Source organism: Urocitellus parryii, chromosome 6 (assembly GCF_045843805.1).
Source record: "Urocitellus parryii isolate mUroPar1 chromosome 6, mUroPar1.hap1, whole genome shotgun sequence".
In the NCBI taxonomy this organism is placed as follows: Eukaryota; Metazoa; Chordata; class Mammalia; order Rodentia; family Sciuridae; genus Urocitellus; species Urocitellus parryii.
In genome coordinates, this window is record NC_135536.1 from 50,653,781 (window position 1) to 50,774,937 (window position 121,157).

General features: G+C 34.9%; 1 protein-coding gene and 1 pseudogene across 10 annotated transcripts; both read left to right on the plus strand.

The window, feature by feature from the left end:
• Positions 1-13,969: 13,969 nt before the first annotated feature.
• On the plus strand, positions 13,970-116,470 carry Mia2 (MIA SH3 domain ER export factor 2). 10 transcript variants are annotated; one of them, XM_026411312.2, is made up of 30 exons: positions 13,970-14,185; positions 16,934-17,067; positions 18,255-18,341; positions 23,581-24,472; positions 32,560-32,775; positions 32,876-32,976; positions 48,040-48,168; positions 52,391-52,412; positions 52,529-52,617; positions 59,970-60,041; positions 62,147-62,257; positions 62,894-62,965; positions 63,661-63,765; positions 66,255-66,377; positions 68,326-68,446; positions 71,264-71,310; positions 72,086-72,176; positions 77,463-77,601; positions 79,572-79,673; positions 80,759-80,819; positions 81,848-81,883; positions 84,898-84,965; positions 86,211-86,293; positions 88,050-88,178; positions 92,129-92,287; positions 107,747-107,869; positions 111,180-111,238; positions 112,353-112,581; positions 113,864-114,055; positions 114,972-116,470. In XM_026411312.2, the coding sequence occupies exons 1-29, from the start codon at positions 14,071-14,073 to the stop codon at positions 114,028-114,030; spliced, it is 3,882 nt and encodes a 1,293-aa protein (XP_026267097.2). In that variant the 5' UTR covers positions 13,970-14,070; the 3' UTR covers positions 114,031-114,055; positions 114,972-116,470. The 10 variants fall into 10 exon arrangements, with proteins under 10 accessions (XP_026267097.2, XP_026267103.2, XP_026267108.2 ...); XM_026411318.2 differs by lacking the exons at positions 13,970-14,185; positions 16,934-17,067; positions 18,255-18,341; ... (1 more) ...; positions 32,560-32,775; positions 32,876-32,976 and adding an exon at positions 41,867-42,001; XM_026411317.2 differs by lacking the exons at positions 13,970-14,185; positions 16,934-17,067; positions 18,255-18,341; ... (1 more) ...; positions 32,560-32,775; positions 32,876-32,976 and adding an exon at positions 43,039-43,256.
• On the plus strand, positions 102,059-102,536 carry LOC113198555 (large ribosomal subunit protein eL21 pseudogene; annotated as a pseudogene).
• Positions 116,471-121,157: the final 4,687 nt, after the last annotated feature.

The window sequence follows — 121,157 nt, forward strand, 5'->3', positions numbered from 1 at the left end:
TCAACATCTTGGCAAGACCTGGTCTCAAAATAAAAAATAAAAAGGACTGGGGATATAGCTCAGTGGTAAAGAACCCCTGAGTTCAATCTCCAATAACTCTACCCCAGATGTAAAGAAACCTTGCTTCATAAGGTAACAAATTCTCTTTTCAGAAGAAAAACTGTAATAGTCCAACTCACCTACTGCAACAATATAACATTAGTATAATCACCCTCCATTGCATTGCACTGTCCTCATTTTTATGTGAATGGGGCACCACTGGAGGCCCTAATACCATAAAAGGATCAACAATTTTTCTGCTCTTTGATATTTTAAGATTTTACAGATGTAGATTTTTTTTTTTTTTTTTTTTTTTTTTTTTTTGGTACAAGGAGTTGAACCCAGAAGCTCTCAACCACTGAGCCCCAGGGTCACTTTACCACTGAGCTACATCCCCAGCCCTTTTTTACTGTTTTATTTTGAGACAAATTCTCCTTAAATTGCCCAGGCTGGCCTCAAGCTTGTGATCCTCATCTCCACATAATATATGTGAAAAATATGCACTAGGTGAAAAAAAGAATATGCACAGTATGAAAAAAGAAAATATGTAACATATCTTATTATAAGTACTGCGCGCTGACCGATTGCGCCACTGTGTAAGGGACCGGCAAAACGTCGGAGGAAGAGACCACAAGAGACTGGCTTCATGCAATAAGCATAAGGGGATTTTTATTGAGGATCCTGATTCAGCGCGCTGAGGCTCCAGGCTCACTCAGGAAGGGAAAGCAGCCCAGAGCCCAGAGCAGGGGTTGAACAATGCTTAAGTACACATTTTGGGGAGGGCGGGGGCTTTGCATACATAATAGTCTCCTTTAACAAATCACCATACACCGCAGGAAAATCAAACAACAATTCTTAGACTTGATTAGTACATTCATTGGCGGGAACAGGGCTGGCTGGAGTGATAGGTCATTCCTATGGAGGGGTTACATTTAAACTGATTGGTTTGGGTCTTGAATGCCTACGTGACAAGCAGCACAGGGTCTCGAATGCTTACATGAGGAGTTACACAGGATCCCAGGCCTTAAATCAACTAAATGGCCAGTAGGGCCTTGTCTTAACTGCCTCAGGAATTTAACCCATGCTTTGCAGTTTAGAAACAGGTTTACAATGCCTGGTCCTTTACATTTTAACTCAGGCTTTGCAGCTTAGAAACTTTACCCTTTCAACTGGAGCTCCAGCATATCTTATTAATAAATGTTTAATTGAACATTGTAGTAGGCAAAATAATAGTTTAAAAGGCATTGTGTGCATGCCTGTAATCCCATAATGACTTATGGAATTTATTTTTGTAAAAAAGAACATTTTTAGGGGTTGGGGTTATGACTCAGTGGTAGCATGCTTGCCTAGCATGTGTGAGGCACTGGGTTCGATTCTCAGCATCACATACAAATAAATAAAATAAAGATCCATCAACAACTATAAAATATTAAAAACAACACTTTTAAAAGCATGTGTGGAGGGCTGGGGATGTGGCTCAAGTGATAGCTCGATCACCTGGCATGCGTGCGGCCCGGGTTCGATCCTCGGCACCACATACAAACAAAGATGTTGTGTCTGCCGAAAACTGAAAAATAAATAAATAAATATTTAAAAAAAAAAAAAAAAAAAGCATGTGTGGAATGGGGATGTGGCTCAAGCGGTAGCAGGCTCGCCTGGCGTGCATGTGGCCCGGGTTCAATCCTCAGCACCACATACAAACAAAGATGTTGTGTCCGCCAAAAACTAAAAAAGAATAAATATTAAAAAAAAGCATATAGTGTTTTTAAATGTATTTTAATTAAATATGTTAAGTCTAATAAGTGATTTTATTTTGCATTTCTTTTTGTATGCTTAGTGTCAGACAAATATGATTGACTTGATTCCTGACTAATGTCAAAAGCCTCAAAAGATGTCAACTTTGAACATCTGAACTTTGAACTAGCAGAAAGGCTCAAAGGTAACCTTTATTGGAGTTTAATCTTGCAAAGATTAAAAGAACAAAGATATGTTTGTTTTGCTTTCAATTTTCTTATACTTTCATTATCTTTCTATTCTGCTGAAGAATTAATAAGCCTCATGAAGAGAATCAGCAAAGTTAAGAATTCTCCACATAATTCAGATAAAATAAATTTTGAGCTTAAAAGTTAACTTTAGAGGGCTGGAGTTATGGCTCAGTGATAGAGCACTTGTCTGACATGTGTAGGCCCTGGTTTCAATCCTCATCACTGCATAAAAATAAAAGATCCATTTATAACTAAAAAATATTTTTAAAATAGTTAACTTTAGAAAGACTTGGAACTGTTCTGTATGGCACAGTGGTAGTGGATACATGACTATAAATTTGTCAAAACTCATAGAATGCATACCTATACCACAAAGTGTTAATTGTACTGTATGCAAATTAAAAAAAAGTCAACTAGGACTTAGCAGGGGACCTCATGATGGAATGTAGGTGATGACAAGGAAATCCAAATGTATTACAGAATGTATGACATAACCTTACTGAAGGGGATCGGGAAGAAAGGAGCTGACCTAAATAGCTGTAAAAATAATTTGATTAGATAATATAAAGCTAAAGACAAAAAGAATTGCATACAAATGTCTGACTGTGGTAAATTAGTTAAGTACAGGGTGTGGGTTATCAATTTCAAAACTAGGTGTACATTAGGATAGAACAAATGAGGAAATATGTTGTAGCCAATGAACTAGGAGTCTTACTGTTGGAGAACCTACTGTTAAGTTCTTTGATACTCCTCCTCCTCGAGATAGAGCTGAATTCCGCTCTTGAAAGTGTACTAAACACTTTAACTCTATTCAAACAAACAGAATATGAGAGGGAAAAATAGTTACTTTACTTTGAGAATACCTGGTAGATATTTTCTTAGCCAGGTGACAATCAAGGTTAACAATACCAGTAATCTGATATATTTGTATCATGGATAGTCATTTAAAGGGTGATATGAGGAAGTCAGACCACTTTGTGGCATTCTCACCCCCAAATCCACAACTTTAATCATGAGAGAACATCAAACAAATCCAAGTGAGGGACATTCAAAAGTGTCAAAGGAGGGCATGGTGATACAAGCCTGTAATCTCAGTGACTTGGAGGCTGAGGCAGGAAGATCTCAAGTTCAAGTCCAACCTCAGCAATTTAGTAATGTAAGGGGGCGTCCGGCGGAGCGTCGGAGGGAGAGACCACACAAGAGACTGGCTCCATGCAATTGGCAAAAGGGGATTTATTGGGGATCCATTCCAGGGCGCTGGGGCTCTGTGCTTACTCAAGAAGGGAGAGCAGCCCAGAGCCCAGAGCAAAGGTCAAGCAGAGCTTAAGTACACTTTTTGGAGAGGGCGGTGGGCTTTGCATACATCAGAACAAATCATCATGAGGCACGGGGAAATTGAACAACAACTCTGAGACGTGATTGGCACATTCATTGGCGGGAACAGGTCGGGCGGGGGTGATTGGTCATTCATAAGCGGGTTACACATTCAAACTGATTGGTCCGGGCCTTGTGACGAACTGCACAGGGCCCTAAGCTAAATGGCCAGTAGGGCGTTGTTTTAACTATCTCAGGAATCTGGGTGTAACAGAGGAACTTAATAATACCTAATCTTTTACATTCAAGCTTTCCATCTTAGAAACTTTACCCTTTCAGTAAGACTGTCTCAAAATAAAAAATAAAAAGGGCTGAGGATATAACTCAGTGGTAAAATACTCCTATGTTAAATTTCCAGTGCAAGAAAAAAAAAAAAAGAAGGAAGGAAGGAAGGAAGGGAGGGAGGGAGGGAGGGAAGTCAAGCATGGTGGCAAGCGTCTATAATCCCTGTGACTCATGAGGCTTAAGCAAGAGGATTACAAGTTTGAATACAGCCTCAGCAATTTAGCAATGCTTTAAGCAATTTAGCAAGACCCTGTAAAAAATAAAAAGGGGGACTGCTAGGGACATGGTTAAGCACCCCTGGGTTCAATCCTTGGTACAAAAAAAAAAAAAAAAAATTGGGCTGGGGATGTGGCTCAAGCGGTAGCGCGCTCGCCTGGCATGCGTGCGGCCCGGGTTCGATCCTCAGCACCACATACCAACAAAGATGTTGTGTCCGCCGAGAAATAAAAAATAAAAAAAAAAATTAAAGAATCAAGGAAAGACTATCTCAGATTAAGGAAAATGAGGAAACATAGAAACTAATACAATGTTGTATCCTGAATTAGATTCTTGAACAGAAAAAAGGCATTATTTGTAAAACTAAGGAAATTATACAGCCTGTAGGTTAGTTGATAAATTATAATGTAAAATCTTGCCCACGTCCTGCGCAGGTGATGGAATTTGGGATTCCTCTGCCTGAAGCGGGCTGGCTGTGAAATAAAGCTAAGAAAAGAAGGTGGCAAAAAAACAAAACAAAACAAAAAATGACACAGAAAATAATTTTAGAAAGGGAGAGCAGGACAGCTCTTTGACCTTAGGGGTCAACTTCCACACTGGAAAGAGTGAGAGCCCACGTTTGCTTTATTTATACAGGGGAACTTCAAAGGCTTTCTACAGAATGTTGTTCGACAAATAAGGTAGGAAGTGGGTTGTCCGGTTCCCAATGGGTCATGCCCAATTCTGGAGATCAATCTTCCTAGCCCAGCAAAGACAGAGGTCACGTGCATTGCACAATCCATTAAGTGGGAGGAGCCACAAAATAGCTTGCAATGCCAAACCAAAATCTCCTTGGCTAAGGCCTAGTGAAGACTTTTTAAATAGCTCAGAGTGGCTCCCCACAGTAATATTAAGTTCTTATCTTTGATAATTATACAAATGGTTATAGAAGATGTTACCATTGGAGGAAGTTATGTGAAGGTTAAACAGGAACTCTATATTTACAAATTTCCCTCCCTACAATTTGTTGTTTTTTTTTTTTTTTTACTTACGACTTACAGAGTTCTCACATTAGTACTTGCCTTAGTTCATTTTCAGTTGCTAATCATACAATACAAATGTTGATTAGTTACAAAAAAAAGAGGCATATTTTGACTTGCAGTTCTGTCCAAGGTCAAGAAGCACCATCTGGTGAAGGCTTTCTTGCTGGCAGAATCCTGAGGCAACTCACAGTATCACATGGTGAGGCAGGGAGAGCAAGTGTGTGTCTCTATTTGCAATTTTTTTGAAGATGAGACACATCCCACTGAGATACATCCCCAGTCCTTTTCTTTATTTCAAAATAGTCTTTTTTTCTACTTTTGATATATTATAGTTGTGGATAATGGTGGGATTTGTCATTGAATATTTACAAATGCACATGATACAACAATATAATTTCACCAATATCATTCTCCAGTATTTCCTCTTTCCTTCCTCTCCTCTCTTCCCCTTTTCCCTTTCCTCTACTCTACTGATGTCCCATTGATTTTATGAGATTCCCTGCCCCCCTTTCTTTTCCTTTTTTCTTTTCTAGCTTCCACATATGAGAGAAAACATATGACCTTTAACTTTGAGTTTGGCTTATTTAGCTTAACATGTTTTTTTTTTTCTTTCTTTTTTTTTTTTAATTTATTTTTTTATTGGTATTGGGGATTGAAACCAGGGGCACTCAACCACTGAGACACAACCCCAGTCCTTTTCTTTTTACTCTCTTTAGAGACAGGGTTTAGCTGAGTTGCTTAGGGACTTGCTAAATTGCTGAGGCTGGCTTTGAACTTGCAATCCTCCTGTCTCAACCTCCTAACTGCTGGGATTACAGTCATGTGCTACTGCATCTGGCAAAATAATGATTTTGATTCAATTTTGGCAGGTCATGTGTATCTAGAAAAGTATCCATTTCCTATAGTTTTTCCAGTTTATTAGAGCATAAGTTTTCAAAATAGTCTCTAATGATTGTCTGGATTTCTGTAACATGATGATTACTCCTTTTTTATCTCTAATTTTACTAATTTGGATCTTCTTCTCATTTAGTTAGTTTGTCTAGTGCTTATTAATTTTTTTTATCTTTTCAGAGAACTAACTCTTCCTTTCATTGATCCTTTCTATTTTTGTTTTGTTCTCAATTTCATTGATTTTGGTTTTAATTTTAATTATTTCCTTCCTTCTACTGGTTTTGGAATTTGTTTTTCTTCAAAATAAAGATTTTAAATGCCTTCTTAAAAAAGATTTACAAGTAATTTTCCAAAATATTTAAATTTTGATTTTTTTCTACAATAATTTGTTTTACTCTCAATTAGCATGTCCTAAATTCACAATCTCCCACTGCCTCTCTTTCAAAACCTGCCCCTTTTCTGTGTTCCTGTCTCAGTAAATGACACCACCTCACTCTCAAAAATTTAAATGAGAAACAGAGAGCCATCCTTGACTTTCCTTCTCTCTTGCTTCACAACTAAAACTAATTAATCACCAATCCTAGCACCCTGAATATCTCCTTCATATTCTTAAATTTTGTTGCCTTATTTGTCTTGCTTTTTGGATTACAAATTCCAAGGAGAGAATAGCATTGTCTTCTTTTCCCCTGAATGTTCCATAAATGAGTGAAATGCTTGGTGCATGGTAGACAATTAAATTTGTTCAATAAGAGTATGAATGCATATTTTATTGTATGTTGCTGTTTGGTGGCATTTGATATCTGGATCTTCTTTTTTCTTTTTTTTTTTAAGTTGTAGATGACACAATCTTTATTTCTTTTTATGTGGAGCTGAGGATCAAACCCAGTGCCTCGCGTGTATGAGGCAGGCATTCTACCACTGAGCTACAACCCCAGCCCCTGGATCTTCTTGAATCTAATACATTATGATGCATCTGTATGCCTCCTTTATTTGTTTTTTTAATCTGTGGTAATCAAGTTTCTCTTTTGAACAGAAGGTCCACTGAGTCCAATAAGGTATTCTCACTGTAAAATTAATGAAATTTTAGAGAAACATGGAATATATGACCTCAAAGGACTTGGAGAGGTCATTAGACCAAATTTCTTGTTCTATGGTTAGACCTGATCTTATTCTATGGATGAGAACTTCAAAACTCCAGGAGATTAAAATAGTTTGTCAAGTGTTATCATTCATTCATTGACTGAGGGGGTATTTATTTAATTGTTCCAGGAAAATATAAAGGGGAGAGAAAAAATTAAAGAAAATAATATCAGATCAAGTATTATTTCTTTATTTCAACTTTGAAAGAAATTAATAAAATAAGAAATAATTATTATGAAGTACTTATCTTAATTTCCATGTAGAAATTTTATATGATAAACTCTTAAATGTAATTATTTGGGAGAGACAAACATTAAGTTACTGAGCTTTTTGTAAGTTATTTTATTCTTTTCTTAAAGAAGCTTGGGGGCATGATGTATCTAGGGACATGGACACCAAAAAGGAGTATGGGAAAAAAATGGGTAACATAAATGGAAAAGGGATGGCAGCAGAGAATAAAGGAGGATAATTTTGGAGAAGATAGTACAAAAACATTAAAATGGCCCATACGTATTCTTTATACACATCTAAACTATTAATTATTGGAAGTTAGTTGGAATATGAAATACATCCAGACTGTCTGTTGCTAATGAACCTACTCATATATACCAACTTGTCAAGCATCTCCTGCAGTTTTTGGGAATCCAAAAGCTTTTCATGGGTTTACTTTCTGGATATTTAGACATTTTCTGTTGCTGCTAATGTCAATCCAGTAATGAAGATAGATATGAAAAAGTTGGATCTGATTCCTTTTGGCCATTTTTACAAAAGAGAAAAACTTAATCAAAAAGATTACTTGCATTTCTTTTTGAAATGGCAGAGTTTGGATCACATAGCTGATGGATTTTAATTTAGTCATGAGGAATAACTTACTCTTAAAAAGAAGTCAGTTCATGCTTGCATTCTACATTCATTCAATAAAAAGTTATTGAGTGATAAATTTATTGAGTTAGCCTGAGTCCTGAAGAATAAGTATGAATTAGCAAAGCAAAACAGTAAAGTTATATGATAAAACAAATCACATCATTACATTTTTAAAAAATTCCTACAGCTTATATTTTAAAAAATTTTACAGTTTTTCACTGTGCTTAGAATAAAATACTCTACACTTTCACAGCCAAAAGTCCCTTCATGATTGGATTCTTGTCTGTGTCTTCTATTTTCTTTCCTATTGCTTTCCACCTGCCTTTATGTTTTTGAACATGTAGTCTTCACTCATTATCTCTAGGGATTTTTTCCAGCACTCTCTGCAGGTGTATTTTATAAGTAAGTTTCTTATAAAATGACACAATATTTGCATATAACGTATGCACATCCTCCCATATACTTTATTTACTACTACTACTACTACTACTTCTTATTATTATTAGTAGTAGTAGTAATAGTATTTTGGTTTTAGAGATTGAACCCAAGAGTGCTTAACCACTGAGACACATCCCCAACCCTTTTTATTTTTTTTATTTTGAGACGAGTCTCACTAGGTTGCTTACATCCTTGCTGAGTTGCTGAGGCTGGCTTCAAACTTGTGGTCCTCCTGCCTCAGCCTCCAGAGCTGCTGGGATTACAGGAATGTGCCACAGTGCTTGGCCGCCCATATACTTTAAAGCATATAAAATCACTTATAATACATAATAAAATGTAAGTGCTATGTAGAGTTGTTATACTGTATTTTTTAAGGAATAAAGACAACAACAAAAAAAAAAAATGGGCTGTATGTGTTCGGTACAAATGCAATTTATTCCCATGTATTTTTGATCCATGTTAGGTTGAATACACAGATGCAGAACCTACAGGTAGGGAGGGCTGACTGTATATATCAAGTTATTTTCCATCTTCCTGAAGGCCTTGTTTTCTGACATATTGGAGTACATCTGAATGCTTCCTTTGTTTGTTTGTTTGTTTGTTTGTTTTTTTAATTTGTGGTAATGAAGTTTCAGACAATGAAGTATGGTTTCCTCGTTAATTCTGCTCTGTACACAGAATGTTCTGCTCTCCACCCTCCTTTACTCTCCAGAGATGCCTTCCTTAATACCTTATCTAAGCAGACATTTTTATCTGTAGGAACTTAACACTACCAGAAGTTATCTTGTTTATTTGTTTGCCTGTTCTTGTATCCTTCATTAAGCATGCAAGGTCCGTGAGAGCAAGAACTTTGTCCTGTTCATTCCTGTATCTCCAGTCCCTCAGAGAGTGACTGACACACTATGGGCATTCAACCTGGTCTTCCTGGAGTGTGGGGTTTCTTTGAGAAAAAGTAAGCTCGCCAGTTCAAAGTTGATTCTCAAAAAACATTTTCTTTCCTACCTACTGATAAACTGATCAATTCAGTTCCCTGATTGGCACACACATATCGTTTTGATTGTAAAGGATGTTACATTCTATTATTTTAAAACACATAGTAGGGCTGGGGGTATATTTCAGTGGTAGACCACTTGTTTAGTGTATATGAAACCATCCCCTACACTAAAAAAAATAAAATAAAATAAAATATAACCTAGAGTAAGGAAAAATGACAATATGTTAAGTATTCTCTTTTTGTTCCTCATAATCTACTGTTCAGTCTTTGCCCTCTACTGTGTCCTGGAACACAGGCCTTAAGAACTACTTCACTGATATCTGGCTAGGCTTGGTCACTGGGAGGCACCATCAGGAGATCAGAAGTCAGAGCAGAGTGAGGTTCTCCTGAGTTCCTTTACTAAAGGTTTAAAGTTCCTGATGGGCAACCCTCTCCTGTATTCCTCAGGCAGGGGTCACCATTCTTTCATGCCTAGGGATGTTACATCCCTGTCAATTTCTCTTAACCCTATCCATACCTTTATAATCAGTTCCTTCATTAAATTCTTCTCCACATCACTGACATGTGCCATCTCTCAAAATTGAACTTTCATTTGTTTCCTAGAGGAACTCTGATTGATACAGACTGAATGAAGAAAGTGTGTGGAATTGCAACATGGGCTTCAGCAACACAAAACAACAAACACAAGGAGAGTCATGGAATGACTAGGATAAATGATAAGACAAACTGCACATTCTGTTTGCTTCTCTTTTTGTGCCTGTGGATCACAGCTTCTGAGGTTAGGCACTCTAGAAGCAGATGCTGAGAGGGAGTTTGGGTTCAAGGGATCAATGAAAGGAAAGGGGAGAAAAGGGTAAAGGGGAAAGTCGAATTGTAACATAGGACCTGCAAAATCTCAGTCAACCTAACAGGAAGCTCTGGATGAAAAGTATCTGGAAGGTTCTCCCACATTAGGCTGAAATGAACATGCCTTTCACTCCCTCCTTTACTCAATAGATTTATTAGACCACCCAAGACGGAGCAATTTGGGGTAAGGGAAGTCACTGCACTGAGGCCAACCTTGACATACCTACCAGTTGGAAACAGTCTGCTAACTGTACTCCCCTTATCAGGGAAGAAGTCCCACCTTGAAGAGGGGTTTGGGGGGCAGTTTTCATGTCTTCCACATCAGTTTGAATCTCAGTCCCTCCAGGGCCTTATCTCTCAGTGCACACCTATTTGCCATAGGGATTGTTTCCAAAGGAATGTTCTCATGCCCCATTCCTACCATCCCAGTAATGCCCCCCAGCTTAATCAGTTCAGCTTATCCCAAGTACTTTCTAATTAAATCTGTTTTATAAATTGCCCAAATGGTGGGCAGATGGAACTATCTTCCCATTTTAGGAAATTTGAGATAGTAAGAAGAAGGTACTAAATAACATCAGAAATAACATCTCTACCCCATTTGTGTACATGTGTCAAAATGCATTCTAGTGTCATCTATAATAATTTTTTTAAAAAATAGGAGACCAATAGAATAGAAGAAGGGGATTGGGGCAAGGAAGGAGGGAAAGGGGAGGTACTAGGGAATGAAATTGATCAAATTATGCTGTTTTATTGTGTGCACATATGATTATATTACAACAAATCCAACTTTTATGCATAATTATAATGCACCAATAAAAAGGAAAAAAATCTATACCATAAAATTAGCCAACTTAAAAAAAAATAACATCACCTGAAAAACCAGCCTCTATCTCAGAGCAAAGCCTGTCCACGGAAGGGACATGACCTTTGTCCTTGGAAAGACCCACAGAGCACTCCTAGGCACATTCCCACCCTGCTAAGTTGGGAATAACAGGAGAGATCTGCTGCGCCAGGTGTCAGTCAGGCTAGGTGAGGATCCATAGCAACCCCCTAGTAGCCACCAATCAGCATGAGACATGGAAATACCTGGGATGCCAGATGACCCTCCCAGTAGTTTATGGTGTTGAGAAACCCTGTAGTTCAGCACGAACACCCCTCTTGGCTTAAGCCAATAAGTTCAAATGAATACCCCTTTTGTACCGACCAATCACCCTTACCCAACTTGTTCCCGCCAGTGAATATACTAATCATGTTTTAGAGTTGTTATTTGATTTTCCCGCGGTGTGTGATGATTTGCTAAGAGATGCTATGATGTATGTGGGGGTCCCTGCCTTCTCCAAAGAATGTAGAAAACTGCTGCAAACCCTGGGCCTCTCAGCATCACCAGTTGCTGTGTGTGCACGCGGAGGACCGAGGTAGCTCGCAATAAACACCTCTTTGCTGTTTACATCGATCTTGGTCTCTGGTGGTCTTTTGGGGGTCTCGAATTCGAGCATAACACACCAAGCATAGGAGTGAAGCACTCATGATCATTTTTATGTTCCCACAGGAAGACTTGTTCTGGGATTTTATCGCTAAGATACTATGAGTAGCTCTGATGATTCATTCTTTTGCTTTATGAGGTAGGTGTTCTTACCTCCTGTTCCATTTGTGTAGAAAGATATTCTTTCAGTGTTCTTAGCTGAGTTATTACCAAGACACCTTCCTCAGGGTTAGCTTTATATATTTGAATATTGTTACATTTAATCTATCAAATACATCAGCAATTAGGTAATATATGTCTAAGTTCCATGACTTATTTATAGTGAAATAGCCTTCTTTGTTTTTCAACTAAATGTGCTTGTCCTCTTTATGTATCCTTTACCTGGTTCTGTGAGAGACTGTTAATCAACATTGTTCTATCATACTTTTAAATATCTTGTTAAATGATATTTAAATGATGATCTGAACACAAAATGAGATCATGTGCATTAAATAGAAGAGTGTGAGAGCATTTCTAGTAGGAGCGAATCTCTCTGGGCTGGTATTCTAAGCAAGAATTTTTCTCTACTCAAATCTCCTTTAGGCCAATCAACCCATGAATTTAAATTTTACCGGGTTCATATTGTTCTTAATTTAGAACATGATTAATTAGTCCTAAATTTAGTCTTAATGTTTTTAATATTGAATATATAACAAGAATAATTAGGCTATATGAATTACTAGGTATTCTTGATTTATTATTGGACTTGGTAATATAAATTATGCTAATAAACTTGTGCCAAATTTTGAAGCTGAAAAACTTGATTCTTTTTTAGATGTCTTTGGCATCATTGCTTATAGATTTTCAAAGGTATTACCCGCTGGGTACATGGCACATGCCTGTAATCCCAGAGGCTGGGGAGGCTGAGGTAGGAAGATCGAAGCCAGCCTCAGCAGTGGCGAGACGCTAAGTGACTTAGAGAGACCTGTCTCTAAATAAAATATAAAATAGGGCTCAGGATGTGACTCAGTGTTTGAGTGCCCCTGAGATTTAATTCCCCTGTACAAAAAAAAAAAAAAAGAACCCACTTCTTTTTGTTTGTGAATGTGTGCAAATGATCTGTGTTCTGTTGCCAGCGAAATAACCCACAGGCATCTTCTTTTTAGATTCTTTCAGAGGATGTAAAAATCTTAGCTCTGAGAGATCAGGCTTTGTACCTATCATTGGTTTTGAAAAACAAATACTTCCTTTTTTAGAACTTTGAAAGCAAAAGTCCTTCACGTTAGATTTCTCAGGTGCTGGGCATTTGTCTTAGTTCTGTCAAGCACTAGAGGGGAGTGTGGTGTCATACAAGTGCTGTCCTGAGCACCTAGAGATCTAGGCAGTTTATTACACAAAAATTCTCATTATAGCATTTTGATTCTTTTTAAACCACAACAATATTCAAATGATTTGATTTTCACAGATTTATTATTTTTAAATGATATATACTCACTGATTTTAGAAAAAGAAAGCCACACAATATAGAAAATTAGAGAGAATGCCACGAGATCGCACTCCCCTATTTTTCAACCATTTTATCTTAGTCTCGCTCGTACATGCTAGACAAATGCTCTATCACTGAGCTACATCCCAGCCCTGCATATGATTTTAAATACATAGAATAGTACTTTTCTTGCTATTTCTGCAGTAGTATTGTTATAAACTAAGTAGACATCTTTCCACAGCTTGATTCTTGGTGGTAAATCACCATGGTTACCAGTGTGAAGTATCACAATGCCTAGGTTTAAATTTCTTCTCCATGCACTATATGACATTGGGACTTAGACTGTCTCTATGTGCCTAAATTCCCTCATATGCAAATATGGAGATGATAATATTGCCTACCCAATAGAGTTGGTATAGGTTAAATCAGATCATATATCTACATACTTAAGATGGTACATGAAACATTTACTACATTTTAAATATTACTCTTAGCTAAACACAGTTATAGTTTCATAGTAACACTGAAGAGCTTTTTAAAATATTAAAATAGAAATTTTTTTCAGATACTTTTCATTATATTGCTGTTTCTACTTAAAACTATATACTTTGTCTGTTGAGGCTGGGATTTTCATGTAGCAAATACTTGGTTTGTACTTGTTGACTAATCTACCCAAAGACTGTAACTGTTTTTGTGAAGGTCCACTTGAGAACTGTCCTGTCAAATGTAAGGTACCTTTAAATGAGACTGTTGTACATGGGCTGCCTTTATGAGACATTAGTCCAACTACAATCCTCTGTTAATTATTAAGCCTTTCGTATTATCTGGATACCACAGATTGAGAACACAGTGTTTGCTCAAGTTAAACTTACACACAGATAGAAAAATGTAGCTATCAGGGGACTAAAAACCAAAAGATATTTGCTGTTTAATGAAGACAGTAGAATATCTCCTGTTTTGGCTGGCTTGTCTACAACCTAAATAACTGGTTTAGATCTCATTTGGAATTCCTGGTTTCTTGTTTTAGCATGGCGGAACTTGCTGTTCACAGAATCCTTCTTTTGGTTATTTCACTGACAAAGTGCCTGGAGGGTACAAAACTGCTGGCAGAACTTAAAAAATGTGGTGACCTGGAATGTGAAAGTAAGTTCATTTTTCTTTTCATTCTACTCTTAAATCGAGGCTCTGAAATCACATAAATGTTTTTTGTGGGCATTTGTGATAAAAAATGAACCTTAATATAATTGTGAAATATTTGAATTATAAGTATAGCCCAGTATAAAAGAAAAATTCTGGAAGAAAAGCATTTTTTAATAATGTTTAATATAAGCATACAAAGGACAAATATCAGATTGATACAGAAGTATATCAGAGTTAAATAATATAAATCCATACCTCAAACACAAATTAATCAGTTCTTTTAAAAAGATAAATATAATTGATTTGAATAAAAAAGATATCAGGCCATTGGATAGTTCTTTATTTATAAAATTTCTACTATTTAGTTTCTATTTCATATGATTCTCATAAATTTTCTAAAAAACTTTTTATTTCAAAAAATCTGTCTAAACTTTATCAAATATTAATCATTTCTGTATTTATTATATAAAAGTATTGAAGTAAATCTTACAATATAAATATAATTTTATACTATTAAATACCATTAAACTTTTTTGATTTACTGTGAGGAAAAATTAATTTCCATTTTATTGTTTGAGAACTTATTTTTTGTGTTATTAGCATTATGTTTAAAGTAAATGAATCCTCATATAGTATAGTTGCTGAAAGTTCTTTCTTTCCAATATGTGATTTATGTCCAATTTGCAACATACATATTTTTAGCAGTGCAAAATATTATTAATGTAAACATGAATAATTTATAAGTAACATTTTTATGAGTAAACATTTTTCTCAAGCTTTGGGTAAATAATTTAATATGCAAAGAAGTATATTAAATAGCATATTATAATAATAAACCCTCTTCCCCTATTTATGCTGTAATATAACCCATTTTAGTATCCTTGGGGCCTGACAGAACATGAAAAAAGTACACTCCAACATTTAGTAAGTTATAAGGTTATTTTAACTTTAATTGTATGGCTTTAAAATATTTAAAAATTTTACATGTTAGTATCATTATGATAGTTAATGCATGCACATTGCCTTGTATGATTCTAGCATATGTAGTTATGGTTCATAGTTACTGAGGGTCTATACTATGTGCTGGGCCTGGGGGGTAGGTGGTTGCCTACCCATATTCATTCTACTTAATGATAACAAGACATATCAATATAAAATAGCAAATAGTGATATAACACATAAAGGGTAATAGCCCTAAGTTTGTGTTTTTTTCTTTTTGTTTTTTCAAAGAGACAAAGAATTTTAATATTTATTTTTTAGTTATCAGCGGACACAACATCTTTGTTTGTATGTGGTGCTGAGGATTGAACCAGGGCCCCATGCATGCCAGGGGAGTGCGCTACCGCTTGGGCCACATCCCCAGCCCCTTAAGTCTGTGTTTTAAAGTAATAGGAAGGAGATCTTTTTAAGTAGGGAAGGGGGACTAGAACATGGATGTCTTTGAATACCAAGCCAAAACACCTGGGCTTGAGGGTGTGTGCTGTGGGAAGTGTATATAGGTTTTTGTGACCATAAATGACATAAAAGAATTAGCATTTGTAAATACATAGAATGATGAAGATCAGAGAAAGGGAAATCAGAATAGGCTAAATGATTAGGACTGCCTTGGAAAGGAATTAGGATATGAGTGAAGCATGTAGAGATAGAGAAGAATTTCTTTTCTTTCTTTCTTCTTTTTTTAAAATATTTTTTAGTTGTCGATAGACTTTTATTTTATTTACTTATTTATACGTGGTACTGAGATTGAACCCAATGCTGCACACATGCTAGGCAAGCACTCTACCACTGAGCCCCATTCCAGCCCCCTCTTTTTTTGTTTTTTGATTCAAGGATTAAACTCAGGTGCTTTGACACTGAGCCACATTCCCAGCCCTTTCAATTTTTTAAAAAATAATTCCTAGTAGTTGATGGACCTTTGTTTATTTGTATGTGGTGCTGAGAATCGAACCCAGTGCATCACACATCCTAGGCAAGGGCGCTACCACTGAGCCACAACCCTAGCCCAATTTTTTATTTTGAGACAAGGTCTAGTTAAGTTGCTGAGGGTCTCCCTTAGCTGCTGAGGCTGGCATCAAACTTGTGATCCTTCTGCTTCAACCTCTGAGTTGCTGGGATTACAGGTGTATGTCACTATGGCCAGTTTGGGAGGGCTTCTAGGCTGATCCAAGAGCAGAAATAGAAGCTCAGAATAAGAAAGGTGGTGCTGCAGTGAAAGAAAGGGAAGGAGGGAGGGAATGTCGATGCACATCTGGCTCCACCAGAGTTGTATGACCAATTCTCTAAGCCTTAACTAAAGGCTCACTTGTTAGACCAAGATTTCTTTACAGACCTGTTTTGAGGATTTAATAAATAAAATGAAAGTGGTTATCATAATGTTTGGAAATATAGTAGGTACAAGAAAGAAAACTAACTTTCCTTTTCAGCAGATTGGATAATGGTAATGAAATATTCCAGGGACAACAGTTTTATAACCTTGATTGTAGCCCTAAGTCTGTGTTTTAAAGTAATAGGAAGGAGATCTTTTTAAATAGGGAAGGGGAACTAGATCATGGATGTCCTTGAATACCAAGCCAAAACACCTGGGTTTGAGGCTGTGTGTTGTGAGAGATGTATATAGGTTTTTGTGACCATAAATGACATAAAATAATTTAGCATTTGTAAATATATAGAATGGATTAGAGGAGAGCAAAATGGAAGAAGGAAAAATAACATTTTAATTTAAAGTATGTTTTTCTTTTTATGTTTACATAGCTTTAATAAGCAGAGTTGTAGCCATGAGAGATTACACAGGACCTGATTGCCTATTCCTGAACTTCACTAAGGGAGAAGAAATATCTGTTTATGTTAAACTTGCAGGACAAAGAGAAGATTTGTGGGCAGGAAGTGTAAGTAACCAGACTTATGAACTGAATACAGAATAAATAACCAACTTAGACAAGGATGCTTATTTTTTTACCTTTAAAGGAACTCTGGGATTTCAAAGTATTGTAAAAATATTAAAAGCCCTTAACATTTAAACAAACAAAAGTGGTTATGTTCATTGGTGGTTCTAATATTTCCATAAAAGAGGCTTTTGGAAAGATAGTCTGATTGAGATGGAAGACAAAGAGAATGTCTTGAAATTATTTTTTGTATAACATGCATATATTTTAAACTTAGCTTTTATTTTTATTTGGGGAGTCTTTAGGGGTGCTGTTGTAGATTATGGGGTGGGTAGGCAATTCCAGCTATCTGTTAGTGTTGCCATGTCAGGTTGGGGAGAGACTGGGAAGTTTTAGTTAATGGGATTATCTTGTTTTTCTAAACAAAGGGTTGAGTTGTTTTTGAAAAGATCATGAGAAAGGTTGGTAGCCTAGGGAAGCAAGGTTCATTCGTTTTTATGAAAAATAAAATAATAACTGGGAGACACTTTTATTGTAACAGTGCTGGATTAGAGGACCAAAGCAAGTAAGTTTTTTTTTATTTGGCGCAAACTCTTAGTACACTGACATTTCTAGAAGGGCAACATCTTGCATGTGCTTGAACCAGGTTAAGAGAATCTCTGTTACCAAGTCAATCCCAGGGAAGTTGAATTGGACTAAATCTTATCTTGATGACTCCTGGGCCTTTACTATTTTCATGAATCTATCTGTGGCTCTTCCCTGAGCATTACATCTTGAAAATGCTATGTCACAGCTCTGTCTACCATGGCTATTGCCACCACTGCCTTGCCTTTTTATATTCCAGATCTACTAGTGTAAATCTATGGTTGATCTGTTCAACAAGATCATTAAAGAACAGAGGGAGAGAATGAAAGAGAGAGAGAGGAGGAGAGTATGATTATATGGTGTAGTTTTTGTTTGAAACAGTAGAATTTTAGAGTTTGGCTCAGTATGTTCTTAAATTAATGTTATTCTTTTGAATAATAAAAGAATATGGTTTTACTCATTTTTTTTAGATGGTATTTGATAGCCAATTAATGTTTTGTGATTTGACTTAGATAAAAGCCAAGGACATGGTATAAAATCAGACTCAATAATAACTATTGCTTTGATCACTCCTCCTTGGTAATTTTTGTTCTTCATTTTGATAGAAAGGAAAGAACTTTGGGTTTTTTCCCAGAGATGCAGTCCAGATTGAAGAGGTATTCATTTCTGAAGAGGTTGAAATATCAACTAAAGTGAGTAAATTCATTCTCAGCTATGAATTGAATTTAAAATTTCTTGGCCAAAACAGTTTTTCTTGTACAAGTGTCCATTGATTGTGTTTCTCATATAGTAAATAGACACTCAGTAAGTACTGTGTAGGTGTTAGAGACAATTACTTAATACTCCTGTGCTACTAGGACCAGAGTTTATTTCCCACCATATTCCCTAGGTCTCAAATTTGTACCTCTTTTGCTGTTGGAGTTTTTAATGAATTAGTAATGTTGATCTTAATAATAATAAAGGGACTCAGAAAGTAACTTTAAAAAAAATTTTTTTAGTTGTAGATGGGACACTATATCTTTATTTTTATTTATTTATTTTTATGTGGTGCTGGGGATTGAACCCAGTGCCTTACATGGGCCAGGCAAGTGCTTTACCAGTGGGCTACAACCTCAGCCCAGAAAGTAACTTTTCAATATATGAACATGATTAGCCCATTTAATTCAGATTTCAGGTTTGGCCAATTTATTGCAAATAAGGTCAGTGTGATGTGAGACTATCTAGTTAAACCAATTATCTATTGTCTGGCTTTTTCCCAACACAAACTCAGGGATTAACTGTCCATTTATTGTATAATAATTGGTCCTGTCAGTTCTATTACTATAATGTATCTGCAGCACACTGTCTTCTGCTAATTTCTGCTCTCCCTATAGCACTAATCCAAGGCATCATCCTCACTTGATTGGAATGCTACCATACCATTCTAACTTTTCTTGCCTCTTCTTTTGCCTTCTTCTAATCCATTCTCTAATGATCATATAAAAACAAACACACACACACACACACACACAAAATGAGATGTTTACATGTTCTGTCATTGCCCCCTGCCCTCCTCTCTCTTGCAGATTCCTGCTTCCTGCCATTCCTCTCATTCACCATTCTCCTGATCTAACAGGCCTTTGGATCATTCTTAGAGCATGAAAAGCTCAGGGACCCAATGCCGCAGTCTTGGCTGGGCACAAGATCACGAGCCACTCACAGCTTTGTAGATTCAAACAGCAATTCTTTATTCCCGAACTCACACCGGCCTCCACACACGTTCAGGGGAAATCTAAAATCTGCCCGCACAATTCACGTCCCAAATACTTTCTCAATTCCATGAGAATTCAGCGGGAACTCAGGCAGCAGGAACGCCCTATTCCCAGCAGCCATAATCTTCAACCTCGAACTTCCCTAAAACCCATATTGTCTTAAACCCAGAACACCTTAAACTTGTCTTAAACCGGGAATGCCTTAAACCCAAGGAGCGGGATACTTCCTCAAACCTGATCAGCTCTAAACCCGGATCCGCCCTGTAAGGTCACCTTACTAAAGCATACATGCAATGTCCCAGCGAATGTCCTCTAAGCAACATGGGGTACGCTGGCAAGGAAATTTCGATGCTTCATTCCTACTTGGCAATGGCCCTCAGCAACCCAAATAGGTTTTTTCTTTTTTGTTTGAATGCTTTCTCAAAATTCTTCACCTTGCTAGTTCCTTTATATCCTTTAGGTCACAGTTTAAATATCATTAAAGTTTTCTGCCTTCCAATGTGGGGGAAAAGGCACACTATACATTGCTGGTGGGACTGCAAACTGGTGCAGCCAATATGGAAAGCAGTATGGAGATTCCTTGGAAAACTGGGAATGGAACTACCATTTGACCCAGCTATTCCTCTCCTTGGTCTATACCCAAAGGACTTAAAAACAGCATACTACAGGGACACAACCACATCAATATTTATAGCAGCACAATTCACAATAGCTAAACTGTGGAACCAACCTAGATGCCCCTCAGTGGATGAATGGATAAAAAAAAATGTGGTGTATATACACAATGGAATGTTACTCAGCAATAAAAGAGAATAAAATCATGGCACTTGCAGGTAAATGGATGGCACTGGGGAAAATAGTGCTAAGTGAAGTTAGCCAATCCCCCAAAAAACAAATGCTGGATGTTTTCTCTGATATAAGGTGACTGATCCATAATGGGGTAAGGAGAGAGGGAGCATGGGAGGAATAGACAAACTCTAAATAGGGCAGAGGAGTGGGAGGAAAAGGGAGGGGAGTAGGGGGTTAGCAATGATGGTGGAATGTGATAGACATCATTATCCAAAGTGCATGTATGAAGACATGAATTGGTGTGAACATACTTTATATACAACCAGAGATATGAAAAATTGTGCTCTATATGTGTAATAAGAATTATAATGCATTCCACTGTCATGTATTTTAAAAATAAAATCAATTAAATATATTTTTTTAAAAAGTTTTCTGCCTCCCAGAAAACTTTTAGGATAATAGGCACATACCTGGATTGTGATGGTAACAACAGTATATTCATTTGTTCCAACCCAGAAAAATACATAAGGTAATTCTGTGCAACTTTTTGATAGTCTTCCATACAGCTGGGGGGAAAAAGTATGCTGAGTTTACAAAGAAAAACAAACAACAACAAAATCTTCAGAGAGGCTTTCCATGATGATTCTAAAGGAATTATTCCTTAAGTGCTTTTTTTTTTTTTTTTTTTTTTTTTAATACTGAGGATCAAACCTGCTTAACCATCCCTGGATCTTTTTATATTTTATTTAGAGACAAGGTCTTGCTAAATTGCTGAGACAGGCTTTGAACTCCTGATCCTCCTGCCTCCGCCTCCCGATCCACTGGGATTACAGGAATTTTTGCTTCTTAATGATACCACCGGTTATCATTATCGTGACAAGTTCTGTTCCCTCACATGTTGAAGTGTAACATTAAGAAGCATGCCGAGGCAAGCACATGAAACAGGGTTTATTTAAAAAGGGGTTAACATAGACTTCTCCCAGGAAGGAGAAGGGGGCCATAGCTGGTATCCTGGTATCCCAAGAAGTGAAAAGTGTTCTGCCTTTTTTATAGGTTTTAGGCTGTTGTTCTCCTGCTCTCTTCCCCTTATCTCTCTCCTTCTTGACTAGGCCCAGGAGATGATCAGTGGGATGGCCAAAAGGTGGAAAGCAGATGGGTTGGAGTGATCTGGGCAGGAAGGGGGCATAATTAACAACTCCCTGTAGGGAGGGACAGGTTACCTTAGCAACAGGTTGGAGCGAGGGCAGGTTATCCTGATAATAAAGGTGGAGAAAGTACTCTGAAGGAATTAACATCTCAATTCTTCATTCTCTGGATCCAACCCTTGCCTTTCTGCCTATCTAATTTTGGCTTTTTGGCTTCATTAATGTGATTTTCTTTCATGGCACTAATTGCAATTTACAACTACCTTTTTTTTTAATTGCTTACTGTAGAACCCTAACATCTAGCATGGTAGCATAATAAAAGAAAAGGGCCTGGATTCTTTTGTTTTGTTTTGTTTTGTTGAGATTGTGACCTTGCTGTGTTGCCCAGGCTGGTCTTGAACTCCTGATCCCTTTTTCTCAGCCTCCTGAATAGCCAGATTACAGGCACCCACTAACATGCCCACCTCACCCAGATTCTTGTATCAAATTCCCTAGGAAACAGACACTGAGGCATGTTTTCTGAGGAGTACCGTTGTGCACAGTACTTGTAAGGCAACAAAAGGAAAACAGGATTGGGCTGACAGAAGCTGAAAAGTCATGCAGTTAAAATAAAGGTAGCCTTGGGTTCCATAAGGAGCTCTGAGGTTAGAGTTATCCCGAACATAAATAAGAGCGTTGGGCCATCTACCCTTATAATACTGCAGCAGAAGTAACTTTTTCTGGAATAGTTTAACTTTGAGCTGGGTGAGGCTAATATGTACTGGAGACAGTTACTATTCGAAACACTTGACTCATTTAATATTTAAAATACTCTTTTGTAAGGAAGAGGACTATCATTGTTCCCATCTTACAGATCAGGAGAAGGAGGCATAAAAGGTCATATAATTCATCCAAGGTCGAAGAGCTAATAGATGACAAGATCCAATGTCTGTTCTTAGTCACCTACTATTCTGTAGTGTCAAATATATATTATAAAATTGCAATTCTGAAGTTTTTTTCCTCAAAAATCTAAACTTTATCCTCATTTTATAATGGTAATAGCCAAAGAGGAGCCCACACCACTATTTCTAAATTTCAGGTTTTTAAAAAGTGACTTCTTAATTTTTTTCCTTTATGATTTTGTTGCTCTGTGAGATAAGCAAATAAAGTCTCACTGTCATTGGTTATATGTAAAAGCCAAATAAGGACATCTGAATGTTTTAGTACAGCTTTTAACTAGGGCTTCATACTTCAGCATCACAGGTCTATCTAAGCTGTGATAATATGTAGTAAAATTCCCTACTGTTTCGTCTGTTCTTGCTGCTGTACCAGAATACCAGAGATTGGGAAACTTTTTAAAAAAATTTTTTTTAGTTATAGATGAACACAATACCTTTATTTAATATATTTATTTTTATTTGGTGCTGAGGATCGAACCCAGTGCCTCCCACGTGCTAGGCAAGCATTCTACCACTGAGCCACAACCCCAGCCTGAGACTGGGAAACTTTTAAAGGGAAGAAATTTATTTTTCAGAGTTCTAAAAACCAGGAGGAAGTCCAATATCAAGAGACCCGCATCTGGTGAGGGTTTTCTTTCTGCATCATTCCATGGTGGCAGGTGAGAGATGAGAGAGGACATGAGAGAGCAAGAAGGGGTTGAGTTCATACTTCAGAGAAGGAATCACTCCTGGGATACATGGTAGGATGAATACACTCCTACCATAGCAAAATTTATCCATTCTCTCTGCTCTCATGGTCTAATTACTTCTCTTTTGGTCCCATCTCCTAACACTGTTGCATTGAGAATTAAATTTCCACCACAGGCTTTTTGGTGAATACATTTAAACCATAGCAGTCTCTCATATCACCACACAGACACATGTATCCTCTCAGTATAATCTTCAGATGTGCAATATTTTGTGGATCTGCATGCCTTTTCTTCAAGAGCTTATTTATAGAATATACTTGAAGCATTGATTCTCTCTTCTTCTCAACTATTTAATAACTCAGAAACTGTAATGTAAAAGGATTTTCATTATAAAAAGAGAAAAGAAAGAAAAAACTGGATTTTCTTTTAGGTTTATATTATTAACCTTTAGAAGTCAGTTGTGATGTGTTTGAGATTAGAAGATCTGATTTTAGTTTTTGCTCTGAAGTTGAGCTTATTGTTTTGTCTTGGGAAAATCATAGTCATCCTTTTTAAATGGTACAGAGAGAATGAGGAGCTTTAGTACATTTATGTGAAATGCAATTTTTTTTTCTTTTAGGAATCTGACTTTCTTTGTCTCCTTGGAGTAAGTTACATATTTGAAAATAAAGATAGGGAGTTTAACAGTCACAGTGGTGAAAATATGTATCCATATGAAGAAGAGCAAAAATATAGTATATATGGAAGTGATTTCCAGATAGAATCTGAATTTTATGCAATTTCTGAAGGCCAATTTCCCACATCAGAGTCTTCTGAAGATATTAGAAATGACTGGGAAGAAGCCAAAACTGGAAGTGTGAAACAGGATCACGTTCCAGAAGTGGATCATATCTCATCACCCTTAACTGAAGTACAAGGATGGTTTGGACTGAGAAAGGAACATGGTGAAGAAAAGGCTCTTGAATCAGTCATTGAACCTGTGCAAGGAAGCTCATTTCAAAGTAGAAAAATAACAGTGGAAGATGAAAATAACCTAGAGGAATTAAATAATGGTGAGCCCCGAACTGAACATAAGCGAGAACCTGAATCAGAATTTGATTCAGTACCAAAGGAACAGTTGGCACTAGCACTGGAGTCAGAGCATGTACTCAAACCCCAAGCCAATGGTTGGTTTGGTGGTGAATTTACAAGTAAATCTGACCACGATAATGAACAGGAAATAAAAATGATAAAAACTATGGAAACAGAGGATCAAATAGATAAGGAAAAAGTCTTAGAGAAAACAGATGATTCTTACACCATAGCATATTTTACAAAGTTATTCTATAATTTTGATAACCCTTGGAGCTTCCAGAACATTCCAAAGGAAACAGAGTTGCCATTTCCCAAACAGATACTGGATCAAAGTAATATGGTTGAAAATAATGAAAGAGAAGAATTTTCTGGAGAAAATGATCCTATAGATAATATGAAAGATCTCACAATGTTGAAAAACAGATATTATCAATCAGGTTGGTATGAAGATATTTATAATTTATTCATTAACATAATTTTTTTATTTTAATTTTTTTAGTTGTAGATGGGCACAGTACCTTAATTTTATTTATTTTTATATATTGCTGAGGATCCAATCCAGTGACTTACATGTGCTAGGCAAGCACTCTATCACTGAGCCACAATCCCAGCCTGACATAATTTTTTTCAACATTTATTTTTTAGTTGTAGTTGGTCAGAAAACCTTTATTTTATTTATTTACTTTTATGTGGTGCTGAGGATCGAACCCAGGGCCTCACACATGCTAAGCACTCACTCTACCACTGAGCCATAATCCCAGCCCCACAATTTATTTAAGTACAAATTGGATAAAAAACAGTCCAGGAAACCATGTTGTTCAAAATATTCAATAATTAGCATCAACCACTCTTCTATAAATTTCTAGTTTACTGTGGAACTTAGATTATAATCTTATAAGGCAAAATCCCATGGGAAAAAGAATAACTGGAGAAATATTGATGTTCTAAGAAGATCCTAAGGTATTTTATAGAAACTTTATTATCAAATTGATATATGTAAATAGGTTTAAATTTTTAAATAGCGCTAAGCCATTTTTTAAAAGCAATTTATTTCGTATTCTTATTTCCTGAACTCTCCAAGTGCCATGAGGGGGTCTTCAGATCTTTTGAAGAGTTCCAAAAGGAGGCTTTACGTGTGTTCATAAGCCATTCTGTTGTTGTCACAATGGGGCAGTTATATCAGGTTCTCTCTGACTTCAGCTCTCACCAGATGACTCTCCATGACTCTAAACCCCTTGAAGGAATCAAAACTGTTGTGTTTCTGGTCATCCCAGGAAGCTGGGTTTCTGTCTTCGGGGAGATAACCCACAGTACATGGGCCTCCAAAGCGATTTGTGTACTATGGGTTAGCTTCTGACCTTTCCCCTCAGATCTCATAAATTGAGATCAAAAGTCAGAAAGGGAGCATCTACTTGATCAGTCCTCCTCCTCTCTACCAAGATCCTCCTTCTGCCCTTTATCCTTTGCCACCTTAAGGCAACTTTAGATCCTTGGAGCCAGGACAATTGCAAATCTCCATCTCAGAAGGAGCTGTTCCTTCACATTTGCTTGTCTACAAGATCAATTTGAGTGCTTTTTCCTGATACAAGAACTGGGTGTCCTAAAGGCATATAGAAATTTGTATAGGAACGGGATTCCAGTGAAAAGTTTGCTTTGATTGTTCTCTTGGGCTCATTGAAAATCTTAGGACTGAGATTCTGTAGAGCACAATATAACGTAAGGGTCCAAGTAATAAATAAGACAAATTGAGCCTTAAAAGAAGTGAAATTATTTGTAAGATGAAAAAAAAAAAAAGCAATTTCTATTGCTTCTATTCCAATCCCACCTTTGTCCCAGAAAAAATAATTTGTTTTTGTTTTTTTAAACTTTTTTTTGGAAGTGGTTGGAAAGAATACTTTTATTTTATTTATTTATTTTTATGTGGTGCTGAGGATCGAACCCAGGGCCTTGCCTGTGCTAGATGAGCGCTCTACCACTGAGCCACAATACCAGCCCCAATAATTTGTTTTTGATGTTTTAAAAATCAAATCTTTTTAGTATTTTTCTTTAGTTTTCTAAGTATAATCTTTATATTATTCTGTTTTTATTAATCTATTTTATACAAAGTCTTTTGACTTCCTATTCTGATAAATGAAGATTTTTGCTTATTTATACTCATTTTTTATTTATTTATTTTTATTTTTTAAGAGAGAGAGAGAAGGAGAGAGAGAATTTTTTAATATTTATTTTTTAGTACTCAGTGGACACAGCATCTTTTTTTTTTTTTTTGTATGTGGTGCTGAGGATCGAACCCGGGCCGCACACATGCCAGGCGAGCGCGCTACTGCTTGAGCCACATCTCCAGCCCCAATATACTCATTTTTTAGACTTTCTCAGTATAACCATATTTGCATGGTTTTCTTAGAAACCTAAGCTAAGGGAAACTTCAGTAATTCAAAATAGTCTTGATTTTTAAATTTTTAAAAAAAATTTTTGTGGGCTGGGGATGTGGCTCAAGCAGTAGTGCGCTCGCTTGGCATGCGTGCGGCCTGGGTTCGATCCTCAGCACCACATACAAAGATGTTGTGTCCGCTGAAAACTAAAAAAATAAATAAATATTAAAAATTAAAAAAAATTTTTGTATCAGGGATTGAACTTAGGGGTACTCAACTACTGAGCCACATCCCTAGCCCTTTATATTATTTTGAGACAGTGTCTTGCTCATTTGCTTAGGGCCTCACTAATTTGCTGATGCTGACTTTGAACTTGTGATTCTCCTGCCTCAGCCTCCCCAGCTGTTGGGATTATAGCATGCACCACTGTGCTGTGCCTTGATTTTTAAATTATATTTTATTCTAGATCAGTAGTAATGCTTTGTTTTGTTTTACCTAAGAAGCATATTTTAAAAAGGGTTTTCTCTAAGTGTTCAGGTAATAAGGAATTTTTAAGCAAAAATAAGGTAAAATGTTTTCAACTTTCTCATAAGCAAAAATAAGGTAAAATGTTTTCAACTTTCTCCTTCAAATCTCAATTCTGGAAGTTTATCAGAGGGCAATAAGAGAGTGTGAATATCACAGGACACTTCCAGATTTAGATGTCCTGTATCTAGTAACTCTTTTGATTAGAAAGGATTGTGTTATGTGACTTCTCTACATCTCCATTCTGATCTCTCTGTAATGGACAGATTAGAAACTCAGCAAATATTTTACCAGTAATACAGAAATGATAAACCTTTCAGAAGAGGCCAACAGTGTTGCAAATTCAGGAAGAATTTTCCTAAATTTCCAAAATTATATGTCATGTCTTTATATTTTCCCAAATTTTAGCTCTGTGCTTGACCAGCATCCTCAACCAGCATACAGGGAGATTATTAACTTGTTTTCCAAGTTAGAAAGGCACATGACTAAAAACATTAGAGACTTAGATGGTCAAAAGCGATTGAAGGGCTGGGGATGTGGCTCAAGCGGTAGCGCGCTCGCCTGGCATGCGTGCGGCCCAGGTTCGATCCTCAGCACCACACACACAACATCTTCCGCCAATAACTAAAAAACAAATATTAAAAAGTTCTCTCTCTCTCTTTTAAAAAAAACAGTGATTGAAAAGTAAATTCTCTTGTACCAAACTTGACATATTCTAAAGGAATATGTGTGAAAAAGCAGATCAGAGTCATTGGAAAGAAGAGAGAGTACAAGAAAACAAAACAATATCAGGTCCAGAAATATAGAAGATTCAAAACATTAATGTATAAACATATTTTAGACATAATTATATGATTTCAGGGCATCCTCAAAATAATTTTATTTATTTATCATACAGAATGATATTGGGAGAATTTCTAAGCATGAAAAAGCCTGATGAATAGTCAAATGAGAATAGGGTATTCATGCAATTATAACTAGTTTTGAGGGATTTTCATGAAAATATTCAGAAATTCTTTTAAGGTTCAGATAGAAGATATATAATATATAAACAAAGTGGGTTATTCCAAAACATTACATTATTAAGTAAATGAAAAGGAACTTGGGCTTGAATAAAAATTAAAAAAAAAAAAAAAAGAATCCTAAAGGAGGAATTTAGATTAAAACCACAGGCCCTATTTTCTGGATATTGAAAAAAGCTAAAACAGCCAGTCTTTTCAGATCATTTTAACAACTGTTTTAGGGAATAACAGATGAAACTTGCTTTAATTGGAAAAATTGCATAAGAAAATGGAATCAGATCCTAAATCAATATTTTTGAAAGGCAGAGACTTGAGATAATGATATTACAGAAACACCATGCTGGTATAGATATTTATAAGAGAAAGCAGGGAATTTTTTTGTATTACAACATTAATGCCTATTTTACAAAGGGACTCCAACTGAGTTTATTTAAAGGACATTTCAAAGAACTGTTAAATATCAAAAATTATTATTTTGGGGGCTGGGGTTTTGGTTCAGTGGTAGAGTACTTGCCTAGCACACCTGAGGCACTGGGTTCGATTCTCAGCATCTCATAAAAATAAAATAAAGTTATTGTGTCCACCTACAACTAAAATATAAAATATATTTTTAAAAAATCATTTTGTTTGACTTAAAATTGTGTCACGAATTATAAGGAAATTGCATGTCTGTATCTAATGTATATTTTAAAGTCAGTTTAAGTTATGAAAAATTATATCTCAAAATTATAATTAAATATAAAAATGCTATAAGAAGTATCCATTTTTCTTAACATATATTTATTTCAAATGCAGTTTAAAACAGTATTTTGAAAAAATCAATATAGACTCATATAAATTTGAATATAAATAGTCCTTTTTCCCTAATTTTTAAAAATTTTTTTAATTTGGGGCTGGGGATGTGGCTCAAGCGGTAGTGTGCTCACCTGGCATGCGTGCGGCCCGGGTTCGATCCTCAGCACCACATACAAATAAAGATGTTGTGTCCGCCGAAAACTAAAAAAAAAAATTAAAAAAAATATTTTTTTTATTTTACTGGGGATTGAACCCAGGTACATTTAACCACCAAGCCACATCCACAGCCTTTTTAAAAATGTTTTATTTTTTTATGGTTCTGAGGATTGAACCCAGGGCCTTGTACATGCCAGGCAAGCACTCTACCAACTGAATTATATCCCCAGCCTTATTTTGAGACAGGGTCTCACTAAGTCCTTAGGGCCTTGCTAAATTGAAGAGGCTGGGCTTCAATTTGTAATCCTCTGGCCTCAGCCTCCTCAGTCCCTGGGATTATAGGTGAACACCACTGCACCCAGCTTCCTAAGTATTGTTGAAGATCGCTATTTTGATCCCTGTATTTACAACAATTTTAGGATATTCAGACTCCCGATTTTGGTTGCTGCAGTCATAGCATTTTCCAGGCTGAGGTAAGAGGGTGCCTTAAGTCCAGGAGTTTGAGACAGCCTGAACAACAGAGCAAGATGCCCACTCAAACAAAACAAAACAAAATGCCCTGGGTTTGAGCCAGGCATGGTGGCTATTTTAGTCAGCTTTTTGCTGCTATGACTAAAGGACCTGACCAGCACAATTATAGAGGACAAAAGTTTATTTGAGGGCTTGTAGTTTCAGAGGTCTTAGTCCTTGGAAAGACGGCTCCATTCCTGGAGACTGAACATCATGGTGGGAGAGAGTGGCAGAGGGAAGCAGCTTATTTCATCAGGAAGCAGAGAGAGTCTCCACTCTCAAGATACAAAATATATACCCCATAGCCACATGCTATCACCTAGGTTACCATTCAGTTAATTCCTATCAGAGGATTAAATCAGACTCTTATAGCCCAATAATTTCTACTCTGAACCTTCTTGTATTGTCTCACATGTAAACTTTTGGGGGACACCTCACATCCAAACCATAACAGTGGCACATGTCTATCATCCTAGCTACTCCAGAGGCAAAGGCAGGAGGATTGTAAATTCAAGGCCAGCCTCAGCAATTTAACAAGCTTCCATCTCAAAAAAAAAAAAAAAAAAAGAAGAAGAAGAGGAAGAAAAGGGTTGGGGTTGGGGTTCAGTGATACAACTGGGAGCCCTCAGGAGGCCCTAGGTTCAATACCTAGCACCATAAACAACAACAAAGTCAAAACGTAAATCAAACAAATAAAAGTATTGGCTTAATTGTTCTTTACTACTAACTTCCACAAGTGATATTATTAAATGACTGATATGTGTTTCTTCGTTTGGGACTTTCATCTTTTATTAAACAATGCTAAATGAGTGACAGCATCAAAGTGTTGTTAAGAATTATTAAGGGAGGGCTGAGGTTGTGGCTCAGTGGTAGAGTGCTTGCCTAGCACCTAGCATCCTCAGCACTACATAAAAATGAATAAGTAAATAAAGGTATTGTGTCCAACTACTATATATATTTGTTAACTCAAAGACCAGAATTAGACATTGAATATTCATTTACTACTTATTGTTGCTTTCAGGCCTATACTGATACTTTTTTTTTTTTTTTTAATCCTTGTCTTAAAAAGTCAAAGTAACTGAGAAGTAGATTTCACAGATCACTTGAAATCTATACTTCAGATAGGGCTATTAGAACTGAAACCCATACACAACTTGTTTCATTATACTCAATTCAATCAAGTGATCAGATTAAACTACATTTGAAAATTTAATGGATTATCTTTTTTTTCCTTTTTTTTTTCTTTTTTAAATTCAATTTTGCAGCAGTGGGGATTGAACCTGGGAACATTTACCACTGTGTTACCCCTCATCCCTTTTTAGATTTTATTTTGAGACAAGAGCTCACTAAATTGCCCAGGCTCATCTAAAACTTGTGATACGTCTGCCTCACACTTCCAAGTTGCTGGGATTATAGGTGTGTGCCACAAACACAGCATCAGGTCAAATTGAACTTTTTAAAAGTAAATTGATGTCTATTTTGAACTGACATGGACATAATTATATGATACAATATTACAAACATGGCAACTTTTGATCTAGAGATGGGTCAAATTTGAAATTTTAAAAGTAATTTTGGGAAAGGTAATACTTTTTAAATGAAGGTTGAGAGATATGAATAAGTATTCTAAAGTTGAATTCAGGCATATTATAGTTCATTTAAAGATGTAATTTGTAGCATAAAAGCATAAAAGTCAGGATTATTTTATTTAATCCTGTATAAGCATTGTTTAATTGCAATATTTTCCCTTAAGTAATAATTATTTTATCATTTGGATAACATGGATTTTTATCTAATAGTGCAGATTTACCTGCTTTCTGTAAAAACAAAGAAACAAACAAAAAATAGGAGATATATTTGATTGTGGGATTTAAAAAGCTGTTAAAAACCTGGGTATGGTGGCATATGCCTATAATCCCAGCAACTTGGGAAGCTAAGGAAGGATGATCACAAGTTTCAAATTAGCCTCAACAATTTAGCAAGGCCCTAAGCAATTTAGTGAGACCCTGCCTCAAAATAAAAAATAAAAAGGGTTGAATATAGCTCAGTGTTAAAGGGCCTCTGGGTTAAATCTCAAGTACTCCCCACCAGAAAGAAAAAGTTGAGTGTCAACATAAAGTAGCTGTAGATACTATAAATAATTTTAGTCATTTTGATTCTTTAACAGCTAAAATAAGAAAAAATATTTCTCATTGATTTTCTTGAAAGGCAGAAATATGTATTTTTGCAATGGTATCTAGCTATTATACCTTCTTGGATGATAAATGTATCTAACAGGAATGAAATCCTAAAGGGACTATGTATTATCTTATTCTTAACCATAAGCTTATGTTTCCACAGAGTGTTTGTTGACAGTTTTGTTAGTTTTAGGTTTTTTTTTTAACATACTTTTTAGGATTAAAGGCAATGTAGAAGATAGAATTGCATACAGTTTTTGTGATTCTTCCTTGGACAAGGAATAAAGGAAAGGCTGTACGGTAGATTGAATAAAAGTGCCTCAAATGTGTCAAAGTTTTAACCTCCAGGCCCTGTGACTTTGGAGATGTGTGTAAGGATCTGGGGTGGAGAGATTATATTTTATGGGCCCAAAATAATCACAAGAACGAGGCAGGAGGGTCAAAATAAGAGACAGATTAGAGGATGGATTCTGCTGGCTTTGAAAGTGAATGGTGCTGTGAATGAAGGAATGCTGGAGGCTTCTAGAAGACAGAAAAGGCAAGGAAAATGATTCTTTTTTAGAGCTTCTGGAAGAATGCAACCCTTGGGCTGGGGAGTGGCTCAAGTGGTAGCACGCTCGCCTGGCGGCCGGGGTTCGATCCTCAGCACTACATACAAACAAAGATGTTGTGTCCGCTGAAAACTAAAAAATAAATATTAAAAAAAATGCAGCTCTGCCAATACCTTCTGACCTCTTGTACTCTGAGAGAGAAAATTTGTATTACTTAAGCCACCAAGTTTGTGATAGTTTGTTATATCAGCAACAGGCATTAATATACAGACTACAAATTTATGTTTTAATGCATTATTTATCAAAATTGTCACAATGATCACAAAGGTTCAAAGAATGACCTCCTAGAAGATAAAAGGGAAGCCCACAACAATGTAGGTATTTCTAAAAAGACATTTCTTTGTATTTGTTTGCAGATATGATCGCTCAAATAAAGTTACCTATGAAAATTCACGAAGAAGTATTTTTTGAAACCTCATCTTCTAAAAATGATGAAAAATCAAAACCATCAGTGGACTTTGAAGGGTCTGCTCAGGTGGAAATAGACAGATCCATGGAAAATCCCCTGTTAAACAGCCAGATGGTTTTAACTGATTGCTCTTCGTCTTCTCAAAATTACATTCCTCTAAATGGTAAGAAACAGGTTATTGTTTTCTAATTTCTCAGTTAAGGAACAAATTAGGATCAGCAGTTATATGTCAAATATTAATATTTTTATTTATAACTCCACAGAAAATGCTACTGAGTTTCAGATTCTGAAATACATATTTCAAATTAATGATTATGAGTTTGTGAATTCTGCACTTTCACTGGTTATAATTCTTACAGAAAGGGTAAGTTGGCCTTTTAAATCTTTCAAAATAATTTAATCTATTTTGCTAAATATTAGAGCAGCTTCAAAATGTTTTTTCAATCTTTCTTTTTTAAAATTAATTTATTTTAATTAGGTAAAAATGACCTCGGAATGCATTTTGATTTATTATATACAATTGCAGCACAACTCTTCATTTCTCTGGTTGTACACATTGTAGTGTCACAGCATAAGTCCAGTCACACATGTACCTAGGGAAATGATGTCCATCTCATTCCACCATCTTTCCTGCCCCCATGTTCCATCCCTTCCCTCGCTCTCCTTTGCCCAAAGTTCCTCCATTCTTCCCATGTCCTCCTCCCATTCTGTATCAGCATCTACTTATCAGAGAGAACATTTGACCTTTGGTTGTTGGGATTGACTTACTTCATTTAGCATGATATTCTCCAACTCCATCCATTTACCTGCAAATGCCATAATTATTTGATTGTTTTAATGCTGAGTAATATTCCATTGTGTATGTGTGTGTATATACATACATATATAAATGTATATATATATATGTGTGTGTGTGTGTGTGTATACATAGATCGATCTATCTATCTATCTATCTATCTATCTATCTATCTATCTTTCTCACAGTTTCTTTATCCATTCATCTATTGAAGGGCATTTAGGTTGCTTCCACAGTTTAGCTATGGTAAATTGAGTTGTTATGAACATTAATGTGGCTGTGTTACTATAGTATGCTGATTTTAAGTCCTTTGGATATAGACCAAGGAGTGGGATAGCTGGGTCAAATGGTGGTTCCATTCAAAGTTTTCTATGGAATCTCCATACTGCTTTCTAGAGTGGTTGCACCAATTTGCAGTCCAACCAGCAATGTATGAGTATGCCTTTCCCTCACATCCTCAACAACATTTATTGTTGTCTGTATTCTTGATAACTGCCATTCTGATTGGTGTGAGATAAAATCTTAGAGTAGTTTTGATTTGCATTTCTCTAATTACCGTTATGCTCGAATTTGGGGACCCCTCAAAAGACCACCAGAGACCAAGATCGATGTAAATGGCAAAGAGGTGTTTATTGCGAGCTAGCTCGGTCCTCTGCGTGCACACACAGCAACTGGTGACGCTGAGAGGCCCCGAGCCCAGGGTTTGCAGCAGTTTTATACACTCTTTGGGGAAGGCAGGGACTTTTGCTCTGAGGTAGAGGCTGGTTTTTCATTACTAGAAATGTTGAACATTTTTTCATATATTTGTTGATAGAATGCATATCTTCATCTGATAAGTTTCTATTCAGCTCCTTGACCCGTTTATTGATTTGTTGTTTTTTTTTTTGGTGTTAAGTTTTTTGGATTCTTTATATATCATGGAGATTAGTGCTCTATGTGACTTGTGTGTGGCAAAAATTTGCTCCCCAAATGTAGGCTCTCTGTGCATTTTTTTTTTCTGAGAAGAAGCTTTTTAGTTTGAGTACATCCCATTTATCAATTCTTGATTTTTTTTCTTGTGCTTTAGGAGTCTTGTTAAGGGAGTTGGGGCCTAATCTGACGTGATGAAGATTTGGGCCTACTTTTTCCTATATTAGGTGCAGGGTCTCCTAGGTCCTTGATCCACTTTGAGTTGAGTTTTGTGCATGATGATGTTACCACTGTTGACTGTTGTCGAGTCCTTGCTTCCCCAGTGTTGAAGTATAACACCAGAGAAGCACGCTGAGGCAAGTTTAGAGTGGAAATAGAAGTTTATTAAAGGATAGCAGAAAAGACTTCTCCAGGAGGAAGAAGAGGACCCAAGAGGTGGAATCAGTGGAAGTTCGGTTGTTTCCCTTGTTTCCCCTTTTTATAGTTCTTTTTTTTTTTTAATAAAATAATTCTTTTTTTTTAAGAGAGAGTGAGAGAGGAGAGAGAGAGAATTTTTAATATTCATTTTCTAGTTCTCGGCGGACACAACATCTTTGTTGGTATGTGGTGCTGAGGATCGAACCTGGGCCACACGCGTGCCAGATGAGTGCGATACCACTTGAGCCACATCCCCAGCCCTTTTTATAGTTCTTTTAGTGATGGAGTGTAGGTGGGAAGGCCTGAGGGGTGGGACACAGGTGGGCCAAATAAGTAATCTGGGCTGGAAGGACTTCATTAACACTTCTTCGGGATGGGCTATCTTCAAATCTGTTGGGGCTGTTCATTAACATTTTTTGGGGATGGACTTTGGGGCTAGGGCTTTTCTCAGGACTTCGTTAACATTCCATGAGTTGTCCTGCATTTCTCGGAATTCATTCTCAGCATGCCCTCCATTTTAGATTTCACTTGATATTAGACCTGATTTAGCTAACTACACTGACTACCTAATTTTAAATCTGGCTTCATTCCCCCATCTAATTTGGGAACTCCTTACTACTGTAAGGAAAGGGGGTGAAGATCATTCTGGCTTCTTCAAGCTGAAAAGGGGAGGATGTTGGGCAAGCAGTTTGGAGTCCCCCTTTAAAAATCGGGTCTATCGAGTGGTCCATGATAGAAGTCCGATTGAGAAGTAATAGGCTGGAGGGCCATTTGAGTGGATGGGTGCTCTATAAAAGAAACAAGAATTCATTAGTACTGGAACCAGATCGATGCAGCAATAAATGCCACAGTACAGGAATATGCCAATGAGTGTGATGTTAATGACAGGGACTAACAATGTTTTCCACCAGGAAGTACTGAAAAACCAGCCTGTACTTCAGAGCAAAGCCCGTCCAAGGAAGGGACATCACCTTTGTCCTTGGAAAAACCCACAGAGCACTCCTAGGCACATTCCCACCCTGCTAAATTGTTTATCTACAAATAACAGGAGAGATCTGCTGTGCCTGGTGTCCCTGACTCAGTCAGGCTAGGTGGGGATCCATAGCAACCCTCTAGCAGCCACCAATCAGCATACCTGGGATGCCAGATGACCCTCCCAGTAGTTTATGGTGGTTGATAACATGTTGGGAAACCATGTAGTTCCGCACTGTACACCCCTCTAGGCTTAAACCAATCAGTTCAAATGAATACCCCTTTTGTACTGACCAATCACCTCTACCCAACTTGTTCCCGCCAGTGAATGTGCTAATCATGTTTTAGAGTTGTTATTTGATTTTCCCGCGGTGTGTGGGTGTGTGATGATTTGCTAAGAGATGCTATAATGTATGTGAAGTCCCTGCCTTCTCCAAAGAATGTATAAAACTGCTGCAAACCTTGGGCTTGGGGCCTCTCAGCGTCACCAGTTGCTATGTGTGCACGGGGAGGACCCAGCTAGCTCGCAATTGCTGCTTACATCGATCTTGGTCTCTTGTGGTCTTTTGGGGGTCCCGAATTCGAGCATAATAATACCAGAGAACCAGGAGCTAAGATATTGTTCCCATGACAAAGTTGGTGAGGACATGGCTTCTATCTGAGCATGTCAATCTTTAAGGATATTTGTCACATTGCCAGAATTGTCAGGGTTACAGATGTCCTTCCCCTTGAGATACAGTTTAATAATTTAATGTCATCTGATCTTGCAAAATCCTTTTACTAGTATGACCTCTGTGTCTAATAGAGAAATCTTTAATTCTGTTACTTAGGGCTGGATAACCATTCTAGCAAACACTAAGCCTACCTGTGTAGGTTAGGAATAACTCTACTCTGGCAGTTCCTTTTGATAGTTATCAGGCATTCCTGCCTAAGAATCTCTTTTGTAGCCTGCAGTTTACTTATGAATGCCAGGCGAGAGTGCTACTTCAAGAGCCACATCCCCAGCCCCTCATTAACACTTCTTTGGAAAGGGCTGTCTTCAAATCTGCTGTGGCTGTTCATTAACATTTCTTTTGGGATTAACATTTTTTGGTGCCTTTATCTAGTATGAGATATCGAGATATCTGTATTTATGTGGGTATGACTCTGTGTCTTCTATTATGTACCATTGGTCTACATGTCTACTTTGGTGCCAATACCATGCCATTTTTGTTACTATAGCTTTGTAGTATAGTTTAAGGTCTGGTATTATGATGCCTCCTGCTTCACTCTTCTTGGTAAGGATTGCTTTGTCTATTCTGGGTCTCTTATTTTTTCCAAATGAATTTCATTTGCTTTTTCTATTTCTATAAGGAATGACATTGGGATTTTAATTGGAATCGCATTGAATCTGTATAGCACTTTGCATAGTATGGCCATTTTGATAATATTAATTTTGCCTATCCAAGAGTATGGGAGATTTTTCCATTTCTATGGTCTTCTTCAAAATCTTTCTTTAGTGTTCTGCAGTTTTCATTATAGAGGTCTTTCCCCTTTTTTGTTAAGTTGATTCCCCAATTTTTAAAAAAATTTTTAGTGTTGATGGACCTTTATTTTATTCATTTATTTATATGTGGTGCTGAGAATTGAGGCAAGTGCTCTACCACTGAACCATAATCCCAGCTCCCAATTTTTTTTTTTTAGGCTATTGTGAATGGGGTAGTTTTCAGAGGATATCTCTTTCAGAGGATTCATCCACAAATGTATAGAAATGCATTTGATTTATAGGTATTGATTTTATATCCCGCCTACTTTGCTGAATTCATTAATTTTAGAAGTTTTCTGGTGGAGTTTTTTGGATCCTCTAAGTATAGAATCGTGTTGACAGCAAATAATGATAGTTTGATTTCTTCTTTCCCCATTTGTATCCCTTTAATATCCTTCATCTGTCTAATTGCTCTGTCTAGAGTTTCAAGGATTATGTTGAATTGAAGTGGTGAAAAAGGATTTCCTGTATTGTTTTAGTTTTTAGAGGGAATGCTTCCAATTTTTTTTTTTCATTTAGAATGATGTTGGCCTTGGGTTTAGCATAGATAGCTTTTACAATGTTGAGGTATGTTCCTACTATCCCTAGTTTTTCTAGTGTTTTGCACATGAAAGGGTGCTATATTTTGTCAAATGCTTTCTCTGCATCAATTGATATAATCATTTGATTCTTATCTTTAAGTCTACTGATGTGTTGAATTACATCTATTGATTTCCGTATATTGAACCAAACTTGCATCCCTGGAATGAATCCCACTTGATCATGGTGCACTATTTTTTAAAATATGTTTTTGTATGCAATTTGCCAGAATTTTATTGATATTTTTTGTGTCGATGTTCATCAGGGATATTGGTCTGAAATTTTCTTTCCTTGATGTGTCTCTGCCAGGTTTTGGTATCAGGATGATACTGGCTGCATAGAATGAGTTTGGAAGTGTTCCTTCCTTTTCTATTTCATGGAATAATTTGAAGAATATTGGTATTAGTTCTTCCTTGTAGGTCTTGTAGAACTCAGCTATGAATCCTTCTGGTCATGGGCTTTTCTTGGTTGGTAGGCTTTTGATGGCATCTTCTATTTCTTTGCTTGAAATTGATCTGTTTAAATTGCATATATCCTCTTGATTCAGTTTGGGTTGATCATATGCCTTTAGACATTTGTCAGTGTCTTCGAGGTTTTCTATTTTACTGGGTATAAATTTTTAAAATAGTTTCTGTCTTCTGTATTTCAATCATGTCTGTTGTGATATTTCCTTTTTCATCACAAATTTTAATAATTTGAATTTTATACCTCCTTCTTTTCATTAGAGTGGCTAAAGATTTGTCAATTTTATGTATTTTTTCAAAGAACCAGCTTTATATTTTGTTAATATTTTCAACTGTTTCTTTAGTTTTAATTTGAAATATGTTTTAGTGAATCTTTCTTATATAAACTTTATATAATGTCTATTTTTCCATAAAATATTACATGTAAGAGTCCTCTTTATTTAACGGTTTTGTTGCAAAGATGCTGTTAAGGATTTTTAAAAACCATTTCTTAAGCTTTGCTGATCTTGACTTTTTTCCTCCCTTTCTATTTTTCAAATTATGGGAAATTACACTAAATGAGTTAAATCAGAAACAGTACTAACTAAAAATAATGTTAAGCACATTATTATTATCCAAATGATAGTTGTGACCTCCAAATGTTATAAAATGAGAGTATAAAAGCAACTAATATCTTAAAATTTCACCAACCTGTAACTAATATCTCAAATTCTGTTCCTTTTTTTAATTTATTACAAATCTTAGTATTGCATATAATTTAGGAAGCATTTTTATCATCTCATTTATAAGAGGAAATTTAACAGTGGTTGTGTTCAAATAATTCATTCTAGTTAGAGGACACAGATAAGGAAAGCAATAATACAGTGTTGTAATAGTCATAGTGTGCTATCTAATTATCTACCTACCTGCCTACCTACCTAGTAGATTGATAGGGATTAGTAGGTAGAGAAGGTAGGAAGGAGGAGACTAGGAAGGTATCGATCATTTGAGCTGATCTTGAATGAAGAGTAGAGTTAGCCAAATTTGAAAGGATGGGCATTCTAGGTTGAGAAGGAGTATTATTTGGGGAGTGGGGATATCGGGGATTGAACTCAGGGGCACCGGACTATTGAGCCACATCCCATCCCTAGCCTTATTTTAAATTTTATTTAGAGTCTATTCTCAATGAATTGCTTAGTGCCTCATTTTTGTTGGGGCCAGCTTTGAACTCACAATCTTCATGGCTCAGCCTCTGGAGCCGCTGGGGATTACAGGCGTGTGCCACCACACCCAGCTGAGAAGGAGTATTTTTAAAAGTTCAGAAGTGAGAGAGAACATGGCTCCCACTATCCACCAATCCCTCTCCAATACTCTGGGGACTGGACTCAGGAATGCCTTATCACCTAGCTATATCCTCAGCCCTTATTATTTTTTTTATTTTTGAGACAGGGTTTTGCTAAATTGCCAAGGTTGGCTTGAAATTTATGATCCTTCTGCTTCAGCCTCCTGAGTAGCTGGGATTATGGTGTGCACCACAAGCTGAGCATGACAATTTTGAGAACTATAAGCAATGCAGTCTGATTGAGCATAGGGTGAGGCTGAAAATTTATATAGGGATAAAGTCAAGAGTACTGAATTTTTTTTTTTTTTTTTAAACAGTATCCTGGATTAAAGTCAGGGGTTACTGAACTATGTCCCCAGGCTTTTTTATTTTCTGAGACAGGGTCTTGCTAAGTTGCCCAGGCTATCCTTGAACTTTCTATTTTCCTGCCTCACCCTCCTGAATAACTGGGATTACAGGCATGAACTACCACAAAAATAGCTTTCCGGGCTGGGGATGTGGCTTAAGCGGTAGCTCGCTTGCCTGGCATGCGTGTGGCCTGGGTTCGATCCTCAGCACCACATGCAAAACAAAGATGTTGTGTCCGCGGAGAACTAAAAAATAAATATTAAAATTCTCTCTCTCTCTCCTCTCTCTTTAAAAAAATAGCTTTACATGTTATAACAGAAATTCAATTCTATCCCTGTTTTTAAAATATTTTTAATTATTTATTTATTTATTTTAAAATTATTTTTTTAGGTCGTAGATGGACACAACACAATGCCTTTATTTTTATGTGGTGCTTAGGATCAAACCCGGGTCCTGCCCATGCTAGGTGAGCGCTCTTTCGCTGAGCCACAATCCCAGCCCCTGCTTTTTATTTTTTAAATCCCAATTTGTAATGCTGGCAAATATTTGAAGAAAGAAAATAACATACAAGTCAGACTAAATATTCTGTGAATTGTATTTGGCTCACTAGCCACATTTTTATACCGTGGCCTGTTCTTATACAGCAATGAAGCTCAAGCAGTACTGCTTACTTATGTAGATATGTACTCTTCCTACATTTATTTCAATTGTTTGGCTTCCATATGGCTTTATGTTTATAATAGTTTTTTTCCTTTTTTTAAATATTTTTTTTTTTGAGAGAGAGAGAGAGAGAGAGAGAGAGAGAGAGAATTTTTTTTTTTATATCTATTTTTTAGTTCTCAGCGAACACAACATCTTTGACAGTATGTGGTGCTGAGGATCCAACCCAGGCCTCACGCATGCCAGGCGAGCGCGCTAAGGCTTGAGCCACATTCCCAGCCCTAAGTTTATAATCTTTACACTAAATCTACTGAAGAGTTCCTGTCAGATCTAGAAATCTAACAATCTGAATGCATCTATTAAGCAACCATAATATAGATTTGAATAGCTGCAATAAGTGGAAAATTTGAGTTATTTTACAGTTAAATTTAAGTGAAAGGGTTCTTCTTGCCTAAATGTTTACGCAATTGTTTTAATTTGCTGGTAGTTTCAGGTAGATTTTGTATAGAACATACTTTCTTTGTATTGTTCAGGTAATAGCAATAAACACTACTTTTTACCTATATTTTATAAATGAGGAACCTATGAGAGTTCTAACATTTATGTACTCCTAAATAACAATCTTCATTTATAGTTAAAAGAAACAATGGAAATGACCTAGCTCTTGTTCAACAGGTAGCTTCTGATTCACTCTTCTTAGAAAAACTCTTACATCACTAGTACAGAGAATGACAAGGTGGATCAACAATTTTGTTTGATTTTCTTCCAAAGGCCTAGATCTTATGTCCGACACTGCCTGTTTAATTAAGAGGGAGTAACTAGCACTTACAGCATTGTCAGGGCCGCTCATCAGGGGAATGGGTTTCCAAATTTGTGGAGGAAGTTACTGGTAAGTATGTTTCCAGTGGTTTTGGATACTTCCTAGTAGGTGTTACACACATTAAATATTTGTTGCCCATTTCCTTTAATGCAGGTCATATATAAGCCCATAGCTACTTATGGAGAACAATTTTTGAATATCTTGTACATGATAGAAAATATATACCCTTCATAAATAGACTATAGAATTTAGTTCTATGTAAAATTAGAATTTTTCTTTCAAATTGTAGGTTTTAAGATGGTAATAATATATGTGATATTTAAGAAAAAAAAAAGTATATGCTGTGAGGTCCATTAAATTGAATTACAGGTTGGTAGTCACAACTCCACCTATAGCACCCCTTTACCACACAAGTGTCAAAACAGGATCGGTCAGTGTGGAAACAGAAGGGTACAGGATGTATTAGAATCTGAAATCTTTCTCCAGGATATGAGGTGCTTAGAAGAACTTTATTTACATCTAAGGTTATCTTAACATGAGCCATTTAAGGAATGGAATTGAATGATCTTGAGGAAGAGGTAAGTTAAACATACAGAAAAGAAATTGGGTTTGGAATTCTGTATTGAGTTTGCTAAGATTTACGTGTTTTTGCTATGGAAGAAGATTAGATTTTTTTTTCTATTTTTTAGAATTTTACTTACTCTTTTGTCCCTAGTCTGTTTTTACTATTTGGAATGGTTAATTATTGAAAATTGGAAATGGGCACAGACTAATTTAGGGAGCACAAAGGGATTATTATTATTATCTGTAAGTCCTTAAAGTTGGAAATGTTCTGGAGCCTCTGAAAATGTCCAGACTCATTAAAGAATTTTAATGGAGTAATACAATGTTCTAATTGAGAAATACATTGTTCTAAGAGTCTCTGAAATTCTGAAGATAAATTTATATGATGTTTCTGTTCTGACTAGCTACTCACTTAATTTAATTTCAATACACACTACACAACATGTATGGAAGGTTTGTAACACCTTAAGAATAATTATTAAGCAATTTCTGCTACTCTCTGATACTAGAAGTTCTTGAAACTCCCCAAGATGATGTGGGAAAGGAGAGAAAGAGCAATTTGAGTTCTGGAAAACTAGGTCACATTTTAGTTCTTGAAAATCACATTCAGTTAACTTTGACTTTTTTTTTTTTTTTTAATTTCTACAAGAGCTTACACTGGGAAATTTTACTAAGGTTCTAAGATTTTGTTCATCTATTGTGTTTTCTTGGGAGATTTGTTCAGGTAGAAGTATCTGCTCTTTTTTCAGTTGCTTCCCTGCAGACTTGAGTTAGGCAGAATTTGATGAGATTATACTGGTATGGAGACCTATGTATTAGGAATGGTTCATCCTTTACACCTATTAACCTAAATTGCCTACTACAAACAAATCCATCTCTGGGCACTTTATTCAACCTCCCTAAAAATAGGATCCTAAATTTAGAGGGCAAGTTGCTACTTTTAGCTCTTCTACTCAGATGAAAACAGCATGTCTTGGGCCAAAGTCTACACGGGTTGGATTTAGTCAGATCCATCTGCCAGCGCCTAGATCACTGAGAGAAGTGACAAACCCCTGGCACCCTCCATAGGGCAAAGGAGAGCCTATAGATGTTTTCTTGTGTAGGAGAGGTTAAACCCAGATCAGACCACTGCTGACCCGAGATGCTTTCCTGCCCAAAGTCCAAAGTCCAGACACGGTTGGCAATGCACCCTGGCCGAGTACTGCAGGCCATTTTCTGACAGGAATGCAGGAGGCGGCGGGTTTCCTTGGGCCAGCTTGGTCCCCCGGGGTACGACGCCTTAAGGGCTTGTGTGGGGGTGCAGATGGCTCTAGTGGAGGAGAGGGCTGGGGTTGGAGTTGGGGCTGGGGCTGGCCCCGGACCCTGGGTCGAGGGGGCGCGCCGCGCTCACGCCGGGCTGAGCCAAAAGCCTCTGAGAGAAGTTGCCGCCACAGCAACTGAAGCCAGAGCCCTGCCACAGCCCTGGTCTTCAGGCCTGTGCGGCCCGCACCCCAGCGCAGAGCCTGAGATCGAATCCCAGATCCCTTGACTTCCAAGGCCCTTGGCTTCCCCAGGTAGAGCGCCGGTCCCTTTAAGAGCTAACTACCAGGACACGTCTACCAACATCGCGCGAGGAAGGAGGGGAAGTTTACCGCGGTCCTCGCCTCCCCGCCTCTCCGTGGCAGCCTGGCCGAAACCAAACTGAGGGGTGGGTGGCATGTCGAGGAGGCGCCGTGGGCTGGAGTGGGACCGGCTTGAACCTGCTCTGTTTCAGAATGCACGGCTTAGCGAAGGGGTCCAGGCTCCCCCCGCAGGCAGCTTGAGCGCACGAGGCCTGTGGGATCCCGTGCCCGCGGCTCCCCCCGCAGCTGGCTCGCAGTGGTCTGCTCCGTCGCCGGGTGCAGGTTCGGGTTCCGGACCGAACGCTGAGTGTCCGCCGCCTCTTTTGGCGTGGCTGGGCAGGCCGTCGTTGCGGCGGCAACAGCCAAAGCAACGTTGGCGTAATGGAGGGGCCCAGGGCTGCCCCTCAGCGGTACTGGAGGCTGGTCCTAGAAGAAGTACGCAGGGTGAGTCGGCGCGATCGGGGTTACGTGGCCCTGGCGTAGCGGGGCCGCCGGGGAGCGCAGCCCCTGACTTTGGCGTTGGGGTTGGCGCCTCGCTTGTCAGGGGTTCTGAAGCCAGATCTATCCTGCCTCCGGCGGTAGTTAGGTCAGGGTGCTTGGAAGGGTTTTGTGTAGTAGCAGGGGACCTGGAGATCAGGAAGGTGACGAACGCATTCGCCCTGCTGGACTTTGCAAAGGGGTAGTTACCGTTAACCCCTACTCCCCAAATGAATTAGCTGTTCCGTTTTGTTATTTGTTTTGAATAGGGATTATTGACACGTGATTCTTGGGACTGTGAGAACCTTGGGGAACGATCCTCTGAAATGAGTTTTATATTTAGTGATGAAACTTCTCGTTGTCTTGCGCGGGAGTTGGGATTCTAATTCTGCGGTTTTTCAATATAGAATGCCTGTTTGAGATGCTTTGCCATAAAGCGAGATTGTTCTTTGCTTGTCTGTGTCTTAACGTAAAAGATCTAGACATAGTAAATTCTCAGTTAAAATTCACTTTTTTTCAGGTTCACTTTGTAATCAGGTTGCAGAGATTTTTCTCCTTAAGTGTCCGTAAGTGTTTTTGTTGTCATGTTCAGGAGCATTTATGTCGCTCTGTTTCAAAAAAACTGCATTACGTTTTATATATATATATATATATATATATATATATATATATATATATATATATTAGTTGTAGTTGGACACAATACCTTTATTTTTATTTATTTTTATGTGATGCTGAGGATCGAACCTAGGGCCTCACATGTGCTAGGCAAGCGCTCAACCCTGAGCCACAACCCCAGCCCCTTAAAAAAGACAAAAGTCTTTTAAAAAATAAAATCTTGAGGCAATTATGATTGTTTTCTTCCTATGTGAATTAAAAGTATTGTTGCCATGCTTTTCATTCATTTATTCAACCTTAGTGTATCTAGCATACACTCATGAATGACAAGGTCAGCTCTATGGAGGTTCTAAATGGAACATACATCTGGTCCTTAGCAACATACTGTCTGTTAAAGGAGAGAAGACAAAAAAATTAGTCCAAAGTAGAAACTGATGAAGTGCTTACTGAAGCATACATACAAAGTGAGGGGTGGGAAAGATAACATTTTCTTAATTGGTTAGTAAAGTCTTTCCAGGCTGTGCAAATAGTTAAAGTAGAGGAGGCATAAAACAGCCAGGTGTGTGCAGAGGAGTAGGACCTGTATTACTTAGAGTATAAAGTGGACTCAGGGCATGATGTGCAATGATGCTTACTGGAAATAAGTGGGTTCCAAGTGCTACTGTAAGATGCTGGAGAGCTGTTGAGGGCTTTTCAGTGTTTCGACTTTACATAGCTTCCTGATAGTAGCATGTAGGTTAGATGTCAGTGAAACAAAACTCAAAACAGGCTTTAAGGGAGAAGTGACAATGGTAGGGATAAGAGAACAGGGTACTGAATGTGGAGATATTTAGAAGCTAAAAGTTAAAATGGTTATGGATTATATGGTTACTGATTAGATTTGATTAGATGGAAAGAGAGAAGAAACCTAAAATGACTCCTAGGTTTTTGGCTATGGCAGTTTAACTCATTAACTAAGATGGGGTTTATAAGGAAGTTGTGGAGGAGAGATAATTTTCAGATTGTACATATTTCTCTTTCTTCACTAAGAACAACAATAATCAATACTTTTTTTTTTAACAAGACTCCAATGGAGAGAGACATGGAGAGAGGCTGTCAGGTTCTGCAGGATTTTCTTCTCTGATGATCATCTTGCCACCCCCCACCCCCCCCCACCCCGGGATTGAACTCGGTGGTACTTAACCAGTGAGCCACATCCCTTGCCCTTTTTATGTTTTATTTTGAGATAGGGTCTTGCTAAGTTGCTCAGTGCCTCCCTAATTTGCAGAGGCTGGCTTTGAACTCAAAATCCTCCTGCCTCAGTTTCCCAAGTCACTGGGATTACAGGTGTGTGCCACCACACTCGGCCATCCATATGATTTTTTTTTTTTTGCTAAATGACACAACTCTTACCACACTGGCCTGGGTGTTAGGAAGTCACAACATTGCTTTGATTTTAATTTTCTTTCTAGTTTTTTTAAAGCATTATTTTTTGGGAAGTGGGAGGTACTGGGGATTTAACCCAGGGACAATTTACCATTGAGCTACATCCTTTTTATTTTTAATCTTGAGACAGAGTCTCACTAAGTTGCTTAGAGCCTTGCTAAATCACCGAGGCTGGCTTGAACTTGTGATCCTCTTGCCTCAGCTTCCTGATTTGATGGGATTATAGACATGTGCATGGCACATTTGACTTTGAGCAACTGTTAAACTGTATTCCACAGAGGCTACATCTTTTTACATCCCCATGAGCAGTTTGAGTTCCAATTTTCTGTACTCTTAACATTTTTATGTGTGTGTGTTTAAATAGCTACTCTGGGGAGTATACAGTGGTATCTTGTGGCTTTGATTTGCATTCCCTAATAAATAATGACATTGAACATCTTTACATGTGCTTATTGGCTATTTGTATATATTTTCTTTGGAGAAATATCTATCTTTAGTCTATTTAAACAAATGATTTGTGCTTTTATTAAGTCATAAGAGTTCTTTTAAATTTTTTTTTATTTTTAAAATTCTTTTATAGTCATACATGACAGCAGAATGTATTTTGACATATAATACATACATGGAAGAGTTCTTTATTTATTTAGGTACTAGTCCCTTCTCAGATACATGATTTGCAAATATTTTCTCTTATTCTGTGTATTGTCTTTTCTTGATGGTATTCTGTGAAGCACTACAATTTTAAATTTTGATTGTTCAACTTGTTTATTTTTTCTTTGATTGCTTGTGTTTTGGTGTCATATCTAAGAAACCATTGCTTAAAACAAGTCACAAAGATTAACACCTATGCTTCCTTCGAAGAGTTTTAGCTTTCACATTAAGATCTTTGATCCATTTTGAATTAATTTTTTATGTATAAAGTCTGAGTCCAGATTCATTCCTTGGTGTTTGAATATTGATTTATCCTAGTATGATTTGTTGAAAGGACTGTTCTTTCCACATTGATTTGTTTTGATATTGCTATTGAAAATAATTGGCTATGAATTTAAGGGTTTATTTCTGTACTCTAATTTCTGTTCCTTTGGTCTATGTATTACATAGTTATGTTATTATATTGTCTTTTAAAATTTTTCTGACATCATCTTAATTATTATAGTTTTGTAATACATTTTTGGAGTAGGGAAGAATGAGTCTGCCAATATTATTTTTCTTTATCAGTATTATTTTGGATGTTCGGGGTTTCTTGCATTGCTAAATGAATTTTATGATCAGCTGGTCCATTTCTGCAAAAAAAAGGATGTTGGAGTTTTCATAGGGATTGCTTTGAATCTGTAAATCACTTTGGGAAGTATTGCTGTCTTTGATATAAAGTCTTCCAGTCCACAGACAGAGGGTATTTTTCCATTATTTAGATCTCAGTTTCTTTCAACAATGCTTTGTAGTTTTCAATGTGAGCTTCTTTTGTTGAATTTAGTTCTAATATCTTATTATTTTGGATGCTACTGAAAATAAAGTGCTTTTTTAAACTTGCATGTTCAGCTTGTGGAATCCAGCGTATTCACCAGGTAAAACCTAAGCTGGATGAAATGAGGGAAGGAACATCTGAATCTGAGTCATTCAACTTCTTTCTTTGCCTTTCCAGCTGCTATTTCTCATCCTTGAAAGGTCTGAGGCATTTCTGTTGCACTCCAGTTTGAAAATATTTGCATCTCACTATGATGCTTTTCTTCATCATTTGGTGATAATGGTTGAAAGTTGCCAGAAAAATGTTTTTGGATATCTTCCGTTTGGTGTTACTCTGGCAGCCCATTTTGTGAAAAGGATATTAATAGAGTTGAACACATGCATTTGAACCTATATTCGTAATCAATAATTATTGTCAAAAATGCAGATTTATGGACTTAATTTTTTTTTTTTTTTTTGTCTTGAAGGTTGTGGAAGCATTGCCTGAAGATATGAGACCAGGCCCTAATCCTTATGGCCTTCCGTGGGAGTTGGTGATATGTGCAGCTCTTGGATTTTTAGCTATTCTCTTGTTTTTATGGAGAAGTTTTAAATCTGTAAGTAAGCAGTATATACTAAGAGAAAATGTTCATTCTGACTAGAGTCTGAACAAGTAGTATGAGAAACATTTGTTTTTTTAAGGAAACAGGCTGTAGTTTGGTGGTAACACATGTTAATGTGTGGCTAACAGAAACTATGTATTCAGAGGAACTTTTTTTTGTATAAAAATTTTATTTTGTTTATTTAAAAAAAAAAACATTTATTTTTTTAGTTGTAGGTGGACACAATGCCTTTATTTTATTTTTATGTGGTGCTGAGGATCGAACCCAGTGCCTCACACATGCTAGGCAAGTTCTCTACCTCTGAGCCACAGCCCCAGCCTCATGTATAAAAATTTTAAAGAATTTCTTTATAGAAGTATTATACACTAATATTAAACCCCTACCTTTATTTATTTATTTATTCTTTTTCTCTCCCCACCTTCTCCAACATCTGTGAATGTATCACTTAACTTGGAATAAAAAACATTGTCGGGCTGGGGATGTGGCTCAAGTGGTAGCGTGCTTGCTTGGCATGCGTGCGGCCCGGGATTCGATCCTCAACACCACATACAAACAAAGATGTTGTGTCCGCCGCAAACTGAAAAATAAATATTAAAATTTCTCTCTCTCTTTAAAAAACAAAAACAAAACATTGTTATTTACATTTAGGTAATCCTGCCTCATTTCACTCCCTGCCTTTAAAAATTTTGGGGACATCATATTATATCCTTTAAAAGTATAGATTATAATTTTACTTGATATCATGCCATATGTCATCTTTTGAGCTTTGTTTTTGACCTTATGTTGTTAAGATACATCCATATTTTGAATGTTAAGATTCATCATACCATGCTGCATGCAGTGGTGCATGCCTGTATTCCCAGCAACTCCAGAGTCTGAGGCAGGAGGATTGAAGTTCAAGGCCAGCCTCAGCAACTTAGTGAGACCCTGTCTCAAAATTCAAAGGGCTGGGGATGTAGCTCAGTGGTAAGTGCTCCTGGTTTCCATCCCCAGTACCAAAAAAAAAAAAAAAAAAGATTCACTATTATTTACTATTTCTGTAGAATATCACATTATAAAAAATATATTATAGTTTTGGGCTGGGGTTGTGGCTTAACGGTAGAGCGCTTGCCTAGCATGTGTGAGGCCCTGTGTGAGGCCCTGTGTGAGGCCCTGGGTTCGACCCTCAGCACCACATAAAAATAAAAAAAGGTATTGTGTACAACTACAACTAAAAAATAAATTTAAAAAAAAATATATACATACATATATTATAGTTTTATCTGTACTTTTATGGCCCTGGACATTTGGGTTATTTCCCAGGCTTTTTCTATTATAAACAGTACTGCTGTGTTTATTATTAATTCATATCTCTTGTTGTATATTTGTAAGAGTTTTCTTGGGAATATATGTAAGTATGAGATTATTAGATTAAAAAGCATATGGAAGTTTTACTTTTAAAAGGTAATGTCAAATTCTTTTCTTCATTATCTGTATTGCTTTATACTTCTCCCAGCGCTATATAAGAATCCCTACAGATCCATTTGATCCATGTTCTCTCCAACACTTACTGTTGTAGTTCTTGATTTTTATCATTTGAGTGGCTATAAAATGGATCTTATCATGGCCTTGATTTGAATTTCCTCATGATCTCTCCCAGTACATTTATTAGCCGTATATATTTGTTGTTCTTGAAAATCTTTGTCTTTTGCCAAGATTTTTTTGAGTAGTTTGTTTTTTCCTATTTCATTATATAGTCGTCTTCTTTTTTTTTTTTAAGTTTGTTTTTGGTTATTTACTCACATGTGCCTGTAACAAAGCAGGAATAACTGTTGTGTATCTTTATTTACTTATTTGTGGTGCTAGGGATTGAACCTAGGGCTTCTTGAATGTCAGGCAGAGACTCTACTACTGAGCCACGTCCCCAGCCTTCATTATATATTTTTGTTGCTATCTTTATTATGTGTATTGCAAATGTCCCAGTATGAAATATCTTTTCCTTTTAATTTTTTTTATGATATACAGAAATTCTCATTTTTGAATGTGAGAAAATTCTCACATTCTCAGTTTTGCTTTTAATACTGAAATCCTTGATCTATCTTTTTTTTGTTTGTTTGTTTGGGGGGTACCGGGGATTGAACTCAGGGGCATTTGGCCACTGAGCCACATCCCTAGCCCTATTTTGTGATTTTTACTTAGAGACAGGATCTCACTGAGTTGCTTTGCACCTTGCTTTTGCTGAGGCTGAGGCTAGCTTTGAACTTGAAATCCTCTTGCCTCAGCGTTCTGAGCTACTAGGGTTATAGGCATACTCCACTGCGCCTGGCCCTTGATCTGTCTTGAGTTATTTTTTTAGGTTAGGGATTCAGTATGTCTGGTTCCACATATTAAAATTCATGTATATGAGAATCTTTAATGCATTCTATTCCATTGAATATTGTTGAAAGTAGATGCATATACATCATTGTTTCCACATATTAGATTACGAGTGTTAATTGACTGATTGTATTGTTCATGAATTACATTTTTTTGTTTTTCTTTGTTTCCTACATTAATCAAAAATGAAGAAAAGTGTACTGCATTCCATTGTTATGGTGGATTTATCACGTTCTGTTTTTCTGTTCATTCTTGTTTTGCATATTTTGAGGATATTTTGTTAGGTGTATACATGTTTAGAATTACTGTATCTTCTTGGTAAATTGAAACCTGGCAGTATCTAGTGACCTTCTATCACTCTAATGATACTTTTAAGACCTCTTATATCCAATGTTAAGAGAGCCATACTAACTTTGAGTGATAGTTGATATCTTTTCTCATCCTCATATTTTTCAGCCTTTCCATGGTCTCTATTTAATGTGTATTTTGTATATATATATTAATATCTAATCCGGCAATCCTCTTTTTCACTGTTGAGTGTAGTCTATGTACACATATTATGATTATTGATTATGGATGCATTTGGAGTTTCTTCCAGTTTAATTTATTAATGTGTTCTACTTTTTGTATGTTTCTTTTAAATTCTTTTCACTTTGATAAGTAGATCTTTCTGCCTGGAAGACAAGAACCTCAGCACATTCTTATATCCAGGGTGTCCTTTTTTACTTTCCAATCTTTATCATGTTGATATAATCTATGTTTTTATCCTGGATTTATAAGCAGTATCTCTCTCTTTCTCTCTCTCTCTCTCTGTCTCTCTCTCTCTCTCTCCCCCTCCCTCCCCATTTTTTGTTTTCAACTTTTTATTTACCTCTTTTCCATGATCAAGACAATGACAGATATTATAGTATATGATTACTGTTAATTGACATATTTTTTGCTGGGTTTTCTAGAAATAATTTTTGTCATCTTTGAATACTTCTTTCAAGATGTGTTTTAATGTCTTTTTTTTTTTTTCTGGTACTGGGGATTTAACCCAGGGGCAATTTACTACTGAGCTACGTCCCCAGCCCTTTCTATTTATTATTTGGGACAGTATCTCACTAAGTTACTTAGGGCCTCACTAAGTTGCTGAGGCTGGTTTTGAACTCTGAATTCTTCTGCCTCAGCCTCTCAAGCTGCTGGGATTATAGGGCAGGCACCATTGTGCCCGGCCTGACTTCATATTTCTTAACTTCCATTTTTCTATTTTTTTTATGGGATTCTGTTACTTTACTTTTTTTTAAAATTGTAGGTGGACAGAATACCTTTTTATTTATTTATTTATTCTTTATGTGGTACTGAGGATTGAACCCAGTGCTTCACATGTGTTAGGTGAGCACTCCATCACTGAGCTATAACCCCAGTTTTGGGATTCGGTTACCTTTTGAGAAGGTTCTTCAATCTGATGTTTCATTCCCTAATTTCTTCATCTGTATCCATTCTGCCAAACCTTGTCTTTTAAATTGGCTCTTTTCATTTCATGTCTATACATGTTCTGTAGGTGACCTAAGTTCCTTTTTGTCTTTTCTACTTGGTTATGTTACCTCAGCCCTAAGAGTGCTGCTTTCTCATTATTCAAGAGAGAAAAAGCTTTTTCCAAAAAGAAAAAAAAAAATTGGTTTGTGGTTTCTTTAATTAGGGAGACTTTAATATGTAGCATTTTTTTTTTTCCATTGGAAGTAGAACTCTTTTGGCTAACTCATGTTTATAGTAAGGCAAGAAAACTGTTATTTTTAAGTTGGTAGTAGAAAGTAAATAAATTAGATTTACTTGAATGTATGCTTGTTTTAATGTGATTTTTGTTAAAAATTTGTTTCAGGTTAGAAGCCGGCTTTACATAGGTAAGCTAATTTTTCTATTTTAGATCCCATCATTTGTTGAGTATAATTTAAAAACTTATAATAAGTAATTCATTCATAATAATATTGACCTTTATTTTTTTGTTTTTTTTTTAAAGGAAGAGAAAAAAAGCTTGCTCTAAAACTTTCTGGACTAATTAAAGAAAAATGTGAACTACTTGAAAAAGTTAGCCTTGTTCAAAAAGAGGTAAGACATTTTTGGAAAATAACATTTATGTTAGAGTCATAGTACTGACTTTCTTTTTTGATACTGGGGACTGAACTTAGGGGTGCTTTACTATTGAACCACATCCTTAGTCCTTTTTATTTTGAGACAGGTTCTTGATAATTTGCTGGCTTTGAACTTGCAATCCTCCTGCTTCAGCCTACTAAATCACTGGGATTATAGGCATGTGCCACTCATGAAACTTTCTGTTTTTCAATGTATCTACTTCTATGTAAATTTAAGATTAGTAATGCTCTATTTGCAAAGTATGAGAGTTCTGTTGTTCCTCAACTTTAGTGCTTAACCCATCATATTAATTTTGGCCATTATATTAGGTGTGTAGTGTTTTCTTACTGTTGATTGAATTTGTATTTCTCTGCCTAATGAGAGTGAGTGCATTTTTATATATTTTTTTTTGGCCATTTTGATATTCTTTTTGTGAATTTGTCTTTGGGTCTTTTTCATGTTTTAAAAGGAATTGTTGTCTTTATCCTTTTTTTTATGTAGGAGTTTTTCTATATCTCAGATACAAGTTCTTTGTTAGATATATGAACTGCAAATATCTTCTTCCACTCTGGCTTACCTTATTTCAAATGTGCCTTGGAAAGCAGAAATTCTTAATTAGTATAAACTAATTTGTCGGTTATTTATTTGTGATAACTGCATTTTGTTTCCTGATGAAAGAAATTTTTGTCTACCTAAGGGTATAAAGATACTTTTTTGGTGTTATCTTTTAGAAACTTAATGGTTTTTCTTTTTCTTTTTCTTTTTTTTTTTTTTGTCTTTGTATTAGTTTGTTAGGGCTACTGTCATAAAATATCACAGACTTAGGGGCTTAAATAGCAGAAATTTATTTTCTCACAGATCTGGAGACAGGAGTCCAAGTTTAAGATATTGACTCATTTGATGTCTTTTGTGACCTCTCCCTGGCTTGTAAATGACTGCCTTCTTGCTGTATCTTTATGTGGAATGGGCATACACATATTTCTGGCATCTCTGCATCCAATGGTCTTTTCTTATAAGGACACCATTCGTATTGGATGAGGACCCATTCCAACAGCTTCATTTTAACTTAATCACAATTTTAAAGGCTCTGTCTCCAAAAATGAAGTTATATTCAAAGTACTGTGGATTCGAGTTTCAACATAGGAATTTGTGGAGGACACAATGCAGCCCATAACAGTTTTTGTTTTTTGGGGATACTGTGAATTGAACTCAGGGGTACTTGACCACTGAGTTACATCCCCAGCCCCATTTTGTATTTTATTTAGAGACAGGGTCTCACCGAGTTGCTTAGCGCCTTGCTGTTGCTGAGGCTGGCTTTGAACTGGTAATCCTCTTGCCACAGTGCCTGAGCCACTGGGATTATAGGTGTGCATCACCACAGCCAGCCTATAACAGTTTTTTTTTTTTTTTTTTTTTAAAGAGAGAGTGAGAGAGGGGAGAGAGAGAGAGAGAGAGAGAGAGAGAGAGAGAGAGAGAGAGAGAATTTTTAATATTTATTTTTTAGTTCTCGGCGGACACAACATCTTTGTTGGTATGTGGTGCTGAGGATCGAACCCGGCCCTCACGCATGCCAGGCGAGCGCGCTACCACTTGAGCCACATCCCCAGCCCCCTATAACAGTTTTTAATCCATCTGGAATTGAATCCATGATGATGTAATTGGAAGAATATGTCAATAGTAAATTTTTATATGGATATCACACTAATTATTGACATTTATTTATTTATTGATTTTTAAAATATTTTTTAGTTGTAAATAGATCTTTTATTTATTTATTTATTTATGTATTTATTTATTTATATGTGGTACTGAGGATTGAACCCAGGGCCTCACACATGCAAGACAAGTGCTCTACCACTGAGCCACAACTCCAGCCATAATTATTATTATTATTATTTTTTTTTAGAGAAAGTGAGAGAGGAGAGAGAGAGATAGAGAGAATTTTTTTAATATTTATTTTTTAGTTCTTGGCAGACACAACATCTTTTGTTGTTGGTATGTGGTGCTGAGGATCGAACCTGGGCCGCATGCATGCCAGGTGAGCGCGCTACCGCTTGAGCCACATCCCCAGCCCCAGCCATAATTATTGACATTTATTGAAAAGACTTTTTTCTATTGTTTTATAATGTCATCTTAAATCAAGTGACTGAATATTTGTGAGATTTCTATAATATCTTATGTTCTGTTGGTCTTTTTAAAAACTTTTATACCAATACTATACTTTTTTGATTACTATAATTTTATAACCAGCCTTGTTATCAGACAAGGTAAACCTACAAGTTTGTTGTTCTTCAGAATTGTCTTGGCTCTCATGACAGTCTTTCTATATACATTTAAAATCGTTCATGTGTGCGTACACACAAACACACACACACACACACACACACACACACACACATACATGCATGCACTCAACCTGCTAAGAGTTTGGATTCTGTTGGATGTATAGATTAATTTTTAGAAAGAATTGACATTTTTATAATGTTGAGTTCTTATCCCTGGTGGTACATTCTTCTATTTATTATGTCTTTTAAAATTCTCTCAGCTGGGTGTGGTGGCACATGCCCAATTCCAACAGCTTGAGAGGATGAGGCAGGAGGATTGCAAGTTTGAGGTTAGCCTTAGTAATAGGAATTAGGAAGGCCCTAAGCAATTTAGCAAGACCCTGTCACAAAATACAAGATAAAAAGGTCTGGGGATATAGCTCAGTGATTAAACACCCCTGGGTTCAATTCCCAGTACCCCCACCCCCCAAAAAATTGTTTTACAAATTTTTGATTTATGGTCTTGAACGTCTTTTCTTATATTTATTCCCAGGTATTATTTTTTTTAAACAGCTTTATTGGGATACAATTACATAACATAAAATTCACCCATTTAAAGAATATAAATGAATGGCTTTTAGTATATTCACAGAGTTGTGCATTCATCATAGCAATCAACTTTCAAACATTTTTATTATCCCAAAAAGAAACTATGAGCCCTTTAGTTATCACTCTTCACCCAGTCTGTCCCATGCCAAAGTCATGGATAATTTCTATTTCTATAGATTGGCCTATTCTGGACATTTAAGTGGAATTATATAACATATGGTTCTTTGTGATTTTCTCTTAGAATGGTGTTAAATACAGATGCAACAATTCAACTCCTAAGTGTATACCCAAAGGAAATGTTTCATTCATATTATAGCATGTATCAGAATTAATTTATTTTTTGTCAGATAATCATACCATAATTTATATATCCATTTGTCAATTGATGAACATTTAGGGTTATTTCCACTTTTGGTGTTATAAATAGTAATGCTTACTATATTCATGTACAAGTTTTTGTGTGAACGTACAAAAGAATTACCAGTTTTTCACAGTGGCTGTACCACTTTACATTCCCATCAGTAGTTTGTGAGTTTTTTGACTTTTGTATACCTTTCCCAATACTTGTTGTTGTATTTTTTTTATTATAGTTCTACTGGGTATTAATTGATATCTCACTGTGGTTTCGATTTGCATTTCCCTGATGGTTAATGATGCTCCCTGATGGCTAATAATCATCTTACTATAGCTTACTGGCCATTTGTGTATCTTTTCTAGAGAAAATTTTGTTTACTTCTTTGCCTGGTTTTTAATTGGGTTGTCTATTAAAGTTCCATCTTTATGTATTCTGGATATAAAGCTTATCAGATACATGATTAACAAATATTTTCTCTCTTGTGAGTTGTTTCCTCACTTTCTTAATGTTGGTATACTATGAAGCATAAAAGTTAAAATTTGATGATGCTCAGTTGATCTTTTTTTTTTTCCTTTTCTGTGCTTTTGGTATCAGGTATATGTAATGACTGCTTAATACAGGATCACAAGACTTACACTTGTTTCCTTCTAGAAGTTTTATAGACATCTTATGTTTTAAGTCTGATCCATTTTGAATTGATGTTTATATATAGTGTGAGGTTTTATATGTTGATTTTATATTCTACCACTTCATTGAATTCATTTATTAGAAACTATAGTTTTTTGGTGGAGTCTTTGGAATTTTTGTACAGGTATGATCATGTCATCTGCAAATAGAGATAATTCTATGTCTTCTCATCTAATTTAGGTAACTTTTATATCTTTTTTGTTGTTGTTGTTCAAGTGTGTTTGGTAGAACTCTTCTAGGTCTGTTGACTGAAAGTGGTGAGAGTGGATATCCTTGCCTTGTACCCAGGATCTTAGAGGAAAAGTTTTCAGTTTTTCCTGATTATGTTAGCTGTGAGTTTTTCATAAATGGCCTTTATTATGTTAAGGAACTTTCCTTCTATAATTAACTGTTAAAGAGTTTTTTCAAGAAAGAATTTTGTATGGGCTGGGGCTGTAGCTCAGTGGCAGAGCACTTGCCTAGCATTTGTGAGGTACTGGGTTCGACCCTTAACACCACATAAGAATAAAAACAAATAAAATAAAGGCATTCTGTCCATCAACAACTACAATTTTTTTTTTTTATAAAGACAAAATATTGGGGCTGGGGATGTGGCTCAAGCGGTAGCGCGCTTGCCTGGCATGTGTGCGGCCCGGGTTCGATCCTCAGCACCACATACCAACAAAGATGTTGTGTCCGCCGAGAACTAAAAAATAAATATTAAAAAATTCTCTCTCTCTCTCTCTCTCTCTCTGTCTCTCCTCTCTCACTCTCTCTTAAAAAAAAAAAAGACAAGATATTGTGCTATGTCAAATGCTTTTCTCTGTCAGTTGTTATCATCATGTAATTGTCCTTCAGTATGTTAAGGTGATGTATCACATTGATTGATTTACATATGTTAAACTAGCCTTGCATGCTGGGGATAAATCCTACAAGATCATGATATATAGTCTTTTTTTTTTTTTTTTTTAAGTACTGGGAATTGAACCCAGCAGTGCTTTACACTGAGCTATATCCCAGCCCTTTTTTAAAATTTTGAGATAGGGTCTCCTAAGTTGCCAGGCTGTTCTTGAACTTGGAATCCTTCTATCTTAGCTTCCCAAACGAATAATGTATAAGTTTTTTGATGAGTTGTATTTTATTGAGGATTTTTGCTTTAAAGCTTATTTATTTTTTGTAATTTTTTTTCACATTAATGTTTAACAGAAATATTGATCTGCAGTTTTCTTTTTCTTTTGGTGTCTTTATCTTGCTTAGGTATCACGGTGATGCTGGCTTCTTAAAATGTGTTAGAAAGTATTCCCTCTAACTCTATGTTTGAGAAGAGTTGAAGTATTGGTCTTAATTCTTTGTTTGAAAATTTGTTTGAATTCTGCCACAAAGCAGCCTGGTCCTGGACTTCTCTTAGATGGGAGATCAGATTACTTTAATAACAGATTGAGATATGTAGGAGCTATATCTCAGTTCAAAAGATTAGTCTGTTTCTGGTTTAAGCTTTAATAAGACAGTCAGTTTTAGCTGGGTAAAGGTGGTATATGCCTGTAATCCTAGTGACTTGGGAGCCAAGACAGGAGGATCACGAGTTCAAAACCAGCTTTAGCAACTTAGCGAGGCACTAAACAACTCAGGGAGACTATCTCTAAATAAAATATAAGAAATGGCTGGGGATGTGGTTTAGGAGTTAAGTGCCTCTGGGTTAAATCTCTGGTACCCAAACCAACCAACCAACCAAACAAACAAACAAAAAAACCCAGTATTGATTAGTATCAGTTTCCTAATAAATACCACTCTAACAAATTACTACAAACTTAGTGATGTAAAGCAACAAAATTTTTTTCTAATTCTGGAGGTCAGAACTATAAAACCCTTGTTGTGGGCTAAAATAAAGATTTAGCAAGTCTGTTTTCTTATGCAGGCTCCCAGAGAGAATTTATTCCTTACTTCTTCCAGATTCTAGAGGCTGCAGTGATTTCTTGGGCTCATAGCTGCATCACCCTGATCTCTGCTTCTATCTTTACATACTTCTAAAGATACTTGTTAGAGGGAATAATAGACATCTTATATAAAAATATACTTTTAAAATAAATCTTTGGATAATCTTCAGTCCAACCTTGCCATTCGACTTTTCACCTCCTTTTTAGTTGCCTGCCCTCTTTGTTTTTGGTGCTAGGGATTGAAGCCAGGGCCCTCTGCACGTTAATAAGCACATGATCTACCAGTGAGCTACATATACCCTCAACCCCCTTGCTTCTTGTCTTGGATATATTGGGCTTATCAGAATATTACTGGTTACTCTCCTATCTCAAGATCCTTAACTTAATTGTACCTGGAAATACTGAGGATTAGTACTTAAACATCTTAGGAGAGGTTATTATTCAGTGAAGGACAGGGTCCTATCCTGACACCTGAGTTCCATGGCTTATCCTACTCAGCAGGTCCTGAATTCTGCATTTTATCTTCTCAGCTTCTGCTTTTCATGATCTCTTTGCTCAGTTTCCCACCTGTCAGCCTTTACTTTTTTGGGAAAAATAATTGTCAAATGCTGAATTTGTCTTTCTGGGAATTCCCTCTTCTCTCATATTATTTTCACAGTTTTAAGTAGTCTTTGAAGCCATCAGACAGATCCTGTTTCTTTTTTTTCCAGTTCTTAGCAGAAAGACTGATTTAAAATAGCCTAGTTTTCAATTTAATCTCTTTTTAAAAAACAGTGAATAAGTGCACTTTGTTAGATTTTATAATATTGTATATTTTATTGTCCTTATTTTTCATTTATTCATGACAATCCTCTTATGTTCTAAAGATTTTGCATTCCCTACTTGCTTTATTTGTCTTATGCTATGAATTAAAAGTGAACATTTCTGATGGCCAGCTACTATAAATTTCTCTTTATTGAAAAGACCTAAAAAAGAAGTATACTTGTTAGAGGGAATAATAAACATCTTATATAAAAATATACTTTTTGAATAAATCCTTGGATCATCTTCAGTATAACCTTGTCATTATACTTTTCACCTCTTTTTAAATAAAGAATGATCATATGAGTTACAGCCTTATGTTCTTTGAGAAGCAGACTTTGGACAGTTTTCCTAGTCTTTAAAATTTTTTTTTGCAGTATAGGGGATTGAACCCAGGACCTCTTGCATGCTAGGCAAGTGCTCTACCACTAAACTTCATCCTGAGCCTTTCTTTCCTAGTCTTAAGGGCGAAGTTCTGCCATATATTGCCCAAGTGAATGATTTGTGATAACGTTAGCTGCCCTGGCTTTGTTTGTTATGTTTGTTACAGTGGTCAGATTTGAAGAACTTAAAAGCTGAGTAAATCCAAGTGAATTTAACATACGTGAGGAAATAGATGCTGTCTGCTTCTTAGACATCTGTCTAGATAAAATCTGGTATAATATTTGTAGTTTTTACTTATGTGTTGCCTTGTTTCAGTATGAAGGCTTAGAGTCATCTTTAAAGGATGCCAGTTTTGAGAAGGAGTCAACAGAAGCACAAAGTTTGGAGGTAAAAAAGAAAAAGAAAAAGAAAATTTAAAACATTGGGGTAAAGGGTTCTTACTAAATAACTTGAACTTTAAAAATAATAGAGCTTCTCAAAACTTAAGTATTTCAAAGAAATGTGAATGAACATCTCTGAATGCCAAAGCTTAAAGAATTAAAAAAATTAGAGGTAGGTAGCATAAAATACTTTAAAAATTTGAGCCTTTGATGCTTAACTTGTTTTTAGTGAGGAATAGTCAGTTGTTGGAATCTAGAACTGTACAGAAGTTTTTATTCTTCATTGCTAAGAAACACATTAAGGTAACTATTCCTACAAATTTAGGATTCGCTGGAAATAATACATTATGTAAATTGCCTTTACTTCATCCAGGATAGTAGAAGTTAACTAGAATTAGGCCAATGTAAGTAGTGGAGTACTAGTAAATGTTTAACAACCACTCTCTGAAGAGCATTTACTGAGTTTTATGTATAAATATTCCCACTGTGGCCAATTTTAGGCTATCAATATGATCTCACTGAATAACACGTTTTGAAGAGATTTACATAGTTGACTTTCCTGAGCCAGGTGTGATTCAGTTATTCATAAAGAAGGAAAATATGGTAATTTAGCTAAACTAGGACAGATTCAGGCCTTAATGCTGTTAGAGATGAAGGTGTTGTATTAAGTGAAGTAGTAGAGAAGGACAGTAGAGGAAGCTTGTTTCTGATAATATAAAAGTAGAAAGCAGTAGACCTTGTACCTTTGACATATATGTTCGGTCCAGGTTGGCAGTTCTCAGTCACTAATGTCTGTTCTTAGAAAGTTATATGTCATGATTCAGTATTTCCTTGTTAGAGCCACAAGGAATTTATAAATTGAATTCCCAAATAAAACAAATTTCTTGGTTTTCTCTTTCTTCAGTTGTTACCTTTTAATATCCAATAACCACTGAAATTGTATTTTATTTATTGACCCTGTTTTAAATTCTGTCCCAGTAGTAACTTATTAGTTTGATAAATAAAAAGAATTTTAGAAGACTTTAAGCATGGTAACAGAACAAAAAATGGGTAGTAAAGACATTTACTTAAGTTAGGTGATATTGTGAATAAAATAAAATATACCAATTTGTTGTCAAGGCATGAATTTATATAACTTATAGTAAAATTTGTTGAGTTTTTAGCTGAAAGAAATAAATTTTGGGAAATTTTCTCAAATTTAGTATTTATTTATTTATTTTTTTTGGTGGGGGGGGATTGAACCTAGGGTCTTGTGCATGCAAGGCAAGCACTCTACCAATTGAGCTATTTCCCCAACCCCTCAAATTTAGTAATTTTTTAAATAAGTATTTTTCAGAAGTAGCCATCATAATTGAGTACACACTATATATAATGTGATATACTTTGTGGAAAGTTTGATGATTATAGATAAAAATCAAACAAATAAAGTAATTTTGATTCAAGTTATTTATTTATTTTTTTAAAAAAGTTTGGTGAAGGATCACAAATATCAGAGGTATGTTTATTATAGCATTTAAAATCCACTTGAAATAATCTAATGACTAATCACTTTAAATCAAAAAGGTTATAGAAAATATGTCATAATTCAATTGGGGAATATTATAATTAAGCAATCTTGATTGGTTTTGAAGTTTATTTTTAAATTTTTCTCTTTTTGTGTGCAGTTCTAGGGATAAAACTTAGGGCCTCATGCATGCTAGGCAAGCACTCTATCTATCACTGATCTTTTCTTATTGGACCTGTTTTTCCTTAATGTGCTTTAGGGCAGAGGTTGGCAAACTGCTAGGATTTTCCACCTGTTTTTGTAAATGAAGTTTTATTGAAACACAACCGTGTTTGTTCATTTAGGTATTGTCTTTGTTTCTTGTTAACAGTGACATACATAGTTGAGTATTTATGACAGACTGCATGTCCTACAAACCTGAAATATTTACTCTCTATTTACAGAAGTTGTTTGCCGACCACTGATATAATTTCTGTTATTTTAATATTATAAAAATGAGCAAATATAAATTACATATGTAATATGTACATATGTTTGTCTATACTGGTCTGATTTACCTTAACCAAAAATTCATGAGTCTGTCTTATAAAGTTGATTTTCTGTTTTAGGCAACATATGAAAAGCTGGATAGGTCCAAATCTAAACTTGAGGATGAAATACTCTTTCTAGAAAAAGAGCTAAAAGAAGAGAAATCTAAACATTCTGAACAGGATGAATTGGTAAGGCTTTCATATTTGAGGAGAAAATAAGAAAAAGACAGTTATTGTTTTAAAAATTAATCCAATATTGCTAAAATATTACAAGTACTATAAAAAGTGCAAAGAATACAGAAGAGCAAAAATTTCCAGATCTACTCTTTTTACTTCCTAGATGTTATTTTAAATTTTTTGCATGTTCCAATAGAAATTTTCTATGTGCATTCTGTAAGTAACTCATACATATTTCAAGTTGAATCATTACATGCCTGGTGGGTATTTTTATTACTTAAATAAAAGATATATTAAGAACATTATGACTTTCTGTTTAAAATATGACTTAAGGAAAATTTTGATGTGGTGAGATTATTTAATAAGATGATAATAATATTATTAATAATTAATAATATTGATGGATTTACTTGAGCCTGTGTAAGTGTTACAAAATATTGAATTTGAGTTTAGATACTGTTGTTATGGAATTATGGTATAAAATCCCTACCAGCATATGGTAAATAAACTGAGGAACTTCTAAATTTGAGCCCTTACTTATAAAACAAAAACAGTAGATTAACAATATACCTGGTATATATATATGAAATCTTTGAAACTGAAGGGGTTTAGTAAATACTTATTTGTTGAATGATACTGTCTTTACAGATGGCAGATATATCAAAAAAGATACAGTCCCTAGAAGATGAATCAAAATCTCTCAAATCACAAATAGCTGAAGTAAGTTGATTTAGTCTAACAGTTTATTGCTTATGAAAATCACTGTAATTTTATTGTTATTTTTATTATTAAGAATTAAGATACTATACTAGGATTTGAGATATGGGGAATCTTAATCTATTTTATTTACATGAGGTACTTCAGAGAAATTCATTTTTTACTGGGCAATTGAATGTGAATAGCACATTGTGGATACAAAAGTGTCCAGGGGGTTTAAATTTTAGTAGGGGAGACACAGATTGTTAACAAAATTTGTTGCATAGTACCTGGTTTAGAGACTATTAAATCATTTGTTCATGTCACATGGCAAATTAGTGGCACAACCAGGACTATACACCTGATTCTACTTTTTTTTTTTTTTTTTTTTTTTTTAAAGAGAGAGGGGGGGAGAGAGAGAGAGAGAGAGAGAGAGAGAGAGAGAGAGAGAGAGAGAATGAGAATTTTAATATTTATTTTTTAGTTTTTGGCAGACACAACATCTTTGTATGTGGTGCTGAGGATCGAACCCAGGCCGTTACCGCTTGAGCCATATCCCCAGCCCCCTGATTCTACTTTAATGTTTTTTCTGTAATACTATGCTGCCTTGGGCATGTTTTTGCCTTTGTTTAAATTCCATGTTCTAGAGAGAAATGTGTAAAGATAAGCTGTTATGTTAAACTAATTGTTAGAAACTAAATAATTTTTGTTTTACTTAGGCTAAAACAACCTTCAAAATATATCAAATGAATGAAGAACGACTTAAGGTAGTAATAAAAGAGGCTTTGAATGAAAATTCCCAACTTCAGGAAGGTCAGAAACAGGTTTGTACTCTGTAAAGACTCTTCAGCTCAAGAATATATAATCATAAATTTTCTGGGAATACTTATGACTTACTCATCCTAGGAGCAAGAGTGGGCTTTTTTTTTTTTTTTGGAGAGCACAGGAGCAGGACAATCTCTGTTGCTTACTTTGTTGTTTCTTTTGCATAGAATACTAAAGTGTATACTTCAGTCACCTTCTTTTTCCAAGAATGAAAGTAAACTGGGGTATTTAGCATTTTGGTAAACACAGAAAATAGCATTTAGCACCCACTCCTCAAAGCTAGCATGCAGGGCAGGGTGCAGAGAATACCAATCAGGATTATTGAAGTTATCAGTTGGGGATTTAAGGATGGAAGGAGTTCTGGTGGTAGAATATGCCGCAGTCTGGCTGGGCACAATTCAGGAGCCACTTGTCAAAAGAAACTAACTTTATTTTTAGAACTACAAACGCCAAGCAAAACAGCTCCTCAGGAAAAAAAAAACCCTCAGAGCCCAACTGCCACCAGCGGCTTCCACAAGCCTCCCACACCAACCTCGCCACCTCCCACAATCCTCCTGCTCTTGAGGCCTATTGGCTGGGTCGCATGGGTGGAGCCAAAGAAGTCCCCCAATGAGCAGCTCCGTGTTCTGAAAGGGCAGGGAAACAGCCCAATGAGCAGCTCCGTGGAGGAGCCAATCAGCTAGATGTTGCTGTGGCCGCTGTGAGCCAATCATCAGCTGGCAGTCTGAAGGGCAGGGAAATAGCCCAATGAATATCACCGCAGAGGAGCCAATCAGCTAGATGTTGCTGGGGCCACTGTGAGCCAATCATCAGCCGGCAGCTGGAAGTTTGCTGGCAGCTGGAAGTTTGCTGGGGCCCCTTTGGCTGTGGCTCTCAACAAGAATAAGTTAGGATTTAGCTTTTATTCTCTTCTTCATATAGACATATACAGTCCCATACATTCACTTATATTTCCTACTCTTTGTTTTCCTAATAAAGTTAATAGTTTTTCAGTGAGAAAAATTTTAGGGGTTATTGTGATTCTCTCAATCTGGTATACCCTTATTATATATTCCATTTTTACCCAACATTTATTTTACCTGTAGTTAATAATGGTTTTGTTTCCTGTAATATCTATCTGTAATCCACTGTCTTCTAGGGATGTGAATTTCTTATTTATGCTTTCAAATGCCTTGGTTAACTTGTTTATTTCACTTTCTTTCTAGAAGCAATTTGTCCTGGGGCCTTTTATTCTCATGGTTCAATAATAACTTGTTCTGTAGATCTGTTAGGCTTCTGTTGTCCTTAAATTTCACTTTCCTTCCATTCTGAGGATTCCACCTCTTTTTCCTGTGCTGTACCTAAGACTTACTCTTTTGTAGTTAATTCTTTTGATTAGCTTCTTGAAAAAGAGGTATAGAAGGTAGTGTTTTTAGACCTTGCATACCTGAAAATATCTTGTTTTTCTCTATTACTTACTGATATTTTTATAGCATCTGATTTGCAATTATTTTTCCACAAAATCTTGTCATTATTATTCCATTGGCTTTACTGTCCATTGTTGCTTTTGAGAAGTTAAATGCTGTATGGATTATGGTACATGTTTTTGTTACCTTTTCTTCCCTGGAAGATTTTAGTAACTTTTCTTTGTTTCCAGTTCTCTGAAATTACATGACTATGTGCCTTGGTGTGTGTTGTTTTATACATTGTGTTGGATCCTTTCAGTTTGGTTTGATTTGGAAACTCCTCTTGATTCAGTTCTGGGAAATTTACTTAAATTATTCCATATTTTTTTGGGCATAATTTCTGTAATAATGACTTGAAAACATCTTCTTTTTCATCTTTATGTAACTTTTGTTCATTTTTTTTTCTAATCTTTTTTACTTGTAAGGATTCTTTTTGGTTTGCTTTTGCTTTTTTTTTAATCTTGCTGAGGATTTTGAAGGTTTTCTTAAGCATTTTTCATTTCCCTGAATTGCCTTGTTAACTTTGAGTTTCTTTATTTTGTGTTTTGGCCTATATCTTATCTAAAAGATTCTCTTTACAGATATTTGGAGATTTATGGCTGTTTTCTTGTTTGAGATGCCTTCTAAATCTAATTGGAAGTACCACATTTGTCACCCAGGGTCTTTTCTGTAGCGGTGATCTGGCTGGGGTGTTTCTAATTAGAGGATCTCTAGGATCTCAAGGCCCTAGGTTCATTCCTCAGTGCTAGATGGAAAAGGTAAGGAGGAGACCAAATATAATGGATATGTACATGTCAGAAAGCCTTCTATTTGATATGAATTTATTTTGTAAATCAGTTGAATGTGTAAGTTGTCTCTTATTTTGTCTTACTCCTATTTTGAAAGTTCTTTGAAATTAGGAGCCATATCTTTCTTTCTTTTTTAAGTAGCAGCACTGCCTTCTTAATATTTTTAAATGTATACCCAAATATATAAATAAGTGCATCTACCCATAAGCTTGATGAGGTGAAGTTGCGATTCTCTGTTGTTTTTTTCAATTTCAGCTTTTGCAAGAAGCTGAAGTGTGGAAAGAACAAGTGAGTGACCTTAATAAACAGAAAATTACATTTGAAGAATCGAAAGTACATGCAGAACAAGTTCTAAATGATAAAGAAAATCACATTAAGGTAAATGGCTCTCATCAATTTTAGTGACTGAGCTGGCTAGACTTTTATACTAACTCTGAAATTTGAAAACTTTTGTTTTTAGCCACTTTTGATTATGTATTTGGCCAGATTTCAAAATGCTATTTGAAAATCTTTGTAATATATATCAACATATATGTCTATGTCCTTTTTTTTCCTTTTGTCTCTGCAGTATTTTAGCATAAGTATTTCATAAAGAAAAAGAATAATGTTTTTTGCCTTTCTAGGCTTCCATCTGCTTTTGATGGTAAGAAGATGTTAGAGTTTGAGAAATTAGGCAGATAGTTAATTTTTTTTTTATTGCTTGTGTATCTTTAATACTTACTGGTGTTTTGTATTTTTACAGAGATGAAGAATTTTTAAAGAGTAGATTTACTTTCAACTTGGCTCTAATCATAGTAATAAAGTAATTGATATTACTCTGTTGACTTTTTCTTATTCCTTGTTCTCCCTACTGCTAACCCCTTTCCCCTGTGTATATTCTTTTAAATCTTATGTTTTCAATCTATAAACAAATCCTCAAGTGTGAATATCAAGAAATGAAATGTAAAACTGACCATTTTATAATTTGCATAGTAAAATGGATGTTGTCATAATGAAAGCTATACATTTATGATATTTATGTTGCTACTAAGAATTTTTTCAAGATTCTGATTTTGGAGTTTTATTCTTAATTTGGTATATAGTTGGCCCACGTGTCTGTGGGTGTCACATCTGTAGACTGAAAAAATTACAGATTAAAAACATTAAAAAACAGTATCTGTACTGAATAATATACAGATTTTTCCTTGTCATTATTCCCTAAACAGTACAGTGTAACAACTATTTATATAGCACTTGCATTGCATTAGGTGTTATAAATAATATAGAGATGATTGAAAGTATAACAGGCAGCTGAGCGTGGTGGTACACACCTTCAATCACAGAGGCATGTGAGGCTGAGGCAGGAGGATTGCAAATTTAAGGCCAACCTCAGCAATTTAGTGAGGAAGTAAACAACTTAGACTATCTTAAAATAGAAGGGGTGGAAATGTAGCTCAATGGTAAGAAATCACCTCTGGGTTTAATTCCCAGCACTCCCAACCCCTCAAAAAAAGTATACAGGCAGATGTACATAGGTTATATGCAAATTCTTTGCCATTTTATATAAGGGACTTAAGTATGTATGAATTTTGGTATCTGGATTAAGTGTGTCCTTGAACCAGTCCCATTTGGATATGGAGAGATGACTCTACTAATATTTTCCCCCTAAACTTATTGTACTTAAAGAGTTTATAGGGTGAAAATTTTAGAGCTGAGTAGATTTTTAGGTGGGCTTTTCCAGAGAAATACTAGGCACAGTCATTTGGTTATCTGTAGTGTTAGAAAATCTTTCTTTGTTCAAGAAAATTAAACTACTCTTAGAAAACTTTTGAGTGTTCTCATATAAATTCTCCTTTTTATCTTTTTAAAATTTCAGTTGAACTCCTCAGGTGGTTGTTTACTTAAATAAATCAAGTGGAAATCTATGACCTTTTTGTGTATTGTATGTCTCACTTGCAAATTTGGTAGCACATAAAATTTACTCCTGTATTAATTTGGTAGCACATAAAATTTACTCCTGTATTTGTGGTATGTGAAAAATGTCATATAAGAGAATGATTCATTGCTCTGTAGTTATTTATTTAGCAAGAATGGGCCATTATCAAATGTTATATTTGATTTAGGAATAACTAATTTTGGTTTTCCTTTTACAGAGTTTAACAGTCAGTAAACACTGTAGTTTAAAACACTATTTACATATCTTAATAACAGGTAGAAAATAAGAGCTCATGTGCTGTTATTTATATGTGTTGATTTTTCAACTACTACTGTACATTCATAAGTTGTAAAGCCATTAGCATAAGGCATTACCTTTCTCTTTTATTTTTTCCCTTTGCTAAATGTCAAGTCTCTGATTGAACGCTTGCTAAAGATGGAAGACTGGGGTGCTGTGCTTGGAGAAGACCCAACAGATGATGGTAACTTGGAATTGGAAATGAACAGTGAATCAGAAGTTGGTGCTTACTTAGGTATTAAGTCATGACTCATCCTCTTTTGCTAAAATGGTGACTAGCTCTTCTATTTCCTTTTTGTTCCTCATATGCACTGTGTTCTTTACACACTTGTACTTTGGTATATTCTGGTTGCCTGTCTGAAACACTGTGTCCTTCTCTCACCATCCCATGTGGTTTAGCTTCACCTAATCCAGTAAATATTTCTTCAGCCCCACAAATGGACTCACACAGCTCCTTTATATCTATTCTCTTTATGTATTATATTTGTTGTCATTATAATAATTTTCATAATTGCATCAAACATTTTATTGCTTGTTTTTCTCAGGACTCTTTTTAAAAACTGAGTGTTATATAAAAAAATAATTCATGATACTTTTTTTTGTTTTGTTTTTATCAGATGATTATAGTACTTGGATCTTGGCCATCTCAAATTATTGTTTTGTTTTTGGGTACTGGAGATTGAACTCAGGAGCATTCGGCCACTGAGCCACATCCCCAGCCCTATTTTGTATTTTATTTAGAGACAGGGTCTCACTGGGTTGCTTAATGTCTTACTTTTGCTGAGGCTGGCCTTAAACTCGTGATCTTCCTGTCTCATTCTCCCAAGCCACTGGGATTACAGGAGTGTGCCACTGCACCTGGCACCTGGCTTTAAATTGTTTTTATCATTACCCTCACTATAGCCACTCACTGTATTCTCAAACTAATTCCTTGGACTGATTAGAAAACAACTTTTATTTTGAAATAATTGTGGAACTGTTAAACCAGGACGCAAGAAAAGACCACTGACTCCAATTAAAATCAAATTAAAGCAAGCTTATTATTTCGACCGGCCGGGCTGCCTCTCCTTCCCAAAACGACAGGAATAAGACAGCCGCAGCAGCTTTCCTGCAGCCCAGCTTTATAGCCCAGAAAGTTACACAAAGGGGGTTTACAGATAACAGAACTCTGACAAGCATCACACTAATGGTAGTTTACATTTTTTGCTGGCCCCAATATCAGAATTTATGAGGAATTTTAGAGCCTCAGAGAGGGTAGTTGTCTGGCCAGGGAAGGCCAAGATTTATGAGGTGTCACTAAAGTTTCAGAGAGGGCTGCTGTCTGGTCAGAGAGCCAGGTATGGGTGAGTTCAAGGCACAGGCAGGCGTTCCAAACAGGTTCAGGATTTGCAGTAATTTATAGTAAAGCCAAAATTATCTTTTCATGGCTTTGTGGTGAGATTGCTCCCAATTTTAAGAAAAGATCAGGTTGGGTCTATCAGAACCATAGAAAGTTGTAGATATAATACAGAGTGATTCCATGTACCCTTTACTTGGTTTGCTCCACTGGTAGTTCTTTTTTTTTGGATACCAGAGATTGAACCCAGGGGCGCTTAACCACTGAGCCACATCCCCAGAGCTTTTTGTGTTTTGTTTTGAGTCAGGGCCTTCCTAAGTTGCTGAAGGTGTCTTTGAACTTATCATCCTTCTGCCTCAGCTTCCCAAGTCATTGAGATTATAGGTGTGCTCCATAGTGCTTGGCATCCTTCAATGGTAGTTCTAACTTATATATTCTTTTTCTCTTTTCTCTTCTTTGACTTACTACTGCATAATTAATTTGTTGAAGAATACGTAATTTTTAAAAAAGTTTTCTTTCATGATACTATTAATATTTTGGAAGAAAATTATACTTCCAAAATGAATATATACAATAGTCCTCCCTATCCATAGGAGATAACTTTTTAAGCCCCCAGTAGATGACTGAGAAAACAGTTAGTACTGAATCCTGTATATATTTTTTCTCCTGTACCTACATGCCTATGACAGAATTTTTTTTGTAAATATTTATTTTTTTTAGTTATAGGTGAACACAATATCTTTATTTTATTTTTATGTGGTGCTAAGGATCGAACCCAGTGCCTCATGCATGGTAGGGGGCTCTAACCTCTGAGTCACAACCCCAGCCCCTATGACAGAATTTTAAATTTATAAATTATGCATAGTAAGAGACATAATTAGCAATAATAGAATATTTATGAAAGTTCATATAATTTACATAGTAAAAGTTATGTGAAGGTGGTTTCTTTCACTTGTGATTCTGTAGTAGGTTGTCCAGGTATTGAGATGGCTACTGAGTAACTAATGAGCAGGTAGCATATACAGCATGAATACTCTACACAAAGAGATGATTCATATCTCAAGCAGAAAGGAGTAGGACAGTATGAGATTTTATCATATTACTCAGGATGGCATGCAGCTTAAAACTTGTGAATTGTATGTTCGTGGAATTTCCATTTAATATTTTGTAATTGTTTATGAAACCATGAAAATCACAGAAAGTACAACCACAGATAAGATGGACTGTAATAAAGTTCTATGGACTGTAATAAAGTTCTATTTGTTTTTTTTTTGTTTGTTTGTACTTTATCATCTAAGAATTATTTTGCTAATAGAGAGAACCCATGCTTATTTAATGTATTTTTCATTTGGGTTATAGTTCTCATATTTTGGGTGCTGTAGGAATCCAAGAATAGTTGGGAAGTCTGTGATCTGTATTAAGGTGAATGCTTAATCCTTATTATACCTCTGTTCTTTTAGTTAATGGTGAAGAACATCATAAATGATATGGTACTTCCAGTGCTTTTATTGTTTAGCTTCCTGGGAGCAGGTCCAAGGTTGTTCTGCCTTATACCAAATTCTTTATTGTATGTAAGAAGAAGAGGTATTGCAGGGCTATAGTTGAGTGAACTAACATAATCATTTGGGTGTCTATTGTAATATTATGCTACAATAATTAATCTAATTATGTAGATTATTCTCCCAAATAATCATGTTTTTTTTTTTTTCACTATAGATAATCAGCCAAAAGGAGCTTTGAAGAAAGTGGTTTATGCTGCTAAGGTTTGCAAATATATAATATGTAATATATAATGTGTAAATATAATGAATATGGTAGAAGAGAGAGAACATAGATTAAACCCATATGTCCTTAGTGACTATTTTAAAAGTCCATTTTATTGTTCCTATGTAAGTGTATTTAAGAAATGATCAAAATTTTCTTTTTCGTTTTTTCTTATGAAATTCATAGTTAATTTTTAGAATTTGTTAAAACAAAAGTTTTCAAGTTCTGTACTTCTTCAGAGTAGGAATATATTTAAAATGTTTATTTTATCTCATAATTCCTTTGGTGCATTCTTTTTCTCTGGTCTTATTATTTTCTATCCCTAAAGCTCTGTATCTTATTTTGAGAAGTAAAGGCTAGGTTCAGTTTCTTCCGGTTTATTCCTTCTATTTTCTGTCCTAGAAGTAGTATCCTGGTCTTGGATGATGAATATAAAGTCTTGGTAATGTAGTTTGAAGACTGCTTTAATCAAACTTTGTTTTGAAAGTAAATAAAATGAAAGTGGCCCCTCTTTAAGCATCCAGTGAAAAGCATTCACTGCTTTTCTGTATCCCTGTCCTGAAACTGAACTACTCATGATTTTGCTAGCTTTCTCTTATGGAAGCTGCATTGTTAATTTCTAAGTGATAATTTCATCAAAGTGATAAAATAGCTGCAGAAGGGCTGTGGGTGGCATATTGAGGTTGTGTATGTGTGTGTGTGTGTGTGTGTGTGTGTGTGTATGTGTATGTTGTATAACTGATGTTGCTTTTTTTCTTTTTTTATTCTTTAAAGTTAAATGCCTCCTTAAAAACCTTAGAAGGAGAAAGAAATCAAATTTATACTCAATTATCTGAAGTAGATAAAATAAAGGAAGACCTTACAGGTAAGTAAGCTATATACTTAACAGTTTTTAATACATTCCCTTATAGAGAATACCTTTCTACTTATTTTGTTGATAGTATTTGTATTTTAAAAAAGTAAACAAGTTCTTTTAGTTGTGTTCGAAAAAAGATTAAGTTAGCATCTCATTTTGTTAGAAAAATCAAAAAATTACCATATGCTTATTTATTTTAAAATTTTTATTGATTTTTTAAAAATAAATGACAGTGGAATGCATTACAACTCATATTACACATACAGATTACAGTTTTTCATATCTCTGGTTATATATATAAAGCATATTCATACCAATTCATATCTTCATACATTTTGTTTCAATAATGATGTCTTTCACATTCCATCATTGCTAACCCCCTGCCCTCTCTGTTCCCCTCCCATCCTTCTGCCCTATCTAGAGTTTGTCTGTTCCTTCCATTCTCCCCCTCCTTACTTCACTATGAATCAGTCTCCTTACATCAGAAAAAACATTCGGTATTTGTTTTTTTGGGATTGGCTGACTTCACTTAGCATTATTTTCTCTGACTCCATCCATTTATCTGCAAATGCCATGATTTTATTCTCTTTTATTGATGAGTAATATTCCATTGTGTATATATGCCATATATTTTTTATCCATTCATCTACTGAAGGGCATCTGTGTTGGTTCCACAGTTTAGCTATTGTGAATTGTGCTGCTATAAACATTGATGTGGCTGTGTCCCTATAGTTGCTGTTTTTAAGACCTTTGGGTATAGACTGAATAGAGGGATAGCTGGGTCAAATGGTGGTTCCATTTCCAGTTTTTCAAGGAATCTCCATACTGCTTTCCATGTTGGCTGCACCAGTTTGCAGTCCCACAAGCAATGTATGAGTGTACCTTTTTGTCACATCCTCACTAACACTTATTGTTGTTTGTCTTCATAATAGCTGCCATTCTGACAGGAGTGAGATGAAATCTTAAAGTAGTTTTGATTTGCATTTCTCTAATTGCTAGTGATGATGAACATTTTTTCATATATTTGTTGATTGATTGTATATCATCTTCTGTGAAGTGTTTATTCAGGTCCTTGGCCCATTTATTGATTGGGTTATTTGTTTTTTTGGTGTTTAGTTTTCTGATATTATTTCATTGAAAAGATTGTGCATTCCTTTGATTTGTATCATTGAGATTTCTTCTATCCTGATAAATCTTAAATTTAGTCTTTTCGTATTATCCCATATGTTTTGGAAGTTCTGTTAATGGTCTCTTAACATCTTTTCTTCATGGTCCAATTTATTTTCAAGATCATATGTTTTGTCTTCATTGCCTGGAACTCTGCCTTCCAAGTGGTCTAGTCTGTTGCTAATACTTTCCATTGAATTTTAAATTTGGTTTATTGATTCTTTCATTTCAAGGATTTCTGCTTGATTTTTTTTTTTTAGACTCTCTATCTTGTTATTGAAGTGATCTTTCACTTCCTTTATTTTCTTTCTGATTTCACTCCTTACATCATCCTTTACCTTGCAAATCAGTTTAACTATGATCATTCTAAACTCCTCTGACATTTCTTCTACTGTGGTGTTGATGGATTGTTATTGAAATATCTTGGTTGATTTGGGTCTATTTGTTCCCTTGCTTTTTCTTGTTGTTTGTGTGTCTACCCATCGAACACTATGGATCTGGGGCAGTAGAGATTATACCCTGTGTACTTATATTGCCCCTGAAGGTTTTATAGTACCTCACCATTTAGGGGGGAAGACATAGTTAACAACAACCAATTGAAGCAATATGCAGCATTAAGCCCAATAAATAGTTCCTTCTATGATGTCTATAATGTTAATTGTCACAATAAACAGAAATGATATAATCAGTTATTACATATAATAAAGGTAGTAAGTTTGCAAAAGGGTTTACAATTTTAAATGGTGGACAGGGAGAGAACAGAAGTGACGCAGGATGTGATGATTATGAGGGAAGAGCAGAGAAGATACAAGTAAAAATTGAAAGGAAGAGTGAAACAACAATAAAGATTGACTGTTAGCGGAAGAAAAGAGAGAAAGAATCCAGGAAAACAAATACGTGAGAGAATAAAATATATAAAGTAAAAATTTAAAAAATTAAAAGATAAAATAATACAAAACGAATGGAAATATACTAATCAAATATCCTAGCCCTTGAAAAACTGATCGATGAAAAATAACTGGCTTAAGAAATGCCAGGAATGTGAAAAACAAAACAAATATGAGTATGTATAAATGCCCATGAACCATTAAGGTCACAATCAAATAGTGAAAAGAAAAAAGGAAAAAAAATAATCTTGATGAAAAGTTAAAGAATTGTTTCAATTGGAGTTCAAGAGTCTCAGCTTTCATTCTCAGCAGTGTTAGGTGGGGTCATCTGGAGTATGATGTTGCTCAACTCTTAGGGTGGGGTTGCTAGGGTGAAAGATGTAATCTCTAGGTAAACCTATAGGCAAAGGTCTCAGGCTCTTTGCTGTGTGTCAGTTGGTCTGGAGATTTTAAATCCACACTCCTCCATTGCCCAGCAATTGCTGGTCCACATTAGAAGACTGCTCCCCAATTATCTTCCCTGGGTTCCACTTATGTGGAAGAGCCAATTCTTAGTCTAGTGTCACCTAGATCACCATTTTCTGATCTTGGTTTCAGTCTCCAAACTCAATCTCTCCCACCCCCATCCTTTTGAATTCCTAGCCAGGGGCATCTCTCCTAGCTTGATGTCCTACAAGTAGCTCTTTTGGAAAAGTAAGGAGAGAACCTGCTGGGTTTCTGTGCTCAGTTTTCCCCTGTGTAAACTTCTTTCCACATTTGATTTTTTCTTGGTCATTTAGGCACACTCTTGATATCATGCAGTGTGGTTTGCCAGACCTGTATTTCAGGCTAGACTTGGGTTTGCCAGGAATTGGCTCCTTTAGCTGCTGGCCCTCACGGTGGCTGCAAAATGGTTCCTCCCTCTGTCCTCTGCATGCAGCTTGGAAAGGTGGGGCTTCTTTCCTGCCCTAGGAATTGTGCAGTGTGTCTGTGTTCAATCTGGCAGTGTCTTTGATCTCTAAACTGTACCCAGACGTGCCTCTGGCCTCCTAAAAATGCAGATTCTTTTAATTCCCTTTATCTCCCTCCCGTTTTGTTCATGGAAGGACCATTCTGGCTGGTGACTCTGGCTTTAGCAGAAGCTGTGGCACTGGGGATTTCTTCTTTATTTTATTATATCCAACCTTATGAGTCCCTGATCTGCTTTGACTGTCCAGTATTAAATTCCAGGAAAGTCCCCCACTTTCTCTTTCTTTTTTCTTTTTCTTTTTTTTGTGGCGGAGTACCAGGGATTGAACTCAGGGCACTCAACCACTGAGCCACATCCCCAAGCCCTATTTTGCATTTTATCTAGAGATAGGGTCTCAATGAATTGCTTAGTGCCTCACTTTTGCTGAGGCTGGCTTTGAACTTGTGATCCTCCTGCCTCAGCCTCCCAAAATGCTGGGATTACAAGTGTGCACCACTGTGCCCAGCCTCCTTTCTTTTTTGTTTACCCACCTTGCTAAGAAGCTGCCCATCTGCTTTCTTCGTTTCACACCATAGAGCAGCCAGGAAAGTGACCTTCTCTGTTCTACCATGTTGAAAACTCCCCTCTTCATATAATTTCTTAAGAAATCTTTAATTTTTTTCTCAAATGAATATTAGAGAATCTATCTGCTTGTACTTTTATTCCAAATCTAAATTTCTTTTTTAATGGGTTTTGAAAAAAAAATTTTGATAATGATATTCTACTTATAGTATAAATGTTTTCTTTAAGTAAATGGTTTACCCATCTCTCCCTTTTTTTGGTAGTCATTTACAGTGTCCTTGTAAGCTATAAAAATTTAAAACAAAATAGCTAAGTACAAAAGTATAATAAAGATTTAAGTGTTGTTTAAAGTGTTTGGCTTTGTTTTTAAACAATAGGTAAAATTCAGTTTTAGTTGCAAGAACACTCAACACAGATTTCTTTGTTAAGTGACTTTTCTTAGCAATGGCTTAAAGCCTAGATCAAATATTTTTCTGATGTAGATTTTAAAATTTCTGCAGAAATACAGATGTACACAGTTTTCTAAGCATTTAATCATTTAATGTTAACATATTTACTTAAACTATTCTTTTGGTGTATATGTTTACTTAATGGGTGTTTTAGAATGGTTGTATATAATTACATGTAATTATAGCATTTTCATTATTGTTAATATGATTTTGAAACTACACTCTTGAAGCACAGTGAGTTTTTTTCTTATAGTAAGACTCATGGTTGTGATTCATACACAGCCTTTGGGAAATGATACCTTAACCTTAACAGAGTTCAGAATTGAGATTATTATAGTGGTACCTGAATTATAGAGTTTAGAGTTGAGGTAATTATTGAAGATAAATGAAGTTTTAAAAAGCAATTGGTATACTACTTAGAAATAATTCATAATTATTTAAAATTATTAATTTTCATTTTTGTAGATGACTCAGGTAATTTCGCAGTTGAAACAATGATAAAGTTGGTATTTTTCTCTCTAATTTTTTTCTCATTTAAGTTAGAAGACATTTGTGTATTTGTTATGAGAAGATCCTTAATTTTCACTTGTGATACATGTCCAAAATTGGCTTAGAAAAAAGGGCTGGTTGGGCTGGGGATGTGGCTCAAGCAGTAGCGCGCTCGCCTGGCATGCGTGCGGCCCGGGTTCGATCCTCAGCACCACATACCAACAAAGATGTTGTGTCCGCCGAGAACTAAAAAATAAATATTAAAAAAAAATTCTTCTCTCTCTCTCTCTCTCTCTCTCTCTCTCTCTCTCTCTCTCTCTCTCTCTCTCTCCTCTCTCTCTCTTAAAAAAAAAAAGAAAAAGAAAAAAGGGCTGGCTAGAACTTAATATTATTGAGAAATAAAGTTTTCATTTAGTAAAAACAGTCCATTTATCATGTGAAAGTAGAGAATATTAAACTAAATTATCTGCCTTTAAAACACTCACCTTTACAGTCTTCCTAAGAATTCACTGGCTTTTAGCTTCCAGGTTGAAAATTGATTGCTGGAATTAGAATGTTGAATGCTTTGGGAATCTTATAAATAATAATAATTAAAAAATTGAAAACAATGTATTTGGCTTTTTAATTGAAGTAGTAAAAAGAATTCAGGTATACAGAATACCTTACAGATTTTGTTGTTGAAGAGAGTTTAAGATTGAGTTTATTATTTTTAATAATTTTATTTTTCTGAAATGTTTTTGTATAACTCAAAATCTGTACTCCTTTAATTACAACTTTTCAAAAATTTCTTTAGAACATATTGAAAATCTTCAGACTGAGCAAGCATCTTTGCAGTCAGAATATACACAGTTTGAAAGTGAGAATCAGAAGCTTCAGCAGAAACTTAAAGTAATGACTGAACTATATCAAGAAAATGAAATGAAACTCCACAGGTAATAAAAATTATTTGATAACAAGTATAATAGCTTTAAAAGTATTATGTAATATATTTAAGATCTATATTCATTGAAATTTCTCAGTTTATGACTGGATTATATTTCATAAGTTCGTTTTAAAGAAAATTATTTGATCTTGAAGCATTTTTTCTTCAAGGAGGAAAATATAAATGATGTTGGAACTTCCAAGCTAGTTCACAAAGTCCTCTTGTAACTTACAGTAAATAGTCAACACATATTACCTTAAAATTTCTAATACTGGCAGGCCAGGCCAGGGAGTCTGATTGAATGCTCTTGATTGCCTCTCTGATATATGCAAGGGCTGGGGATATAGCTCAGTTGGAAGAGTGCTTGCCTTGCATTCACAAGGATCTGGGTTCAATCCCCAGCACCACACACATAATAAAAGAATGACCATTTCCTCTGATATATGTAAAATATACCTTTCTCTTATGTAAATTGTTCCTGTCCAAGTATTCCTTTTTTTTTTTTTTTAAGTAAATGGCAGTGTCATTTGCCTAGTGGCTTAGGAGAGTGCTTTCTAAGCAATAGGTATTTAGTGTGTAGAATATAAAACATTTACTTGTGCTCTGTAGTATTTCTAGAAGTTCATAAAGGAGAAGAAGATACCCACAGAGGATTCCATATGTGTTTTCCTATAGGATTCAATACATATTACTTTCTTTTTTTTTGGTGCCATGGATCGAGCCCAGGGGGTATCTTACCATTGAGCTACATCCTAGCCTTTTTTAATTTTTAATTTTGAGACAGGTTCTCACTAAGTTGCTTAGGACCTTGCTAAATTGCTCACACTGGCCTTGAACTTGTGATCCTCCTGCCTCAGTCTCCTGAGTTGCTGGGATTTGAGGCATGTACCACTGTACCTGGCTCAATAAATATTTCTTGAGAGACTGATGTTATTAATGATAGTATATAAAACAATATGGATAATGTATTATAAAGAGTTACTGCTTGGGAGCTTTGAGCCCTATTAAAGTGACATGCCATATAATGACATGTTGTGGTTGAACTATATGTATGGTAAGTGGTCTCATAAGATTTTTTTTAAAAAAATATTTTTTTAGTTGTTGATGGACCTTTATTTTATTCATTTATTTATATGTGGTGCTGAGAATTGAACCCAGTGCCTCACACATGTGAGGCAAGTGCTCTACCACTGAGCCACAATCCTAGCTTCTCATAAGATTTTTGTCACTTTCTGATGTCTTAGAGTTCCTAGTTTATACAAGTATATTCTGATGTAAACATAGTGATAAATTGCCTAATGAGGCATTTCTCAGGATGTATCCCTACTGTTAAGTAAGACATGATTGTATTTAGTTTTTCTGTGCTTCATTTTTATTTATGTAAAATAGAAATAATGATAATACCCTTCTTATAGAGCTGAAGGGTAGTAATTAACAAAGGCCTAACAAGTTTCTCGTTCATACTAATGGCTTAATAAGTTATCTATTATATCAGTATTAAAGAACTAAGAGTACTAAGTAGAACTAGTATTACTACTAATATTATTTATTATCATTACTATTATCAACTTGGTGTAGAAACCTACTATGTAATTTAACCACCATATTAGGAAGTTACTAAAACACAGTTTATTAGTTGGTGCCTCTTTATCTAACAAATGTGTATATATTATTCATGAAGGCAGAATAACTGACACATAGTCACAATGGTTAAAAAAGTTTTTAATATTTATCTTGGGTAATTTACATTTATAATAAATTAATGTAGAAACTCCTGAGACTATTGTTAGTACTACAGTATAAGACACAATACAGTTTTCAGTTTATATGATTTAATTTCACCCAAGAAATATTTATACTGTAATGGTATTATGGAAATTGCTTTATGGGAAGCACTAGTTTTGATATAATAAAAAATATGTAATTGTAATTGATTATTATATGACATGTATTAAAAGAAATAAAACATTTTGTTTTAAGGAAATTAACAGTAGAGGAAAATTACCGGTTAGAGAAAGAGGAGAAGCTTTCCAAAGCGGATGAAAAGATCAGCCATGCAGCTGAAGAACTGGAGACCTATAGGTATTAAAATACTCTTTGAGGTGGGGAGGGTATCTAAAAATTCAGTATTAGAAAAAAATACCAAAGCAATCAAAAATAAATGATAAAATTTTACTTTATTACTTTTTATTCAGATTTATTGCTATTATTCATTTATACAAAAAATGTAAAAGGAAGGAAAAATGTTTTCTTTTCAGGGTGTGTGATTTTAAAATCTCACATTTGAATATGGGCAAATCCTGTTTTCTGTTATTTGAAGAAATTTATGGATAGACATTAATTTTAAGATTTTCTTTGGTTCAAGTGGGGAACAATATATACAATATTAATGAATTCAGCAAGCATGCTCAAAAAGAAACAAACACAATTAGTGTATTGAATAAGTGTGTGTAAGACTAAACATCTAGTTGTTAACTTGGTTCAGTCCTCACTGATCCAAGGAAATAATAGAAAACATAGAGGAAAAAAGAGGGAAGGTATCAACTATCCCAAATAGTTGTGATATTTCATTGTCCCTTAAGAAGAGTAGGCTTGGGTTTTACCCAAAGAAGGAATTTCCTTATTAGTCTTATAAAGACAGAAGTAGCATTCTATTGTGCAAAGGTGGTTAATTTCCTAGAGTTGTTTTTTTTTTTTTTTTAATTTATTTATTTATTTTAGTTTTCAGCGGACACAACATCTTTGTTTGTATGTGGTGCTGAGGATCGAACCCAGGCCGCATGCATTCTATGCGATCACGCTACCGCTTGAGCCACATCCCCAGCCCCTTCCTAGAGTTCTATTAAGATTACAGACATCTGAATCAATCTCCCAGGATCATGGTTCTTGAAATTAAACAACCAATTTACTGTATAAATCTTTGTATGACTTTTGCTTTGGATAAACCCAAAGAGTAGTACCCTTAAAGCTTAATTAAGGTTAAAATTATATCAGGAAAAAATATACTTTAGAATCTCTTAAAGCTGATTATTTCTTAATGTGGAGTTCTGGAAGTGTTTTACACAAAATAGAGCAGTCTGGGTGTTTTAATATTTTTTAATAGAGAGTTTGTGCTCTCATTTCTTCTACATTAATACTATAGTAAAATAATTATTTGTTTCTTGTAGAAAGAGAGCCAAAGATCTTGAGGAAGAATTGGAGAGAACCATTCATTCTTATCAGGGGCAGGTATGTATGTATGTATGTATGTAATAATGTGTGCCTATATGTGTCTCTGTGCATGTGTTTGTGTTTATATAATTAAAATCATTCTGATTTGTTTGAATTGATACAGGAGTATAATTACTTGGCCAATTGCATACCTCCCTTGAGGTATTGTGTGTAGCTGTGGAACATTTCCAGGGAGCTAAAGATTCTAAGATAAAAAATCTTATTTAAAGTTTTCTGCTTCTTTGGGAATGTTGCATAAAAAAGCATCTATCAGCTTTGGGCTCTCAAATTCAGACAGATTAGTTGTCTGTTAACTGGAAACTCTTATAGTTAATTATTACATAAAGAGATATTTGCTATTTGGTTTTCATTTTAAGAGTATGATATATTCTACAATGAATCCTGTGTATACATATAAATATATCATATATGTATATAATGATAATGCACTAATTAATAATAATAATAATGATAACCATAGAAGGAAGATCAGTGGAATAGAGTAATTAGATGGGGGAGAGAGAAGGGGAGGAAAATGGAAGGCACTGGGGAAGGAGATTGAGCAAATTATGTTATGTGCATGTATAAATATGGCATAATGAAGTCCACTGTTATGTATAATCATAATACGCCAATACAAATAAATTTTAAAAAGTATGCTAGGTTAGGTCATGTTTACATAAAAATTTGTTTAAAAAATGTTGCTTGCTTACTTTTCTGAGATGCTGAGGTATTTTGAGTTGTGCATTAAATCATAGTGGAAGATCTGAATGGGGGGCTGGGGATGTGGCTCAGCGGTAGCGCGCTCGCCTGGCATGCGTGCGGCCCGGGTTCGATCCTCAGCACCACATACCAACAAAGATGTTGTGTCCGCCAAGAACTAAAAAATAAATATTAAAAATTCTCTCTCCTCTCTCTCTCTCTCTCTCTCCTCTCTCACTCTCTCTTTGAAAAAAAAAAAAAAAAAAAAAAAAAAAAAAAAAAAGATCTGAATGGTTTTTATTTAAGAAAAAAGTTGTCAATATTTTAATGACTTTCTTTTTCAGATTATTTCCCATGAGAAAAAAGCACATGATAATTGGGTAAGTTTTAAATTTCCCTAAGGCTCTTTTGTCAAATTCCTTTCAGATGATATACTACTCATTTAAATTAAGTGAAAATATAGTATTTAAAAAAATCATTTTCTATGAATTTCACCATTTGTAAAATTATGTTAAAAGTTCAGACCATATGGAGAGGTACAAGGAAGTAATAATTAATATTGCTTTCATTTATCTGTTCTTTTAATGCATTTAAACATAAAAGCATGAATTAAAAAAAGAAAGAAGGAATTAAGAAACCCTATTATATCTTACTATTTATAAATTGCTTTCTTAATGTCATTGATATATTTTTATGAATGTTTCATAATTTATAAAACCTTTCTCATTTGATGAACCTTTAGTTTTTTTCTACTTTTTATGATTATCATTTCAGATATTACTTTCTTCACTAAGCATTTCTTTGCTTCATCCTGTTTGATTTAATCTGTTTTTCCTTTGGTCTCAGGTAGTTCTTTGTTTTTGTATGTCCTGTGTCAGGTATCTTGTTATTATTTACTGTAGTCATTTATATTTGTTTATACTATAAGAGTTAAACTCCATAAGTCAGGGATTCTTTTTCTAAGATAGCTGTACCTAATAGAATGCTTTGTATATTATAAGTATTCAGTATTTGAATATAGCGTTTTAAATCAATGTCTGATCATTCATGAAACACTTTCACCTAATCTTTGAAGCTATAAGCTTTTCAAAAGTCTGTAATCATTTGCCATCTCCTCCCCACCCCCATCCCACCTCCACTACTGGAGTTTGAGTCCAAGAGCACTCTGCCATTGCTCTACATTCTCAGCCATTTTTATTTTTTATTTTAAGAAAGTGTCTCACTAAGTTGCCCAGGTCAACCTCAAACTTTCTATCCTTCTGCCTTAGTCTCCAAGTTATTTCGATTATAAGCATGTGCCACCCATGTCCCGCTCTTAATATATTAGTTTTTAAGTACAAGACACAAAAACTCTTAGGAAATAAGCTATCCACATAAAGATATATTATGAAAAATAGGTAATTTAGCAAGACCCTGTCTCTAAAATAAATAAATAAAGCTGAGGATGTGGCTTAGTGATAGAGTGTACCTCTGGGTTTAATTCCCAGTATTGCCCCCCCCCCAAAAAAAAAAAATTTTTTAATGGTATGTCATATTGTCTTAAAAACATTTATAAGTAATTTTGGTTCTTCATTGTTAATAGTTAACTTAATTGATATACTTTTACTAAAATTGCCATTGGTGTAATATTGTTAGTACAAATTTGATTATATAATTACTTAATTGGAAAAAATTACATGTGGAATATTTTTTGATAGTGATAAAATATATTTAGGCTATGCTTTTTAAAAAATTTACAGAATTTATTCTTTGGCCACTTAAAGTGAGTTCTAATGTGTAGTTCACAATTTTAAGTGAAAGAAAATTTGACAGCATTGTTCCCTTTACCTATAAATAATTATTGTTGTAGACTGTTAATTTCTCTACTTTTGTATGATCAGTCCAACCGTCAGTTCAGTGTTCCCAAATTGTTTAATCTAATTTTCAGAGTCACTTCCTCTTATATGTAATTTTGTATAACAATGAGGGTCTCCTTCCTTTACCATGCAATTTCCCTTCTCTCTCCCTTTCCCTCCCCCTCTGGTCCCTGTTCAATGGTGATCTTCTTCTCATGCTCTTCCTCCCTGCTCTGTTCTTAGTTGCTCTCCTTATATCAAAGATGACATTTGGCATTTGTTGTTTAGGGATTGGCTAGATGGGGTAGAGAGAGAAGATGGGAGGGGAGGGGGGATAGTAGAGGATAGGAAAGGCAGCAGAATACAACATACACTAGTATGGCAGTATGTAAGAAAGTGGATGTGTAACTGATGTGAATCTGCAATATGTATACAGGGTAAAAATGGGAGTTCATAATCCGCTTGAATCAAATGTATAAAATATGATATGTCAAGAGTTTTATAATGTTTTGAACAACTAATAATAAAAAAATAATAAAAAAAGATGTGAGAAAAAAATAGCGTTACCCTAGATTAGGTAGAGAGAAGTGATGGGAGGGGAGGGGAGGGGAGGGGAGGGGAGGGGAGGGGAGGGGATGGGGAGATAGGAAGGGTAGTAGAATGAAACAGATATTATTATTACTGTGTGTGTATATGTGATTGCATGACGAATGTGATTCTACAACCTGTATACTCAGAAAAATGAGAAATTATATCCCATCTGATTCAAATGTATGATATGTCAAGGTCATTGTACTGTCATGTGTAACTAATTAAAACAAATAAAAAAAAATAATTTTCAGAGTCCACAGAATGATGGGGAAACATGCAGTATACTATACATGTTTAACCTTTGTCCACATCTATTTGAGAACACTGCATGTTCTTGATATTTATCATAAACTTTGTTATTTATATATTTGATTTTTAACCTCTTAGTAAGTTAAAAATCATTAAACAAATGTAAAAGACTTAGAAGAATGCCATCTGTACAATGCTTAACAGATGTGCAATGTGCATTGATTATATTCAGCCATTTAAAAAAAAGACCTGAACTGTCATGCTGTGAAACTATTTTAGATCTTTGTAGTTCACTGAATCACAGTAATTTTTTTTCCTCAGAGATGCTTGTCTTATTCAATAGACAATGCTGCCATGCCTAGTGACCCTGTGTCTCCATTGCCTTTGCCCTAAGCTTTTGTGTTTTTATATGATTCTAACCCTGTAATTTGGATATTTACATCACCAAATAGTGCTAATCCATGATTTCGCATATAGGTAGTTACACTTATTAGCAAGTACACAATTAAACTCCTGCCTTAGGCTCATGTCTTCTGCTTACATGAGACACATTCCCTTTTTAAATAATTCCCTAAATTTAAAATGTTTTACCTTGAGTTTATTGAAATGGATACTTGTTTAAGAGATTGAGATATTTCTATGTCATTATTGTGATACTTATGCTATTCTTTCATGAAGTTTGTATTAATGTATTTTTAATATGTATTAATTTCTTTAAGTTGGCAGCTCGGACAGCTGAAAGAAACCTTAATGATTTAAAGAAAGAAAATGCTCACAACAGACAAAAGTAAGTATTTTGGTGGGAACACTTTAAAAACTTAAAATTAGTCATTACTTTTGTTGTTAGTTATTTTATTAATTAATACTTTTTAAAGGAAAAATAAGAAAACTTGCAATGGATTCAGCATATCCTGTTATGGAATATCTATTAGTTTTATTAGGTGTAACTAGTTTTTGTTTGCTTGTTTGCTTGTTTGTTTGTTATTGTTTGAAATGCTTGTTTTAGTAAGGTCATTGAAGCAGCACTTGGGGAAAACTGTTTATAGATTCTAAGTGTAACTTAAAATTTTTTTTTTTTTTTTTTTTTTGGTAAACCAGAATATGTGGAGTGAGGTAAAAAGGGAAGAAAAGAAAAAGGTGAATCTCTGACATTGTAATGTTGATAGTATCAGCATTTCTTTATGGTTAAGTAGAGAGAAAATAAGTGTTTGTTGTCTCTCTGGTCTCCTGGTTTCATTGTATTAGGTGACATTATGGTATAATAATAAAATGAAGGGGAGAATAAAAGTATGTAGCAGAGGGAAGAGTAAATGCTTTTCTCTGAGGCTGGTATCAGTCTTCTCAGAGTGTTCTAATTTCTTGCCAGACTATACTATTGACACTGTTGAATATTAGTTTCAGTCTTCTTACTCATATTTTCAACTCTCAGAAATTAAAGCCAAAGAATTAAATATTTTATTTCAGGTCTGATGGTTAAAAGCTAGAAATAAGATTTCTTTAAAATATTAGATTTTTAAGATAAAAAGTTGAAGGATAAAAGAGTTAGAAGGGTTAATGGGATTTCTAGTTTTATGTTATATTGAAATCATGAGTTACATTACCATGGAAAGCATACATAATGAAGAGCCAGTAATGCTGGGTTTTAATCCTGCATTTTCTTAATTTAAACTCAAATCATTTAAACTCCTACCCTCAGTTATATTAGTTAAAATGATGAACTTATTGACCTTGGGGGGTTTTCCATTTGAAAAATTTGGATTCTGTATACACTACTCATTGAAGTTTAGTTTTGAGGAAAAAATGGAACAATTCCAAACATTAACAAAGCATCACTATCCTTAGGCAACAAGAAACTGGTTACCCTAAAATAAGTATTGAGAGAGGTGTTTTGGTCAGAATAATTTTTGAGGACCTATTCCTCTATACAGATATGGAGATGTAAGAGTAGCTTTATTTGTTAGTGGCATTTTTTTGAAATGTGGGTGCTTCTCTTGGCCATCTTAACTTAGAGATGTTTGTTTTTTATTTACAGATTAACTGAAACAGAGTTTAAATTTGAACTTTTAGAAAAAGATCCTTATGCACTTGATGTTCCAAATACAGCATTTGGCAGAGGTAGTCCTTTTTTTTAACCCCTCATTTAAAATACATAATATATATAGATTACATATATATTGCATATATAGTTTGTAATAGCATAAATTACTACTATTATTTATAAATATTTTAGATTTTAGAGCCAGATTCTATTCTATGTTCTCTTATGAACTCCACACTTCTGGGTTTTGTTTTGCTAGTAGTAATGAAAATTATTTCTACGTCCCTTTCTTAGTAGAATTTTGTAAGATAACATATTTTTAGTACTGTGAATTCTTTGAAAAGCCAAGAGCTTGGTATTAATAAGGTACTCACTAACTATTTTTTGGGCGAATGAATGAATTAGAAGTACTTTAGTAGAATAACATAGTGACTTTTTACATGTTAACTGTACTTAGAAATTTTCTTGAATTATAAAAATGAGAATAAAAATGTTTGTTTTTTAATTATTTAAAAGTATTAAATTAAAAAGTGGGGAAAACTTAATCTTAGTTTTGATTAATTTAATTATCCCCAATTCTTTGTAAGATGTATTTACTATTTCTGTCCATTCATTCATCATTGAATTAGCATCCTCAATGATAACAAACTATTTCAAATCGTTTAAATTTTTCAAAATAATTTTAGTTTAATTAAGCTCCTGTTACAGTGAAAATAAACCAATCTTTATAGATAGAATCTCATTTTAATAATCTTTGGGAAATTATAAAAAATCACTTTTGAGAATTATCTTTAATTAAAGTGAAAGTCTATTTCTACATTTTAAAAATATCAGACTATTACAAATTTAAAGTAGTAACAGTTGTGGGGGAACTTTATAGAAGGAATTTTTATCTAAATCCAGTGTAGAAGTCTCAGGAAGGGTAAATAATGCTTTGATTTTTTTTTGTTGTTGTTGTTGTTGTGACTGGTTTGAGTATTATAATAGCTGCACTTTATAGAATTTACCCTGCTTTTTAAAAAAATGTTATTTTGGTGATATTTGTTTCTTTTTTGATGTTGATTTTTGACCTCTGGAAGCATAACCAGTACTTGACAGTGGTTGTTTATAAAATGTTAGTGCTGGATTGTAGAGAAAGTGACCTGATGCTTCAGAGTGTTTTATACATTTTCTACATTTCAGAATCTTAGCTTTATTCAACATTTTATGACCCAACATAGCCTATGTGGCCCTAATTTAACGTGAATGCTACCGTGTTGTAACCCTCAGCTGCAGCTGAATTATCTGGAAACATATTGCAATAATACCAAAACAAAACTGCTTTGCACAGTGTTGGTATTGTACCCAATGAGGTTTATCCAAGCAAGATTATTGCTAAATGAAAAATTAAACCAAACCAAAAAACTTAATGTCTCCCAAATCCTCCTATAATTCCAAAATATCACCAGTATCCTTTGCTTAAACAGTATGATTATTTAAGTGTATTAATCACTTATAGGATGATATTTTTATTGACTGAAATGTCTGTAAAAATATGAGAATTCAGGGCTGGGGATGTAGCTTAGTGGTAGATCTCCTATTTAGCACACATAAGGCCCCAGGTTTCATCCCAGCACTGCAAAAACAAAACAAAATAAAACCAACAGACTTCATATTTAATTCAGTCCTAAAACCAACAGTCCTTCATATTTAATTTTAGCAAAACCAAAGGCAATGGATTAAACTTAAGTTTGCAATAAGAGAACCTGATGGTAATGGTTGATATGGCAATCTAACTTTATAGTGTAGCTAACTGAAGCTATGAATTTAAATATGTTGTTTTAATTATTCCAGAGCATTCCCCATATGGTGCCTCACCATTGGGTCGACCTTCATCCGAAACGAGAGCTTTTCTCTCTCCTCCAACTTTGTTGGAGGGTCCACTCAGACTCTCACCTTTGCTTCCAGGGGGAGGAGGAAGAGGTATCTTGTTTAAACATTTTTATTACTCTATATTTCTTCCTTCCTTTATTTTTTCATCTCAACTTACTTTTAAAATGATCTGTGAAATACACATTTGAAAATACGAGCATTCCTTGCACTTATTGAGGGTTGCTTTTTGGGGGGGAAGATCTCTACAACATCTAATTTTTAATATATTTTCTTTAGAAATAAAGTTGCAGAGGTTGTAAAATCCAAAATGCTCTGAAATCCAGAACGTTTTAGGCATGGTGCTCAAAAATTTTTGGATTTTGGATCATTTCTGCTTTTAGATTTTTAAGTGTGCAATCAATAAAGTGCCTGGAGGTACTCTAAATTTTAAAAAACTTCAAAACCAGAAACATTTGGTCTTGACTATTTTCAATAAAGGATACTTAACCTGTACGAGATTACATTTTGATCAAAGACATGATGCACACATTTTTGCAATCATATTTTAACTGTATGTTATACTACATAATATAAAACTTTTTAAAGATTGCATAAAATATAATAACAGAATAACCTAGCATAAAATTATATTTTGGTGAAACATTATTGAATGTAGGATTTTTAAGTTTTTTTTTTTTAAACTTTATTACCATTATCTTTTTATTGTAGAAAACCAGGAATTGGAAGAACCCTTTTTTTTTCCCTCAAAGTGAAGAATTCAGTCGTGCTCTTTTAGGCAGAGTTTTGAAGGAAACCTTATATAGACCTAAATTATTTGTTGAGACCAACCCAGGTGGTCTACTTTGTTGACCCCCACCCCCCACCCCTTACTTGTTCTTGAGAATTTCTGTGGTTACCTTAAGCCTAAGTGTAATAATTGGTATTTCTGCATTTACATCATCAGTGTCACCCTGGTGTTTCAAAGGCCCTACTGCCTTTGAAAACTTGTATGCCTGGAGATTCCTTTTTTGCTCTCTCACCATATTTTCTCCACTTTGTCAAGTTGCTTTAAAGTTTTTCCTTGATTTTTGCCCAAATTCAAAAATATTGAGCCTTATTTATTTTAAAATTGAAAGTCTTAGGTGTTTAGTCCTACATCTTTGTTTTATGAGAGCTGATGGCATTTTTCACTAGTGAAATGTTCCGACCTTTTCTCTGAGTGATTTTAACTGTCTGAATCTGAGGTAGGAACATGATATAATGAGACTACATTTAAAAACACCAGACTAAATCCTTTGTATCAAAGTTCATACATTCAAATTGATATTACTCATCTAAACAGTCTCAGGAACTCTGTATACTTCCCTGTTGAAGCTGCCATTATTCTAAATATTTTTGGAACTCTTTCTTAGGAATTGCTTTCAAAGAATATGAAGAAAATCACTTTCTCCTTTTTGATTGTGAGATAGTCTCTCTTTGGCATTCGTACTTATATCTTCTCTTTGCTCCACTTAGAGCTGCTCCTTTCTACCTCCCAGACCCTTGCAGATTGGGTTCACGGTTTGGGTTCACCTTGGAAAGAGCCTTTGCTTGTGTTGAGCTGGAAATTCCTAGGGAAAAGGAAATATACAAAGAACCCCAGGGGGCTCTGCATTGAGCACTCCAAGAAGGGATGTAATTTTGAAACTCATAGGTCTGCTATAAGCTTGGGGCTTATTATCCTAAGTCAGTGTCCCCTTATCCTATTTTTTAAAAAATTTGACTTATATTAAGAAATACATTTTCTATCATGTCATACTACACACAAACCAGTTATATGAAATTATACTTACCATTACAGTTTTGATGATTTGTGATATTTTCTATTCAGTTTCATTCTATTTCATTAAAAAAAAATGCTGATTAACTTCACACACCACAAATGGGTAGCAGCTAGAAGTCTGAAAAACAGTACCCTAGAAATAGGGTATAATTGGTTAAATTGAAAATGTGAATTACTGGAAGTTAAATTATATAAGTCAAGGATTGCTTGTAGTCAGTTTCATATATCAAATGAGAATAAAAATTTACCTTTAATTTTTTTTTCCTCTTCTGTTTTTACTTTCTTCTCCTATTTAATTGCTTTCAAGATACAATGTGTTTACATTGTTTGCAAAGGTGTTTTATTACTTTTTGTTTAAAAAGCTACAGAAGTTCTTGGTAAGTTGTCAGCAGGTTTTAAAAGAATGCTTTGGACTGAAAGTTTCTGTGAGTCACCAAGGAAGGAAAGAGAGCATCCTCCCTTTTATTATATTTTCACATTTGAAAGTTTGGATGAGATGTATGTTTAAATAAGATTAAATATAGGAAAATAATTTCTTTTTGTAGTAAATTATATATAGCTTTTGGTTTTAATAATAATAAAAGAAAAACTTTTAACTTCTGACATTTTCAGATTTGTAATTTTTACCTAGTGATCAGTTGTGGTCTGGTAGTAAGCAATAAGGAGAAAGTCTTTGAATTTCTTTTTATTTCCCCATAATATTCTTTATTAGTGCATTGTAATTACACATAGTAATGGAATTTGTTGTTGAATATCTCTTTTAAATTTTTGTGCCTTGATCTAGATGATGAACTCAGGATATCTGACTCTTGAAAACATTTTCAGCTTTTCTAGACTTCTAATGAACTAATTAGAAGAATGAACAAAATAGGAGGACAGATTTGGGGAATTTAATAGAACCATAAGAAAAATGATATTTGCCCTCCTGACAAAGTCTGTTGATCTGAGCCTATAAAAGAGAATAGATGGAAGTTTTTTTAAAAAAAGATCATTATTTGTTAAAAAATGATTTTTCTACTGATTTCTTTTACAAGTTACTAAGAAGAGGTCAAATTAATTTTGACCTCTCAAGGAAGTCACTGAAATGGGAGAAGTATTTTAGTTAGATTTCTATTTAAAACAGACTTTTAAAAGCTGTTTCTTGAACATAATAAGCTTTTATGTTCTGGAAAATATATTTTGAGAAGACCTACTTGCTCCCTCAATGACAGATAAACAAGATATTAATTTTTTTATTGGATGTCTTTTTCTTCTTAATTGAGTGTGGGGTTTTAATTAAGGTACTGTTCTTCCTGTGACCATGGAACGGGAACTCTAAAATTATTCCTCCCTTTATAAAAGTATCAATGTGCTGGATTTTCTTATCTAAGTGAATACTATCTTGTTTATTAAAGAATTTATTCCATAAATGCTGTAATTTGTTTTAGAGATTGTGAGTTCTCTTTTTTGTGACTGGGAATTTGATATTTAGAAATTACTTAAAAGTCATTTATGGCTGTATTTATCTGGTGGTTGTAAAGGTTGTAATCAGGCTCATTAAAATTGTTTTTAGGCAAAAGTAGAAAGTCATGCTACTACAAATTGAGATTCCATTTTTTTGCATGGCTCTTAAGTTAATCTGAGTACTGTACATTTCCAAACGAGTTATTCCAAAAAATACTTTGAGTAGTGGCAAAATTATTGAAATAAGTATATTGCCACTAAGATGACTGGAAAGAATCTTGCTCATTTTCACTATTAAGATTTCTTATTTATAATAAATTATGTCTAGAAATTTATTTTATGTCTAGTATAGAAATTTATTTTCTATGTCCTTATTTGAAACTGATTGTTTAAGGAAAAAACAATGATGATGATTACAATTAAAAATGAATTTTATAGGCAAATGTTTGTTTATCCATATGGCAAAGATTTATTTTTATCTTGTCTTAGAAATGAGGATAGGATAGAATTATAATTTAAATGTATCCTGGGGCTGGGGATGTGGCTCAAGTGGTAGTGCGCTCGCCTGGCATGCGTGCGTCCCGGGTTCGATCCTCAGCACCACATACAAAAAAAACAAAGATGTTGTGTCCGCCGAAAACTAAAAAATAAATATTAAATGAATAAATAAATGTATCTTATAGAAACTTAATTAGAATCTGTATTCACCTTTTAGAGTATCTTAATTTTATTTGTTGATAAGTCTTATGCCATTTTTAAGATAAAACAGATTTGTATGCTTTTTTCCTTTAATTAGGCTCAAGAGGCCCAGAGAATCCTCTGGACCATCAGATTAGCAATGAAAGGGGAGAATCAAGCTATGATAGGTTAACTGATCCTCATAGAGCACCTTCTGACACTGGGTCCTTGTCACCTCCATGGGAACAGGATCGTAGGATGATGATCCCTCCACCAGGTATGTAAAAACAAAGGTTATTATTATGTTTGAAAGGCAGCTAGTATGTGGTGGAGCCAGTAGGAATAAAGAGAGGACTGTGTGTTTTCTGTTTTAGGAAAAACCATGATATATTTTAGGAAAAAAAAATTTCTAAACAGAATAATAGGAGATTATTGTTTACGTTACAGAAAGCTGCTTTGCCCCCCAAATGGAAGGTCTTTATTGTTTTTATTGCTTATAAAAATGCAATACATTCTAGCCACATATAGTGACACATCCCTGTAATCTCAGCAACTCAAGAGGCTGAGGAAGGAGGATTGCAAGTTTGTGGCCAGCCTCAACAACTTAGTGAGACCCTACTTCAAAATTTAAAAAGGGGATAGGGATGTGGCTTAGTGGTTAAGTGCCCCTGGGTTTAATCCCTGATACCAAAAAAAGTAATGCATTATTTTAGAAAATCTAAACAATGCAGAGATGTATAATTAGAAAAGTGAATAATTCTCCTTATCTCATCATGTTCTCAGTATTTAGTTATATATCTTTTAGATTTAAACAAATATATAATATGTTCATAAACATAGGTATTCAAATTCTTCTGTCACTTCTGTGCAGTTATGCCATTCACCTTATTTTGTAAGTGCCTGTTTTCAGTCAGTACCATTTAGAAAATATACAAACACATGAATAGACATTAACATACATGTAGACAAATAGTTCTGCAGCTCAAATGTGATGGTAATTTCACAAATTTACATGTGACTAATGGCATAAAATATATACATGCATAGTACCAAGGTTAGTTTCCTCTTATATTGCCCTATATTTATGAAGGACACAAAAATTGGAAGAAATTGGATAAAGGATATCCAGAACATATTATTGCAGCTTTCTCTGAATCTGTATTTTAAAATTAAAAAGAAAAAAAACACCTTATTAGATATAATATGCCATAGGAAAGCACAAGTATTCTTAGGCATATGACTTGATTACTTTTTATAAGTGGAGTGCCTAGGTAACTAACTAGTACTCACATCACTTTTCAGTTTATTTTTTGTATAATGAATTTAATTTGAAATGTTATTTACAGTTTTAGCAGAAAAATATTTTTAGTAAATAATATGAATAAGTCAGTGTTATTCACATAACATCTAGTACTCAATTAAAATTTTAACACTTATGACTGGAAATAACCAGTCCATTATAAATACTAAACTAGAATAAAAATTTACTAGGGTGACTTGATCAGTGCTTCAGTCCATAAGAAAATCATGTATTTTCATATTTAGAGAGAGTATTATATAAGATTAAAGTGGACTGGTGAGAAAATAGTTTAAATTGTTTATATGTTTTCTTTGCTAAGGTTAACTTCATAAGAATGATTTTCAGGTGGATCCTGTAATCCCAGCTGCTCAGGATGCTGAGGCAGGAGAATTGCAGGTTGAAAGCCAGCCTCAGCAACTTAGCAAGGCTCTGTCTTTAAAAAAATATTTAAAAAGGGCTGGGAATATGGCTCAGTGGTCAAGCACCCCTGGGTTCAATCCCCGGTACCAAACAAAAGAATGATTTTCATAAAAATTTTCAGTTTGGCTGGGTGCAGTTCTCAGTTGCTTGGGAGCCTGAGGCAGGAGGATCATGAGTTTAAAGCCAGCCTCAGCAACAGCAAGGTACTAAGCAACTCTGTGAGACCTGTATCCAAATAAAAGAGGACTGGGGCTGTGGCTCAGTGGTTGAGTGCCCTTGCGTTTAATCCCTGGTAACCGCCCCCACCACCACCACCACCACCAAAATTTCAATTTGTATGTGTTGGCTCATTTGTCTTTGATTTTTAAAATAAAATTGAGGTACTGTCATTTATTAAGTAGGTAATGTCACTATCTTCTAGATGACTATTTTCTAACTACAGCTCTGGTTGTTAGAAGTTAGTTTGAAAATTATTGTCATAGTTTTATATAGAAAGATACAATGGGGTTGGGATAGTGGCACATGCCTGTCATCCTGGCTACTTGGAAGGGTAAGTCAGGAGGATCATAAGTTCAAGGCCATTTCTGGCAACTTAGTGAAACCTGTCACAAAATGAAAAGTAAAAAGAGTTGGGAGTATAGCTCAGTGTTTACCTAGAATAAAAAAAACCCTGGGTTGGATCACTAGTAAAACACACACACACACACACACACACACACACACACAGCACACAATGAGTTATAGCTTTCCCATGTGGAAGGATTTAAATATTAACTGTGTTTTAAGTCCTAAATAAAATGTCAGGATCTATGTGTTATACTTTTATCTTTTTTTTTTAAATTTTATTTTTTTATTGGTTGTTCACAACATTATAAAGCTCTTGACATATCATATTTCATACATTAGATTGAAGTGGGTTATGAACTCCCAATTTTACCCCAAATGCAGATTGCAGAATCACGTCGGTTACACATCCACAATTTTACATAATGCCCAATTAGTAATTGTTGTATTCTGCTACCTTTCCTATCCCCTACTATCCCCCCTCCCCTTCCCTCCCATCTTCTCTCTCTACCCCATTTACTGTAATTCATTTCTCTCCTTGTTTATTTTCCCATTCCCCTCACAACCTCTTATATGTAATTTTGTATAGCATTGAGGGTCTCCCTTCATTTCCATGCAATTTCCCTTTTCTATCCCTTTCTCTCCCATCTCATGTCTCTGTTTAATGTTAATCTTTTCTTCCTGCTCTTCCTCCCTGCTCTGTTCATAGTTGCTCTCATTATATCAAAGAAGACATTTGGTATTTGTTTTTTAGGGATTGACTAGCTTCACTAAGCATAATCTGCTCTAGTGCCATCCATTTCCCTGCAAATTCTATGATTTTGTCATTTTTTATTGCTGCATAGTACTCCATTGTGTATAATGCCACATTTTTTTTATCCATTCATCTATTGAAGGGCATCTGGGTTGGTTCCACAGTCTAGCTATTGTGAATTGTGCTGCTATGAACATCAATGTGGCAGCATCCCTGTAGCATGCTCTTTTAAGGTCTTCAGGGAATAGTCCGGGAAGGGCAATAGCAGGGTCAAATGGTGGTTCCATTCCCAGCTTTCCCAGGAATCTCCAAACTGCTTTCCAAATTGGCCACACCAATTTGCAGTCCCACCAGCAATGTACAAGAATACCCTTTTCTCCACATCCTCGCCAGCACTTGTTGTTGTTTGACTTCATAGTGGCTGCCAATCTTACTGGAGTGAGATGGTATCTTAGGGTGGTTTTGATTTGCATTTCTCTGACTGCTAGAGATGGTGAGCATTTTTTCATGTACTTGTTGATTGATTGTATGTCCTCCTCTGAGAAGTGTCTGTTCAGGTCCTTGGTCCATTTGTTGATTGGGTTATTTGTTATCTTATTGTCTAATTTTTTGAGTTCTTTGTATACTCTGGATATTAGGGCTCTATCTGAAGTGTGAGGAGTAAAAATTTGTTCCCAGGATGTAGGCTCCCTATTTACCTCTCTTATTGTTTCTCTTGCTGAGAAAAGACTTTTTAGTTTAAGTAAGTCCCATTTGTTGATTCTTGTTATTAACTCTTGTGCTATGGGTGTCCTATTAAGGAATTTGGAGCTCGACCCCACAATATGTAGATCGGAGCCAACTTTTTCTTCTGTCAGACGCAGAGTCACTGATTTGATATCAAGCTCCTTGATCCATTTTGAGTGCATGGCGAGAGAAAGGGATTCAGTTTCATTTTGTTGCATATGGATTTCCAGTTTTCCCAACACCATTTGTTGAAGATGCTATCCTTCCTCCATTGCATGCTTTTAGCCCCTTTATCAAATATAAGATAGTTGTAACTTTGTGGATTAGTCTCTGTGTCCTCTATTCTATACCATTGGTCCACCCGCCTGTTTTGGTACCAGTACCATGCTGTTTTGGTCACTATTGCTCTGTAATATAGTTTGAAATCTGGTATCGCTATACCGCCTGATTCACACTTCCTGCTTAGAATTGCTTTTGCTATTCTGGGTCTTTTATTTTTCCATATGAATTTCATGATTGCTTTATCTATTTCTACAAGAAATGCCGTTGGGATTTTGATTGGCATTGCATGAAACCTATAGAGAACTTTTGGTAATATCGCCATTTTGATAATGTTAGTTCTGCCTGTCCATGAACAGGGTATATTTTTCCATCTTCTAAGATCTTCTTCTACTTCTCTCTTTAGGGTTCTGTAGTTTTCATTGTATAAATCTTTCACCTCTTTTGTTAGGTTGGTTCCCAAGTATTTTATTTTTTTGGAGGATATTGTGAATGGAGTGTTTTTCCTCATTTCCGTTTCAGAAGTTTTGTCGCTGATATACAGAAATGCCTTTGATTTATGCGTGTTGATTTTATATCCTGCCACTTTGCTGAATTCATTTATTAGTTCTAGTAGTTTCTTTGTAGACCCTTTTGGGTCTTCTAGGTATAGAATCATGTCATCTGCAAATAGTGATAATTTAAGTTCTTCTTTTCCTATTTTTATGCCTTTAATTTCTTTCGTCTGTCTAATTGCTCTGGCCAGTTGTTATACTTTTATCTTTATAAGAATTCCCAGTGGAGCTGGGGTTGTGGCTCAGAGGTAGAGCACTCTCCTAGCACGTGTGAGGCGTTGGGTTCAATCCTTAGTAACATGTAAAAAATGAATAAAATGAAGGTATTGTGTCCAATTACAATTTATATGTATATGTATATACACACACACACATATAAATATATGAATTCCCACTGAACATTTTTATGTCAAGATATTGGGTTAGAGAGTAAAAGAAAAATATTTTAAAAAATAAGGTATGCTTATGTAAGTGAATAATGAGTTAGTACAATAAAATGAGTATAATATTAATATGCTTATTTTTCTATAAAAGCTATCTATTAGAACTTTTGACAGTAATAGAAAGTTTTCGGGCTGGGGATGTGGCTCAAGCGGTAGCGCGCTCGCCTGGCATGCGTGCGGTCCGGGTTCGATCCTCAGCACCACATACCAACAAAGATGTTGTGTCCACTGGGAACTGAAAAATAAATATTACAAAACTCTCTCTCTCTCTCTCTCTCTCTCTCTCTCTTTAAAAAAAAAAAAAAAGAAAGTTTTCTTTCGTGTGTGTGTTGCTGGAGAACCCAGGGCCTGGTACATGCTTGGCTAGTGCTTTACCACCAAACTACATTTCCAGCCAGATGGAAGGTTATCTGTGTCATCCAATACAGTAGTCACTAGACACTTGTGGCTAGTGAGCACTTAAAATGTTCCTAGTGCAATCTGCACTAATTAATGTTAATTAATGAAAATTAAAATTTAAAAACTGCATGTGTTAAATGACTAGTAGCTACTTTATTGGCTAGCACAGCTCTAAAATGAATACTTTTGTGTATGAACCTTTTTAAAAATTTTTTTTTTTTAGTTGTGGATGGACACGATACCTTTATTTATTTACTTATTTTATGTGGTGCTGAGGATTGAACCCAGTGCCTTGCATGCTTTTAAAGAGGAGATTTTGATATTCTTTGTTGCATATTATCTTGTTTTATAGTATAATATGACTAATTTAGAGATTCTTTTCAATCTTATTCATAAAGTAAAATAATACATTACTTAATAGTCATATAAGGAAATGTAAAAATACAAGTCAGTTAATTATTTATAAAGTGGACATATTTTTGTAACCAGCACCCAAAATGAAAAACAATACATTATGAGTTCTGTAGAAGTCATATTTTGTCAATTAACTACTTCCTTCCACATATTACCCTGCCCAAAGATAACCATTATTTTCACTTCTAACACTGTAAATAGCTTGGGTCTGTTTTTTGAACACATCACTGGAATTGTATGGTATATTTTCTTTTCTGTCTAACTTCTTTGATATGAGATTATCTTTTTGAGACTCATTCATATTATTGCATATTCTTCTAATTTGTTTATTTTCCTTGGTGTATAATATTTTCTAAGTGAATATGTACCAATTTATTAATTATTTGATTGGCATTTTCCAGGCATGGTGGAACACACCTATAATCCCAGCAGCTCAGGAGACTCAGGCAAGAGGATCGAAAGTTCATAGCCACCCTCATCAATTTGATGAAGCCTTAAACAACTTAAGTGAGACCCTGACTCTAAATAAAAAATAAAGGACTGGGGATGTGGCTCAGAGATTAAGCATCCTTGGGTTCAATCCCTGGCACCAAAAAAAAAAAAAAAAAAAAAGGACAATTAGGTTATTTCCAGTTTAGGATTATTATAAATGAACTATTCTCATGTGTGTATTTTGGTGCATGCATTTATTTCAGTGTAGATCTAGGATAGCATTTGCTGGATCACAGGATAATGCTTATTGGTTAACCTTTAGGACATTATACAAGATAGTATTCCTAAGGACTGGTGTATCATTAGCTTATACTCCTGCCAACAGTGACTTGAATTTTAGCTTCTCTTGAGTAGCAATAGTATTATGATTTAAATTGCATTTCCCAATTAAATTGCATTCCTTTTTAATAAGTTTGTTGGACATTGAGTTTTTTCTTTTTTGTTATGTACTTTTATTTATTTATTTTTTTTTGAGGTACTGGAGATTGAACCCAGGACCTCACACATGGTAGGCAAGCGCTCTAATGACAAATTATACATCCATTGCTATTTTGTACCTTTTTGAGTTGCATGCACATTTGACTTTTCTGTTTTTTCTATTTTCTGGAAATGAACTCTTTTCATCCCCAGTTTTTATATATGACAGATGTCTTGGACAACCCTGGTTTGCTTTTTTACTTTCTTACTGGTTTTTTGATGAATAGAGTACTGGTATTAATATGGTTCAGTTTACTGATCACTTCTCAATATGGTTACTTTCCTTAAGAAATTTTTCCTTATGGGTGTGGTAATCTCAGCTACTTGGGAGGCTGAGGCAGAAGAATTGCAGTTTTGAAGCCAGCTTTGGCAATTTAGTGAGATCCTGTTTCATTCCAACATAAAAAGGGCTGGGGTGTAGCTCAGTGGTAAAGCGCTTCTGGGTTCAATTCCCAGTAACATAAAGAAAAAAAAAAAGAAAGAAATCTTTCTTTACTTTCCAGGTCATGAAGATAATATCCTGTGGTATATACCAAATATTTGTACTATCACTATAAGATCTCTAATCTACCTGGAACAAATTTTGTGTGAACAGTATCTAAAAGGAATCAAAATTCATTTTTTTTTTTTTTGTACTGCGTATTGAACCCAGGACCACTTAATCTACCGGGCCACATTCCCAGCCCTTTTAATTTTTTTAATTTTGAGACAGGGTCTTGTTAAGTAGCTGAAGCTGCCTTTGAACTTGTGATCCTCCTGCTTCAGCCTCCCGAGTTGCTGAGATTATAGGTGTGTGCCACCATTTTTGGTTCAAACTTCATTTTGCTTCATATGAATGTCAAATTGATTAACATCATTAATTAAAAAACACTCCTTTCTCCACTGTTCTTTAGTGTCATCTTTGTCAGAAATTAAGTGTATATATGTCAGTGAGTTTCTGGCTTTCTATTAAGTTCTGTTGGCCTCTTATGTATTACCAGTAACACACATCTTAATTTATTTCCTTCCACCCTCCTTCCCTCTCTTCCTTCTTCTTCTTCTTCTTCTTTTTTTTTTCTTTCAATTGAACCCAGTAGTGCTTTACCTTGAGCTACATTCCCAGCCCTTTTTTTTTTTTTTTTGAGGCAGGGTGGCCTCAAACTTGAGATAAATTGTTCACTTTAGCGTTGGGCTTCCTGTCCTCCTTCCTGTCTCCCTCATACGTGGGATTACAGCTATTGGACAACAGGGCGCTGGGCTTAATTTCTAAAGTTTTGAATGAATGTTGGTATTGGTAAACGAGTCTTACCTTTTTGTTCTTCTTCAGGATTGTTTTGACTATTTTTAGATTTCAATTCCTTAAAAATTTTAGCATCTACAGGCCAATTTCTTAAAAATTCACTGGAATTGAAACTGGTGAATGTAGAATTAATCATCTGTTAGCAATTTAGGTCCTTATTTTCTCCTAGTGCTTTGTAATTTTCTATGTGAAGATTTGGTACATATTTTGTTAGCTTTATCTCTAGTCATCTCATATTTTTTATGTAATTACAATTGTATCTTTAAAATTTTTATTTTCTCTTTTAATGGGTACATAAAATAATAATTGATTTTATATATTATTCTTATATCTAGTAACTTAATCTACTTTTGATTTTTCTACATATAAAATGATATTGTCTTGAGTAATTATAGTTTTATTTTTTCTTTCCAAATCTTTACATATTTTATTATAAGTATGTATGTATGTGTATATGGATGGATACTTATATTATTTTCCTTTGCTGGAGGGGCCGCATTTATTAATTTCCAAAAGTGTAATTTTTTGGGTATCTTTTGGTATTATTATCTAGTTTACTTCCAGTTTGGTTTAAGTACATAAATCTATAATTTAAGTCCTTTGAAATTTGTTGAAACTTGCTTTATTTGGTAAGTATTACATACATATTTAGGAATAATATGTATTCTTTCTAGGTTGGCTACAGAAGTGTCTGTGTATGTTTGTGTGTGTTTGATGAAATTTATTATTTGTGCCTCACATCGTTTACATCTTTGATTACATATTTTATTAACCTATTTTGATATGTTATTTATATATGACTATACCAGTTTCCTTTTGTTTGTGTGGTATATCTTTCTCTTTTAACCTTCTTATATCCTTTTATTTAAGCTGTATTTCTTATAAACTTCATATTGTTAGTTTTAATTTTAATTTATTCTGATATTTGAGCCTAAACCTATTTTGCTATATATGTTCTATTTCTCTCTAATCATTTCTACACCCCCATTTTCTTGGTATGTAACCATTTTTTTTTTTTAAATTAATGTTTTCCAGGGAGGATTTTTGTTTGTGTCAGCCTGGAAGCAAGAGGTACTAATAATTCAGGATCACAATTAGAGATTGTGATCCTTCAGAGTTGAGGAATGGTTTTTATTTCTGATTTATCCTTCTATGACATAATCTTTGGGATTATAGCTAATGAATTTACCAGCATCCCTGTTCCTGCCTTTGCAGGCCATAAACTTAAAGTCAGTAATTTCCGTTGGAATTGGCAGATGCCTCCTTGAAAAGTAGCCTTAAATGCTGGGCTGGTCTCTCTTGAGTTTTCTTATTCTTTCAGATCTCATTCTTATAATACTTCCCTGATTTGTTAGTCCTTGATTTTAAAAAGCATGTTTTGTCTAGTATATCTAGTTCTTAAAAAGAAGAGTGGTCTAATTGGTAGTCTTTCATTATAAGGAAATAGAATTAATCTTGTAAGTTAATACTATTTGGTTTATTGGTTTTCTTAGTTAAAAAACAAAATAGAGAAAAGCAAAACAACATTATGCAGCATTTGTAATGCCACTTACCCAGAGATAGATGTATTTTCCTTCAAATCTTTATATATATATTTATGCATATATGTTCATATGTATTTTTACATTTAAGTAATGAAAATGGGATTTTATCAGATATCTACTGCTATAGTAATGTTGCATAACAAACTATCCAGAAACTCAATGCCTTAAAATAAAAATCAGCCAATGTTGAGTTCTTTTGGTTCTTCTGATCTTAGCTAACATGTGTTGTCTGACTTTTGGCTGGAGTGAGCTGGTCTTGGCTTCAGAGATTCAATTATATTTTGTGAGTCTCTCATCCTTGTATTGACCGAGGACAGGAGCAGAAAAGAAGCATCAAGCAAGTGCTTTTTAAAGCTTCTCTCTGCTTTCGGCTGGAACCACCATCTTCCAGTAATTGACCAAAATGACTAATACAAAGGGAAAGAGGAGCGGAACCTGATATATGTTCTCTAGGCTTTTTAGAAAGCATGGAGTTGTTCCTTTGGCCACATATATGCTAATCTGTCATAAGTGTGATTCTGTCGACATGAAGGGAATGGGTACTGTTCAAAAAGAAATTCCCCACAAATGTTAACGGGGCAAAACTGAGAGTCTACAGTGTTACCCAGGATGCTGTTGGAACTGTGAATAAGCAAGTTAAGGGGAAGATTCTTGCCAAGAGAACTGATGTGCATATTGAGCCTATTAAGCACTCTAAGAGCTGAGACAGCTTCCTGAAACATGTGAAGAAGAATGATCAGAAAAAGAAGGAAGCCGAGAATGAAGATACCTGGGTTCATCTGAAGCACCAGCCTGTTCCATGCAGAGGTGCATATTTTATGAGAAAAAATGGAAAGGATCCTAAGCTGCTGGGACCTATTCCCTCTGAATTTATGGCATGATAAATGTAAAACAAAACAAAACAAAACACAAAAAAGCAAAAACAAAAGGCCTATGTACTATAAAAATGATTTTCTTAAATTAAAAAAAAAAAAAAGCATCTCTCTGAGCCATACCAGCTAACATTCTATTGATCAAAGCAGGTCATATCACAATTTAGAATCAAATGGACAGGAAATATATTCTCCCTCTTCAGAATAAGGCCGCAGGGAGAAATGAAGAATAGAGCTCAGGAATGTAATCTACCAGAGGGATAATACTCTTACAATGTATTTTCACTTACTATATAATTATGTTTAAAAATACACTTTGTAGATTCCATCGTATATTTTTCTAACAGGTCTGATTTTTCCCTTCCCAAGAGGGAGTAGTAATAGAGAAGAATAAGAATCTTAATCCTTTGCAAATCTTATGCTACCTAAAGTAGAGACATTAACTAAAGGGAATTATGTCACATTCCCACTCTATACTTTTTTGAACTTTCACAGTCTTAGTTTTAATTGTTGAGAAGAAGGAAGTGGGTATGTGATTTCTGTTACTTTTGTCAGTGCTTCGTGTTTACTGATTTAGGTTATATATATATATATTTTTTTTTTTTTAAAGAGAGAGTGAGAGGAGAGAGAGAGAGAGAGAGAGAGAGAGAGAGAGAGAGAGAGAATTTTTAATATTTATTTTTTAGTTCTCGGCGGACTCAACATCTTTGTTGGTATGTGGTGCTGAGGATCGAACCCGGGCCGCACGCATGCCAGGCGAGCGCGCTACCACTTGAGCCACATCCCCAGCCCTAGGTTATATATTTTTTGTAGAGGTAGAAAAGAGACTAAGCAACTATACTTTGGTGATATAATCATAAGTTAAGTCTGGTCTTCTTGCTAGCATGCTTAAAAACGTGTTTTTTTGTCTTGAAGAGGTAAACAAAAAAGAGACATGTACTGGGGCTGGGGTTGTGGCTCAGGTGGAGCGTTTGCCTAGGTTCAATCCTCAGCACCACATAAAAATTAAAAAATAAAGATATTGTGTCCACCTAAAACTAAAAAATAAATATTAAAAAAAGAGACATATACAGCTTATTTGATGAGGATTTTTTTAATGCTTATGTTAAGAAACAAAGGCAGGGGCTGGGGATGTGGCTCAAGCAGTAGTGCGCTCACCTGGTATGTGTGCGGCCCGGGTTTGATCCTCAGCACCACATACCAACAAAGATGTTGTGTCCGCCGAGAACTAAAAAATAAATATTAAAAAAACTCTCTCTCTCTCTCAAAAAAAAAAAAAAATTTTAAGAAACAAAGGCAGACCAGAGTACCTTGGACAGCTCTGAAAGTAGGAACATAGATTTTTACTTTATTGGCTTTTATGCAGAGATCATTGTTCTGCATTGTGAACATTCTTTCAGATAGGATTCATTTGGTGGAATTGAATTTTATCTTAAATCTCATCCCCTTGATGAGATTATGAAGTCTTCATTAACCTAATGAGCTGTCCTAAAATTTTTGCTTAATCTATGCTTTTATTCTCTCAGAGGATGTTTATTTTAAAGTTGTTCACAAATTTTGAGGCTACTATTTTTTTTTAGGGAGTTTATGTCTCTTAATCACATATCTTCTTATACAGTGATTCTCTATGAATTTTAATGCTTAGTATTTTGTTGATAAGTTACAGATATATATATATATATATATATATATATATATATATATATGTATATATATATACACACACACATATATCTATATGTGTGTGTGTAGCATTAAACTGTGATTCATTTGTCATTGTTCCTGAAGAGTGGGTTGATGAGAGATTAGGATGTGGGGACAAACGTAGACTACTTTCTGAAAAATTTTACTTCGAATGAAGGAGAGAGATGAGATGATAGCTGGAGCAAAAGGTGTTTTGTTTTTTAAAGATGATAATATTAGTACATGTTTATCTGTTACTAGGAATATTCCAGGATAGAGGAAATGGATGTTTATATGGGAGAGGGTATCGATGGAAAAGTGATACCCTTGAGTAGTAAGCAAGAAGCATGGAATCCAGATGGTAATTGTAGAAACAAATAGAAAGTGGATCACTTAACCACTGTGAAAGGAAGGAAGACCAAGTAAGTGAGAACAAATGTAGAGGGGAAGTGGAGGTGTCCACTTGCTTTAGTTTTCTTGACATGGCTAGGTCATCAGATTAGGGGAATGGGAAAGGAAAGGACTGACAGTGATTTGGAGAGAGAAAAAGGTATATGGTAGTCATTTGGGAAAGTGGAGGAACTCAAACAACAGTGAAATATGTATTATGATTATCAGGATATTCTTGTATATCACTCATAACAATGAACTCAATTTATCATCACAGTTACTTTTGGGTGCTTGTTTTGTGCCAGATACCATGTTAAGTGCTTTTTATTGATCATTCTAACTCTGATACAGAAACAAAAGCTCAGAGAGATTAGGTAATTTAACAAAGTTCTCAGAGTGAGATACTGTAGCACAGTCCTATTTATCACTTCCCAGGATTTACATATTAATATTTGCTTCAAATATGTATGTGTGTGTTTAAATATGGAAGTAAAAAAAATTATAAAAAGTACAAATGTGTAAGACATAAATAAGTGGGTTGCAGTCTATTCCTTTTTCTTTCCTGGGCACATTACTGTCCTTCCTTTAAAGGCAACTGCTCATGTGTAAACTTTCAATCTATATATAATAAAAAAATTATTTTGTCAACTTTCCTTATCAACATTATGTTCTTGAATTATGTACATGTTAATATAAAGCTTATATTTTAATATCAGTACAATTTTTCATTTTAATAGCAGTACAGTTATTTAGTATCAGCACAGTATATATAAATTATCTACAATATAGTTAACCAATCCTTGTTGATGAGTATTTATAGTGTTTCCAGGGATTTAATGTTGGTAACAATGCTGCAGTTAGCACTTTTTGTGCACTTGTTCTGTGCATTTATCCAGGAAATGGAATTGCTGGGTAAAGCATATTCATATTTTCATTTTTAGTAGATTGCTCCACTTGTCAAGAGTCGCTATGGATGACGTATATGAGATAGTTGTTTCTCCAGTATAATTCTTGGTTGAGAAATTGCTTCATCATGCCTGTATATTTATTCTTGCTCCTCATTCATTATTCTCTCTGATCCTTTTTCTTTTCCTGTTCTTTAATCATCTCTTCTCTTATAAAGTCTTAGAAAACAAAGGTATGAAAACAAAATGAAAAGAATGAACCATTTATATCACTATTTTCTACATTTCCGTCTTTCATTTATTGTATGCCTTCCACCTAGCTTTATCTTATGTGTGTGTGTGAATAGGTGTATTTGACCAGTATACCCTTGTTTACTTGTTCATTCTTTACTTTCCTTTTAGGGAAGTTTTGTTCCTTCTTTAACACCATTTCTGATTTCTCTAATCAGCATTAGGCCAGTGTGTGTGTGTGTGTGTGTGTGTGTGTGTGTGTGTGTGTATGTATGTATGAATGAATTTGTATCCCCTATATTAAGACATTAGTCTCATTAAATTTACTAATTTCTATCATTAGATTAGAAGGGCACAGACTGTATTGAGACAACACTATATTGCTAGTATCTAGCACATACAGGCTGTGGTAGATTTAAGGAACAGATTATTTTTGCCAGTGGAGGGAAACATGGGCATATGATTTATAATATAGTAAATTTGTAACAAAATTTCAAAAATTTTGGAGTTTGCTTATTTTTTGACATGCATTTTAGAAGCAAAATATTGATATATTATCTTGAGACCTGGTTAAGAAAGAGTTGAGAGGTTTTTAGGTTTCCCTATTTCATCCTCTTGTACAAATCCGACATTTAATTAATCCTGTATTTGAAGTAGAAAGGGAAAACTCAGTTTAGATCTGTATTTAGTGCTGGCCTTTACTTTCACAGGGCTAATTGCGCTCCACTGAGATAGCTCTTTGCTAAGATTCTAAAAAGGAGTGTAAGTGAGCCTTCAAGGCTATCTGGATCTTTCTGTCTTCCATCACATCCTCTAACCCTTGGGAGCTCATTAAATTCATTTCTCTCCATTGACTCTGGTTGATGCTAGGTGGTTTCCTTGGCTTTGTGTGGGGGAAATTTTCAGTAAAGTCCCATGTGACTGAGTCAGACAAGGAGTGACCTATCTAATAATGAATGTACGGAGTTCACATTCTGAACCACTCCCTGGAACCATCGTGGAAAGCAATTTGAGGATATTTGTTCATATCTCTAATAGGATCGGAGAGAGTCACACAATTCACCCTCTTTGACCTTCTCCATGTATTTGGACTTGGACATATACATACCTGGCAAAGATTGCCAATACCTCTCGAGAATGAGATAGACTATTTTTTTCAAGAAAGTTGAGTTCCATAAGGACTCAGGAATTACCATTTTGTCATCATAAATGACCCCCAGGAACAAAGGATGGTGGCTGTAGATGAATCTAGGTAAAGTCTGGGTCTAAATTTGAGTCTGTCCAGATGTCTTTAATCTTAGCAGTGTGAACCTCTGTTCATCTATTGAGTTAGAGATCTTTCCCTTTAGTTTGAGTTGGATGCTGAGTTTTACAATGTTAAATTTAGTAAAAATTTTACTACTGATGATTTCTGACTGATGCTGTTTCTGCTGTGGTGTCATATTGTTACTTGTTTCACTAGGAAACAAGTTTCTTGCTATGCTTATATTTTCTTGTTCTTTTCTCCCTATGCTAGTCGTTATCTTCTGTCTTTGTTGATATGTTTGTTTATTCATCTTAATCTACCATAATAATAGTAATAATAGAAGTTAAATGAATTTATGTATAAATGTATTTTTAACTGAGTTCTGTTTTCATATATTCTATCAAGATAAATTGTTCATTTTATACTCAAATAGAGTTAACTCACATTTTTATACATAATAATTGAAACTTTCAAAATCCAAGGTAGCAAATTACACTTGTATTTAATATAAAAGCAAAGTTATTGCTTATAGTATGCAATTTTTCTTTCTTTTTTCTTTTTTATTGGTTGTTCAAAACATTACAAAGCTCTTGACATATCATATTTCATACATTAGAATGCAATTTTTCTAAGATTAATATTGTCTACCAATAATATGGGTCAGAGATTTTTGGAAGCAGGAGAAATTTCTAAGTTTTTTAAAATTAAGTAAGTTAGATTTTATGTTTATATTAATGAAGATATTTTAAAAATCTGTTTTGTAGGTCAACCATATTCTGATCCACCTCTTCCTCCACAAAGGCAAGATAGATATTATTCTAATTCTGGTAGATTATCTGGACCAGCAGAACTCAGAAGTTTTAATATGCCTTCTTTGGATAAAGTGGGTAAGAAATACTTTGTGTGTTTAAATAATAGTGACACACTAAAGAACTGGAAGCTGAATGAAAGAATAATGTAAATGTATGTCTGTTAGCTCTTAAGACTGAAATCTCTTTCCTGAAACTTCCTGGTTTTATGTTTCTTTTTATATTCTACACAGACATGGCATCCAAATATATTGTGGCGATTGGTTTGAGCACTATGGTAATGGGTTTCTTCTATGTACCTCTGATGATAAACTTTATTCCATGGCTATTTTAAAATTTTTCCAGGGGCTCAACAGTAGAGTGCTCGCCTAGCATGTGCGAGGTGCTGGGTTTGATCTTCAGTACCACGTAAAAATAAATAAATAAATAAATAAATAAATAAATAAATAAATAAATAAAACAAAAATGTTGTGTCCAGTTATGACTAAAAAAAAAAAATTTTTTTTAAATTTTCCTGTCCACTTACATATATCCTGTTTAGTAAGTAGAGAAATTAGGCAAATGTGAATGTATATGAGAAAGTCCACCAGAAAAACAATTTGGGTACATATTCTATTAATGATTTAATCAGTTACCTTGCTACAACATTTCATAAGTAGATTTAAGTAACAATTACTGAGCAGTCTACTATTAGGTATCCTTTTACTTAAACTATCTCACAACCATCCACTGAAGTTAGAAAGTATATGTATCTAGTGTAGCAATCAAGAGTATAACATAGGGGGCTGGAGATATGGCTCAAGCGGTAGCGCGCTTGCCTGGTGTGTGTGTGGCCCGGGTTCGATCCTCAGCACCACATACAAAGATGTTGTGTCTGCCAAAAACTAAAAAATAAATACTAAAAATTCTAAAAAAAGTATAACATAGGGTCTAGGGTTGTAACTCAATGGTAGAGTGCTTGCCTAGCAAGTGTGAGTTTGATCACACTTGGTTGGATCACACTGGGTTTGATCCTCAGCACCACATAAAAATAAATAAATAAAAGGTATTGTACCCATCTACAACCCCCCCTCCCAAAAAAAGCATTTTAAAAAATGTATAACATTAAGAAAGCAAAACAATTTTTAAGAAGTGGAGTATTAAAATTAATTTATTGATAAGAGAATAAATTACCAAACGAAAGGAACCTCTATTATATCCTCTAATACACAAACACATAAACACACACACACAATGTATGTATAATATGCATATATTATATGTATATATTTTGGGGGACATTATCCATTGAAGTATTTGTTTCAGAAAATTAGTATTTTTTTGAATAGTGAGCAAAGAAGCAAATCTAGAGTCTATGTTTTTATTATTAGTTATAATTAAGATAATTTTTTCTGTTTGGCTTTTGAGGTTGTTTTCCCCTAGTAATTCATGTTCAATATGTATATGCATGATTAACATTCATTTCTTAGCTAATGCTGTTTAAAATTTTTTACTATTTTCATTTTTCCCCTAATTGAACAATAAATAATTTACCAGATTACTTTAAGTGCCTACTATTTAGGAGATACCTTGCATAAAATGCAGTATATAGTAAGATACAGTCTTTGTCTATAAGATGTTAATAATTCAGTAGGGAGAAAAATAAATATATATGTTTATTTATTAGTACAAGTCAGAATAGTAAGTCCCAGTAGAGAGTATGCTTTGTTCAGTGAAAAGGAGAACTCCCATCTAGTTGAAAGAGCAGAAAAACTCTATTAAGGGGGTATCATTAAAGCTGCTTTTCAGGGAACTTGAAAAACTGAGCATGAGCAAAAAATGAAAAAGGTAGCACAAGTCATAGCTTGATACATATGCTCTGCTGATACATGTGTACCAGCAGTATATAGAGAGCGGATTCACTGAACAAAGTAATGATTTATATCTTAGATAGGAAGAGTGGAATGGTACTTCTTTTTGAGTACATGGTATTCATGTACTCAAAGGTAGATAATCTAAAAATGAATTGCTTTTTTTCTGAAACTTTGCATTTAATATTTTTATACCATAGTTTACAGTGAATAACCACAGAAAGTGAAATGTTAGATAAGAGAGGAACTAGTGTAACGTAAAATGAGGACTAATCACGTCTATTTTAATTTAGTACATAAATAGATTTTCAGATGCTGGGGAAAATAATTTCAGTGGATCAGTAGTTGTTGCAAATGAATTGCAGTAAAATGAGAGCAAAAGGGGAGAAATTTAGAACAATATGTACGGAATAGTTCTTTTTTTTTTTCAGAATAGTTCTTGATTGTGAAGAAGAGAGGGAGCTACAAAAGGATTCTCTTTTTCTTTCTCAGTCTTAAATAGGAGAGATTAGAACCTGGCAGAAAGACAGGAAGGAGCCCACAGAGAGGGGAAGATCCCTGAGGAAGCTGGAGGGAGAGGGATTTTGGACTCTGGATCATAGATTGTCTAGAAGGATCCTTTTCCATGAGAGTAGGAGGAAAGATCATAAAAATATAGCTGCAGCATGTTTATGTTTATCACAAACATTAAAGGAGTGTACCATGCAATTTTGAAGAGAATGGAGATTTGAATTGCTAAGGAGAAAGCTGGTTTAGAAGACATGGAAGTATGCTGCTGGAAGTATGATTGAGTGGTGCCAGACCACATAACTCGTTTTTTTTTTGTTTTCTTTTTCCACTCCTGGCAGTACTAGGTGTCTCAGGTATAGGCAAAGTACAGGAGTAGAGACAGAGATCTGGATTAATCTAAGCTTGAAATGTTTTGAAGCACAGCTGAAAAATGACTGTGCTTCTGGCTGAAGTGATTGACTTTGAAGTCTATTCAATTAGGGAAAGAAGGGAAGAGAGAAGACTAGATGAGAGGACTGGAAGCCTTAGAGACATCCAAGGACCGATGTAGAGTGACTAAATGAGAAAGCTTAGAGAAAATAGGTAGATGTGGCCAGAGAGAAGTTAGTGTTTATTCCTTGGGGACTGAACTGCTTTTGATGATAAAGTCCAGGAACATTCATTTAAAAACAGGGGCTAACTTCAAATGGCTAAACTATATCACTTGAGGAAGGAAGAAAAGGGAGGGAGAGAAGGAGAGAAGAGAAGGGTGCTACTTCCCATATGTCTCCTTATGATGCTGCTGCTGTAGGGTTGCTTAGGAATCAGCTGGAGAAATCACTTGCCATAGACTGTTGCAGAATTCTTTCTGCCAAAGTTTTCATGGCTGTCAGGCTGTACTTGGTGCCTGAATACAGAATGCTGGTATCAAACTGGTTTCTTTGCCAACAAGGGTAATGAGAAAATGTCAATGTCCTTTGTGATCTGGAAATAATCTAAGTATGTAGTGATAAATCATGTATTTTTCATGGTTTAATTTTTATTTCTAGATGGGCCTATGTCTTTAGAAATGGAATCCAGTACAAATGATACCAAAGATGATCTTGATGTAAGTATTGAAACTGGAATTTTATTCATGTTTTCAAGAGCCTTCTAATCTCTTTGCTTACTAGAATAGAATATAAAGCTGCTTCTCTCTTTTAACAAATAAACTTTCTATATAGCATTAAAGCTTCTTGTTTTCTGAATTGTAACCAGTGGAGATAAAGTACAACTTGCAGGCCAGAGATTTGAGTTATTTTACTAGTTGACTACAAGATTAGATTTCCCTCTTTGATTTTAACCTGAGTGTCATAAAGTACATGTTTTAGTCAGCTTTTTCACTGCTGTTACTAAAAGACCAGACCAGAACAACTGTAGAAAAGGAAGAGTTTATATGAGGCCTCACAGTTTCAGAGGTCTTAGCCCACAGAAGGCTGGCTCCATTCCTTGGGGCTCAAGGTGAGGCAGGACATCATGGTGGGGGAGAGTGTGGTGGAGGGAAGCAGCTTGCATCATGATCAGAAAGAAGAGAGAGAGAGAGAGAGAGAGAGAGAGAGACAGACAGACAGACAGACACTCCACTCTCCAAATACAAAATATATACCCCATAGTCACACCCCTAATGAACCACTTCCTTCAGCCACACCCTACCTGCCTCCAGCCACCACCCAGTTAATCCCATCAGGAATTAATTCGCTGATTAGGTTAATGCTATGGCCCGATTATTTCTCCTCTGAAACTTTTTGCATTGTCTCACACATGAGCTTTTGGGGGATACCACATCTAAACCATGACAGTACACTTTTGTTTACTACAATTACAATATTGGTTTTGGATACTTTGAAAATATATGCATCTTGTTCTTTTTTGTGTTTTAATATCTGCTTGATAAAAGATTGTAATTTTGATATTCTTGGACTATATCTGTTTTATCTTTAACCAGAATATACTTTATTGATTGAAGTTGTTTTCTGTTAAGTTAATAAAGTACTTAATAGTAGCTAAAATTTAGCTGTTGGTTTAAGTGGAAAACTGAATCTTTCTCTGTAGCTTTCTAAGACTGTCATAGATGCTTTCTGTACATGAGCCTATGTGCTTTCTTCCAAGCCTAAGATTTTCAGGAAAGCTATTGCAAGTTTTGTTGTTGTTTCTAGTGACTGTAACTTGTCAATTTGTTTCAGAATTCAAATGTGCCTGATTCATCTCTGCCTGCTGAAAACCAAGCAACTGGCTCTCGCTTTGGTTTTTCACCTCTTCCTCCAATCCGAGGTCCATTGTTTCCAGTGGACCCAAGGAGTCATTTCATGAGAAGAGGACCTTCTTTTCCTCCACCTCCTCCACCTCCAGGAAACATGTATGGAGCATCCAGAGATTATTTTCTACCTGGCCCACCACCCCCTCCATTCCCAAGTAGGTTTTTGGTTTGTTTGTTTTTTTTTTTTTTAAACTTAATATGTGCTTTGCATAGTAAATCAGATGATAATTTTTCTATTCTGGTAGTAAATAGTACAGTGGAATAATAATTTTTTTTAATGTTTAGTGAAGTGTGCCATTACCTTTCCAAATGAAAAGGCAGCCAGCCATCAGTTGACCATAATAAGGCTTCAGGTATAGGCAAAATAGAGGCAGAGATCTGGATTAATCTAGGCTTGAAATATTTTGAAGCATAGCTGAAAAATGACTAACAGGGCAAGGGTATTAATTACTGGTTTAAGAGACTGAAGTGATTAAGCTTGATTTGTCTTAATGATGTGGAATTATTTCTGAATTTGAGTAGTCCAGAAAGTCATTGACTTTTTGCAAGTCTTATATTAAGACTAAAGTTATCTGTATATTATTTGTTAGAAAATATTTCAACAGTTAAAGTAATTATATTTCAGAATTGAAATTAGTGGCTGAAGTATTTTAAAATGTTTTTTTCATAAGTAGTAGTCTCATATGATCCTATTTACTTAACACCTAAGATGCATTTATCATGTTTGGCCTATTTGTTGATTTATTGAAATTTTTTCATGGTCTTATATATGAAAAAAAGAATTCTTTGCTTTTTTTATTTTTTTATTTTTTATTTTTTTTAGTTATAGGTGGACACTTTTATTTTATTTTTATGTGGTGCTGAGGATCAAACCCAGTAACTCACGCATGCTAGGCAAATGCTCTACCGCTGAACCACAACTCCCTGCCTGAATTCTTTGCTTTAATAGTCATACTTTACCATTCAGAACTATAGGTTACTGCAGAATAAGTTATGATTACCAAATAATAGACAAAAGCATATTAGTTTTCTGATGTAGTCATTCTTCTATTCTCTATTTTTAGTTAAGATGAATTAAAATAAATTTTGAGGAATTTTAAGACAGTTGTTGGTTTAACTGGAAATGTTTTAGTATAGTATCAAGTCAGAATCACTAATCTGAATATTAAGTCTGGGAAACTATTAATGTTTTTGAGTCGGTTTTGCATATTTTGAAATAATTCTTTTCTCTTTTTAAAAAAATGTTAGGATAAATTGTTTAAAATTAATAATATTATCATTAATCATGTATAATTGAAGAAAGTGTATTTTTCTCAATGTAAAATAGATTCTGTTGTCACCGTTTGAATATAAGAATAGGTGTTGGAAGTTATAAATTTAATAGGGCTATAGTTACAGTTTAAATTAAACATGTCTTTTACCAATCTCTTTAAACAGTGAGAAATGCTTATTCACCGAGGGGTTTTCCTCATTATCTTCCCCCAAGAGCTGGATTTTTCCCCTCACCCCCACATTCTGAAAGTAGAAGTGAGTTCCCTTCAGGGTTGATCCCGCCTTCAAATGAGCCTGCTACTGAACATCCAGAACCACAACAAGAAACCTGACAATATTTTTGATCTCTCTTCAAAAGTAATTTGACTTATCTCTTATTTTTAGTTTAAGTAACTGCTGTTACTTAAGTGATTATACTTTTGCTCAAATTGAAGCTTAATGAAATTATAATTCTCAGGATAGTATTTTGTAAATAAAGATGATTTAAATATGAATCTTATGAGTAAATTATTTCCATTTTATTTTATTCTAGATAGTATAACTATTTTAATTTGATGAATCCACTATTACATAAACAATAATGGGAGTTTTATATACATAATCTTGCACTTGGGATATTTTAAACCCCCCAAAAAGACTGTCTTTATGCCAAGAAATATATTAACTATGATTGTAGCAAATGTGAAAGTAACTTTATGCTTAATGAAATAATTTAAATTGATTTAAAGTATTGTTTGGCATTGATGATAATAAAAATCAGCTAGTTTTTCCATAAATATGGCTCCATAAATTAGCTTTTTTTCCTTGTACCAATAACTATAATGTGGGCCTTTCTGATTTGATTATCTTACAAATGGACATAAATGACCCAAAGCAATAGCATACTTTTAATACTTTAAATATATTTTAAAAAGTCAAAATTGTTTCTAGTGTAAAGAAAATCAGGACACTTTTGATCATCTTAGTTGATTCACCTGTTTTCATCTATGGGTTGGTTTTTTTTTTTACTATTCATTTTAATTCTTAAGATCTTTACTATTTTCTGTGGGGAATGTTAGATTTGATACAGGATAATTTGACACATATTGAAGCAATGTGTCATTTTGAGCTTTGGACTCAGTATCTTTAGAGAGTTTTAGGCTTGTGTCCTATTATTAGTCTTGTGCAACCAAATGATTATGAAAGGAAAGACAATGAAGCCCAACTAATAAGTATCATAACACTTATAAGCAATTGGTTGTTTTTAGTTATTTACTTGGCTTTTTTTTTTCAGTGGCAAAAGACAGAAGATTAAATATTCTTGAACCACAGCAGTGATGCATTTATAATTGGAACACTTCATGCTAGCATTTCCCAGACGTTATTTGGAACCCTGGTCTTGTGAAGTATTTCTTTTCTTCTTCCATTACCATCCCCACCTTAGAGAAAAAGGGTAGAAAGAAAGATTGGGTAAATCTTGGGTAAAATAAATGCTTTGGGTAAAATATTAAGTGAAATGAGAACTGTAGAAACATGATTACATTAAAGTTTGTTTGCTGTGGTCTAAATGTGTCCCTTCAAAATTCATGTTGAAATTCTAACTCCCAAGGTATTAGGTGCTACACACCAGAATGCTGACTCAGGGACGTAAAACAAGTCAAGTGAGAAAACAGACAGGAAAGGCTTTTATTAGTCCTTCTCCTAAGAGAAGAGAGATACAGCACTGACTGGAGAGTGTCAGGCTGGTTTCCCCAGTAAAGGGAGAGAGCCAGTTTTATTCTGGTGAAAGGGCTGTTTGCATAAGGCTAAGGTTTAGAAATATTAATTAGCTTTAGGTACATTTCACAGGTGTGTTTTTCTTTTTCTATGAGTGTACTGTAACTCCGAGGAAGGCATGGTCAGTTGTCCTGAAGTCAGATGTAAGTTTTTTTATATCAGTGCCACATTCTGTGTAAACATCTCTGTCTTGTGATGAATTGCTATAGCTGTTAAGAGAACACATAAGTGGGAAATAGAAGAGAATATAAATCATGGCAAATAACAAGGGCCCTAGGAATGTCCTGTTTTGATGGCTCCTCAATTTTTATCTTTTATGTTGTTTGTCCTTGAAGAGTCATGGCAAGAGCATCCTGGCCCAGAGATACACCAGGTCTTTGAAGCTGATAAGGCTGTTATTAGGGAGGTGGGCAAGGCACATAAAAGTATTTAATAGCTAACAATCTATGAATTAAGGTAGGAGAGCTTAGGAATAAACTTATTGTCTTTAATGTCAAGTCATGAGTTATGGTGCTCTCTAACTGTCTGAGTATTAAGAGTTAGGGGCTCTTGGGATAGAATTGAGTCATTAGGGTGGAACCCTCAGAAATGGAATTTGTCCTTTATTTAAAAAGGCCCCTGGAGTGTTATAGATTGGATATGAAGTATCCTCCAAAAAGTTTATGTGTTAGAAACATGATATGCAACACAGCAATGGTCAGAGGTGAATATTTAGATTATGAGAGCCATAAACTGATCAAAGTAATAATTCGAATGGATTGCTGGGTAGTAACTGTGGACAGATGGGGTCTGGCTGAGGGAAGTAGATCACTGGGGGTGTACACTTTGGGATATTTTGTCTGTAATTTCTTATGTGTGCCGCCCACCCCTCTCTCTTTCCCTCTCTCTGTTTCCTGGTGGCCATAAACTGAGCAGCTTTCCTCCTCCATCATGATGTTCTCTCTCACCTTGGGCCCAGAGCAATGGAGTTGGCCGACCATGGACCAAACTCCGGAAATCATGAACCCTAAATAAACTTGTTCTCTAAAGTTGTTCTTGTCAGGTGTTTTCATTAGCACAGGGAGCTTAACCCCTCCTACCATGTAAAGATGTGGCAAGAAGGCATTATTTGTGAGTTAGAAAGCTAACCATCTCTGGAAACCAAATTCATTAGCGTCTTTATCATCTTGGACATATTAGCCTCCAGAACTGTAAGAAATTTCTGCAGTTCATAAGTTTACCCAGTTCATAGTATTTTGTGACAGCAACTTGTGGTCTGCTATAACAAAAAAGCCAGACTTCAGAGGAAATAGACTGTTTTTTAAAGATGGAATGAAAAGTAAAAGAGAAATAGGAAAGACATTATTTCGAACATTCCAATCAATTGAATTTTTTGTTTGTGCTAGAATAGGGAGGTCTGTCATGGCTTAAGGTAAAAGGAAAGGATGGAGGAGGAGGCAAATCAAACAATAGAGAATTGGAACAAATTGAAGAAGCAAAATCATTGGGGAGGCAGGGAGAGTATGGAATAAGAATGTAGTAGAAGTTAGGAAGGCTTGCTGTAGGCTGAGTACCTGGACTTATAAATAACATTTAGTTTTGAAAAATTTTTATTAAAGTAATATGAAAATTTGAAACAAATCAAATAATAGAATGTATCTTATGATAGTAAGTTTCCCCCATTTACTTTTTATCCTCAGCTCTATGTCCTAAATAGTTTATTTGGTTTTAAACAATTTAAAATTGTAAAAATTTCCCAATTCTTAATTCTGATGTTCTAGAATTTTGGAAAATATGCTTATATCTCTAATTCCTCTTTTACTAACTTGATTTATCAATTTGTGGCTTGGTTCCTTGAGATGGAAGACTGTGATTTTGGTAACAATCTCTGTTAATATCCCTGCCCTTAGTTCTACTTTCCTTCTTCTTCTACCCTGGCCAATGTACTACTTTCTGTTAGCTATACATTTATATTTTCAAGTTTGCTAATAACTATATTATGCATGCAAGTATAGCCCTTCTGTCATTGTTTCATAGTTGATCTAAAATTTGGAAATCATTAAATAGCACTTGTGTTGATATAATCATTTAAATATTATTCACTATTATACTAAATTATGTATTAGGTTTGTACTTTTGTACAAACTTTTGTTTATAAGTTCCAGTGACATAATTTCTGGGTTACTCAGAAGAGAATGCTTTGGATCCTCAAGGTCAAATCAGTAATTTTTTCTTAACTCTCTCTTTCTTCACTCATTCACCAATAATAGCCTAAAATAATGATAATTTTAGTTTGCTTTATCCTTGGACAAATTGGCCTTGGGGCCAGTACTCACTTCTTTATCATATCCCACTTTTTAAAAATTATTTATTTGTTCTTTTTAGTTATATATGACATCATATCCCAAGTTTTAAAAACTTCTTTTCACATCTTTTCTTTTGAACTTGTGTGTGTGTGTGTGTGTGTGTGTGTGTGTGTGTGTGCAATTTTTTTAAGGACTTTTGTTTTGGAGAGAGCCTTTGTCCTCCTGTTGCAAAACAGACTGTTTTCTTTCTAGGCCCATGAAGAGAATCTGCTCTTTTACAGATTTTTGGAGATTGCTCTCCTGTTCCATCTGGATCCTAGACCATCTGTCCTATTGGATTTTTTGTTTGTTTTTGAGTGTCTTATTTTGTTGAAATTCACTATCAAGTCAATTTTTTAAGAAAGGATATATGGAATATCAAATTTGTAAATTTTTGGTGTTAGTTTATTTGGATATAGAATTCTAGGTCAGACATTTTTATATTGTACTTTTTATATCAGTTAATACCATTATGTTAAATTTTAGTGTCCATTGTTGCTGATGAGAAGTCTGATAAGAATTTTATCCTCATTCTTTTGTTGATAACTCAATATTTTTCCATATAAAAACTTAAAAGATTGTTTTCCTTTATCTTAGATGTTCTGAAATTCACAGTGTGGTGCATCTATATGTGAGGCTTTTTTATTCAGTTTGTTAGTTTAGGTTCTCTGATAAGCAGCTTCCAAGATGGAATTGGACATTGAATGGAGACTGAGGAAGAAACACCATGAAAGATTAACAGGAGAATTTAAAGAATTATGGGGAAAGAAGACTGTGATTCAGATGTGACATCTGTGAATGGGAAGAGGGAGGGAAGGAAGGAAAGTTGGATAGGAACAGTGTCAGAGAATAGTGAAGCAAAGATTGCCTTTTAGCACAGTTCCTCACAGTACGAATGGTTTCTCTCTAGCTTCCCTGGTGTGTTCTGTCCTTGGCTTGGAGCAGCTCCTGGGAAGAACGTGGTTTTGGTGTGAGTGCTGAAGCATAACAGCTAGACTGTGATAGGGTGTGTTCACATGGAAAAACTGGGAAGCTGTTTGACAGAGTCTGAGAGGATGGGAGGATGGACTAGTGACCTTTGTGATTATTACCAAACTAATTATTTGGATGTTAGAAGGAGAAACTTGTTTTTGCATCTAATACTCTATACTTTTTAAAACAATTCTATGAATGAGTTAAGGCAGGTATTTTTATTCTCCTTTTAGATATAGCCTTAGGAAGCAGGCTTATTTTTTTTTTTTAATTTCTGTTTGTTCATTTTAGTTATATATGACAGTAGGATCTATTTTGATATATTTATATCTCAGAATTATCTCAGAAGCAGGTATTTTTAATTTGATTTTTAAAACCAAAATTGTTTTAGAGAATGTACTTTAAAACTTCCAGTATGAACTGAATTCACTTCATTTTTCATTTCTGTGTCTGGCTGTCAGACTTTGGAGAACTAAGGAACAGACTTGGTTTGGTATGAGGTAAAGAAAATGTATAATCAGGAAATAAATGTTTTCTTGCCATGGGTTTATTAATAGGGGAGAAACATTTCTCTCAATTAAAACTTAGGAGCCTTCTGTTTTCTGAATTGCTTTTTGTTTATGGAAGAAGACTAACATTTTGGTTCTAATTAGTTGACTAGCTAAATCTTAACACTTTGCATTTGTTGTCTGTAGTGGCGTTTCACATACATATAGTGTGTGGCATTACTGAAAATGGTGCCATCATTAGTTCATACTTTATTCATTTTATTCCTTGGATAGAGTTTGTGCCATGTTAAGTTCAGCCTGATATTGCAAGGCTAACATCTTTAGTTTCTAAAGAAACTAAAAGGAGAGCATTGTTAAGATTGTGGAACAGTTAAAAGTTGAAAAGTTAAAAAAAAAAAACAACCTAAACAATTAATATTTTGTTATTGCTTCACTGAAAAAAAATTACATGACTAAATTTCATTTTTTTTTCATAAGATCATGAAATTATAAATCTTAGAAGAAAAGCTAATAGTTACTGGTAGGCATTTTAAATAATTTGTGGCATGTTATTTTAATTAAATGGATTTTTTTAAAAACAAAAAACTGGAAGGAATAGTAAAAATTCAGTGAATTTAAATTTATCTGTAAAGCCAGGGATTAGACAAGCTGATTTCAATACTTTCAGTATTGAAATTAAATGTCTAATATGATAAATTATAATAGATTGCTTTGAGTTGACTGTTTTAAAAAATATTTTAGAGTGAGGATGTAGCTCAGTGGTAGAGTGCTTGCCTAGCATAAGTGAGGCCCTAGTCTTGATTCCTAACACTGTGTGTGTGTGTGTGAATGAATAAACATTTCAAATATAAGTTGAATTAGAGGGTTGGGGGTGGGTCTAGCTTGGAGTCTAGCTAGAGTGCTGTCTAGCATGTGTGAAGCTAAGAGTTCAGTACTCAGCACCATGGGGGGGGGAAGAAATTGGAGAGCTCTATCATTTTAAAAATTAATTCATCATTCACTTTAATAACTAATAAGTAACTCATGAAAACAGAAGAATGGCTAATTTTAGATTTAATTATTTCACTGAACATAACGAGAATGTAGCATTTTAAAACAAAGGTGAACTAAGAATTAAGGAAGAAAATTTTATTTTTCAAAGAGATGTTTTGTAACAAAATTGTTTCCTGACTTATTATTAAAAATTTCTTTGTAATTTTTAATTGACTATCTTAAGACTTGAACACCATTCTATATATTTGCTGTGGCCAAAGTTTTTTTTTTTTTACAAGAGAGAACTTTTGTTTTATTTATTTCTTTTATGAATCCTGGCAAAATTCTTCAACAGATGGTGCAAATTATGAGGTTGTGGCTCAGTGGTAGCACACTTGCCTAGCATTCATAAGGTACTGGGTTTGATTCTCAGCACCACATACAAATAAATAAAATAAAGGTCCATCAACAACTAATTAAAAAAATAGTGCAAATTAAAAAGAAAAGGGTCATGGAGTAGAACCAAGCCTATCTGCTTATCATTTATTGACTTAATAAGAAACTATTGTTTCATAAGACAGTGGGGCTTAACTTTGGTCAATATATAAAACTCTTGATAAGGTACGGCATGCCCATCTACAGTATTCATTGACATCTATCCAAACAGTCTCATGTTTTTTTCCTTCTTCATCTAGTACTACTTCTTAAAGAGTTCAGTTTATGTTTTATTTTGTTGCTTTGTCATGAATTTCAAGCCTTTCAGTCTGTTTTCTCATCCTTTTCCACATCCTGTTAAATACTCATCTGATTTCCCTCTTTGGAATGTTTTCTACATGCAGTAATATTAATGCTAAGCCAAATATGCTGTTCATTCAACAAATGTATATTGAGAGTCTGTAGTGTTAGGTATTGTTCTAAGTGTTCAGG

What these genes read in the sequence shown, in the direction of transcription:
- Mia2 (XM_026411312.2), top strand. Translation starts at nt 14,071, where the DNA reads ATGGCGGAACTTGCTGTTCACAGAATCCTTCTTTTGGTTATTTCACTG. An exon ending in ATTCTGAACAGGATGAATTG is followed by an intron (nt 62,258 to 62,893) that starts GTAAGGCTTTCA and finishes CTGTCTTTACAG; the next exon opens with ATGGCAGATATATCAAAAAA. An exon ending in AAGTGGTTTATGCTGCTAAG is followed by an intron (nt 71,311 to 72,085) that starts GTTTGCAAATAT and finishes TATTCTTTAAAG; the next exon opens with TTAAATGCCTCCTTAAAAAC.